At 32.4% G+C, this 144,179-nt stretch overlaps 1 protein-coding gene across 4 annotated transcripts; it reads left to right on the forward strand.

The window, feature by feature from the left end:
* The first annotated feature begins 4,862 nt into the window (after positions 1–4,862).
* LOC118200378 (zinc finger CCHC domain-containing protein 8 homolog) lies at positions 4,863–116,679 on the forward strand. 4 transcript variants are annotated; one of them, XM_085815912.1, is made up of 14 exons: positions 4,863–4,998; positions 35,210–35,319; positions 36,803–36,901; positions 49,589–49,685; positions 60,433–60,521; positions 62,683–62,754; positions 72,463–72,582; positions 72,710–72,760; positions 80,141–80,289; positions 82,993–83,028; positions 83,172–83,242; positions 96,072–96,149; positions 105,388–105,454; positions 105,540–116,679. In XM_085815912.1, the coding sequence occupies exons 2-14, from the start codon at positions 35,234–35,236 to the stop codon at positions 105,857–105,859; spliced, it is 1,335 nt and encodes a 444-aa protein (XP_085672038.1). In that variant the 5' UTR covers positions 4,863–4,998; positions 35,210–35,233; the 3' UTR covers positions 105,860–116,679. The 4 variants fall into 4 exon arrangements, 3 of the variants coding, with proteins under 3 accessions (XP_085672038.1, XP_085672037.1, XP_085672039.1); XR_015040857.1 differs by lacking the exons at positions 4,863–4,998; positions 105,540–116,679 and adding exons at positions 5,078–5,139; positions 100,318–101,050 and having other exon boundaries at positions 105,388–105,457; XM_085815911.1 differs by lacking the exon at positions 4,863–4,998 and adding an exon at positions 5,078–5,139.
* The last annotated feature ends 27,500 nt before the right edge of the window (positions 116,680–144,179 follow it).

Consider the following 144,179-nt stretch of genomic DNA (forward strand, 5'->3'; position numbering starts at 1 on the left):
TTAACACGTTAGTGTTTTGATTGTAGGAGGAATTGTTGAACACGTATACATAAACACATTCGTGTTTGGTGTTCTTTTACAACACATGTCAGAGAGCACGGGGAGAGATAATTAAAATAGTCATGAATGAAATAAGAATGTTAAGAGAAATATAAATATGCATGTTACTTGCCATTTCATTGTGTAACATTTCATTAAACTAGTTTTCCTTCCAGATCTCTGGAAGGAATCTCTGGAAGATCTCTGGAATTCCAGATCTCTGGAAGGAACCAGATTTGAATAAAAGCTCCTGTTTAGATGCAGTACAGATGAAAAATTGCGTGTCCTTGGAGCTGCTATTGTAAAAACAAATTTCTTTTTTTTAAATTTCTAGTTTCTATCAGAAATGTTTGTAAAAGATTGGCCTCGCGTTAGATTCTAGAGCTAAAAGTTTTCTACAAGGTCGTTTTAGACCTCAGTTTCAAACTAATTAACTCTGGCGTGAAGTATGTAAGGATCTTAAGTTTTACTAACTTTTATTTTATTTTAAATATTTACTATCACTTCTTATTTTCTACTTCCGGCCAGAATTATAAGCGTTAACTTATTTGTGCAAAATTTGTCTGGTGAACGCCAAGTACTTAAGTTGTGGCTTTTTGCCAAGCGAAAGAGAGGAAGGAGTTAGTCGAAGCAGGCCGCTTACCTTAGAAGTTTTACTCAGTTGCTGGTTGCCTTCCAGGCCAGAGGTTTAATCCTCTTGATAATTTTAAACGTATTGTAGTGTTAACAGTTCTCTGTACTACATACGGCTTCCTGTTAATATAAGGCCAATCTTCCACGTTTATTATTTCAAAGTTAGCGTTTAGTTATATTTTTATATTCTTACGTTTAGACCACAAGTAGTGGGTCTTTGTATTCCGAAGTACGGAAATTATTGTAAAGAGAGAAAAATAAAGGGTTTTGTATACCCTTCTTGTGTATCCTGTCTACTTCCCACAGTTATTGAACATAGCTTTAGTAAGCTCTCTGTTCCGAGTCAGGTCCTTGCATGTTCCCAAAGAAAGTAAGACGGAACGTTGAACCTGATAACTGATGAGAGATGAGATGTTTGTGTGGCGTTTGTAGACGTGGAAGGCGAAAGTCCGTAGATAAACAAAACTGGCTCGTGTCACAGGCTATTCCGAGGGTATTTCAAAGTCAAATTAGCCTCTTTTCTACAAAACATGTGAAACCACATCTCTTTCATTTCACTCTCCGCTTAAATCTCACCAGCGATGCCAGTGTTTTCTTTATTTTGTTCATTTCCAAAAAGGCTATCTTTTCGTGTTAACAGAAACAAAATGCATGAAATTACATAGTACAGTCAAAAGTCGTTAATTCGAACACCCATAATCCGGAATGATCTATAATCCGAACCTCAAAGCTAAAAACTTTCTGCGCATGCGCCGCGTTGACACATGCGCATAGACGTTTACGCATGCGCGTAAGACCTTTTAAGACTGCGCAAGCGCAGATTACGTTTTCGCGTGCACGTTTTACATATAACGGACGGTTATATGTAAAACGTGCTATAAGCTAAAACTATCTAATTATCTATTTCAGTTAATGGTGATGATTGCGTTGCTTCTTAATCTTCGAATTGGATCCGGCTTATTATTTTTTGCAGACTGTAAGAGCAATTTTATAAAAGTAAACTTGAACTTTCGATTATGTCAAATAGAATTTCCGATTCTGGAGCTCCCAAAGGATCGTACAAAACGAAAGTATGTTTCGATGTCCATCAAACAAAAAGTGGAATTGCTGCAAAAAATGGATAAAGACATGAAGAAGGTGACAGAGAGGTTAGTGAAAACGAAAAAATTTCGATTGACAAATTAGTCGGTATTCTCGGCACAGCAATTATAGGACTTGGAACTTGTAACTGAACAAGAAATTATGTCTGTTTATAGAATTAAAGAGAAAGTATTATCACATAAAACGAAGCAACTTAAACAACTTACATTGAAAGAAATGTTTAATAAAGTAAACAAATAAATATTAAGCTTTTTTTTTTTTGTAAATTTTGATACTCTTTAGATCATAATTGTTCTTTATTTCATAAATTACGGTTTCATATTTTTAATTTTAGAATTTCTGCGTGCCATCTTACGAGATTTAAACTGTTGATCTATAATCCGAAATCGCCAAAGTCCCGACGAGTCCGGATTAACGACTTTTGACTGTATTTTGTCGGGACCGTTGCATTATTTCGTGTTAACCGATATTTCGCGTTAAACGTATTCCACTGTATACAGATGTGTTTGGACTAAGTATATACAAATAATTTTTTAAAAGGAAAATTTATAATCCTTCCAAAAATGTTTGTTCATTATGCTGCTAAAAATTGCTCAGTAAATATATAAAGAAAGAAATTTACAACCAATTTTTCAGAAAGAATAAAAATTGAAATTCAAATTGATAAAATCCTGTTTAGACTAGTAAAATCTTTTTAAATTGGAAGATATTTTTAATGATTTTACTTCCCTCCCCCCATTTTCCTTTGCTACTGCTGTTTGATAAGAGGTTCTAGTAAAGTTTTGCGTTTAAATTATTTTGAACTTTCAAAGATTTTCCACTGCAGGATTTTAATTTTTTTCTACATTTTTAAGGGCCTTTTTTCTTTCTTTCTTTCTTTTTTCTTTTTTTTTTTTTTTTTTTTTTTAGTTTAGAAAAATATTCGGAAGATATTTTCAATGATTTTCCTTCGCTTTGAGGAGGACTAGAATTTTTTGGTGAACTATTAAGATAAAAAATATATTGAAATGGTTCATCAGCTGATTCTGAATACAGAGAAGCAAGAATTTTGTTTTAGAAGGGGAAATGTAATTAAATTCGACATACCTCCTCTTGACGATATTATGTTAAAGTTGATTGGATTCCTCACCTTCCTTGTTCTTTTATACTACTTTTTTGGTTTTTCTTGTGATGGTTTATTTTAACATGTTGACTGTTGTGGGGGTCACCGGTGACCTGCAGTCGACTTGGCTACAGCGCCGTGGGTGCCACTGGCAACGCGACCAATAGTAAAATACATAATTAGAATAAATATTGATACTGATAAATTTTTAAATGGTACCATTGTTACTATAATGGTTAAGAAGAATAAATCGTAAGAATTTAAATTATAAATCACAAAAATAGTTTACAGATGTTTGGAGGTCGCTGGTGACCCCCAGCATGAAGCACGATTATATAACATTATGTTCTGTAGATAATATTTCGACATAATATATATCGCACAATAAAAATTTCAAGTTGGCGTCATGCGCAAATCATGTAAAATGCACGCGGCAGTCAACATGTTAATTTTTACATTTTAAATTATCCTTGTTCCACATTTATAGGGTTTTATGAATCTCATTTGAACTTCAATTTTTCAGTCTTTGTGAAAAGTTGTTCCTAAATTTCTTTATATACTATGTATAAGAACTCCTACACACCTAGAAAAAACTAATTTATATATTTATTTATCCCAAATTTTCATTTTGAAACATTTTAGTACATGCTTTTCCTCAATATTTTAAAAGTTGATTTTTTTGTTGAACTGAAATATGTAATATGAAAAAATTCTATCAAAAAACATAACTCAGAATCAAAACAGGAGATAAATAGAGATAATAATAATGTGGGATATTCGATTCTCTTTCCCTAATAGTCATTTGAAACATTTTAGCGTGTTTTCCCATTCAGCTGAAACAGTAAAAATATAGAAAAATTCCGACAGAAACATAATTCGGCTTAGAAACAAAACAGGCAAAAAAATGGGTTGGTATCAGGAAACTGATTGTTCTAAAACAGGGCTTCTTAAACTTTTTTTCAGTTGTGACCCTTTTTTTATCATAGATTTTTTTCACGACCCCAAAATATGTATGAAAATTTTGTGGGACCCCATAAGCATTGCGAAAATCTGACACACGCGCGAGTGAAACTGATATTTTAAGTGACGGAATACTGTGTGTTAAGTCTCTAACTTGCCAAAAATTTTAGTTGATTGGAAACTAATATGCCGATTTAAAAGGAATGAAAGTAAATTATTACGTTTCTTACATAAAATTGCACAGTTAACATTTAGCTTCTATTTAAAACTTCTAAAATGCTTATGTTACATTTTTCTGTTATGTAAGTATTGAAGGTGGATATCTCACTGAAATAGAAATAATTTTGCTATTGAATTAACATGGAGAACTTTTTTATTGAAATATTTTTTCTCTGTGACATTAGTTGCATCTACTACGAAATAAAGATTAAAGAACTGTTTTTAAAACATTTTGAATTCATTGTCATATTGATCTATGAAGCACTAGATTAGTGAGTTTTTATTACATTATTGACAAATATAGTTTTTAAACAATCAAAAAATTTTCAGCGGAGATAATTATTTGTCAAATATGAATGTGTTTTCAAAGAGGAAATAAATAATAAGTGATAAAAAGAAAATTCAGTTAGAACATTCACATCTCTAAGAAAGTAATTTGCTTTGATTTAATCTTTATAGTACAATATATTTTAAAATGATAAGGCAAAATCCAATGTGAAAGGTTATGCGAAGATTACGATAGTACCTAGAGTATTCAGCATTTCGTATAATCCTATAACCAGATAATAATAATAATAATAAAATAAATTTTATCTGAATGAAGTTTTCTTATTACAGAAACAGTAAAATTATGCAATTACATAAACGAATACACTTTCAGACTGTTTTACTGTTTTACTTTAATACTGTTTACAAGTGCACGCCAAAGTTGTGTTTTACTTCTCGCCCTTCAGCGCATGCTCAAGAATTACCATCCAGGCGAAACTAGTCCATTTATCCATGATGTCAAAAATTCGAAAAGTGGGGTAGGGTTTGGAAATACGCAGCCTGACATAGGAGCCCTGTAACTTTCAAAACGTCAAGTAACAGTTAGTTAAATAAAGTTTTTAATTTAAGTAAATTTACTATTTATGTTTCAGAAAAATAATTAGATCGTGATAAAAGTAAGGTTTAATGCAATCTGTTTTTTGAAAAGTTTATTTTATTTATGTATATATTTTCTTACTTATTTCTGAATCTGGCATTAGTTATGTATGTCGAGAAAATAAAAAATATCATATAGGGAATTTTTGAAATTTTTGAAGGTAAAGTGGCTTTTTTTTTATATAGCATGTAATTTATCACTTGAAATTGGTTTATCTTTCGTTTTACAATAACGGTTTTACAAAAGACGTTATGTTATCAACGTTTTTTGTAGAAGTGAATCCGAGGTATTATTAAACATCATATTGCGGACAAGCGTTGTATTTTAACCTTTGCCTATTTGAATCTAAACTGTTTTATCAATCCTAATGAAGAAAATTTTAACTCTTATGATTTCTGGAACATTACGGTTGGTTGGTGAAAACATTTATGTTGATTTGCTGCATAATATTGAACATGAAATGATGTGGAAAGTTCAGAATCACCCACTGCTTGACGCGTTTTTAAGAATTGCACATACTCGGTATCCATGTACACATCGACCTATTTTCACGTTAAAAAAAAATCCCAGAATTGCACAAAACTGGTATTACGCGCTCCCTTGACTTTATCCATGTACACATCGACCTATTTTCACTTAAAAAGTCAAAGAGAATTGACAAAAATCCAATTCTTCTTACTCTTGTAAAAAGCGCCAAACAAATAAGTGGGCGATTCTACACTTTAGCCAAAGTGATATTGATTAAGATTTTCCATGATACCCTTCGATAACAGATTTTAACTTTAATGGGTAGAGTAGACTTTAAGGTACCTCTTGTATTATGGCAAAGTTGTTTGATTTATCGCGAAGTTGTTGTTTCATTTATGGTAGCCTGTGTTGTTCAATGTTATGTGAACACTATTGTTATGTAATCGGGTGCATAATTCTGCAAAATTTTGAATCATGGAATGTAAGCGTTTTTGTGGTGTGTGTTGGTTTGATTCTTTAGACAGTAGAATGGCCGAGTGTAGTAAGATTAATTTGAAGTTTCTGTACTATTTGGAGCGAAAGGGGAAAAGAGCTTTAATTTACTTATGGTTTACGTAGTAACCATTATAAGTGTCCTGTATGTAGGAAGGATATGCGTCTAGTCGAACGTAAACACTGTTTAGATGAATTTGAATGGGTTTGTAGGAAGAAAGGTTCAGATGGTCACTATGTGAAGTGTTCGATCAGAAAGAGAACCTGGTTTGAAAAAAGTCATTTGATATTTTGATTTTTACGTGGCTCTGGGTGTACGAAGCGAACTCGAAAATCATGGTAAGTGAATATTTGCTTTTGGTAGTGCTTTATTGTATAACATGTTTTTCCTTTTTAATGTTATTTTATTGTTTGGTTTAAAATGTATTTCATTGAGATTATGTATTTATTGTTTGCCTATATTGTAGAATTTGGTGCTCCTTTGACTTTTTAAATGAAAATATATCAATGTGTATAGACAAAATAAAGGGAGTGCGCAATGCAAGTTTGTGCAATTCTGGGATTTTTTTTTAAGTGAAAATAAGTTGACGTCTACATGGATAAAGTTAAAAGAGTGTGCTATGCCATTTTTGTGCAATTCGGGGATTGTTTTTTAAGTGAAAATAGGTAGCAAAAATCGCCACTTCGCAAGCCAAAATAACGAGTCAAAGAATTGCACGAAATCAGTATCCATGAAGCGTCAAGTTTCGCCAAGGGGTACCCTAAACTATACTTTTACCCTTTTAATTATTTAATTTCTAGTTCGTTGATATACAGAGATATTATTTTTCAACCAGTCAGTGAGAAAGGTAATTCGTTTAACTTTGAATTATGACACTGAATAAGCAATTTTATCACTTTGTAAAATAATAGTTGAAGTATTTCCACAAAGAACCCGATAAATGTAAACACCACCAACAATGGCGATAAGAATTCAAACCTTGTAATCCAACGGAGTCATGTGTTCAAAGATAGCAGCCATTCATCTTATGCTGTTTTTAGTAATTTTGCATATTATAGCATCATACTCAATATTCGTGTTTGTATGTGTAATTTGCCTTTCATTTACTGAATATAATTTTGTCTAATTTAAAAATTATCTTTTCTGAAGTTTTTAATAATGAATAGATGGAATTATTTTCATTCAAGAATTATTTTCATGGAAGTTGTTGGAGAAAGATGCAGTTGATCTTTACATTATGGTAACTTGGCGATTTTTTGGCGAAAATTTGGCAACCAACTCTCCTACAGCAACCCTCTATTTTTTTTCCCTGCGGCCATTTTGTCTTCACGAAGTAAAGACATGTTTCTTTTCTTTTTATCTACTGAACACTTCTTCCAACAATCTACTAGCCGAATTACACTTATGCTAGAAATTTTATCAAACAAAACTGCTTAATCATGACAAATATTCACTGCAAAATTGGGAAAAAGTGCACAATACAATACTCCTTACGCGTTTTTCAAAATAACACATACACATAAACCATGTACACGCCAGGTAGTAACCTTTATCGCCTCCAAAATGTCGCCAAACTACCAGTTACCATATTGTAAAGATCAACCAAAGATGCTTGTGTGCAGTAGGAAGAGTTATTTCCTTCATTAAAAGCATGTGAAGAGCAAACAACAGATCTGCAGAGACTCCGATTCCATTGATTAACAAGCACTTGGCAAAGGTAACAACTATAATGACTGATGAATGGCAGATGGTTGTACGGATTCTTGGCGATTTATTTTGGCGCAGTTGTTGGCTCGGTTTTAACAATCGTCAGCCATCTTGAAAAATGCTGTGTTTACATAGTTTGTCATTAGTAAAGTATTTGAAACTTAAAAAATTTATATATATATTGTTAAAAATAATGGATTAATTTTTTTGTTAAAAACATTTTTTTAAGATGGCAGGCAAATGTAAATAAATACATTTACTACGAGTATACAATGCTAATGTAAGGTTAAATTATTACTTTCATATACCAATGAAATAGAATAAAAACATTATGCCAATGTATTAGACTAAAATATTATTTAAACTGAATATCGAATTAAAAAAATATCAAAATTCCTTAAATTCAAATACTTTAAAATAAGTAAATTAGAACGCTTCGTACACTAGAGCTAAAATGACCGCAGTTAGAAGTTTGCCGTTAAAAAGGAGGAATGTCTAATATTTTTTTACCGTTACAACGGTTATTTCTTCGGCCATGAACCACAATACCGTATATGGCCGTCCTCGGAATCAGCTCTTTGAACGATCTTCATCTGAGATCCACATACTCGCACTTCATTGCCTTCAATGAAGTGCAGTTAGCGAGGTTTCCTCCAAAAATTTTAAATGAATTTCCTCTGACCCTTGTAACAATTCGAAGAGATGAATAATAAAATTTTAAAATGGCGTGCTAATGTACAAATATTCTGTAACCAATCAGGGAGCTGATTACAGCTTGTTAATGCACAAATATTCTGTAACCAATCGGGGAGTTGATTACATCACATGTAGAATTAAAATTATTTGGTTGATCTTTGGATTATGGTAACTTGGCAATTTTTTGGCGAAAATTTGGCGACTAACTCTGCTACAGCTACCCTCTATTTTTTTTTTTTTTTTTTTTTTTTTTTTTTTTGCCGCCAGTAAAGACATGTTTCTTTTCTTTTTATTTACTGAACACTTTTTCCAACAATCTACTAGCCGAATTACACTTATGCTAGAAATTTTATGTAACAAAACTGCTTAATCATGACAAATATTAACTGCAAAATTGGGAAAAAGTGCACAATCGCAAACTCCTTGCACGTTTTTCAGAATAGCACATACACATAAACCATTTACACGTCGACTTATTTTTACTTAAAAAAACATCCCAGAATTGCACACACTCTTAACTTGATCCATCTACACCGCTATTTTCTCATAAATTACAAAAATTTGCACGAAAATTCAAAAAAATTCTGTGAATCTTTAAACTCGGTAAAAAGCAGATATATGAAATTACCTGATCACGAAAAAGTATATACCCTTTCCAAGGATGAACATTTCCATGTATAAAATAAATAAAATATCCAAAAACTTTTACCTCTAAATTATCTATTATATTATAAACGTCACCAACGAATTCATACCACAAACATTACAAATGGTTACAAATACTTAGTGTCAAATATTTAAATTATTTCCATACACGTTTACTTCAACTGAAATGTCAATACCAAATTCCTACAAACATAAAATTCACAAAATAACTATCATTTAATTAAAATATCACTAAACCATGTACACGTCGACTTATTTTTACTTAAAAAAACATCCCAGAATTGCACAAAAATGGCATTGCGCGCACTCTTCACTATATCCATGTACACTGCTTTTTTCTCATAAATTAGAAAAATTTCACGAAAATGCATGAAAATACTCAAAGTATTCTACTCAAACGTATTCCAAAATACTACAAACATATAACTCGCAAAATCACGATCATTAAATTAAAAAACACTACTTAAAATATAAATAAGCACATACATTAAATTAATAAAAATTAGATTACAATCCTAATTACTTTAAACTTAATCATTGCTAATAACAATTTTACAATAATATCATATTAATTTATTTACTCCTTACATTTAGAACAATGCATAAAAATAATATCCTCAAATGATTAAAAATACTAACTTACCTAATCTTCAGAATCTTTATTACGTGTCACGCACACTTCCACTATTTCACACAACACACAATGAAGCTTAATACAAAATAATATAGTATTACAGTTTTCCAAATTCCTCCCCCTTTTCCGATTAAAGAACTGTAATTCGTCCATTAATGTGACATGACATATCTCATGATCTCTCATTTACCTCACACAAAATAATGCGTAATCGGAACTGAGTACTTCTCACATTATTACCAAAGTCCTAGGTAGTAACCTTTACCGCCTCCAAAATGTCGCCAAATTCCAAAGATCAGCCAATTATTTAAATAATCATACTAAATAACATCATTTTTCAAAAAAAAAAAAAAAAAAAAAAAAATGCAAAATTAAATTTATTTTAATATTTAACAGCCATAAATAATGTTTAAAACATTAGATTAAATTTATAGATATTAAAACCAATTACAGTCAAAAAGTCATTAAGACCTTTACGGCTGCGAATATGCATGTGCGCGTGCATAAAATATGATTACGAATGCGCTTTTAATGTATAATGGACGGTATAAGCTAAGTTAAAATTATCTAATTCAGTTAATGTTGCAGACTGAGTTGTTCCTTAATCTTCGGATTGGATTCGGCTTATTATTTTTTGCAGACTGTTAGAGCAATTTTATAAAAGTAAGCTTGAACTTTTGATTATGTCAAATAGAATTTCTGATATATATTTACTAATATGTAAAGGATCTACAAAACGAAAGTATGTTTCGAAGTCCATTAAACAAAAAGTGGAATTGCTGCAAAAAATGGATAAAGGCATATCCTTTGTTTATCTAAACTTTGTTTATCTTTAACGCCGCGGCACGCAATGAATTGGAAGTTGATCTGTCAGCACTATCATTATCTTCAGGGCAGATGTTTTTATTTTATTTGGCCTATAATTCCTTACTGAATGTAGTATTTCATCTCGATGTACTCTGTCTTTGATATGATTTAAATCAAATTCCTCGTCATTATAATTCACTTCCGATAGCGAAGAAAGTGACAGAGGTTATTGAAAACAAAAAAATTTCTATTGACAAATTAGTCGATATCCTCGACACAGCAATTATAGGACTTGAACAGTGGAACTTTGTAACTGAACAAGAAATTATCTCTGTTTATAGAATTAAAGAGAATGTATTATCACTTAAAAAATGAAGCAACTTAAACAAGTTACATTGAAAGAAATGTTTAATAAAGTAAACAAATAAATATTAAGCTTTTTTTTTTTGTAAATTTGTATACCCTTTAGATCATAATTGTTCTTTATTTCATAAATTACGTTTTCATATTTTTAATTTTATAATTTCTGCATGCCATCTTACCAGGTTTAAACTAGTGTTCTATAATCCGGAAAAATCGATAATCCGGAATCGCCGAAGACAGACGAGTGCGGATTAACGACTTTTGACTGTACTTTTAAAGTAATGTGACGTCATTCATTACATCATTCACAACATAAAATTCCATAAAATATAAACAGAAAATTTTTATTTCAAATGAAAATGCAAAGTTAAATTGATTTTTAATATTTAGAAGCCATAAATAATATTTAAAATACAGAATTTATGCATAATAAAACACATTATTTTTTTACATAAAATGACAGCAAAGTATCGGTTACCATAAAATAACTTGTTTAGCAATGGGTTTACCATATGTTGTATTGCTCGCCAAAATCCGTGCAACGTCTACCAAAGTAGCACCTGGAAGACATAAGTTATTCTTATGCAGGCATGGATATCACATGCATCAGACTATTAATCATTTCACATATTTCGTTAATCCGAAAGTGGTGCACATGCCCAGTCCAAAAACTCAGACACGTGGTCTCTGAAAGCGAAATTATGAAAAAAGTGGTTTTCACAAGGAAAATCTAGCTGATCGAGAACTGGAATGCCTATGTCAGCGTAAAGTTAATCATAATGGCAAAATCTTATTTGTGGAAATTTTAAACGTAGTTTTAGATTATATCCTTTTAGGCTAATACCTTTCTGGCAGTTTACTTAATGGCATAGATTTTTTAAATAAAAGGACGGCCTTTTTCAGGGCAACGAAAAGCTGAAAAAAGAAAGGAAGTATTCCTAGATATGAGTGTACAATTTTTTAAAAACTCTTTTATAATAATATAATTAATTAGAAGTCTATTTCAATAATAATACTAATATTTGCTTTACTATTTTATAATCTTTACTTGCATATGCTTGTACTTTTCTACCAACCTGAATTTCATTTTATTAAGTAGCATGTTTCTTCAGCTAATTTTTAATTGCATATACGTAATATCATGCTTTTGTGCTAATTATGTTTAGCAAACTAAATTTGACTTACATATGTGTGATATCACACTATGCATAAATTATCTTCCTTAAAACACTAAATTTAACTTATATATGCTTTGCATTTAACCCCTTTGTGATAGCATGTTGCTGAACTAAAAACCCTCTGCAGAGGAGTGTATCATATACATCAGTTCTAAATATTGCTAGCAGCCAGGTGATGCACTGGTGCATCGTCACTTTGATTGGTCTTCGAGACAGGTATTGCAGATATGCATTCTCAAACACACATGTTCTTTTAGAATTTTTTAAATCACTTGATGACCCTCCATGTCCACTACAATTAGCTTATTTAAACATATACATTGTTCATCATGTGCCCGTGAAGTACTCTCCGTTTCTGGTGATTCATTTAGATATACCGGGAGATGTTATTAAGTAAATAAATCTCAGCCGATGCACAGTGGACTTAACATAATATAAACATTAAACAGTTTCCGATGCTTCAAACTTGTTTAATTTGTTAAAATTGGATGTTAAGGGCCAATTTGGCACATTTTTGAAAAATCACCAATTTCCCAAATCGGTTATTTTTGTGCATTTTAGAAAATGACTAACTCATCAGATCACCATATTAGATGGTTGAAAATTTTAATGAATCCTGTAAACATGCAAAAAATTCATATCTAAAACAGAAGCTTGAGAAAAACAAGGAAAAAGTATTTGAAAGTTAATAAATATGTATTTAATGCGATCAACAATATTAAGACCTTTCATAATATCATGTACCATTTTTATGACAGTAGCAGAAGGGAGCAAAACATTTCATCACAAAATTTAAGAAATTGTGATAAACAGTAAATGAGCAATAAATAATAGGAAAGCATTGATTCATATTTAAAGAAAAACTCTAAATGTGAATATATTTTCGTAATATCATATACCATTTTTAAGACAGTAGCAAAAGGGAGTAAAATGTTTCATCACAAAATTGAAGAAATTGTACTAAGCAGTAAAGGAGTAATAAGTAAAAGGAAAGCATTGATTTATATTTAAAGTAAAACTTAAAAAAATTGCAGAAGAAAAACTAAGATAAAATTCAAAATTCTGATTGACTGAAACAGGATTAGTATAGTAAAAAAACAAAAAGTGGTTAAACAGTTTTAACTACATTAACTTATATTTTTACAATAAATTTTTATTTATAATAAACAGTAGAAACCCACATTTGTTTATATCTATGCTAAAATGTAACAATGTAATAAAGATAAAATTAAAAATGCCATGCTCATTTCAACCACATGCTTTATCACATATAATGTAATTGCATCTAATAAGAATTACTTTTATTGCAATTTATATTTAAATCAAAATCCATATTAATCAATTCAGCAAGTTTAACAAATCTATGAAAAAGTAACAAAAATGAATCTTACCTTTTCCATTTATTAATCTGATGATTGTGGCAGATAAACAATCTTAATTGCTCTCTGAAATTCCGAGAAGCAATCACTTGCAGATCAAATGAGAATACTTCTTCCGCCACATGTGCTCGGCCAAATACGAACCAAATTCATCTTTCACTTGACGAGTATCCTTCAATTTTTTTAATGGATTCCACATGTCCTCAGTTGAATTAGTACGAGCACCTGTCTCAGGATCCTTAAAACCGAGACTGTGATTTACATGAAAGTGCATAAATCCCTCATCACTGAGGCAATCATATTATTTCCAACAGACCGAAATAATAATAGATCCCGGCAACATATTTTCTTTAATAATCCTCAACAGATATAATAATAATCCTCAATTTCATTTGCTCTTCAACCGCATGAAAAAAAGCATGTACTCGTTCCCATTTCAATAGCTGAAAACACCCATTTACCTTCCATGCGCTTTCCATGATGATATTTTCTTTTTCCAAATGTACTTTCATCAATTTCAAACACACTTACAGGCCCTCCAATTATGTCATTCTCTCGCAAGCACATCTCCACGCACACCTCTCTACAAAACATCTTTCAGTCTAACACAGCATGGTCATTCACATGCAACTCATCAACAATGAACTGATTTGTCCATTTCTGACCTCACAAATATATTAGTTGAAGGATCAGACTCGTAGGTATTTGTCCCTCGGAAAACCAAAGAGCCCTTTCTTACACTGCGTTTGACTTTGTGCTCTGGACACACGGCACTTCCATTGACACAAATCTGTTGCATCTTTCCTTTCAACTAATTTCGTACTATTTTTACACTTAGGACATTTGTACACATTCGAAATCAAAACATAATTCCTGCACCATTCTATCACACATCTTTCGCCTTTATCTTGCAAACGAATCAAATAAGCAAAATCCACACGTTCAACTCTTTTGACATAAGCTTTTTTGCTCACACTATCCATGAAAAGAACAGTGAAATGGTGAATATTCAAAACGCCCGGTTAGATAAAAGATTTTCATTACGCCCCCCTAAAAAAAGTAGGTTGCCAGATTTCGCGCAATTTCAGTTCAGTTAACGACTGACCCATAATCTCCAGTCTGGCCTTTTTACTTCCTTGTACGAAGTAAAATGCAAGTATTGAAATTGCAAAAAGTTTCAGGCATTATATTTCAACGCAAATATCAATTTTTACTGCTGTTGAATGCAATTTAATAATGTTTTTGCATGACATCTGTATGTAAGGACAGAATAAAGGACTCTTTTCCCCAAAAAATGTTACAAAACTAATTTAAAATGAATTCTGAAGAGAATTTTTCGTAATGTCTGTGAGTACGTGTGTATGTACGTATCTCGCATAACTCAAAAGCGAGTAGCCTCAGAACATTGAAATTTTGTATGTAGGATTGCTATAAAATGTAGATGTGCACCTCGTATTTTGGTTGCAATCGGCCGTACCAAAAGTATATGAATATATATTATCCACTCTGTAACTCGTCTCAGTGATCTCAGTTTCTTTATTTTTATATGTTTGTAAATTTTGCATTTTTTTGCTTTAAAAATGATTGAATTATGTTATCTTACGGTTAAGGCAGGGATGGGCAAACCTTTGTCGGTCGTGGGCCAGAAATTAAAAAAAAAAAAAAGCTTGATGTGCCAAGATAATTTTTTTTTTTAAATTTCAAAAACAATATACAAGTATTACAATTTAAGTATGTTAATAAGATGAATGAAATTGCGATTTCATTTTTAAAAGTTCCTTATATTGAGGTTCAAAGTGAGATATACTGATTCTAAGGATTGAGGCTAAATTCTCAGTCGACTTCTGAAATAATTCTTTCTAAGGTTCATAGTTGAAAACCTTTTAGCACTGATTTTCTGGGCATGAGATATTAAATTTAAGAAACTCACTTTTGATAAAGATTTGTGAAACTCTAACTTTGACATATTTAGAAACAACTACTCAACTACTTGGGATGATAATTAGATTGCATCTCAATTAATTTAAGCTGCAAATCTGAGCCCACTGCTTCACAATTTACGTTGAAAGGCGTGGTAAAAATATCCAATTCTGTTTGAATGGCACTGAAATCTTGAAATCTGCGTTCGAACTCAAAATGCAGTTTTTTTCAAGCCATCTTCATAATGCTTAAGCTTCTCTTCATTTACTGAGAGTATTGAATTTAACCTCGGGAAATGAGACAAGTCATTCTTAGCTAGCAGTCAAGCAAACAGATTAAGTTTTAGTTTAAAAGCTTTGAGATACGCCCAGATATCATTGATAAATTAATTTTTCTCTTGCATCTTGACATTCAAGGTGCTCATATGACAAAGAAGGTCTGTGAAAATGCAAAGTCCGAAAGCTATTCTGTGTCTTCTAATATTTCGCACCGTTTCTCATGGAAGAACGACACAATGTCATCATCTTTCAGTTGCAAACTAGATCAAAAACACATCCTGCACTAAGCCACCTTACTTTCGTGTAATACAATACATCAGAGTATTCAGACTGCATGGACTGCAGAAAATCTCGAAATTGCCCGTGAGTAAGCCCATGGGATCAAACGGCATTTACGAGCTTCACGACTGCATCAAGCAGGGGTTTCATATTCAATGCAGATTTACACAGAGCATCTTGATGTAAAACACAATGTAGAAAACAACATTGTTCCTGGGATAGTTTTGCTTAAAGCTTCCAGAAAATCCAGATTTTTTTTTTTTTCCTGTCAAATTTGCTGCTCCATCAGTCGTAATGAATATATTTGTTATAGGTACTTTCAAAGTTAAAAGCCCTTGCTGAATTTCATGAAAAGTATCACATCCCATTCTAGTTTTTTTTAAAAAATGCATGCATGCCACTTCCACGGTAATTTCAAAGTTCTCATCAACACCTCTTATAAATACAGTACAAAGTATGTAATCCGGACTCGTCGGGACTGCGGCGATTCCAGATTAGGGTTTTCTCCGGAATTTAAATCTGGTAAGATGGTATGCAGAAATTATACAATTAAAAATATGAAACTGTAATTTATGAAATAAAAAGCACTTATGATCTAAAGGGTATCAAATTTTACAAAAAAAAAAAAAAAAAAAAAAAAAAAAAAAGACATAATATTTATTTGTTTACTTTATTAAACATTTCTTTCAACACACGCAATGTATGTGCATTTGTTACGCGCATGCATAATGTATGCGTAAAGCATGCAAAAAAAAAGTGTGTGGCTTTAAGGTCTGGATTAAAGATCATTCCGTATAATGGACGTCCGGATTCCGACCTTTGTACTGTAATACTAATTGAGCAGTATCATTTATATGAATGCTTTCATCCATAGCTAAGGAGCAAAATTTAAACTGGCCAATTTTTGATTCTGATGTCAAATTTTTACCAATGTCTTCGATTCTAGATTAGCTTTTTGAGATAAGCTTGCAGTTTCAAAATTATTTTTCTTGTCTGGACATAAAACATCACAAACTTGGACCATGCATTGTTTAATGATCTTCCCTCACTGACAGCTTTATTATTTTTAGCAATACTGTATGCTACAATATAACTTGCATGTGTAACTGCTTCTTGGATACTGTTTACCTTCTTGAAAAAATTTTGTCGGCCTGGTAATTTTTTACAAAGACTTTCTGCATTTTGTTTTCTTTCATATTCGACATTGCTTCATAAGTGGAATTCTTATGATTAGATGGGAAATGTTACATTCTTTGAAGACTGTTTTTTCTCTGAAGACAGCTTCATTGCAGATGCGACACACTGGTTTATCTTTTACAACTATCAAAAATATTTCCAGGTCCATTTATCATTAAAAGCATGGCTTTCTGAGTCAGATTTACATTTTTTTTTGTAACCCAGTATTTTATAAATTACCAAACAAGCACTAGCTACACTATACTTTAGATTATTTTACCACTATTCACAATGATGCTATATGTCCGCAATCTTTCCATACGCAGTCAATAATATTGGAAAAGAAAAAGCCACTGGCTGAATCTTAAAATGCGCAGTCTGCCATGTGCGAGGTATAATTCACCTATATTGGATTCCTACATGTTTGCTCCCTGAGAAAGAAATAACACTTGTTGGTGACAATCTACAGCTATAACTAACAAAGAACTTCCACTTTTAACACTTTACTGATTGAAAGTCGTCTATGCTTGCTATTTTTCTCGATTTACGATTTGTAGAACAAAAATAGAAAAAGTAAAAAGATCAGCAGCCTTTTGAAAAAAGAAAGAAAAAAAAGTAATATTTGATTAAAGTAGAAAAAAGGATGGATGTATAATATACAAATATATATTTCTTTTAATTTGCCTCGGACTGGCAAATTAAAATTCCATCTGTGGGCCGTAGTTTGCCCAACCTTGGGTTAAGGTTTTCATGCCTTTAGTAAATTTGTTTGCAATATTTGTAGAATTATCAACAATTTAAAAGTTGCTTAAGTGCAGCTAAGCCTAATTATTTTTACCATGGCATCCATATTTTTTTACATTTGAAACTTGGCAGAATAGTGATTTGTTGTCATTAAAGAATAAAAGAAGGCGTAACCTTTCCTGTTGCAAAGCTTACGCTTTCTTTTATTATTGCAAATTAAATCATGCTTAATCCATTCTGGAAGCCTTGTAGAGAAGCGAGGACTGAATTAATTGAATGAGAAATACTGAATCGTCTGTGAAAAACTGCTTCTTTCTTTCTCTTTGGTTTGTTTAATTTCTTTTATACAGCATTTTAAATTTATTGTAATATTTGAATAGAACATGTGGCAAAAATTAGATAATTCTTCCAACGCTATAAATTTTGTGCATTCTGAGTTATAAAATGAATAAAAAGTAACACTGTTAAGGGAACTTAGCATAGTGCCAGATTGTCACTATGGTAAAGAAATATAGTGAATTTTAAAGAGTGCATTAATTCTATTGTGGTGTATGTGCTACCAATGAAGTAGATTTAATTCAATCCTATAAGTTTAAATGAAATGCAAGAAAAAGTTTGTATAATTTAATATTCCGTACAAGGAAGTCATGTGGTATATACAACAGATTTTTTTCTTATGAGAAGATTGGGAATGGAGCTATGGTTTTAGAAACTCAGCTAAGTCTAGGTTTGTACAGTCAAAAGTCGTTAATTCGGACACCCATAATCCGGATCTCAAAGCTACAAACTTTCTGCGCATCCGTCCCCGACGCATGCGCATAGGTGTTTACGTATGTGCTTTTACGCGTGTGTACTTACATATGTGCGTTTACGCATGTGTACATATGTGCCTTTAGGCCTGCGCATGTGCGCATAATACGTTTACGCATGCACGTTTAATGTATAACGGATGGTATAAGCTCTAATTATCTATTTCAGTTAACGTTGCAGATTGCGTTGTTCCTTAATCTTCGAATTGGATCCGGCTTATTATTTTTTGCAGACTGTTAGAGCAATTTTATAAAAGTAAGCTTGAACTTTCGATTATGTCAAATAGAATTTCCGATGCTGGAGCTTCCAAAGGATCTACAAAGCGAAAGTATGTTTCGATGTCCATCAAACAAAAAGTGGAATTTCTGCAAAAAATGGATAAAGGCATATCCTTTATTTCTGTAACCATTCTGAAATCTATTTATCAATTTCACGCTGTTCTGCGGCAGGGAAGGGGGGGGGAACGCCACTGTCAGTACTATCCTTATGTTCAGGGCATATGTTTTTATTTTATTTGGCTAATAATAACTTACTAAATGTAGTATTTCATCTCAATATACTCCGTCTTTGATGTGATTTAAATTAAATTCCTCGTCATTATAATTCGCTTCCGATAGTGAAGAAATTGACAGAGAGGTTATTGAAAACGAAAACATTTCGATTGACAAATTACTTAGTATTCTCGACACAGCAACTATAGGACTTGAACAGCGGAACTTTGTAACTGAAGAAGAATTATGTCTGTTTATAGAATTAAAGAGAAAGTATTATCACATAAAACGAAGCAACTTAAGCAACTTACATTGAAAGAAATGTTTAATAAAGTAAACAAATAAATATTCAGCTTTTTTTTTTTTGTAAATTTTGATACTCTTTAGATCGTAATTGTTCTTTATTTCATAAAATACTGTTTCATATGTTTAATTTTATAATTTCTGCATGCCATCTTACCAGATTTAAACTGATGATCTATAATCTGGAAAGAAATCAATAATCCGGAATCGCCGAAGTCCCGACGAGTCCGAATTAACGACTTTTGACTGTATTCAGTTTGCATCTTCTTTAGATCGCAGACATAAGTTTTTTGCACTGTGTAATTGAGTTAAACTAATAGTGCAACGTCTAAGAGAAAGAAGTTTTAATTAAATTGCAAAGCCCATGAGTATTCATTCGAGCCGATGAGTGACTATTTTAATACTGAAAACTCTAGGTTTAAGGGAGAATAGCAATTTTCATACTGAAATTTTCTTAGAGACCGAATAGGAAATTTGTTTTGCTTTCACCTCACAGTCCAGCAGAACAGTTGCTCATGAACTTGATCTGTTAAATAATTCAATTCTTATGAATTTATGGGAATTGCAGTGTAGAATTCCTCCCTTTTATTCTATTAAACTAAATGTTGAGAAACCTAGTGAACAGCTAAGCGAATAATCACTCAAGTCCAAGAACAGAAACACAAACTCAGAAAGGGTTAATTACCCTTTACTTGCTTTAAATAAAGGTTAACAGATGGCCCCTTTCTCAGGGCACACAATAAAGCCTTCACTTGGGCTTAAATTTAGAATGTAAGAGATAAGAACTAACTAAAGAGATTTAGCTGAAGCTAATGCAATTCTACACTAGTTGGCCCTTAATATTAACTTAGCCAGCGAAGCTATCAAGAGGCACATAATAAGGCTGAGCATAGTAACAGTTAGAGAGACGTAGCCAAAAGTCTAATGTGTACTATTCAGGAATCCTAACCCTCTCTCTTGAAATCTGTGGAACTTTGACTAAAATACTTTCTAGTGCTCATTTGCATTTAATGCGATTCTAAAAACTCATTCTGGTAAGGAATTGTTAGCTGAAACTAGAAGAGACAGGAAAAGTGCTGTAACTTAAAATAACTTATAAAATTAGGATATACTTTACTGCAGAAGTAAACTTAATTCAAAGTTGTGAAAATGAAATTGATTTTTTCACCATTTTTTCAATAATCTAATGAACATAATAGTTGAAGAAACTAATAATTTCTTTGAATAAAAGATGAGTGAGAATCCATCTTCATCCAAAATCAACATACTCCTCTATATGTGCTTTAACCTTTTGAGGCCGGGGCTTTGGTAACAGTAAAAGCTACCAAAGGACAGGGAATCTTGAACCGAATGCTTTCCCCCCTTTAAGAAATCACCTCCTATTTGCAACAAAGATTCTTGTGTGTAGTTTAATGGATTCTCAGAGGGGTGCATCTATGTCGCAAAAGGAAGACCTTTGAAAGAGATAAGTGGTTAAAACCCTAGGGACATCAAATTTGACATTTCACCCCACTTTTCAGTTTGAAAAATGGGGGAAAAAAGACTTAACCACTAAAGTGGACAATCCCGTCTTTTCAAAGAGAGGACTGTATGGCCACTATAATGGCCATTCCATGTTCAAAAAGTTTAAATGAATTCCTAGGATTAATTTTTCTGCTGGAAGGGAATATTTAAAAAGTTCAACCTGAAAATGTGTTTCGTAACTAATGAAATGATAGTGATTAAATTATTACACACTGTCTTCCTTCTGAATCATTTATGCTATAATATTTGATCACGTTTTATTATTTTTTATGTACAACATTTCATCAAGATGAGTCGAATATTTTATTTTGCATTTAAATTTTAATTAAAAATTTTTCATAATCTCCTGATATTCTGTATTTATGATTATAGTATTAGATACCATGACAGAAAAATCAAAACAATTGATAGAAAATATTTTTCATTAATTTTTTATAAAACGTTAGGCTTAGCAAATGAAATATCCAGTCTTGTTACTGCAACACGCCGTCCAGTCACTTACTGCAACACGCCATCTCCAAGGTGAGTTGTGCCAAGTGGCTTGCCATCTCGTAAGAGGATTAACTGCTGATGCATGTATGATATACTCATCCTGAAAGGATTAAGTTATTTAATTTGTTTATGCTTTATAGGGCTTTGAGGAAAAAAGTGTTTATGTACACTTAAAATATTATATTGTTAAAGCGATCATCTTGCTCAGTCTCCAGAACTGAGCAATGGTCCCCGCTAGATGAGACTTTTCTGAGAAGCAAGATTCTGGTAGCATTGATTAAAACAGGAGGATTCCTAGAAAAAACAACTCCGCTGGAAGCGAAGTCCCATTTAGCTATGGAAACGATATCCCAGCTACGTGGGATATTTTGAAACTTCGCTGCAAATGTTCCGTCTGCAACTTTGTCCTATGTAGAGATCAACCAATCAGATGAAAGCTCTGCTTCTGAAGGATCACGTGATCCCAATTTCAGTGATTACCAATTACTGTTTGGTGTTCAAGTCTGTTTATTAATTAAAAATGGTAACCAAGTTATGTAGGTTTCGTGGAAATGTGCGGTTTCTGAGAAATGTCCCTTTCAACGTCCAGTCCTGCATAGCGAAAGCATATGTGATAGGGACTTTAGAAAACCAAAGCCTTTGCTAACCTGCATGCTTAAAATAGTCAAAATTCGTGTCGTCGTCCATTACCTGTCCCAACCGTTTCCTTCCCTCCCCATCCATTAACGCACAAAGAGGTCTGAAGATTTCATATGACAGCCTTTCTGCTTTGTAACAAAGAAGCTTATATGAATTTCTTAGGACAGGTTGTCTGCAATAAACAGATACAATGTATTTATGGAAAGTGCACCTGCTACTGCATACCTTAAGTTCTAATCACATTATGTTTCGGCTACGCGGGACTGGACGTCGAAAGGGACAATTCTCAGGACCCGCACATTTGCAGGAAGCCCATGTAGCTAGGTTACTATTTTCACTTATTACAAAGATTTGAACGCCGAATAGTAATGAATTATCACTCAGATTGGGATCACATGATCCTTCAGAAGCAGAACTTTTGTCTGATTGACTCTATCCGGGACAGAGCTCCAGCCGAGACATTTTCGGTGAGGTTTGAAAAAAATCCTGCAAAGCTGCTAAATGGTTTTATAGCTAGGCATGTCTTTATTTCTAACAGGCTCATTTTCTAGGAATCCTCCCATTTAAACTAGTGCTACCAGAATCTTGTTTCTCAGAAAATTCCCGTTTAGCAGGGACTGTCGATAGAAGTGATAACCCCATTAGGGGAAGGGAAGAAAACAACATCACAGTCTCGGTCATTTTGGGTGCTTGTTTGAATGAAAGGCTATCTCGGGATTTATGGCTTGAAAGGTTTAATTGCTTTGTTTTTAATACATTTACTGCTAAAGTTGATATCACATTCCAAGATTCTATCTGCATTTTTATGCTAATAAAATATTTTTTTATTATTTAAATATAGATATTACAGATTACTTTTGGCAGCAAAAAAATTTGTTTGAATGTTCTCATAATTTGTATAGACAATATTTTTGCTCCCTGTGCAACTACGAGATAACTTAGAACTAGATGAACAATACTCGCACTTTCTGTGCACTCATGCAGAATTATGGCACGTGTGATGCATTATTTTACATTAGTCTTACATAAGTCATTGAATAAGAATTTGAGTAATTCATTTATAATATTTCCCAAGTAAATAAGCAAATTTGAAAAAAAAGTTTTACATTCTAAACATATTTATTATATCTACATTTTGAGAAATAAATTATCTCTTTCAGTATCCTGAGCATATTATTTAGTTCATTCCTGTACACAAACCCCTAAACATTACATGCATTTGCTATGGCAATACTTGAATTCAGTGATTTATGTAAGCGATCAATAACGAGTTATCTCATAGCTGGCAAATTAGCCACTGCAAGTATTTTCATAGATTGCAGTGAATGTGTTAATGTGCAGCATGTTTTATTTTTAGGCAGTTTGATTATGAAGTTGTCCAAGTGATATCAGTTTTTTCCTTCTAAAATGTATTCTCTAACTTATAATCTATCGAAAAAGAAGTAATTTTTTTTTCTGTCATTTTCACACATAGAAGTAATCATTTGCATGCTCACTTTAGACGGCATGATATCATTTTGGAAACACACTGATGAAAAGTTACCAAAACCAATTTTTGGCAAGTAAACCCCATTTTTACAGACTTGTTAAGCTTAATAGTTCGAAATGTGAGCAAAAAACTTAAATAATTAAAGTAATTCAAAAACTGAATTATTTGAAAAAGGGAAAACAGATTAAAAAAGATTGGGATAAAAGTACTTTCTTATAGCAACAACCAAGATTGAATCGCCAATCAACTGAGATATCTCGCCAAAAGCTCGCTGCGTGTTCTTATACCTCGCCACGTGATCATATGTTAGCAACAGCTATGTGTTCTGATACATCATTGCATAATCATATTGTTACAGGTTTTGTATTTATTTAGATATTTTTAGTAGAATTTGTAATTAAAATTGTTTTATATCCCCGTGCAATGCTGAACGCGACGCGTTTTAAGAGAAAGGTACGCAGAAAAAGTAAAAATACAGGAGCACACACATTTAACATTTAATAAATAGATATCTCGTAGTTGTAATCTTTTGCTTTCTAGAAACCCCGAAAAGATAAAAATTACCAGAGTGTTCTCATGCATGATTAAAAAGTTTTAAAATTATTTTTAAAAAATCTGGACAGAAACGGCTCAGTTTAGTTGTTTACTTAGTTCTTGTTGTAGATTGTAGCAAATTCAGCTTGCCTGCAGTCCTTGGGAAAGGGGCAGTGTTATGGATTTTGCATTTAGTTGGCGTGGGATATTTTGAAACTTCGCTGCAAATGTTCCGTCTGCAACTTTGTCCTATGTAGAGATCAACCAATCAGATGAAAGCTCTGCTTCTGAAGGATCACGTGATCCCAATTTCAGTGATTACCAATTACTGTTTGGTGTTCAAGTCTGTTTATTAATTAAAAATGGTAACCAAGTTATGTAGGTTTCGTGGAAATGTGCGGTTTCTGAGAAATGTCCCTTTCAACGTCCAGTCCTGCATAGCGAAAGCATATGTGATAGGGACTTTAGAAAACCAAAGCCTTTGCTAACCTGCATGCTTAAAATAGTCAAAATTCGTGTCGTCGTCCATTACCTGTCCCAACCATTTCCTTCCCTCCCCATCCATTAACGCACAAAGAGGTCTGAAGATTTCATATGACAGCCTTTCTGCTTTGTAACAAAGAAGCTTATATGAATTTCTTAGGACAGGTTGTCTGCAATAAACAGATACAATGTATTTATGGAAAGTGCACCTGCTACTGCATACCTTAAGTTATACTGAATTGGCCACCACCGTTTTTTGACACGAACTCTTATTCTGTAATTGGCTACTGAATTGTCACATAAATCGACTCCACCCATTTTGGCATTGTATTGTTCAATAAGATGAGGCTGAGATATAAAAACCTTTTTCCTTTGCGATTTTGAATAATGGAAAACATTTTTTATGGGCTGAATGTTTTACAAATGTTGAACCAACAGTTACAACCGAATTGTCGTTCCATTGGACAAAAATTCATTTTTCTCTTCGTACTGGAAATCATAACAACCCCTATCTTTCTTACGGACACATTTCACACTTTCTAGTGGGCACATTTGTATGCGGTTTTCCTGAATTGTTTCTGTAGCACTGAAACCTTTTTTTTTTTTTTTTTTTTTTTTTTTTTAGATGACAGAGATGCTGAAATGATGTAAAAAATTTTTAGTAGAATTATAATTAACCCATTAAACGCCAAAACTACAGGGAATGATTCTTTTCTCATGAAAATAATAACAAGTATTAAATTAAGCATTTATAACATAAATTTACATTGAAAATTAAAAAAAAAAAAATGCTTTTACCTGTGGAAAAAGCGAGTGTTGTGTTCGTGCAACGTCATTGGAATAAGACTATGGATGTTTAGTGAGTAGGACTGTACTCGTGCGATGTTTCCTTTGAGTGGAGCATTTGATTACTTTTTAGCTATGTAACATTTTATAAATCATAACAACCCCTATCTTTCTTACGGACACATTTCACACTTTCTAGTGGGCACATTTGTATGCGGTTTTCCTGAATTGTTTCTGTAGCACTGAAACCTTTTTTTTTTTTTTTTTTTTTTTTTTTTTTTTAGATGACAGAGAAGCTGAAATGATGTAAAAAATTTTTAGTAGAATTATAATTAACCCATTAAACGCCAAAACTACAGGGAATGATTCTTTTCTCATGAAAATAATAACAAGTATTAAATTAAGCATTTATAACATAAATTTACATTGAAAATTAAAAAAAAAAAAAAATGCTTTTACCTGTGGAAAAAGCGAGTGTTGTGTTCGTGCAACGTCATTGGAATAAGACTATGGATGTTTAGTGAGTAGGACTGTACTCGTGCGATGTTTCCTTTGAGTGGAGCATTTGATTACTTTTTAGCTATGTAACATTTTATAAATCATAACAACCCCTATCTTTCTTACGGACACATTTCACACTTTCTAGTGGGCACATTTGTATGCGGTTTTCCTAAATTGTTTCTGTAGCACTGAAACCTCTTTTTTTTTTTTTTTTTTAGATGACAGAGAAGCTGAAATGATGTAAAAAAAGTTATCAAAATAAATAGTATGATTGGCAGGAGTTTAAACAAAACTGATCAAATATATCACCACACTTCCTCCAAGCCCAAATTCTTCATATTCTTTTAATTTTAGAGCTGTCACCTTACCTGCATAAATATCAAAATGAAACACATATCTATCAGATGATGCCAGAGTCCATGCTTTGTATCCAAATCTTATAGGTTTCCCTTTTAAAAACATCTTTGTTGAATGTTTGCCTCGATAAGGAACCATTTGCTCGTCAATACTCAGATCATGGGAGAATATACCAAATTGTTGGAATTTCTTATTTAGTAAGTTTACATACGGTCTCACCTTATGTAATTTATCAGTATTGTTAATTTGATTATTGGCAGCTAAATGCAAATTCTGCTTCATATTCCAATTGCAAACATGGCATGGATTCTCGTACAGCAGGAAAGAAATGTCCTTATCAAGAGACCAATACATTTCTCCTTGAGGTAAAGAATGATATCCCATAAACAATAATATTCCAATAAATCTTCTCATATAGGCTTCATATGCAATAAATTCTGAGCGATTATTTTTTGCTGAGCTTATATATTTGTCTGTTCAATGAGAAGAGAGTAAATGTCTGAAGCAAAAAGAAAATCGAAAATCTCTCCACTAGTTTTACCTTATATTTTGTCTTTTATAGTTTCTCTTCTATCTCTTTTTCATTTTCTTCCTGAGATATAACTGACGGTTCCTTTTTTTTTTTATCCATTTTGAGTTTTCAGCTTTCTGCTTTTTAAACTTTATCTTATGACTACCACTGCTTTTAGAAGTCTGAAATTTACTTCTTACATGAATTTCAATTTCCCCAGCAGTATCATTTGGTAAAATATCATTATTTAAAACATTGTCATTCCCTTCTTCATCACTAGCTTCTGCAATTTCTGGGGAAACAACAACAAAATCAGTTTCATTCTGGTCATTATTAACATTATTATCATCTGTTTCTTCATCAAAAATTCTTTGAAGGTCTTCTAATGTAAGATACCTCATTGTAGGCATTTTTAAAGCAGCCAGAACATGAACCAGAACATCAAAAGAAATGAGTAAAAAAGGAGATTACCCCATACATTGCATCAGCGCAACACCTGTTCCCAATACAAATATAAACATCTGATTGATGTAATGTTCTGATAAACAGTGACCTTGATTAAAAATAGATCACCCATAAAGACGGTGATTATTTTTGTTAAATATTTTCAGCAAAAATACCGGTCGGATATTTTGCTTAAAGTATGAGATTAATTATTATAAATAAAATTATTGTTGAAGGCAAATATTTTTTACAGAAATAATCTTCATAATATTCCCTACATAAAATCTGCTGGTATAAAATATCTTAGGTAGTTGTATTTATACTAGAATGCATGACCGCTGTTGTAGATATTATAAATTGTAATTAAAACGATTTGTGCAAAGGTGTCTGCTAATTTAAACTGAATTACCCAGGGCAGGCGGCGAGGACACCCCTTTGCTTACTGTCCCACGGGGTTTCCCCCTTTACTTGCTTAATTGCTTAAAGTAGAGTACAATGAAGGAAACCACTGGCGGTATATTTCTTAAAGAGTCCACCGCTAGCTCAATCAATAAAGGTGATTTAAATAATGAAATGTTAATTCACACGGCAAAGATCTCTTTGTACACAACATTTCTTGTGTAGATCTTTCCATCATTTTTAAGCTCGCCTTGCAGAAGGACCAACCAATATTTTTAATTTTACGTCCGTTCTTTCACGAACTCTTGAACAGGCAACATAAAGTTGACCGTGTCCAAATGCAGGCTCAGGTAAAAAAATGCCAACACGCTTAAGCGTTTGGCCCTGAGACTTATGGATGGTCATAGCAAAGGCAAGTTTTACAGGAAGTTGTCTACGTCTCAATTGAAACGGCAAACCTGTGCCGTGGCAACTTTAGCCCATTGGCTAGTACAGTTATGCAAGCAACCAATAAACTATCGGCGACAAACAGATACTTAAGCCAAATATATATATATATATATGTAAGATAAAAATGTATGAATCAGAATTATAATATAACTATAAGCATTAATTCTTCCTCTCTATTCTAAAATTGTAATAACTTATCTGCATTGCGTCATTCAGATTAATCATGCGATCTTACTTAACCCATAATGCAGATCCCTCTTGACCAATCACCAAATTGCAAACCGAAACTTTTCTCCTCGCGTGCCCCCATCTTGCATAACTACGTACTTCAGCTTTTGCTCGCTACCGTGCTAAGATGTGATTTCGCTGGCTTGCTTTCTATCCCAACAATATCAAAAATGTAAATCTTCTGTGGAAAGGCACGACTAGAGTGCCAAGTGATTGTGCCACAAATATCAATTGGAAATAAAAATGGAATTAAAACTGCCTCGACTGCCAAGTTCTTTAAATACTACGCAATCAAAATTCTTCTTCAATATGGGTCTAATCACGCATCTACAGTGTTCCGTCTTTTCCTTGTGCTTTTATTATTACATATATATATATATGGGGTGAAGTAACATCATCTCCTCCAAAATGGCTGGCTCCCGGGCTTAGCAAAGCACACCGTTGGATTCTGCAGGTCCGTGGCGTGCCATTTTGACCATTCGCGTCTTCTTGGAACTTTAATTAGCCGAGATGTTAACTAAAAACTAATTTTTCCTACATTTTCCACTTCCTTTCTTGGGTTTTCCCTATTAGAGGGGTTTGGCTAAGTGCCAAATTCTTTTTTCTCGAATATCTACGGAACGGTTCCAAGTTCAAATTCGAGACGCGTATCCTCGGATTAAAAAAATTCTCCAAATCTATCAATACCGTTCTCATATTCGTACGTCTTTAATCGGTTGAGATATTAATTAAAAACTACGGAAATGTTAATTTCCGTGCTCATGTTTCCGAGTGGCAACAATAAACTATCGGCGACACACACTTTAGCCGCTTATATATATAAAGATATGCATTTATTTTGACCATTGCGTCAATGCAACACCAGCGGCTAATGGGTTAAAATTGTTTTATATCTGCCTGCAATGCGGCATGAGACATATTTTAAGAGAAAGCTATGCTAGAAAAGTAAAAATACAGGGCACACGTATTTACTAAATAGATATCTCGTAATTTATATTCAAACTGGATAAATGTAATTGACTTCTGTGTCAGCTGTAATCATAGATCTCTTTTTTGCTTTCCAGAAATTGCTAGAACTGTCTCGCATGACCGATTAAAAAAGCTTTGAAAGCTGGAGAGAAACATCTCACTTCAGTTGTTTACCTAGCTGCATTAATTTTGAGATCGGATTAGCTTTCTCTGCTTTGAATTGTGTTCTGTTTAATGTTTTAGTAGTTTGGAATGTAACTACTGTGAGATATTGTGATATTGTATGAATATCTCTAAGGAAATTTCAGCATTCTGTTTTATTTCTTGTGATAAGAATAAATCTGTTAACTTTTTATCAGACTTGTGCATTCAATTTATTACAAACCTGTACGCATGCAACACTTTTTGATGTCAGGAGTGGGGTTTCAATGCCAATCACAAGAGTAATGGCAGAACAAATGAGGCAGTTGATGACTGCATTTGCTGCATACCAAGAAAAGATGGAATTGGCAATCAACTCAGTTAAAGCAAAGATGAAAGCTAGCCAAGAATCTGTTAAAGAAGAAATGGAAGCTGTGAAAGAAAGGTGGAATGGGTCAAGAATCTGTTAAGGAACAGATGACAGCTTAAAGATGAGAGGAAATCAGGTCGAGAAAAGATGGAAGCTAGTCAAGAATCAGTTAATGAAAAGATGAAAGCATTTAAAGAATGAAAGTGGGCCTAGAGGAAATGAAAAGAGAAGTCATCTGCATAATAGAAAACAAATTTGAAGCTATGGAAGACTGAATTTACATGGTTGAAAATGAAGTTTGACAAATTGAAGAAAGTGTTTCTTCTGTGAAAGAACAAATAGAAGGAAGAGTTTCTGCTGTCCAACAACAAATTGATGACAGGGTTTCAGCAGTTGCGAAAGAAGTTGATACTTTGAAAAAATTCGTAGCGATGGCAGGGAGCAAATACAGATGGTTTTAAATTTTTAGTCATGCCTGCTCGTCTCTCCCTGAAGCCATCCACATATGATGGGAAGACTTCTTGGCAAGTATATAAAACGCTATTTTCTATAGTCGCAGATTGGAATGGGTGGGATTCCCAAGCTAAATCCTGTCATCTCACTGCTTCTTTGAGAGCAGATCTGCTCTCAAAACGGATATTCTTCAGACTCTTCCAGAAAGCCAGAGACTAGGCTTTGAAGCTCTATCTGGCGCATAGGAGCTGCGCTTTGGCGAAAAACGTGTAAAAGATTGCAGGAGGCTTCATTTAAAATCTTGTCAACAGAAGCCCACGGAAACAAGCCAGGAACTCCCCACGGATGTTGAAAGGCTGTACCATCTCGCCTTTTCTGAGTGCCCGACAGAAACAAGGGAAATCCTGTCCCTGGAATACTTCATCGACAGCATCCGGAATCCTGAAGTACAAAAAGTTTTACGAATGGCGGATGTCCAATTTAAAAAAGCGCACTAGTTTTGACATGAAATTTGAGAGAGCCCAGCAAGCAACTCGTAGAGGCTGTAACCTAGGGCTACGTACGAAGAAGCTGCAGAACACCCCAGGGTTAAAACAGATGTTAAGACCTCTTCTAGCAAGAAGGAGGGAAACTAATTAGTGGCCATCTCATGAGGCGGAGGTTGCCAGATAATGAGAAGCCGCATTTTAAAGCACTTCAGATTTCTGCAGTGAGTGGCGGCAGTAACGGACTGTTCATCATGGGACATATCAGTGGAGTTTCCTGTAATATAACTATTGATACAGGAACCAATGTTACCATCATCAAGAAAGGTTTGGCTTAACAAATGGAAGGTAAACTTATCTGGATGCCACCCTGCATTATCCTCCAGACTGTGTCCGGCGAGAAGATCGTCATCGACGGAAAATTAAACATTAACATCACGTTTGGAAGTGCCACTTATCACCACACAGCATATGTGGCAGATATTACAGATCCTTGCATACTCAGATTGGGCTTTCTAAGGAAATACAATTTTTTTTGGGGACTTTAAAAATAACGAACCGAATTCTGCCTCTGAGGACATAACCTTATTTGGAATTACTGATGAAGGATCAAAATCTGTCTACAAAATCATAGCTCAAGATGATACCATTAGACTAGCGAGAACAGAGTTTTTACTTCTTGGATCCATAGCTGAAAATAGAAATTTCCGCATGGCATCATAGAATATCCCAAGAACTATAACAGCTTGAAAGGAGTACTAGTAGCCTCAGCATTTGTTGACCTGTTGCGAATTGTTATTCCGGTGAGAGTTGCCAACGTAACTGAAAAAGCAAAAAAGAAAGGTGTTGTTAAGAAAGTTGAAGGGGCTTCAGAATGTTAAAATGACCAGTGTTAAACGAAATAGTGACACTCCAGAATTCATGCCTTCAGAGAGCATTACGTCTTACATTTTGCAGAATGCGAATTTAAATGGTGAAGAGAGGAATGCTGCTGAACATGTCATTCAAGAATTTCAAGATGTTTTCTCCCGCTCGTCTTCTGACGTGTGTTGAACTAGTTTGACACATCATAGAATTGATACCGGAGACCACCCACCAATTAAGCAATGTCTAAGATGTCTACCGATAGCCAAACAGGAATAACCTTCTTTTACTAAATCGTGTACTTCATAGTCTCAGAGTTTTTAAAAAGCTGACTTGCTAATTTTTCATCATGCCTCTGCAGAGTCCCCTAGCCCTTCAGTGATCCATTGACTGTGCCATTTTCAGTGCTCTTTAACTAACACTCGAACCATTTTCATAGTAATTTATTATTCCATTTTTTAGAAAATATGTGTGCATTAAGTGTATGCTATAGAAATTTGAGCAAAAGAAAAGCTTTGTTATGTAATTGCGAAAATCGTATAAACAAGAGGTGTGATGGGAGGTGCAGTAAGACTCTCCTGGCAGACTTTACGTTGCCCTACGGTCTTTTTATGGGCTTCACCATAAACTAGAGGTGTATAGCTAGAAAAGAGGTGAGATTTTTGTAATGATATTCAGGCGTCAGAAGACCCAATGACATTAAAAAAAATCTTTGACCCCCCCCCCCAAATTCCTATTCCTGTATTAATTTTGAAAGAAATTGTAAAAAATTAAAGATTTCATCAGAAAATTCAACAGTGACTGTAGAATGTATTCAATAAGACAATATGGAATTCAGCATGGGAAATTTGTAATTTTGGAATTATTTTAAGTAGTTTGAAGAAGTGTTAGTTTTTGATTTAAGCATTAGTAGTGAGTTAATGAAAACAGTACTGCTCCGTTCAAAACATTTTATGCCATTAGCTTATGTTTAGCATATTTTAGGCATTAGGTTTAGGCATAATATATTTTAGGTAAAAGGCATGGAGTCTTATTCAGAGGTTTTTTCCCTGCCCCTAAAGGTATTATTAAACATTTTCCAGTTGCAAACTATTGTGACTTCATCATAAAGTTATTCATTTGCCCTCATATAGTCTCAATTAATTGAGTCATATAATCTCAGTTGATCTGACTAATTTATGGGTTAATATGATATGAAATGAAAATTTATTTAGTTGGAGAAAATGGATAGAAATTGGTTACTTAAATGTATGAAGTCTGAATCAAATGGTGGGTGGAATAAAGTTCATAATAACTAAATATGAATGTACTATTATATTGTTGCATACATACAGGTTCATAATAAATTGAATGTATGAGTCCGATGAAAAGTGAATAACATCTATTCTTATCACAACAAATAAAACAAAATGCTGAAATTTCCTCAGAGGTATTTGTACAATATCGCAATATCTCAGAGTAGTTATATTTTAAACTACTAAAACGTTGAATAGAACTCAATTCAAAACACTGATAAAGCTAATCCGATCTCACTGCAAATTCACTACAATTAATAACAACACTAAGTAAACAACTGAATTGAGATGTTTTCCTCCAGATTTTATAAGCTTTTTAAATCATGCACGAGAACATTCTGGTTATTTTCTCAATTTTTCTGGATAACAAAAGAGTACAATTACGAGATGTCTATTTATTAAATGTTAAATGTGCGTGCTCCTGTATTTTTACTTTTTCGGCACAGCTTTCTCTTAAAACTTTAATAACAATTCTACTAAAAATAGCAAACTAAGTACAAAAACCATAACAATATGAAAATATATATTATTTGTTACTTAAATTACCCACTATGTATTAATTCATGATTTGTTATATTGGCCATTAAAAATATTTTATCCTTTAATTCGGTAATTTAATGTGTAAAATTAAAACAGCATTTTAGATTGAGCCTTTAATGTAAAAGGAAAATATGATGAACTTTTTTTTTAAATCAGCTAATGTTTTTTTTTAAATCATAGTAAATCCTCTTTAAAAAAGTGGCAGGTTTTCTATTTGTCCCAAATAAAATTCAGCAACCTTGAATATGTTAGTCACTGACTTGTAAATAATACATTTAGATTATGCATCCTTTTTCTTCCATTTTCTTCGTATCTTTAGATAGGACTATGTTTAAAATGTATTATAAACTTTTTTTTTTTAATCCTAACTATCTGAATTCTAAATTTCAAACTAATTGAATTAACTAATTCTAAATTTCCGCAGTACAAAGATTTTCCTTTGGAATTTGCTGTTTGAAAACTACTTTCCTTTTCCACTTTACTTAAAAAACAAGAAAATCCTTTTCTTGGTTTCTCTAAAAGATTTTCCCCAACAAATTCCATCCTTTTGCTACTGCACATTGTTAGACAAGAGCAATTAAAAATACGATTAGGGTAAAGAATTTGTGCCTTATCGGGTAACAACATTTTTCTTTTAACATGTTGTTTTTCAAACATTTTATTTGCATCCTGTCTCTTATCTGGCTGCAGTCAGCCAATCAGCTGCCTACCTTGCATTAAGAATATAGCAAGTGAGACAGACGAGAGTTGTCTGCATAAAGTGTGGTAGGGCGTTTACGCCTGAGTTGTAATTTCAAGTTAAGCCAGCATGGCTGATTTAATTTGTAAGGTATTGAACACCTGTGTTTCATTGGAGTTATTTTCTTAAATCGTATAATATCAATCTCATGTAAATATTTATACATAAAAGTCATGCTTCTAGGTTAAAATTCCAGTGATGTATTCTGTCACGTCTCTGCCATCCCGACAATTATGACACATCCTATATATATATATTATGAAAAGAATAGGAAGTAGTCGGAGCTTAAATGCAAGTTTACAGTTTCTTTCCTATGAAGGTCCTAACCATTTTGTTTCTCAAAGATAGTCGTACCCAAAGATAGTACAAGTAAAAATTACAAATATTGATATAATACTGAAAGCAATACACAATAAAAATGAAATATTGATCTCCTCCTTCAAACAGAACTAATCAAGGGAAAAGTGTTTTGATGCCCTAAGCCAAGTTGATCAATGAGTTCCCAATACATGTTTTAGTCTGAGACATTTGAGATTCAGGACAGTTATTTTCGAAATAAATTTTCAATTTTAATTAACTTTCAGTGGCTCTCAAATGTTCAGACCTTTTCCCTACATGCATTTGCCAAACTTAAGACAGCAAAATTACAATACTCAAGAAGAAACACACACACACAAGAACCTGACAAACTAAAAATGTGTAAAAAGCCTAACGCCAAACTAACTAATTACAGTCATATACAACTAGGAGAAACTCTGATCAAACCAAGCAACAAATTATAATGAACAGTGTTTAAAACTTAAAAAAGGGGTGGATCGAATGCATATTAAATTAGCTTTTATCTGAATTTAAAAAAATGGATAAACTTTGAAACAAAAAGCCACTGAGTATATACATACATTTACTAATGGATTATTGAGTATATTATCTCCTTTGAGAAAGTTAGTAGAATTTAGTTGAATGAAGTATCTTATAAAGCATTTAAAAATGAACCTTGAAAAAAAATTTTTTTAAAGAAACATCAAATATGAATTGTGAAAAAAACTGAAAATGGAAACATTTAAACAATGGAAAAGTAATCAATAAACCAAGTAATTATTGTCAATATTTTAATGTATGCTGAATGTTTTTCATTATCTTTTTAGTTTATTTCACTTCCTGCTGGTAGAATGAGGGACAAAGACAATCATGAAGAGGAGCAAAATTTTAATGCACTGAAGGACAGTGCTTGTAAAGTAAAAGCTCTTGAAGAAGAAAATATCCTTTTAAATATTTTAATTACTTTATGTGTTACAACTATAAACATAAAATTTAGTCAGAATTTTTTTTTGATTTTCAGTTGTGGATTAATATTTATTAATGTGTCTATTTAAACTTTTTTATATCTGTCATTTTGTATATCAAAACCCATCAGTTCCCTTTGGGTCCAATTAACTGTCTTTATATCATTATAAAGTATTATGGACAAGCAGCATTTATTTTAGTCATGGGACGTTAAAAATTTTGCAAATCCTGAAAATTATTTAAGATTAAAAACTTTGAATCTTTCAAATCCCAGCCTTGAAAACTGCTAAGCACTTTAATTCAAAATTTTGGGAAGATTAGTTTTATTGCCACTCACTGGAAGTGCTCATAAAAAAGAACAAAATTGCTGCAATATCAGTGAATTTGGGTCACTAGTTTAACTTCATGGTAAACCCAAGAGCTAACCAGTGTGTAAACAATAAAGTTGCTGCATGTTAGCAGTTTGGATCAAATCCCAGTGAACGGGCTGGCAGCATGGCCATTTTCATGGTTTTCCCATGTGTCTTTCATGAAGGCTACCCCCTTCTGTTCAATGAATAATCCTTGAAATAGACTTCTATATTTGTTTTGGCTTGAAAAGAACCTAAAAAATTTATGAAAAAAATAAAGGAACTATTACTTAAATATTTTTTGCATATTCATTTATTAATTTGCAAAATTATGTTGACAAAATGAGCTGTAACAGTTTCCAGTGGTTAATCATGAGAAGGCACAGCTTTCTAATTTTGTCTTTATTCTTTATCTCCCCCTTGGCATTGTATTTTTTTGATACAGGTGTGTAGCAGCAGTGACAGAGAAAAAGATCAATGTTTTGGTGTAAGCTAATGGATTGTAAATAGTGTAAATAGAATCTGTGATAAATAAAATGACAAAAGAGCTCCAATTATCCTGTGGTTTAATAAAGGAAAGGTCTAGATTAAAAGAATGTAAGCAAAATTTCTTCTCAACTAAAAAAAAAAAAAAAAAAAAAAAAAAAAGGGAATAATAAGAATTTAAGCTTATTTTTAGGTGATGAAGGTATAATTAAGTATATAGGACAAATAAGAGTTTGCAAAATGGCACTGAAGGTCCCACGATTACCAGTAACCTTTAGATTGATGATGTCTACATATTTATTATTGTTCAATCAGTGATTAAATATTGATTATTAAAATGGCTAAGAAAAAAGCACTAAAAAGAAGCTTGGGATGATAAGAGCACCAATTATGAGACTCACTGCTAAACTGGAAAGGAAAGTGAAATTGGATAATATTAAATTTCATTTCCTAGAAGATACTTGCCTATTTTTAAATGAAAATAATATTATTAAAATAAATGCTGAAATTTAATCTGCCATTACAGATGAAAAAGAGTATGAAATAGAAATAGTGATATATTTATTTTCTATATCTTTTACCTTTTTATCATGAAACTGTTAACTTTAATAGAAGTTTAATTCAGAGATTGAGATCACAGATTTCAAGAATGACTGGAGAAGTTTTGAACAGTGCATCTGTAGTGAAAGTTCTCTTTAAGAATGAAATGATTTTGAAGTAAGTTCTTTTTTAAACTTGCATATCTTTGTATACATATAAAGACATAAAGTAAGAAGTTTAGAACTAAAGTTTCACAAAGACTAAAAATTGAAATTCATAATTAATAAATTGTAAATGATTCTATAAATGCAATAAAGAATTAAAAAATGTTAAAACTAAATCTTTTCAAACAAACAATACTCCAATTAAAAAAAATAATGAAATTTAAAGAAAAGCAAACATAATATAAGAGGAGTTCCATCAACTTCAGTGCCACATCATCAGGAGGAGGAACATTTAAATCAATTGAAATCGTTTTTCCACTAAAATCCTTGCTTTTCTGTATCTAGAATTAACAGAGTGAACCATTTCAGTTATTTTAATTATAATAGTTCACCCGAAAATTCTGACCGCTCCCCAAAGCAAGGAAAAAACAAATTCTAATTAGAATCATCATGTACCTTAAATAAAGAGAATTCTATTTAAAGAATTGAAACCGTAAGTGAAATAATAAAAAAAGACTTCAGTGAAGAATTCAAATCAAAATTTTACCTTTAAACAAATAGCATATAATCCAAAGAATTTAAAATGAAAGTGAAATTATAAAATTTTAGTGAGAAGACTTAATTAAAACTCACAAGAAGTAATTAAAAACTTCAAGCGCAAAATTGCTTGGAAATACAGGTGTAGTTGTTTTGGGGATGTTTCAATACATAATTTTTAAGAATAGGAAAAAATAAGAATAATCCCAAGTCCAGATAGAACGTGACAAAATTTAAAGTGACACATTTTTTATGATTTGTTACTTTTAAATACTCGTAAAATGGAGTAATGACTACACTATTTTATTGTACTAATTGTAGTAAACAGTTTCAGTTGATATTCATTCTTTAATTAGAAAAAGCTTGTACTTCCAGATGACCGTGTACTCGCGGTCATCTGGGTTAAGCAGCCGCTTAAGCCGCCTCTGCTGAGACTCCAAGTATGGGGAAGAGTGTCTCTCTAGGACAGGCTTCAGCCATCTTATAACCCATGGGTCACTGCGTGACCCATTTCATAATTTCAAAGTTACCCTTTTGAGTTCTAAAATTAAAGTATAATAAATATAAATAAACAAAGTTTCAGTAACGAACACAGACTTTATTTTTAAAAAATAAAAAATGTAACATAATTTCAAGGAGAAATCAGTAAGTTTGGTAATATTGATATATAATCCATAATTAAAAAAAATGACTGCCATTTTGTCTGCATTATAAATGTGAGCAAATATTTTCACACTGGAAATTTATTTAAAGAACAGAAGCAACTTAACTAACAAAAATTCAGAAATCAGACTTGACTAAATAGACATTGCAAATTCAGCATTATGGTAGCCATTGATACTGAAGTAAAAAATATAGTTAATTTAGTTATATTTGTTTTTATAATAATTAAAATTAGAATTTTAAGTTTTTATGTTTAAATCATATTGGAATTGTTTTCTCGGTGAAATTTATCTTATTATTCATCAAGAAAGAATGTTCTATATGAAAATACCAGTGACTTAAACATCTTAAGGCACATTTTGGATGATTTTAGTGTGCAGGAGAGCATCCATTACTTTGACAAATAATGATCATGTGAATGTGATTATTCGCCAGAATAGGTGCATCACTAGCAAATAACTTTTGTCATTTTTTTCAGTTAGTGTTGGTAGTGTAGGGAAAAAAAAAAAAAAAAACACTTGGAGTGATGTGGCATGACATGTTCCCAGTGGATTCCTTACACATTAACAGATGAGAACAAAATCTTGCGCATGAAAACTACCAGTTTTCTCCTCTGGCAGTTTGAAGATGAAGAGAACACTCTTTGGAATTCCGTAGTGACTGTCAATGAAACGTGAATCCACTACTTCATTTCCAAGTCCAGGCTTAAATCCTAGTTGATGAAAGGCATGCAGTTTACGTATAATGATGCTGTAATGTCACTCGGTCTTCTTCTCGCCTCATCAAGAAATTATCCACACTTCATGTTTTTAAATGTTTATTGCACATGCAAAACTACACTACTGATTACTGAAATATGTACACTGCGCCAAAAAAAAAAAGTTAGTTCTATATCTTTTATTTTACTGGACCGATTGACGAAATTCAAATTGCGTTTTCCATGTCGAAAGCGCGACTTAGGGTATGTATTAGATTTATATGTAGCTTTATTCTAACATAGGTATTTTGACACAAAAATCGAACATTTTCTGAAACGACGTACCTTTTTTTCCATATTTCGATTCTATGACTCAAATTATGCCTAGATATAAAATTTTGTAATTTTTGGTGTGAAATTTAAAAATTTATATTTGCGAATTTTTTCAGTTTGCGCCAAGAATAATTCACTTATCGAACTTCTTAATGTATGGCAACATATTTTCCTTTCCTTTTTCTTCATTGTCCATGAGCAGAAAAAATTCATACTTTCATACACTCATACTCTCAAAGTGCGTAAACCACATTTTTATTACTATCGCTTATAATAAATATACCTAATTTCAAAACGTGCCAAAATATAAATTCACATGTATCTTAGGAAATACAGTCAAAAGTCGTTAATTCGGACACCCATAATTCGGAATGATCTATAATCCGGACCTCAAAACTAAAAACTTTCTGCGCATGCGCCGCGTTGACACATGCGCATAGGCGTTTACGCGTGCGCGTAAGACCTTTTACGACTGCGCATATGAGTGTGCGCAAGTGCAGAATACGTTTTCGCGTGCGCGTTTTATGTATAATGGACGTATAAGCTAAAATGATCTAATTATCTATTTCAGTTAATGTTGATGATTGCGTTGTTCCTTAATTTTTGAATTGGATCCGGCTTATTATTTTTTGCAGACTGTAAGAGCAATTTTATAAAAGTAAGCTTAAACTTTCGATTATATCAAATAGAATTTCCGATATATATTTGTTAATATGTAAAGGATCTAAAGCGAAAGTATGTTTTGAAATCCGAAATCTGTTTATCAATTTCACGCTGCTCGGCGGGGGGAACGCCAAGGCGGGCGCGTAATGAATTGGAAGTTGATCTGTCAGCACTATCCTTATCTTCAGCGCAGATGTTTTTATTTTATTTGGCTTATAATTCCTTACCAAATGTAGTATTTCATCTCGATATGCTCCGTCTTTGATATGATTTAAAACAAGTTCCTCGTCATTATAATTCGCTTCCGATAGCGAAGAAAGTGACAGAGGTTATTGAAAACGAAAAAATTTCGATTGACAAATTAGTCGGTGTTCTCGACACAGCAATTATAGGACTTGAACAGCGGAACTTTGTAACTGAACAAGAAATTATGTCTGTTTAATAAAATTAAAGAGAAAGTATTATCACATGAAACGAAGCAAAACTTAAACAACTTACATTGAAAGAAATGTTTAATAAAGTAAACAAATAAATATTAAGCTTTTTCTTTTTGCAGATTTTGATACCCTTTAGATCGTAATTGTTCTTTATTTCATAAATTACGGTTTCATATTTTTAATTTTAGAATTTCTGCATGCCATCTTACGAGATTTAAACTGATGATCTATAATCCGGAATTGCCGAAGTCCCGACGAGTCCGGATTAACGACTTTTGATTGTAGTAAGTAAAATGCTCTGATTTTTTGCAGATGTGCTTAGAAATACGTCTACTTTAAGATGATTGCAAAACTTTTATAGGTTATAATTCAAAATTTTTTGGAAAATTTATAAAAATCGTTAAAAGTACAAATTAAAAAAATAAATCATAAAAAATTGGCAAATTTTATTTGGAATGAACCTAAATTTTGAAATGTGAAAGAAAGAATCAAATAAGTTTAATCTCATTGAGGAACTAAAATGTTGAGAGCTAATTTTTTAAAAACTACTCATGCGATTTTTTACAAAACTTGGCAGTTTGGCATAATTTGAGTCATAGAATTGAAATATGGAAAAAAAATTGGCTTGTCATTTCAGAAAAAGTCCGATTTTTGTGTCAAAATACCTATATTAGATCAATGCTATATGTAAATCTAATACATATCCTAAGTCGCACTTTCGAGACATGAAAAATGCAAGTTGAATTTCATCTATCGCCCCAGTAGAATGGGAGATATAGAACTGTCCCTTTTTTTTTTCTTTTCTTCATTGTATGTACATTATTTAATACAGGGCAATTTGGTATGCACTAAAGCCTCCCATGAGCCTTCGCCTTTTATGACCTTTCTCTAGGTCTTCCTCTTAGAAAACTAAACTTTAGGCACCTATCAGACTGAAAGCTAGTGCCCTATATGTATTCATTAGTAGGCATCACCAATACATTACACTGTCCATACTTGATTGAAATAGAGTGAAAGCCTATTGAAAATATGACCAAAAAATGCTGACATCAAATAAAGGAGTTACTTACATATTAGTGCCAACAAATGAATCCATAATGAAGGTGAAAGATACATAATAAAATATTTGTACAGAATGCTTCTGGATCTACTATGAGACTTCTAAAGCTATAACATACATGTGATTAATAATTAGGAATCAATTCTAAAATGCCATAGAATAATATTTAAAATGCCTATGGGTGTCATATAATGGCTGCAAAAGAACACACACACACAAAAGTAATCCTTAGAGTTTATAAATGTCTATAAAGAGTTCTTTACTTTCACACAAGTCACTTGATGATCTCCAGTCTGGACAACATATCAGCATTGTTCAACTTAGCACCAGGGCAATTGTAATGCTAGAGCCCATCTTTGTAGCTTATATCATCATGGTGCATTCTTTGTAATGAAAGTTAATGAATTGTGATTAGTAATCAGTCTCGTGGGTGATCCAAAGATCCATGTTTTGAACTTTTTCAGGCTCCAAATCACAACATAGGCTTCCCTTACGATGGTTGGCCACGCCTGTTGTCTAATTGGGTACAACTTTCCATTTTTCCATTGAGATAAACAGGCACAAACACCTATGTATCACATTGATATATCACATTGAATTATGAAAGGTAGTCCTGGAACAGGGGTATAAAGACTGGGTGCCTCCACAAGATACAGTCAAAAGTCTTTAATCCGGACTCGTCGGGACTTTGGCGATTTCGGATTATAGATCAACAGTTTAAATCTCGTAAGATGGCACGCAGAAATTCTAAAATTAAAAATATGAAACCGTAATTTATGAAATAAAGAACAATTATGATCTAAAGAGTATCAAAATTTACAAAAAAAAAAAAAAAAGCTTAATATTTATTTGTTTACTTTATTAAACATTTCTTTCAATGTAAGTTGTTTAAGTTGCTTCGTTTTATGTGATAATACTTTCTCTTTAATTCTATAAACGGACATAATTTCTTGTTCAGTTACAAAGTTCTGCTGTTGAAGTCCTATAATTGTGGTGTCGAGAATACCGACTAATTTGTCATTCGAAATTGTTTCGTTTTCAATAACCTCCGCGTCACTTCGGAAGCGATATTTTCTGGATCTAGAACCATACTACAGATTTCGCTGTCCGTTAATTGATTGATGATTGGGGCATTGTCGTCGCAATGAAAAACTTCTCTTATATCATCTTCATTTATTACCGCTTCTCCACATTTCTTTACAAAATCCAATAACTGAAAAATTTTACCTTTAGTTTGTGATGTCCGAAAACTTTCAAATTCGCGGCTATAATCTTCATCCTCCTCACCATGAAATATGGTAGATGTCCATAAATTATGCCAAGCATTTTTTAACGTACTTGGAGACACATCCTCCCACGATCTTGCGATGCTCCACACGGCAGATTTTATGCACACGGCAGATTCCAAAACTCTTGAATAGTCTTGCCACTGTTCAAGAAATTTAACATAGATTTTAAAAATGCTGCTTTATATTTGCATTTCAGCGCGTGCACTATTCCCATATCCATAGGCTGAATGATAGACGTACAATTTGGAGGGAACAATAATATGGATACATTATCTTTCACTAAAACTTTAAGTGAAGTATGTGCCAAACAGTTGTCAACAATCAGGACTATTTTTGAGTCATCAGGTAAACCAACCGAATTCAAATGTTGCCGAGCCTCCGGTATAAGATGATTTTCAAACCAATCATTCATCAACACTTGTGTCATCCATGCTCTTTTATTTGCGCGATATATAACAGGGAACATTGTTACTCCTTCAAATGCTCGAGGTCGTGCATGTTTTCCGATTACGAAAAGTTTGCACTTGTGTGTTCCTGCAGCATTTGCGCACGCTAAAATTGTTAGTCTCGCTTTGGAATCTTTGACACCAGTTGGAGCCTTTTCTGTAGAGGTTGCCAAGGTATTTCGCGGTACATATTGCCAGAAAAGACCAGTTTCATCAGCATTGTAAATTTGTTCTGCAGATAATTGTTCACTAGTAATGAATTCAATGAATTCATCTGCAAATTGTTCAGCAGCTTCAGTATCAGCTGAAGATTTTTCACAAGAAATTTTTAATTGTCTTATACCATGGCGATTTTAAAATTTTGTTAACCAACCTGTCGAAAATGTGCACTCTCCGTTTAAGTTCATTTCTTCATGAAATATTTTGGTTTGAGCCATTAATTACCATTGGACCCATCAATGGCACGCCCTTGCTGCGACGCTGTCTGACCCATTCAATCATCACTTTGTGATGATCGTCACTTTTAGCATAACTAACCCTTTTTCTGTTATTCATTGCAAGTGGAGTGTCGGAATCTACAAAAAAAAAAAAAAATAAATAAATAAATAAATAAATAAAAAAGTTCCTTTTTCTTTTTGCTTATGTCATATACAGTTGAGTTTCCAATGTTATACTCCTTGCATAATTTTGAGACGGATATCCTTTATCCATTTTTTGCAGCAATTCCACTTTTTGTTTGATGGACATCGAAACATACTTTTGTTTTGTAGATCCTTTGGGAGCTCCAGCATCGGAAATTCTATTTGACATAATCGAAAGTTCAAGTTTACTTTTATAAAATTGCTCTTACAGTCTGCAAAAAATAATAAGCCAAATCCAATTCGAAGATTAAGGAACAACGCAATCATCAACATTAACTGAAATAGATAATTAGATAAATTTATCTTATACCGTCCGTTATACATTAAATGCGAAGGCAAAAACGTATTCTGCGCACACGCATATGCGTAGTCGTAAAGGTCTTACGTGCACGCGTAAAACGCCTGTGCGCATGTGTCAATGCGGCGCTTGCGCAGAAAGTTTTTAGCTTTGAGGTCCGGATTATAGATCATTCCAGATTATGGGTGTCCAAATTAATGACTTTTGACTGTACTTATCTAATTTCTCAAATGCTTTGTTGTGTTCTTCTGTCCAGCACAGCTCTCTGGGACTTCTGGTGAGCTCTGTTAATGGATAAGCTGTTTCTGCATAATGTGAATGTAATCTTTATAATAATTACATGGGCCTAGACTACCTTTCAATGACTTCTTTGTTTGAGGTCCAGCTAGTTTTGGGATAATCTTCACTTTTTCTGGATCAATACTATGACTGCCGTAACCGATAGTATGTCCCAGATACTTAATATGTTTTAGCAATGGAAAATTTTTTGCAATAATGGGAAAACTTTAGTTGTAACAATTTTGAAAAAATGATTTTAAGATGTTTTAAATATTCATTCCAGCTCCCTAAATAAACTGCTATGTCATGGTAGGCTCGAATGAAATCTTGTATTTAGCAAGTGCTTTGTTCATCACTGTCTGAAATGTTGCAGTGGTATTGCCTATCCCAAAAGGCATGATTTTAAATCAGTACTGAGCTAGTTCGATCCGAGGTACGAATCCCGCGAACGGGCTGCCTGCATGGGTGTTTTCGTGGTTTTCCCCATGTGTGGCGTGTATACGAGTCAGTTTCCCTTAGAAAGTGCTCCACGAAGGCATCCCTCCCCTTAGGCAGATAGTCCTAGTGTGCTTCACCGTAATTAAATACACCACACCACTTTACAATTGTAAAGCAAATTGATGGTTGATATCACATTGACTTTCCCAATATGGAATAAGAGTTCTTTGGGATTTTCCATACAGAAATCATCTGGTTTTGTATGGTTTTTCTTATTATTTGGAATTTCTTATTATTTGGTTTTTCTTATTATTATTGTTTGGCAGGGAGTACAAATTCAAAAAAAGTAAAAGTTTTTGTTAAAAAAAAAAAAAAAAAAAAAAAACCAATCATACTTCAGCCATTTTATAGAATCAGGGGGTAATTATCCGGAATATCCATTTGCTTCTTTAATCATATATCTATTAAATGACTTTATCAATGTTTAAAATTCAATTTTAATAAAGTTTTTATACAAATTAATGTGAATTTTTACTGCAAAAATGTGCTTCATTATTTTGTTTCTATCAGTGTAAGAATGTCAGCCACTTTTCTACTGAGGGTCTAGGGGAAGGTAGCTTAATTTGGACCGTAGCCTTGTTTGGACCATGATATACAAAGACTGATGATATCTGTGAGATTTGAGATAGGCATTTTGTTATACGTAGATGTAGAAGAGGTTAATGCAATTGTGTTTGTAAAGAAACACCTCGTGGTTACATTGAGAGAAGTGTTATTCGTTTGGCTCAGGAGAAAATCTGTTATTTCGACATAAGTGTGAAAGCAGTTAATTCTCTAAACGTAAGTAATTACATGTCTTATTATACCATCACAAAACTTGCTTATTTATCTACAACTTGCAATTATAATTTTGCAAGGTTATGTTAGTTTGACGTTTCTGTACAATATCAAGCATTAATGCAGAAATATTTCCTTACGGAAATATTTCTGTAAAGGAAAGTTCTTATCTGTAGTAGCCAAGGTCATATAAAGGTATTGAGTAGCCCATCCATTTCCTGTTTCAAGGAAGGCAGACCAAGGTTATTTGTAATGGGCTTTCGTCCAGGAGACGAATGGGTAGTATTCTAGGGTTAAAAAAATATTTTCAGGGTTACGGTGTCAAAAAAGAGGACGTTATGGATTATGGTCTGAAAATGATTTATTGCTTGCTGTTGCCACGTACAAAAATGGTGATTACGGTTTAAATGAATGCACTCGTGTATATGGTGTTCTTAAGGCAACTATCAAGATACATGCAAATGAAAAAAACTTTATTTACATTAATGTTAAAGCAATCTCCAGTATTTTCTGCAGATATGGAAAGAATTATTTCTGAGCACATCCTTCACTTAGAAGAATGTTTTTTTGGTTTAACAATTAAGGTAGTTAGAAAACTAGCTTTTGATGTTGCGGAAAAATATGACTTACCAAATAGTTTCAATAGAGATAAAAAAATTGCTGGTAAAAAATGGTTCTATGCATTTTTGAAACAAAATCCCCAACTTTTGCTCTGGACACCCGAAGGAACCTCAATGGCGAGAGCTAGAGGCTTTAATAGAGAGAATGTGAATCATTTTTTCAATCTCTTAGAACGAATTGTCGATAAGCATAAATTTACAGCTGGCACTATATTTAACGTGGACGAATCTGGGTTTACCACTGGGCAAAAGAGTCTCTCGAAAATAATTGCTTGTAAAGGAAAGCACCAAGTAGGAAATCTAACAAGTGGTGAATGGGGCGTCATTACAACCATGGTATGCGCAGTTAGTGCTGCAGGTCTATATATTCCACCAATGATAATTTTTAAGAGGAAAAAATTTCACTCTGATCTTAAAATTGAAGCACCTCCCGCCAGTTTTGTTACGATTTCGGAAACGGGATACATAAACTCAGATCTCTTTGTTGAGTGGCTGAAACATTTCCAAAAGCATATCAGCTGCAATGTAGATGACAAAGTTTTGCTATTGCTTGATGGCCACACAACACATAGCTAAAGTTTGCAGGCATGTGAGTTTGCTAGGGAGAATGGAATTGTCTTACTTCAACTGCTTCGCCATACCACCCACCGTTTACTGCCTTTGAATATAGCATTTTTTTTTGTTCTCTGCAGACTTATTTTATTCAAGCTCAGGAAACATTTCTTCGCTTATATAAAGGGGATAGAGTATATCAAACCCAAATGTCAAAATTACTTAATGAGGCATATGGCAGAGCGGCTACTGTGGCAATTGCTGAGAGTGCCTTCCGTGCTTCAGGAATTCGGCCAGTGAATAGGTATGTATTTACAGATGACCAATGTGCACCAGCTGATGTTTTGCAACCTTCTGAAACCCCTGTTTCACCTTCTAGTAGTGATGATGATGAAGATAGAAGTGATAATGAAAATAAACGATTTAGGACAGTTCTTGAAAAAATATCACAGTGAGCAAAGAAAAATCCAAATCCAACTGGCCCTTCATCTTCTTGCAGTGCACCAATAGCCCAGAAAGCAGTGGAAATAACAAGCAGCCCTTACAAATCGCAGTTATACCAAAATTTAAAAAAAAAAAAAAAAAAAAAAAAAAAAATCAGTTCACCAAAGTGTAACAAAATGCAGAAACATAAAAAAGAAACTGATGATTCATGGTTTTGTATATTATGTGAAGAAACCAAGGAAGAAGAAATGATTACAATGTATGAAATGTCATGCTTGGATACATACTCGATGTGCTGGAGTTAGTACTGCAATTAAAAGGTTCTTTTGTTGTAATTGCCCTTAAGAAAGCTCATGGTCCAATTTAGGAAACTGGTTTTTTAAATTGAACCTATGACACATTTTTTTTGAATTCATTTTTCACTGTTATAAATAATTTTTAAAATTTAATAAATAGTTTTGTTTTGAAGGTACACTTAGTGAGTTTATTTTCTACTACTTAATTTTTATTGGCATTTCTTCCGTCCTTCTATATAGTGAAAAATACAAAATTGGTTCAAATTAGGCTACTCTCCCCTATATAAATTCTAGAATGATTTGGAGCTGTTTAATTGTTATTTAATATGCAGAGTATTTTTTTAAATATTCGATCTGACAGCCTTTTTTCCTGGACTGAAAATCTGCATTGTTTCCATTAGAGAAGTAATTAATTACACTTTTCGTAAAATTTACAGGTGTTTTGATTAGCATTCTTCATCCACTAGTTTCCAGAATCACCAATCATTCAGGGTTTGCACTTAGAAAGAGCTGTTTTCAAGAGATTAGAACAGAGATTTTTCAATCCTTTCTGTCTCATGCACCTCTTTTACTGCTGCTAGGTGATCATTATATCCCTCTTTTCTAAAATTTGAAAAATACATATATATTTGTATAAATTTAGATTATTTTTAATGCAAAATTAAGCAAAATAAAGTATCGAAAATGTTGATAAATGCCAAAACGGAAATAAAATTAAAAATAATCGTTAACTAAAGCGAAATCTTTAACAAGTAAATAACAGTCTGACTACCTTATCCCTAGTTGAGAACCCTTGAAGTAGAGGCAGAAAAGTCCATAGGTGAAACATCAGGGGATTGAAAAGGTACAAGCAATATATCTTTATTTTTTCAAGGAATGTCGTAGTACGTTTCAAAGTATGACTTATTGCTTTGTCTTGATGAAGTTTCACTCTTTGAAAGTCATTAGCAATCAAGACGTCATATACATCTGAGATAATCATAAACCCCTTACTGGAACTTTCTTCGCATTCACGGGACTTGGTTTATACATTTTTTTCTTGTGCTTTCTGATAATAAATCATAATTTTAGATTTTATTTTTTCAGTCATTTAGGTAAACCCATGCTTCACCAAGGATCATATTGTATTTCTATTTTTCTTATAAATAGTTTTCATGAGAGGTTCTAAACATGATTCTGATTTGAGCCATATGCTTTAACAAAAGATGGGAAACATTGTGCTTTTTACTCTTTTTTTAAAGTTATAAATATTGGTTTATTATTGTTACTACAGATGTATTTAAAGACTTTGCAATTGATTCCTGCATTGGCAGATTTTCTGTTGTTACCATCGGTTTAATTTTAGGAACATTAGAAATAGTGTATACTTTTTCCGGGTATTCATTTGGAATCTTCTTGCCATGTAAAATTAATGATTGATGGTTTTTGCTGATCCAATTAATAATGTTACTTATTTTGCGCTTAGAAATATTAATATCATGTATTTCACAACTTTTTTGAATTATGGAGTGGGAATATGTCTTTTCGGAAAGCACAAAAGTATATCTTTCAATCCACAGCATGCATGTGACATTTTAAAGAAGAATAAATTTAAAAGTAGCAGATTATATTTCATATTTCAAATAATAAGCAGTTGCCAGAATTTTTATTCTAAAGCATTTGCTTTTTTAAAATTCTATTTGGTTACATATAATTGTATAATATTTGGTTATATGATCACCTTAGTTAACAGTATTTGTTTGTGTAATTTTATCATTAAAAAAAGCTCCCCCCCCCCAACCCAGTGCCTTCATCATAATGTGAGTTTGTTTTTCCCTCGTATAAGATTATTATAATAATATATTTACTCTGAAATTCATGTGTATTATGTCTGTACAGATTAATTATTTTTATGTGGTAAATATTTGTTTAAATATATATGCTTTGATTAAAGGTACTGTGTTATAGTATAATATTGATTTTCTGTATTATGTCATTTTTGTTCAGAAAATCCCTTGGTTAGATTTAAGTATGTGATTCTTATGTTTTCTCAATAACATGCTAGTTTATATAGCCACCAAATGATCTTCCAAAAGTATCGTGGAAGTGTTTTTTTTAATGCTGAGCTACATGGACAGTTTCATCCTATGTTGTTTTCAAAAATACATGTCTCACTTTAATGTTCTTGCAGAAAGTATAAATCAAAAGTGGAACTTTTTTTAAAAGATTTGTTAGTGGAAGGTGAAGAATTTGTGATCCATTGTGAAATGCAGGATAATACTGAACAGGTCAGTTTGATTTAATTATGCTGTTAGAGTACTTCTTCTTTCTATTTTTCACTATTAAAAATTTCACTAAAAAATCAAAAATGTAGTTTTGATGTACCAAGTACTTACAGTAAGAAAAATTAGAATTTAGCTGTAATTTAATTTGTGGTAAATGTTTTAGATATATTTGAGCCTCCTTTTTATCTGTATGAGTATTTACAGACTTCAATAATTTGCACCGTATGACTTTAATTTAGATTTTATCTTTTAGGATATTATTATATCAGGTTCTGTATGCAGTAAATATGTATAGATTTTTAAAAACAGTTTTTGTAATAGTTTTTCAAATAAGAAGTAAAGAATCAAGATTTGTCTTTTAATAAATCCAAAATTTCAATTTGCGCCTTTTTTGTAAACTGCTAGCTATGTTATTAATCCAGTTGCATGTGTATGGAATGTGATGGTAGAATTAGCATATGATTCATTTTGGAAAAAAATATCACTTCTTTTTTTTTTTTTTTTTTTTTTTTTTTTTCATTTTGAGAATATAAAAATTACTTTGTAAATAATTTTCTTGTTGGATATTCAATTTGTTTTTTTATATAAAATACTTTTTTTAACAAAGAGTTCTTTATTTTCTCCTAAACAATCTGTATCCTTTATCCCACCCTTTTCTACTGACATTATAATCTTTATGTGTAACTGTATTTAAATGTAAAATAGTTTTGCTTTTAATAAATCCTAATTTTTAATTCTTAAGCTAAGATTTATTTATGTAAACAGAATGAAAATTAGAAACGAAAAAAAAAAAAAAAATTTTTAATAGAATTAGGATGATGTGAACTGTAATCCACAAAATTCTTTTATTTACCCAGCCTTTGGCCCCCAAGGTATGCAGATATTGGAATTCTTCTATATGTATTTTGTAGTGGATGGTGATGAAGAATATTGATTTATTTACTGTGTTATGAATTGCTGGCCATGATCTGGTTTTTAAATGTACAGAATGTAACAGCAGCTGAAATCTATCAAATTTTTATGCATGGTAAACAGATTATGAGTACCTTTGTAGTACAAAGAATAGTACAATAATTTAATGAAAAGTGGAACCATGTTGCATGACAAGGAATCCAATAGGTAATCATTTCTTTTGACTGAAAATGTCATCCAAGCAGTGGAAACAGAGATTAAAGAGAATACATAATTTACCTCATCAGAGCTTGCAGTTCATTTTCCAAACATTTCCATTCGCAATAGCGTAGTGATATTGTATCCAATAGAGTGTAATTCTACAAGTTGTGTACTTCCTGAGTACCACATGTGCTAACAGAAATTTATCAACTTAAACATCAAGACAGTGTAGTATATTTTTGACACTGTACTTTGAGGAAGACTAGGAATTCTTAAGTCATATTATGACTAACCACAAGATAAAACTGTTGCAAAAAGGCCCCCAGGGGAGAAAAAATCTGCAGTCCAGGGAGGGGATACGCACATCGTCGCAACACAGGGCAAAGCCAAACTGGTGATGAAAAATTGCAAATTCCTAAGTGCAGAGTCTTAAAGTTTAGCTTATAGGCTTCTTAACACACATTAGTATCTACAGCTACTGTCAAGCAATGCATAAATTGCATCATAGTAAGTGTTGCACTGCGGTATTATTTTCGTTTATGGCAGTGCTTATTGCCATATTCCATATGCAGCACGAGAAGTCGTTACAGCTTTTGCCTGGGAACTGTTTCTTAATCATGACAATAACTAAACCTTGTTGATATTTATCTATTTTGCTAGAGATGCAAATTGGGTTGGGGGATAGGCTTTATAACTTGTTTGCTGTTATGGGTGTAATTATTTTACAATATGGGAATGGAAAGTATGATGCTTTTATTACAACCAATTCTGAAACACTGGTGAAAATTGTATACAACTGTAGTGCAACATGTACACATCATGCAGCAATAAAGTTTTCATGCTACTACATATCTTCATTGGCAGGTGGAACTTTCTTTATAAATCCTGCCTGTATAACCAGATTCAAATATTTTGTACTATAAAACAGTACAGAAACATAAGCTAAATTTGTATTTCATGAGGAATAAAATTCAAGTTATTAATTTGAAATTTTTTACGTTCGTGTTAAAATATTTTTTTTTAATTGTAGTTTTTTTTCTTTTGTATAAAAGATGAATGTCCCATCATGAAAGATGGTGTTTTATTTTCTGTGTAATAATTTTATGAATCCAACAAAATTGTTAGCTTATGTAGTGACTTAAATGGATAGTGATAATAAATGAAACTATTGGCATGCAAAATTTCAAATTTAAATGTTCATAGTTTAAGCTTTTGAATTATCTTTTAAAAGTTTTTGTTTGTCAATTTATTATAATACATACTGTTCTGGATTTTTGTAATTTTTGAAAATGTTATTCAGTTTGTTATAGTTTTCAGAAGGTGCTACAGTAGACTTTTTCTTTTCTCTTCCTTATTTAATATGTTACAATCTGCTTCCATATTTGAACCCAAATTAAATTTCATAGTTGCATTACTATGAACACCATGTCTTGTTAATGCCGTCAAATGATAAGTTTGACAATAAGCAATTATGAATGCAAATGTGTTGTTCTGTAACGTGGGTGATCACCATAAATGGGAGGCTTCCTATCTCCCTTAAAAGTTGATTGTCTAGGTACTGCATAAAATTTACCATTGTCTCCTAGAAAAATTAGTAATTATAAGCTATAAACAAATTAATGGAGCATAGGGAAAAGAGAAAATTGAATTTTATTCTTGCATTGGAGCATAGTAGATAACAGACACAACAAAAATGTTATTCTGTTAAAAGAAACATGTTTCAGCATTTATGTATGGTATCAGGTTGATTATCAGGTTTAATAGTTTGAGATGATATAAGCTGTGCTTACAGATCAGAATTGATTATTTTAGGAGGACCTATAATTGCTTAAGGATTTGTTTCAAAGATTTTATGTCCATGTGCTTTATTATTTGTTAATAGCATTTCGCTTGACTCTAATTGGACAGTGTTTAAAGCAAACCAAAGTATCTGTGTGGAGCTTAGGTTTTTGCACTTTGAATATATTACTGGGACCAAACCATTCACCAGAATTTTCACCTTTTGTGCAAATCTGGGACATGGCTGTACAGCAAATACAATTTTTTAAAATTAAATTCATCTCTGAATTTGGTTGAAAAATATTGTTTCTATAATATGCTTTTGGAAGCTCTAGGTGACTTCTTAGTCCATAGATTCTGAATGTAAAATGCATTTTAGAGAGGAAGTTTTTATGGATTTAAAATTTTTGTGAATATTTTAAGTATGTTTAATGCAAATAGTAATAATTTTAGGTAATTTCTTCTGTTTTATAATTTTGGAGGTGTAAATTTTGCACTTGTTTTTGAAAGATGTCACATTTTATACTTCCTTATGTATTTATATATTTTATAGAATACAGGCAAAGGTTTATCACCTCTAAAATGGCATGGCTTCTGAGATTTTTCTAGTGCAAAGAAAGGACTATTCTTTTATTCTTCTGGAAAGTAGTTGGCCAAAATTATAATAAAATTTTCTTATTTGTGGCCTGTATAAGAAATGAATATCTATTTCTGTAGGGGAAAAAACTCACACTTTACTTTATTCATGCATTGAAAAAGGTCACCATACTACAGTTTTGGCCCAGTGATTGATGGGCTTTTATACTTACTGAAAAGTTTCATTAGATTTATGGAAGATCTGCAAGAACTTTTTAATGATTCATTGTTATCAACCTGGTTCTCTGTAGCATTACACTAATGTGAGTTGGCTGTTTTTTGTTAATTGCATCTGGAATTTAAAAGTAAACATTAAATTAAATTAAACTCCTTTTGTTGGATACAAAGTTGGACATTTTGACAGCATTGTCGATGTTTTGTATACATGTAATGTATATACCTCCTTGTTAAAATTACAACACCTAAAAGAATTATATAAATAAACAAACTTAAGAGAAATGCAAAACATTGTGCCGTGTGCAAATAATTCGAATTTCAAAATGATACACTATCTGGGCATCACCCTAAAGAAGTGGATCTGGCAGGTGACATAATTTGATGCATAACTGAAAGCTATAAAAGTTTTGGTAGTGGTTTGTCTGGTAATATTTATACATTTATGAGACAATGAGTAAGTCAAAAGAGTTTACTGACTTTGATCATTACAGCATAGTGGGATGCCACCTTTATGGGAAATCAGTTCCCGAAATTTCGGACCTTCTACTGAAGCCAAAATCCACTGTGAGTGATGTATTTGTGAAAATGGAAATGTTGAGGCAGTGAAACTGCAGAAAAATGAAGTAGCAGGCCGGAAAAAATTAGTGAACACAGCTGTAGAACTCTGAAAAGGGTAGTGAAACAAAATCACAAGTCCTCATTGTTTGAAATCTCTTAAAATTTCCAAAGTTCATCAGGCTATAGTGCCAACAACAGCACTTTTCATCGAGAGTTAAAAAAAAAACCCTAGGATTGCATGATCATGCAGCCGCTCATAAAGGCCAAACATCACTCCCCAGAATGCGAAACGATGATTATATTGGTACAAAACTCAGTCATTGGACTGTGAACATGTGGGAAAAATATTCTTTGGAGTGATGAATGCCATTTTACAATCCGGCCATCCAATGGACGTGTCTAGGTTTGGTGGATGTCTGACAGGCGCTTCTTAAGTGACTAGATTGTGCCAGTTGTAAAGTTTGGTGTTGACAGCATCGTGGTGTGGGGGTGTTTTGCATGGTTTGGCCTACGTCTCTTAGTTCCTGTGGTTGGAAACAATAACTCTGAGATATATGTGGATGTCTTGGACAATGCTGCTCTCCCAACTCTGTGGCAATATTTCAGGGAAGGCTCATTTCTCTTCTAGCAGGATAACTGCATTGACTTTTAAAGACTTGTGCAGTCATGGTTTGATGAAATGGGTGTTCGAATACTGGACTGGCCTTCTCAGAGCCCTGATCTAAATTCCATAGCATATGTTTGAGATGAATTAGAACACAGATTACGTAGCCAGCCAAATCGACTGCCTTCTCTGACATCACTCACTGCAGCTGTGATGGACACCTAAAAGTCATGTCTTAGAACCACCTATGAAAAACTGCTGGAAAGTCTTTTCAGATGTGTGCATGCTGTCATCGATGTAAAAGGGGGACCAACATCATATTATTAAATACCTCTGTACTCTTTTAGTCCATACTATTGATTGTCCTGATACTTTTGGCCAGCTAGTGTAGCACATTAATGATGAGAAATTAATGCAGGAGGTGACCAGCTTTCTTTGAACTGCCATGTTAGCTGCGTAAATAAAGTGTTGTAGTAAAAAAGGGTCATGTTCTCAGATGAGTCATGCTTCTGTTTCTCCAATGATAGTCGTGACGTACGAGTATGGTGTGGATGTGGAGACAGGTCCAATCTTTGGCAGTAATTTTGGAACAGCCCCACTGCACGACAACCTGATATCATGATTTGGGGTGCAATTACGTACGATTCCAGGTCGCCTCTAGTTCATATTCAGGGCACTTTGATGGCCCAACGATATGTGGATGATGTGCTGTGGCCGGTGACACTTCCCTACCTTCAGAGAGTGCTAGTGCCCTTTATCAGCAGGATAACACACGACACACTGCTTGCATCAGCCGACGTGCTCTGCAAAGTGTACAGTTGCTTCCCTGGCCATCATGTTTGCCTGATCACTCACCAATCGAACACATTTTGGATATGATTGGACGCCATTTGTAGACCCGCCGTTGCCGCTTTCAGAAGCCGAACTGTGGCAAATGGTTGACAGGGAATGGAGAGCCATTCCTCAGGACACCATCCATAGCCTCATTGACTCTGTACCTAGACGTGTTGCTTCTTGTATCGCCGTCCAAGGTAGCCCTACAACCTACTGAGCTGACGCTGTTCTCGCTCTGTATTATGCATATCATTTCAAAATAAAGATAATTTATTGTTCATTGCAGTCTCACTCTGTTGAATTTCATCACTTTCTGGCCACTTCTTCTTGGTATTGCATTTTCAGTGTCTGGTAGTGTATATGCAATAATTTAGTTGATAACTTGAGAATTCAAAAAACAGATGTGTTGACACTTAAGATGAGAGACCGAAGAAGAAAAGCTTTCAGATGTGGCCACTGATATGAACACATAATTTTATTTTCGTAGTAGAGCAAGCCATGATATGCACAAGCAAATCCACAGAGCATCATTTATCGCTGTACTATACATGCCAGAATTCTGTAAAACTTTGGCAGTGTGTAAGATGTTCTTCTTAGACAAAGAATGAAGTGAAAAGCAAACTCTCAAAGGCTACCAGGAAGGTGAAGCAGGAATAAAATAGTGTGCAATAATAACAGCGGTATTTAAAGAATTGGTTCTTTTGTTTAAATTTTGGTCTCTGCCAATTGGATGAGAGTCATTCACAATGCAGGAGCAATCATGAATGAATTACATAAGCAATCATGAATGAATTAATTTGAAAAGACACAGTCCAGAAAAATTATTATAAATAATTTAGAACAGGAAAAGGAAATAGCCAAATTAAAAGGAGAAATTAAAAGTACTATTCCCTAGTTAATAATTTTGAGTTTCATTTTTTTATATACATAATCCTCCCCTTTCAAAGAGTAAAAGGCTTAGCAATAGAAAACTCTTTTTAGGAAAAGCATTAAAGAGTTTGCAAAACAAGATAAATATAATTTTGGGAGAAATCATAAAATTCTGATCTAAATTTTTAATATGAGACTTTAACAAAAATCACAAATTTTGCAAACAAAAATACAAAATTTAAAGTTCTGTTGAAATTGTCAGTCCAGTTTGTTTTAAAGTTTGCAAGATTATTTTTTCTCTGAAAATGTTATAAATAAATTGGGAATCATATTTCTTCAAGAAGTAATCATAAAAATCCATTCTTTGAAACTTCCTTGAATATTATTAATGTAATTTTTACACTCCTTCTCTTGAAAGTCTTTTGTAGAAAATGTTGCATTCAATATAAAACTAAAAATTTTCTTTTACACATATATGAAATTCTATTAAAATTAATTATTTACTCATTATAAAACTATCCTTATTTTCTTTTTATAAAGTAATTTAAAATAGATTTTAGACTTTAATAGCATAGAAACTAACAAAAAACAGTACAATAAACAAAACAAACTTTGATAAAAATGGGGAGGTCCTCACAAGCAAATCAGCATAACTGCTTTCTGATAACTGAATTTCTCAGTATCAACATTTAAGCATAATGTTGAGCATTATACAGTGGAACCTCGAGATATACAAGCACCTCTGTACATGAGGAAAGTGTGACCGAAAAATTTGTCTCCTAAATACGAGCATTGACTCAAGTAATGAGCAATGGGCCAGGCTGTTGGTATGCGAGGTGCCATTTCCCGATCCAGCTCGACTCGGATAATCCCCTCTCCAGATCACTCGATAATCTTTGATTTACGTGTTTGTGCACTTGTAAGTCAATTTTTTATTACATTTCACGATGCCTCCCAAGAAAATTCTTGCCTCAGAAACCATGGCCATGAAATTAAGAAAGAAATCATAGATAAACATTAGTAGGGTGTAAGAGTGATGGAATTGGCAAAGACTTTACGGCCATTTGACATCGAGAATCAGCTCTATTCTGAAGAAGAAGGAAGAAATTAAGAAACAATGATGTGGCCAAAGGTGTTACCGTTATTTCCAAGCACCGTCCAAGACTTCTAGAAGCTGTTGTTGGTGTGGATTAAGGAGAAGCAGTTAAAAGGTGATTTGGTGTCGGAAGCTATCATTTGCGCTAAGGCTAAGAATGTGTACTTGGACCTTCTCCGAAAAGCACCAGGTACAGTGACTAAAGATGTGATGGTAATGAGATTTTTGGGGGTGTGCAATGGATTAACTGGATTTCTATTATTTTGAGTTGGGAAGTTTGTTTCTAGGTACGAGAAATTCGCTATACGAGGTCAATGCTGGAACAAATTAAACTTGTATGTCGAGGTTCCACTGTACTAACATGATTTCTAACTATCGAATTTTAGATGTACTAAAAGTATTTATTTTACATGAAATTATATGATTTACATAAATTATTATGCACAAAAAGCATACATTTTAGGTGCAGTATAAATATTCTTAGTATTTATTTATGTTTTCTATCTAAAAACAATTTTATTTGAAAATACCAAGTTTACTTAACAAATACCATAATTAATTTTCTTTAAAACACTTAGTATGATACGCAACTTATACACAGAATCTAATCTAGTTCTTGAACTCTTGTAACATTAACTTGTAAGTGCTATATCATATTTTTTCATTTAAAATTTATTTTAATTGGACCATCTCAGCGTTAAAATATTATCCTAATTTAGCATAATAATATTGTCTTAATATTTCATTATTATACTAATTAAGTATTTTTAGTTTTTTATATTGCTTTATTAATATCAGTATTATACTCATAAAATATTAATGTAGTTTAAAAATGCTAAAATTTTTGTAAATTAACTCTTGCTTGATCATATAAATTAGTTGCCAAAATTATATATGTAATATGCTACAGTACCTATTGAATGGTATTAATTAAATTTTATGTTGCATTGATTTATAATGTTGCATCTGTTACACTTTTTTTCATCAGCATTCCTTAATATTACAATATACAGTACAACATCTGAAATATGGAGGTCCAATATCCAGACTTCGACTGCCAGCTAAAAAAATAAATAATAATAACTCCCCTTACAGAGTATAGGAATAGAGAATATAATAACAAAAGGAAACAAGTGTGTTGTAAATGGGATTTTTCTCTTGACAAATTGAGATTCCTGCATTCTTATTTTCAAACATCCACTGGCTAAGGAATCCCTTTGTGGCCCAAAACAACAGTGCAGTGATTCGCTTCGTATTTATGTTGCCCTGGATCACCTTCTGGCCCTTGAGAGGTTTTGTGGGATGCAGGGTAGAACTCTATTTTGCAGTCTGGTGTAATCTTTGCCGATCCTAAATTCTAAAAATTTTACCATCCCTAAATTCTGCTGCCCAAAACTGGGAAAAAAAAAAAAAAAACTGCCATCCTTAATTTCTGATCTAAATTCTAAAATTTTTGCTGTTCCTGAATTCTGACTCTTGGTGTGTTTGGTCTGCTTACTCTGACCCTTTGTGTGTGTGTGGGGGGGGAGAGGAGCATTTTTCTATCTGACCTAAACAGTAAGTGAAGCCCTAATATAACCATGTCTTCATATTATCTTACTAGATTTAAAATCTGGAATTGCTAAAGTTCCGATGATTTCGGATCTTGGATTTTGTACTGTATGTCTTCCCCCTCCTTTAAAAAAATTTTTTTTAGTTATATTTAGGGTTCAGGATTTTCTTATTATTTGCACTCCTTTGAAAAGTAGTCACAAGGCAGTGCACTGTGTAGCCAAATTAGGTATTTTATGACAGCACCAAACTATAGTTATGTAACATCCTTATTTTGCATATACATGCAGCAGACAAGCATCATTTTCAAACTTCGAATTGACTATTAGTATTGTTACCCCCCCCAAATTGAGGGTTTTTTTTTTTTTTTTTTTGTTTTTTTTTTTGTGTGTGTGTGTGTGTGTGTTTGTCTTCCTAATAATGGGATTGTGGAGTTTCTGACTAATGAAAAGGAAAGTGTTGCATTTCTTCAGAAATATGGCTTTTTGCCCAGCAGTTAGAGAATGCATGAATTTGCATTCCAGTAAGTTGTACTTCATAAATGATGGAATTTTAGGGATAAAAATTTGTATGCTGATGTTTTGTGCAATAATCTGAATGTTTTTTTAAGTGAAAGCAGAGTGCTGTATATATGGGAAGAACAAAAGTGTGCACAATGCCTATTTTTGTGCAATTATATAATTTTTTAAAGTGAAAACAGATATTAATGTACATAGGGAGAACACAGTGTGCGCAGTGCTGGTTTTCTACAAATCTCTTACGTTTTTTGATGCTAAAAAAATCACTATATACAGGGAGAATGCCAATAAAATAATCATTCTATTATAGATGTTTCTTACACATAATTTTATTAATTCAGAGCTATTTTATATGCATGACTATTTTTAAAAGGGCTGTTGTGTTTCGCATCTTAGCTTAGTGAAGCATTAGTCACAAGTTATTGGTGGAAAGGTGCGTGGGTAATCAAAAGTATTTCTTTTAATTTTTTTTAATTTAAGGTTTGTTACATTTTTCTGAATATTTCAAAGTTCTTAAATTCCAGACTTTCCTGGAGGTTATTTCAACAAGACAGTGCTTGTCGACATGTTATTAGAAATCTTTAAAAAAATTTCTCAGCATACCAAACACCACTTCTACATATGGTCTGTCTGTTCACCAGACATGTTGCTTGTTAAAATGTCTGGAATTTTATGGACTGACATTTCACTTATGACATTCATCCTGCAGCCATTGCCATGTCTGTAGAATTGCAGATCAACTTTGGGCTCAGATAGAATGCTTGGAATGCTGTTCCTCATGGTAAATGTTCAAAACATGTTTTATCCATTTCATTCATGATGAATACAGGCTTTTATTGAAGTATGTGACGGCTTCACCAAATGACATTTAAAATTTTTGTCATGCTCTGTAAATTTAATTGTTTCTTTTTACTATGAATGGTTGCATCTGGAATAAATTTCATTAAGTTTTGATGATTTGTGTTGCAGTTTTTACAAATAGGAGTATATATTATTGTAATTTTGTTTTTTCAGGAATTTGAAGAGCTTCACCAGGCATTTCATATTGACAAATTCAAAAGTGAATCTTGTGCCGAGAGCAGTTTATCTGGAAACATACCTTTGTATCCTTTATTCCTACTTAAAAAAAAATCTTGAAGTTTGTAATTGAATTTATCTTTTTATTTTTAGTAACTATCATAAGATTTGCTACAAAATAAAAAGACTGTGGCTTTAATTTCTAGATATGCAGACATAAATCTAGAGGTAATTATTTTTTGAACAAATGAGAAATATTTGTCAATATCCTGAAATCTGTTAGTTTTAAATACACTCACTTCGAAAAGCACGGAGAGGAAAATACTAATTTCCAAAATCCAATCAGAATTGAAGAGGATGCAATTCGCTGCAGAGGTAGATGGAAGTATTCAAATGTGTTAGGTAACAGCTAATTGCGCTTTCAAGAAATATGCAAAAAAGGCAGTCTCATAAGAAGCCAGCTTTATGAAAGGTTACAGAAGCTGATTGTAAGTGCTGGTAGAAGGTGTTTAAAACTTTCGTACAATTCGTTTTCAAGATATACGTGTTTCTATGACTTCCAGAAGACGAATGGAAGATTCCGAGCTCTGGCATGCTGTGGGGCGCATTGAAGCAGGACAGTCGATCACAAATGTTCCTCTTTTCTTCGGTAATTTTACGTTTATGGAAACAATTCCAAACCACACAGACAGTTGTCCAAAGGCCCGTAGCCGGTCACCCAAGGGTTACAACCACCCGCGGAAGATCGATATATTGCTATTGTAGCCAAACAGAATCGCAGAGCGACCTCCACACGTGTGACATCATCTATGGTTACAGCATCCATTGGTAAGGCGATATCTGTAGCTACTGTACTCCGAAGATTAAATATGAGTGGACTGTATGCCCATGTAGAGTTTGTGTTCCTCTATCCGTCCAATCAAGAGGGGCACGATTAGAGTGGTGCTAGGAACATGTCATTTGGAATGCGTCTGACTGGGGTAATGTCATGTTTACTGATGAGTCAAGATTTGCTCTGGAGCCACGTGGCAAGCGTATAAGGATATGGCATGAAAAACGAACACGCAATCAGTCCCGAAACATCACCGAATATCACGCATTCCAAGGCAGAAGCATTATGGTGTGGGCAGGGATTTCATTAGGATACCGCACCAACCTGCACACCTTTAAACGGGGTTCTTTGACGGCTGTCCGGTATATCAAGATGAAGTCTTAGAACCCATTGTGAGATTGTATGCTGCAGCACTTGGCCCAACTTTTGTTTTAATGGACAATAACGCTCGTCCCCGTAGAGCTGATATCGTCAATGACTGCCTGGAGAGTGAAGGGATTGTGCTTATGTCATGGCCAGCATATTCGCCCGACCTTAATCCCATTGGAAATCTTTGGGATGCTGTCGGTCGTGCTGTATCTTCACGTTTCCCACCTCCAGCCACTCTCTTTTTTAGCTGGAAACTGCTCTACAAGAATAATGGCGATTGCTTAATTCTGCAGTGGTTAACCACCTAATTGAAAACATGGTCACAAGGTATAAACTTTGTATACAGATGAGGGGGAATCACATATCCTATTAATGTCCTTTTTTTTTCATTTTATGCTGTTTATTTTCACTTTATACATAATTCTGTTTAAGTCTCCAGTATGTCATTATCTGATAACTTACAAAAATTTAATATTGTTTTCATTTCTGTATATAGTTATTGATTTTGTTCTATGCATAAATATATATGCTACTTTCCTGCCGAGTTTTGTGTCAATCAAAGCACTATTTGTTGATTTTTTTGCATTTTACATCTTCGTGCTTAACTTGTTATGTGTTTTGAAAGTTTGATATTTTTTTTAAGTTTTCAGTGCATTTGTTTTTAATATAGCTTTTATTTCTGCATTGAAATTATGATTTTAATATCATTTAAATATGTTACATTTGTAATTTATTACTGTTTGACCACAAGACAGACATGACTATGAGAAAAATCATGAACGAGCCATTTGGTCCATTTTATTAATGAAATGAGGTAGAAGAGTGTGAGATCCATTAATGAAATAGGGTAGAAAGGTAAGAGGGGGGACGATGAAATGAAATCAAATGAGTTATCACATTGCTTCTCAAAGTCATGGTGTTTTAATCGGAGAGCTATTGCGAGTTTAACTCTTTTTGCAGAGTGCCATGGAAGTTGCATTAATGATGATCAAACAGTATTATTATCAGCAATATTATTGGACTTATTTTATTCCTTAAATAAACAGTTATTCAAAATCATTTGAAGATGTACTTCATGATGATGAGCAACAAGCAACTGAAAAATTTGATAAAGGAAAGTGAGTATAATTAATATTTAAGTATCATTGTTATATGTAAATTGTAAAATGTAAGTGTTTTATTTAGATTTAGTGTTTTTAAATTCAGAATAGTTTTTGTGAATTCACTGCTGGTAATAAATTTATCTTTGGATGTGAAATGTTCTGGATATTGGAAAAATTGTATTGATCATTAGCAAATAAATAATGGACTTATGAATTGCATCTTTTATTTCGTATATCAAAATATTATTATGTATATCTTGAGTGATTTTTGTTTAACTAAAGAAATTCTTTCTGTGAATATACCATTGCTTGATCTAATATTTTTATTTTTATTTTATTTTATTTTATTTTATGTGTGTGAAATGCATTTTATGTTGTATAACAGTGGTTCTCAAGCTGAATGAAAAAAAAAATATATATATTAATTAACGTGAAAAACAAATAATGGCTTTTTTATTATTTATTTATTTATTTATTGCAATTTTAATTTTTGTAAAAATTAAACTACTTTATAATTTTACATTAGATGCTGATAAAAATTAAAATATTTAGAAAGTTCAAGAGAAAAGCTGTGTGAGGATTTTCAGTCTGGCTATTATTGATTAAGTATGTGCAAAAGCGGTGTAATTATTTGTACCTAGTCCTGCTAATATCAGTCATATTGCTCAGTTCTTTATGCATCAGATATTGTCTTTCTGGACTGTATCTTTGCATATTGTATAAAAATGATTTGTGGTTATCATTTTTCAGTATTGAGTGAATCATCTGAATTATGTTGTTTTCTATCTTTACAGTTGTGACATACAAACCAGTTAAAGTATGGAGGTTTGTTTTAATTTATTTTTTGTTCTTTTAGGATTGTTATGTATAAAATGTTGTTCATGTAAAAATGTATAAGTAGTTAAAAATGGATATTCGTGCAGAACTGAAACTATCATGGTTAATAACTTTAATTTGGCAAGTACAAGAAATGCTTCCTAAGAATCAACAGTTCTCCAGATTTAAGGGCCTTGAATTCCAAATAACAGTTCCTCATAGAAGAAAAGAATGTTATCTGAGTATTTAAAATATGGATTTTAATTCATAGGAAGAAGATGACAACCCATTGCATCTTTGCTTAGTATATGGAGAAGTTTTATCAAATGGAAGTATGAAACCATCTTTATTATTACAGCATTTAAAGATCAAACACTGCGCACAGAAGCGAAATGAAATAAGTGAAGAGGAATTAAAATGTTCACTGTCATTGGCAAACAGTGAATGTGTGGAAAGAGCATTCTCCTCTTGTCTATTCATTTCTTGCAGCATTCATATTTTAAAAACAGTTACTATAAAGGGTGTGGGTTGCTCCTAATTTAAAACTTTAACTCTTTAAATCTGATTCATACTTCAGAAGGTTGAGCTCTATGAGGTGAGCTCATGAATCACATAATAATGAGGCTTGATTTACTGTTATAAGCTACCTCTGTAAAGTTCCTAATTAATGTTGTTATTAATTTTGAGGTGTGTGATAATGTTGTTTTATTCATATTGTGTTTTTGTATGTGGATTGTTAGCTTTCTCATACATATCAGTTTTTAATTTCTATGTTTGTTACGAATAAATTTATGTAATCACTTCTGATACTGGAAACTATGTGAACTCATTTTAGTTATAAGAGTAAGTTCCCTTGTGGTGAGTAGCCAGAGGAAAAAAAAAAAAAAAAAAAAAGTTTAGTAAAGGGCAGGTGATGGACCTATTAGTTGGTACAGTCAAAAGTTATTAATTCGGACACCCATAATCCGGACCTCAAAGATACAAACTTTCTGCGCATGCGTCGCTTTGATGCATACGCATAGGCGTTTACGCGTGCGCGTAAGACCTTTGCGGCTGTGAATATGCATGTGCGCAAGCGCAAATACGTTTACGCATGTGCGTTTAATGTATAACAGACAGTATAAGCTAAGCTAAAATTATCCAATTCAGTTAATGTTGCAGATTGCGTTGTTCCTTGATCTTTGAATTGGATCCGGCTTATTATTTTTTGCAGACTGTTAGAGCAATTTTATAAAAGTAAGCTTGAACTTTCGATTATGTCAAATAGAATTTCCGATATATATGTACTAATGTGTGAAGGATCTACAAAGCGAAAGTATGTTTTGAAATCCGAAATCTGTTTATCAATTTCATGCTGCTCTGCGGCAGGGGGGGGGCAGAAACGCCGCAGCGCGCAATGAATTGGAAGTTGATCTGTCAGCACTATCCTTAAAGTCCCAACGAGTCCGGATTAACGACTTTTGACTGTATTAGACCCCTGCTCTGTAAAACTTAAAATTATGTGTTATGTCCATGTGTAACCTAATTCTTGTGGTAAATTATGTGATAAAGAACTGATTTATGATTTTAATAAATAAATTATAAAATTTTGCATCTGAAACTGTTATGTATAATGAATCTGTTCTGCCTTATAAAGTGTAATTAGTTTCAGTTTCTCATAGTTCTCATAGAAACATAGAAAAGAGCAAGAGCAAATTTAATGAAAGGAAAAAGATAGAAGAATGCAAGCACGAGCTTGAAAATTTAAAATTGCAAACAGCTAGTTCAGGTGCTAGTCTTAATTTTGTACCAACTTTGCCAGTTACCAACAGGGGTATGTTTAAGTTAGAAATACAAACTTTAATTCCTCACTTGAATCCAAAAACTGACGGCATGAGCCTTTTCCCTACTTTATTACTATGAAAGGCAATTATAAATTTTGAAGGTACACTGCTAAAAAAAAAAAAAAAAAAAAAAAAAGAAGGACATTTCTATATCTCCCGTTCTACTGGACCGATTCACGAAATTCAAATTGCGTTCTTCATGTCTCGAAATTGCTTCTTAGGATATATATTAGACTTATATATAGCACTATTCTAACATAGGAATTTTGACACAAAATCGGTCTTTTTCTGAAATAACTTACCAATTTTTTTCTATATTTTGATTCTACTACTCAAATTATGCCTAAATATTAAATTTTGTAAAATTTGGTGCGAAATATATGGAGAAATTCAACAATTTATATTGGCGCTTTTTATTCAGTTTGCGCCAAAATTAGTTCACTTGGCGAACTTCTTAATATGTGGCAACCTATTTGCATTTCCATTTTTACATAGTGCGTGAGAGGAAAAAAAAGACCCAATCGTTCCTTCTTTCAAATAATGTTCTTTATCTTATATTTTTAATTATAATTGCAATAAACTCTAAGCATTTTTTTTTTTTTTTTTTTTCGAATTTATTTTAATAGTTTACGTTGCATAGTTTCTTTCGAAAAACTGTTTTAAAAATTTCTATTTACTCATTCGAACTGCGTGGTTTAATTCAAAGGTGCAACGTTTATTTATTTATTTATTTTTTTTTTTTCAAATAGTTTTCTTTATACTATATTTTTAGTCATAGTTATTATTTTAGGTAATTTTTAAATTTTTAGACTTTTGTTTTAATTGTTAGTGTTGCATTGTCTCTTCAGATAGTTATTTTTAAATTTTCTATTTATTCATTCGAACTGAGCATTTTAAATATATTTATTAATATAAATTTTCCAGAATTTGATTTTATTTATTTGAATTGTGTTTTTTTCGGAAGAATACTTTGTAATCCCGACTACGATGCATTTGAAAACTGCATATATTAAAAGAGAAATGACAAAGCACAGTTAACATACCTTTCAATGTAGCACAGTTAACATGCCTTTCAATGTTCTCTTCAGAAAAGAAATATACAGTCAAAAGTCGTTAATTCGGACACCCATAATCCGGATCTCAAAGCTAAAAACTTTCTGCGCATGCGCCGCGTTGACACATGCGCATAGGCGTTTACGCGTGCGCATAAGACCTTTACGCGCACGCGCATATGCGTTTTCGTGTGCGCGTTTAACGTATAACGGATGGTATAAGCTAAAATTATACAATTATCTATTTCAGTTAATGTTGATGCTTGCGTTATTCCTTAATCTTCGAATTGGATGCAGCTTATTATTTTTTGCAGACTGTAAGAGCAATTTTATAAAAGTAAACTTGAACTTTCGATTATGTCAATTTCCGATTCTGGAGCTCCCAAAGGATCTACAAAACGAAAGTATGTCTCGATGTCCGTCAAACAAAAAGTGGAATTGCTGCAAAAAATGGATAAAGACATGAAGAAGGTGACAGAGAGGTTAGTGAAAACGAAAAAATTTCGATTGACAAGTTAGTCGGTATTCTCAGCACAGCAATTACTGGACTTGAACAGCGGAGCTTTTTAACTGAACAAGAAATTATGTCTGTTTATAGAATTAAAGAGAAAGTATTATCACGTAAAACGAAACAACTTACATTGAAAGAAATGTTTAATAAAGTAAACAAATAAATATTAAGCTTCTTTTTTTGTAAATTTTGATACCCTTTAGATCATAATTGTTCTTTATTTCCTAAAATACGGTTTCTTATTTTTAATTTTAGAATTTGTGCATGCCATCTTACGAGATTTAAACTGTTGATCTATAATCCGGAATCGCCGAAGTCCCGCCGAGTCCGGATTAACGACTTTTGACTGTATAAATAAGAGAGTTGTATAACCGACATTTTAACTTAGAATGACTTGCATACACTGCACAGTTTTATCATTGTGCCCATTGCTTTAGACAATTTTATCCTACATTTGGTTTCTAAAAATATTATTCATATTTTAGTCAAATATTTTATTTTTGAGATCATATTTATTTTTGAAAGATTAAAAAGTTTTAAATTTAAAAAAAGTACAAATACTAAATTTTACTCAAAAATTAATTTTTTCATCTCTTTTTCTTTAGGCATTCTGCAATTATATTAAAAAGCATCCAACTTTCCGAAACATCTTGGTATTTCTGACGATCATTTTAAATAAAATTAGCGCCTTCCATTTCATAAAGGCCCACAAACAGACGAGCGGTAAAGTCGCTGAACACTGGTAGTTCACTCCGGGGTTCGAATCCCGGTAAACGGACTTGTTGCATGGGCGTTTTCGGGGATTTTCTCATGTGTAACGTGTATGCCAGCTGGTTTCCCTTAGAAATTTCTTCACGAGAAGGCATCCTTCCTTTTAGGCAGATAGCCCTGCTTTGCCGTAACTTAATAATCCAATTCAATCCATTTCATCAGAGCCTTTATCAGTCTTTAGAAGCTAAGCATTTTGAAGGTATGAGATAAAAGGAAAGACTGGTTTCATCAAGAGGTTTTGGCTTATTTAATTATGACAAAGCACACTAGGGCTATCTGCCTAAGGGGAGGGATGTTTTCTTGGAGGACTTTCTAAGGGAAACTGGCTCGTATACACGTTACACAATGGGAAAACCACGAAAACGCCCATGCAGCCAGCTCGTTTGCGGGATTCGAACCTCGGACCAAACTACCAGTGTTCAGCGACTTTACCGCTCGGCCGCTGTTTCATCAGGATGTAAAAAAAACGTGACATCCATATAACTCCTGAATCTTCAAATAATTCAATTGAGAAATCATGTCATTCTCCGTTTATGATACGATATGATGTTTTATAACGTAACTTAAATTTGTACAACCATATAGTCTTAAACCAGTCGTTCTTAACTTTAATCTGCAATGATATCGTTTTTGTCTTTTCTGTTAACACAAGCTCAATTGATGGTATTGGCTGGTGTACACGTCCAAGTGTTTTCTCTCTGAACACCTAAATTCTTTGAAGTATCCTGAAAGTATCTTCAAAAGCGTCCAACTTTTTGAAACATCTAGGATGTCTGACAGCCAAATTTACCTACAAATTTTTGCTTACTTTTCTCCCTAATTTTCTTCTTTCCTCCTACAGTTATTTTCAGTGCTCACACAAGAAAATTAAGATTCGTCGATTGCTAGGCTTCCATAAATTTTGCATTCTTGTCATTTTTTTAAAAATATCAGTTACATGAATTGTGTTTAAAAGTTTAATTTACATGGTGGTTATAATTAAAGTTCAACTTTGAAATGGTCATAAAAGGAAAACTACCGAACCAAATGTTATCACACTTGGGAATCGTGTAAAAGAGGTTATATGAATTTATTTTCCGCGGGAAAAAAAAAGAGTTAAAAAACTCACCAAATGATATAAGACATGAAAACATCAGTTTAAAATGTGTTTAATCATTTCCGAAACGTGTTACAAAGCATGTTCAATGTAACGTCCAGTATTTTCTGAAAGCAAATTAAATCCTGTTACTGCATTCTCAACAGCAGCTCTTAGCATATCAGGAGGAATATTACGGACATGTCGGTGTATCACATTTTTCATTTCTGCCAAATTGTTTAGATTATCACCATAAACAGTGCTTTTGAGATAACCTCATAGCTAATAGTCACAGAGGTTTGAGGTCTGGTGGGAAGAGGGGAAGTGTTGGCCTATAAGACGTTCATTCGGGAAATGTTTCCTAAGTAACTGTGCGGTGGGGCCTAGACCTGCATAAAAACCGTAGTATCTAAAATGCCACGTTACTGCAGTTCTTGTATCACAAAGCATTTTAACATTGACTCTAAGCGAGCTGCAATCACAGTGGTGCAGCTGTCGACTGCTATTCAGAGGAAAATCTTTCAGTTATGAAACTAGCTGTCATTCCACACCAAACATTGTGGAATGACTGCTATGCAATCGAATGCAGTAGGAGAATGCAATGGAACTAGGTAGATAAGAGGGATTTCTTTGGTCCAAATCGATTAAAAGCGTTTTGAATCAGTATCTTCATGTTTTAGGGCCGAATTCAGGCTTAAAAAATTACAAATTAGTGAACTGTAAGAAAACGATTTCCAGATTGTATGCACTTGTGCGAGTGATTTGCGATCTCACATTTATATTCGCTAATTCGTGGTTTTCACGGACGAATTTCTCCCTTACACGGATTTCGCACTCGACTTTTATCGAATTTAACGCCTTTAAATGGTAATTTGCTTACTTCAAAATTTCTTAAGGGTATACAACATATTATTAAACCCATATAACAAAAGATTAAGTTTGATTCCAACCCATATTTCGTTTAACAGTATTGCATACAGCGCCATTCCCCCCTGGTGGTGAGGTTCCGAACTTTCTTTCTTTTTCTTTCTTTCTTTTTCTTTTTTTTTTTTTTTTTTTTTTTTTGTGTGTGGAACATAAATTCCCATGACCTCCTTTACAAGGTTACCAAGTTTGATAACATTTGATCCAGTAGTTTTCCTTTTATCAGCATTTCAAAGTGGAACTTTAATTATAATCACCCTGTATATTATTAAATTTTAATTTGAAGCTATGGGTTATATGTGTACCATGCATACAATTTTCGCTTTTATGGAAAAAATAAAGAATCGAAGCAAATATACTTAGGATAATGGACTAAAACTGAAAGAATTTCCCCTCCCTCCGAAAATAAAATATTGAAACTTCGACCTTGAATTTTTGTATTACCCGAAATATTCAATTTGACTTATCTTCTAAGTCCTAGTTCTGACAACAATTCCGTCAAAAATTCTGAATTACTGAAGCTAAAGTAAAAGGATTAGTATATATTCACTGTATGTTAATAAAGTAATCAGAGTGTAATAAAAATAGGTTATAGAATTTACGCATTTTGCATCGATTCATGATAAGCCTTGTTTTGCTTATGTGGAAGACCTAATTGGAATTTGAAATTTGTTTTATTATCAGTTTTATATTTTATAATACTTCAACAAAAATTAAATTTTTGATTAACAAGCTAAACGATTTCAGAGAGAGCAATGGAAACACTGTACAGGGGGGACATTTTTTATTTCCAGCACGTGAGACTCTGTATTGGAAATTCTAAAGATATGCTCATTTTAAAATTATTCTGTGATATTGCAGTTGAATTGAATTTTATGGTTAAGTGCGAAGAACATGATATTTAATAAATAAAGGTAACATGCAAAATGTTAAAAAAATGCCCCTTTAGAAATAATTTTAAATCTGACACCTTTCGGATTTTTAAAAATTATAATAATAAAAATGGTAAAGGAAAATTGAGAAAGATCGCTTGCACAGTTAAAGTAGTAATTACTGTGGTATATTATTTTTTCCTTGTGATATTTGATTCTTTTGATTTTAAAATAAAATATTTCATTAAAACATTAATAGTATACCAGAAATTAAAAGTAATATGATAAAACTGTGTAAAGCACTTGCGCAATGATAAACCCGTCTAAAGCCATGCATGTAATTCATCCTGGTGAAGCAGCAGCCAAGTGGTAAAGTTGCTGAACATTGTTAGTTTGAATCCTGGTGAATGGCTGGTTGCATAGGTGTTTTGTGGTTTTTCCCATGTGTCACATATATACAAGCCAGTTAGTTTGAAAACCCTCCACAAAGGCATCCCTCACTTTACGCAGATAGCCCTCATGTGCTTTGCCATTATCATATAAACCAAGGCATCCTAAATTAAAAGGTGCATAATGCAACTTTCTCATTTATCTATTTTTCCTGAACGGCTCATTGAAAGACGTGTTGACTATACTCTATACTATTTTCTCTTTCAGTATATGCAAATTTCAAATGCATCATAGTCTGGACTGCAAAGTATTCTTTCAAAAGAAATGCAATTGAAATAAACAAAGTGAAATTACCAAAAATTCATATTAAAAAATATACATAAAATACACAGTTTGAATCATAAATAGCTCTGTATTTATGATTCAAACTGTGATTTAATTATTTGAAGCAATATAATTCAACTGTGTAACTCAAACAATTAAAATGAAATTCTGAAAAGGAAAAAAAAATATTTGATAACAACAACTACGATTAAAAAATATAATATAAAGAAAAAAATTTCGAAAGAATAAATGATACACCTCCCCCCCCCATTTATGCAAATGAAAGTGAAATAGGTGATTATAATTACAATTCTAACATAAATTAAGGATTTTGCTAAGTGAATTATTCTTGGTGCAAACTCAAAAAAAAGTATGGCAAGTTAAATTTTTGAATTTCTGTGTAAATTTCTCACCAAAATTTTCAAAATTTGGTATTTAGGCATACTTTGAATGGTAGAATCAAAATATGGGGGGAGGAAGAATTGGCATCCCATTTCAGAAAAAGTCAAAATACATATGTTAGAACAATGCTTTATATAAATCTGATATCTATCCTAATTCTCGTTTTCGAGACATGAGAAATTCAAATCGAATTTCATCAAACAGCCTATTAGAAATGGAGATGTATAACTATCCCCCCTCTTTCTTTTAGTGTATGTATGCATATGTATAATATAACAGAGAAACTCTCTCCAAGGTGATTATCCATAGTTCTAGATGATGAAGTCATCTGTGGAATTTAAGATGATGAAAAATTATGTTCAGTAGCAATCTTTATGCATATCCTTAGAAGTACTAGTCACTTTTAAGAAGTCATCTTAGATTGAGGGTTGTCATAAGGGAATTCTCTTCTGATAATAAAATTAGACATTCCGGACTCTCAGCCAACCACTAGCGGTTTCAAATGACTTTGGTCATCTCTGGTAGTATTGTCTTAGAGAGATGATTTTTAATACTGATATTTGTGTATGTTTTCAGAAATATTGATCGTTGTCAAAGGTGGTATCCATAAGAGTATTGACTCTATAAAAATTTATTTATTTAATTATACTTTTGTTAGTAAAATGCTTGGAAATTTTGGAAATACCATATTGTTTATAAAATTTTGGAATACTTAAAGCATATATATATATATATTTTTTTTCCCTTCCCTTTGCATATTCAGACCTCAGACAGTGACCTGTTTTAATTGTCTCGGAGATCATCATATGAAAAAATGCCCTGAGAAGTTAAATAGAATGAGAATTGCTGCAAACAAAAAAGATTTGACAGTTACTTTAACCAAGTATGTTTTTTTTTTTCCCTCTTGCATGTAGTATGAGTAGTATTTGTTATTTTATTTCAATGATAGATTGCTTTATAGATTTATTATGCACTATTTTGAGATTGTACTTTATATTTTAAATACATAGTCGATATCATGAAGAAGAGAGGAAAAATTTGATTCAACCTGGTTGTTTAAGGTAAGCATAGAAAGTGTAATTTTCATTTTCTCGTATTCTCTTATTATTGTTATTATTATTATTATTATTGTAAAAGCCTGTTCTGATAGAATGTGTGAGAATATTTTATAAGCTGTGTTCAACAGCATGGTTTCTCTTTAGTTCTTACACTCCAACTTATCTCCTTTTTTATGTATGGGACATATGGACTTCCCTTCTGCTCTCCGGCCATTTTTTTCCCAAAGTCCAAACATTGGGGATAATAGCATGTATTTCTTCAGTTTAGGCTCATACATAAAAAATTCCCAAAGAAAATTTCCCGTATGACCCATAGTGTTCAAGATAAATGCAAAAGAAAAGTATTGCATTATATCTGTCACACGGCTTACGATTCTAACGTGATTTTGGAGCTTCGGCACATTTCAATATGCTGGCATGTGATTGGCTGAATATGGAATACCGAAGCTACTGGATTGGAAATAGGGGTCCAGTTTTATGACCTCTTCAATTCCCATATCAGACATTTTGGGATTTTTTTTTATATCGGGACATCTGAAGGAATTGGTTTATTGAGACATAGTTACTACACAAAGTAACTTAGTTGCTTGTTTTTGTGCTGTGTGTACTTTGGTGGACATGACGCTGGTACAACATGTCCAGTCAGCTGTTCCATGGCATCTCTCGATATTGATGGTGAACATTTTGGACATCCTCCTATGGAAACATGTACAAATACCGATGTTCATGCTTCCAATAAAAAAAAATTTCCAGTTGCAGTGGATATGACGTCATACTTTTCTTTCATGTTTATCTCAAAAACTGTGGGTCATACCTTTAAGTTCTTTTGGCATTTTTTATACACTCCACACGAGGACTTTGTGTGCAGAGTTTTGAAGGCTTTCATGGGACAACCTCTGTGTTTGTATGTATATATATATTATCTGTAAGGAAGATAAAAAATACGTAAATTGTAAATTCGATTAAAAAATTTGTAATCCTATTCTGTACTATATCATTTTGAGATTAATCCATGTCATATGACTCTTACATAATGCTGGTGATGTAAATGGAACTAAAACTCAAACAGCCAATATTAATTTTACAGCTTTTTTGAATATCTGATCAGATGCATTAAAAACCAAAATTAACTCATTCTAAATTAAGATTTCATCCTGAACACAAGTCAGTTGCGTTCTGTAGCTCAGCCTAGCCGGACTCCTGCTTTCTTCTTACCACAGAGCTATAAAAAATGTAAGCATTTTGAAAAGGCACGAGTGGTGTGCTAATTTGTGACCATAAAATGTTTACCGAAATAAAAAGGATTATTTAATTTGCTCTGGCTGCCAGGTTTGCTGTTCATTATGGATCTCAGTATCTGTGCAGTCAAAATTTTTATATTGTTACATCTCAGTTTGCAAAATTACAATGAGTTGACAGTGAATTATAATAAAGAAATGTATTTTGATGCAAGTCTGTGCCATATCTATTTTAAATTTCTATATTCATGATCAAAGATCTACATTTCCATGTTTATAATTCTGGTGCAAGTTTGTGCTATACCTGTTTTTAATTTCTGCATTCATAATCGCATGCTCATGTTTTGCACAGTGTCAATTATCATGTATGAGATACTTTCATGCAAAAATTAACAGAGGTCATTAATCAAGTGTTATTCACTTCACACATTTTGAAATGCTTTTCATCCATTTCTGATTTTTAACATATGGTCTACCAAAGCTTTTATCCATAATTATTTTTGTTCTGTCAAAACACATTAAATTACTGTTTTTTATGTGAAACAAAACTGCTAATTGTGCAGCAGATTTCAAATTCTGCATGAAGCATTTGGTTGAAATTTTTTCAATTTAATTTTATTGTTTTAAGAATGCAGCACACAGTGTTCAAAGAATGAAAGTACAAGTATTCTGATATTTCCATTTAATAGCTTCGGGTTTATTAATTTGATTGATACATTTTATTACTAATAGAGTATGTTTAAAGTTTTTCATAACTTTGAACTAAATAACTTGATTAATTAAAGTTATTTTGAAATTTAAATGCATAATACTGAATTGAAAGTATAGGATTGTTTTATGAAAATTAAAGATTAAAAATTTTATGGTATTAGAAATATAAAGAACTGTTTTTTAATTAAGTAAATAAAGAATTTTAATAGTTTTTTCAGGTAAGATTAAATTGTAATGTGAGTTAATAATTATATTTTTGAATTATTGTTAAAGTGTTTGAATATATGTTTAGAATTTTATAATTATTCTGAGAATGAAGTGAATATAAAAAATAAATGAAATAATTTTGAATAACACTACAGGAAATGGATGTAAAATAGTGTTCTTGAGTATAATATATACAGGGTGTACCATACTTTCCCTCAAACTTCTAGGGGAGGTAAGGCACATCATAAGGATTAGGAATTGCATAGGTACCCATGCCTGGAAATGGGTAAGTGGTAGCAGAGTTAGAAGAGGAGAAAAGTAACAAGTGTTATTAATTTGAAACATTTATTGGAAATGAATATAAATGGTGTACTCCAGATTGAATGTTACAAGAGATGCTCGAAGTTTGCACCATCAGATGCCAAACATGCCTGACACCAACTGACCATTTATTGCCGGACATGTTCAAACATACCGGAAGTTTCTTTGATTGTAGTAGCTGCACAGGCGAGTCTTGCCACGAGATCCATTTCAGACAGAACAGGATCGGGATACACTACACTTTTGATAGCTTCCCACAAAAAGAAATCAAGGCTCGATAAATCTGGTGAGCATGGGGGCCAGGGAACAATCCATCGATGTGGGAAGGATCTGTTCAAATGGCTGTGAACATCCATTCCAAATGAGCAGGGGCCCCCGTCATTATCTAATCATATGTTGCACCTCACATTTGGTAGAGCATCGTCAAGCAAATCGGGAAGAACGTACTCCAGAATGATAAAATAATTTGCGGCATTCAAATGGTCCATCAGTATCAGGCATGTTTGGCATCTGATGGTGCAAACTTTGAGCATCTATTGTAACATTCAAGCTGTTGTATACCGTTTGTATTCATGTGCAATAAATGTTTCAAATAATCCTCTTGCTTCTTTTCCTATCTTCTACTTCTGCTACTACTTACCCCTGACATTTCCCGTTATAGGTTCCTATGCAATTCTTAAACCTTATGATGTGCCCTACCTCTCTTATGCCATTATCACATTAGCTGTTTGTTGCCGGGACAAAACGTTTGTAGCAACAGTTCTGAGAAATAGGGTTACCATCTTCACTTGGCAAACAGGCTGAAAGCCAAACAAGAATCAGTTATCGCTCAGATTGGCGAAAGTGACGTTTCCTTTCAAGTGACATTCGCTTCTTCGTGTTGTTTCGTATCGCTCACACGCTTTTCGTTTTAAACTTTATTGTTAGTAATGGAAGATAATAGAAATGTGATTGCTATCAAGTTAATCACTTTGATCTCCACTCTGGCACTTCATGTAACAGATAAACACACTTCTGGTTATAGCAATCAATTACATCAGTAATAACCAAATTCTGTATACACTAAGAATAGTTTAAAAACATGTGCTGGGTAAGTCTATTTATCACACATCGCTTGTGTGTATTTTCTGTTGTCTGCATTTCAATGAAAATTTGATGGCTGGAAAATTTGCGACCTGGTGAAAGCATTTTCTGACTAACTTTATGGCTCATAATTACTGTTCTGTCCATTCAAATGACAAAAATCTATATGGCTGATATTTACCTCCTCACAGCCAGCAGATACTATTCAGCAAAATGAAGATCAAATAAAGCATATGAATACATGAGCAATCAAAACATGTGCTAGTTGTTTACTGTCCCATAGAACACTCGGTAATATACCTAAAACACATTAATTATACCAACTCTAGAAATTAGGTGTTCACATCATGAGTTTGTTTTATGGTTTGGTTTATTGAGATTACAGCAAAGCACACTAGGGCTATCTGCCTAAGGGAAGGGATGCCTTCGGGGAGGACTTTCTAAGGGAAACTGGCTCGTATACACGTTACACATGGGGAAAACCACGAAAGCGTCCATGCAGCCAGCCCGTTCGCGGGATTCGAATCTCGGACCAAACCACCAGTGTTCAGCGACTTTACCGCTCGGCCGCTGGTGGGCTCAGTTGGTTTTATGTGATTACCGCAAAGCCTCGAGGGATAACAACAGGAGGGATCCCTTTGTAGAAGATTTTTTAAAACTGGCTCGTATACCAGTTACAAATGGGGCAGACCAAGGAAACATCATGTAGCCAGCCCGTTCGCGGTATTCTAACCTGAGACAGAACTACCAGTGTTCAACGACGCTTCGGCCACTAGTAGGCCCGTGCACTTAATTGGAAAGTGCAATTCATTATGTAAACAGACATGAAGATGATAATCAGTTGTGCGCTGTTTTAAGTAATCAAATGTTATAAATGCATAGCTGTTACATTTCTTATTATTTATTAGTCATGTTTTTATTACGTAGATCATACGTATGATATAATTATGAATTAACCCAATAACAAAATGTGTACATCTTTAGTACTCAAATACTCATCAATTATTTTTCAACTGATTATTACATACCCATAATAATTTGCAAAGAACTGATAACTATAGTTGCTGCCAATTACATAATCATTATCTGAATTAAAAGTAACTTCAAATAAACTTCTTGGCAATGTTCATTTTTGTATTCATACATACATATATATATATACACATCTAATAAGTCATATATTTATATACAGATAGAGAGATGCGATGTTTTAGAAGTTGTTAATATATATTTATTAGTATTAATGTAATGAATAAGATTTATATTAATGAATGTATATACAAATGTTTTTCATCATGCATAATAATAAATCCATAAATTTTCAATGTTTCACTATGTAGCATTTACAATAAAAGTATAGTTTCTAATGTATTTATAATTCAAAAAGTATTTCATTAATTACATGAAAATAATAGACAAATTTAATGAGTATTCTCATTATTACATAAGCTATGCTTTTCTTTTTTTGCATCTTTTATGCTGTTTAAAATGTGTCACTGATTATGCAGTTAACAATTTAAAAGATAAGTAATTAGGAGAAAAGCCGCACATATACAAACGGATTTTAAAAAATTATTCAACTTAAATTTAAGAAATAAAATTCTATTATATAACAGTGCTATAATACACGATCAGCACGAAATACGACAAATTTGGCGAACTTTTGGCTACGAACAATTTGTAAACAAATCCAAAATGCAAGAATGTCGTAAAATACTGTCAACTCTGAAATTTCCACGATTATATATTTAATGAATATATACACATTTAAAAAATGACTCGAACAGTTGTATTACAACAAAACAGCAATAATTAAATCAGCCTCTATTTCCACCGTCCATCACTTCACAGTGAGAGCCATCGCCATATTGAAAGTTACCCGTGATCTTTTAGAAGCTGACCTTTCGTCTGATTGGTTGAACGTTCGAGGAACACGTCTCCAACCGGAACATTTTGGGAAAAGTTTTAAAATGTTGCTCGTAGCCGGGACACGTTCCTCCTAGCTAGACGAAACATTTCTCGGAAGTCTGCCGCTTAAAGCCGTGCTACTAGAATCTCGTTTCTCGGAATAGTCCCAGGTAAGCGCGTGCGTCTATAGTTGTGATAACAGCCTTAGAAGTTTGTGGCAACATTTACGGTACACCCTGTATAATGTAAAATGAATATAAAAATATCAATAATTTTAGAAATTGAATAATTGTTATAAAATTGATTATGAGTAATGTATTTAAAAAATAAAATTTATATAGATAAGTAGATGAAATTATGGTAATGTTAAAATTTATGGATAATTGTATATTAAGTAGGAGTATGTTGAGGGAGTGCTATTTCAGAAACAGAGGCTGTTATACTTTTGTACAATTTTCTTAGTGCAGTTCACAAAGGCCAGTTTCCTTATGCAAGGAACACTTTTCAAATTACTGCTATATTTATGACGCTAAAATATATATTATCAATATGAAAATTAGTGTCATAAATTGTTACATGTAAAAGTTTTTGTTTGTGATACTCAGAGAAAACAAAAACCTTCACTGAAGAATTTTAATTACGTAGAGTCAAAAACAGAAAGACTTTTGAAGTACTGAAAAATTTCATAGGATTCTAAAAATTTTATTAATTTTACAAAATCATGTATTCAAAAATTATATTTTACAATTATGCAATTAATTATTGATTATATTGTTCAGAGTTTTATTTACATTTCTCTTCATTTACTACTGAAAAGAAAAAAAAAATGTTAAATCATTTCTTCTTTTCTCTGTCACTAAGCCATTTATGTGTTTATTTCCCCTCTGTATTCTTCGTCTTCTTGACAGCTCTGGGTGGGCCCTTGCCTTCTCCAGGTATCTCTACTTTTTGCAACTTTTTTCCAGTTTTTAACCTTTAAAATATTAAGATCTTTTTTGACACAATCAATCCATCTTAGTGGGGGTCTGCCCCAAATTTTATTTCCCATGGCCCTAGCTAGATGGCCAGCCAATTTAAGTCTCTGTAATTTGACGAATTTTACAATATCAGGCTCTTTGTAAATTTTATAGAGTTCTAAATTAGATTCTTTTCCATGAAGTCAATTTCAAACTGCTTTTTAATCTGTAATTAAGACAAATTAATCAGCAGTTTTTTTTTCTTCTAAATTTCTTCATATTCTTTATATATATATATATATATATATAGTCTAAATGGGCAATTTGCTCTGAAGGACTATTATTTTTATTTTGGCATTTTGCGTTGGTTCACTATAAATGTCCGTTTCACTTTTCAAATTGTTGCCACCAAATCCTATCACCCTGTATTATATTTAAAGAAATTAAATAATGAAGAATCTGCATAAATGTAAGTATGTTTCTCGTATTGTGATAAAACAATGGTACCTAGAGCCATCCAATTGTGAATAACGTATGTTTCCACCCGAATATGAGCATCTGGAAGCCCAAATTTGGAATTTGTTTATTATCTCTTTCATATTTTGTAAGACTTTAACGAATTGATTAACAAACTCAAAGATTTAAAAGCGAGCAATGGCAACACTCTAGGGGGGGGCCTTTTCATCTCCGGTGCACGAAACTGTGTATCGAAAATTCTAAAGATATGTTCATTTTAAAATTATTTTGCAATATTGCTGTTGAACTGAATTTTATGTTTTAAGTGCAAAGAACATGATATTTAATAAATAAAGGTAACACACAACATGTTAAAAGAATGCCTCTTTGGACATAATTTAAAATCTGAAAACTCTCAGGTTTTTTTTATTTTTATTTATTTATTTATTTTTTAAGGTTTATTATGTAGCTTAGTTTATGTCTTTATTTTTATAATTTTACAGTTCTGAGTTAAGAGAAGCAATGGGTTTAAAGAATAATCAGTTGCCACGATATATATACCATATGAGAATCATTGGCTATCCTCCTGGGTGGATGAAAGAGGCAGTACTTGAAACATCAGGATTATCTTTATATGATTCTGATGGTAAAAGTAAGGTTCAGTACATTATTACCTTTTCATGTGTCATATTTTGCAATCATAGTACACTGATATACATTTAAAGTAATTTTTTTGAATTTTTGTTTGTGATTAAAATAGCTTTTATATGTTTAATTGCTAAAAGCCAAATTAAAAATAAATTCATATTAATTTTGTAATGATAGGATTCTTATGTTCAAAATAAGAAATGTGTAATACTTTTAAAATTTATTATTATGATAATGAGTCAGGTGAACATTAAAGATCGAGAATATTTTGACTATTCTGATGTACATATATATAAAATTCAGAGAAAATCAGATGTTACCTTTTAGTGGTTTATATATATATATATATATAATGTTGGAAATGCATCAATTCATTTTTCAGTAGATTTGGATAAATTGTGCCAAAACCCCAGCTGCATTTGTCTGCAAGTTGTTAAAAATGGACAAATTGGATAGCATTGCAACAGATACATTGGGTATCTATATCATCCTTGTCTACAACGAAGAAACAAATACTAAAATTCAGTATTTCGGTTTAACATCTAAAAAATTATCAGTAAGAATTGCCAAGTGTAAGAAATATACTTGTAAACTCTCAATTGATCAATATGCACTCATGTACAAAATCAACAGAATCTGCACATTATTCTGAATAACTAATTTACAGATTTTAATGAAGTTTGGTATGAATATATATTTATAACAGAGAAAGAAGTGTACCATTCAAAAATCATTTTATTTGTGCATGATTTGATGTAAAGCTCATGGTACAAAGATGTTAAAAATCCATGTTGTGACATTGAACTGAAAATCAGTTTAATAAATTAGTTAATAGTTCTGTCTCACAGCCAGAGAGGTTGAGCGACGTGACAGCATACTGGACAAGAAGCAGAAGAAGAGTGTCTGGGGCAGTTAATCCCATTTTTACAGCAAGATATTTTTCCACTTCGGGATGGTCCTCATAGGCAGATGGCAAAATGAAAATACCCTTCCAAGAGCAGCCCAGACATGCTCTATAGGGTTAAGGCCAGGTAATCTGGCTGATCAACCTATGTGGTGAATATCCCCACTTTCCAGGTAATTGTCAAACAGTTTATGCGGACGAACATTGTTCATTAACAAGAACTCATGACCAGTTGAGTGTAGATCCAGCATAATGCCTGCCCAAACCATTGCACCTCGAACGTTGTATGATCTTTTTCTGTGATGAGAGAAGATGGTATCATGTTCCAGATTCTCTCCAGAAATAGATACACTTAGAATGATCGTCCAGGCTGAATCTCAGTTCATCTAAAATAAAGCATGGTGCTCCTCTGAAGTCAGTTCAAAGGCTTATGTTGTCTGCACCATGCTAAATGTTGTGTGCTGCAGTGAGTAGTGAGACACAAACAGTGGCTCTTCTAGCATACATCCTTATCTTATAAAACTTTTGAGCAACTGTAGACCATGATACTCAGGTTTCAGTGGCAGCATGGAGCTCAGTGAGAGCTGCGAAATTATAGCAGTTCTGTATTACCGAGCTGAAAGTGCCAAATAAGGATTCTCGTTGGTCATTGTGAATCTTGTTCAACCTAGTTCAAGTTTGCTTGGATCCATTGTCCTGAAAATATTTCCATAAATTGCAGACATCACTGGGCACTACTTTGAGCTCTGTACCCACCTGACTTGTGATTGGCCTGTCTGTCTACCGACAATTCTCCATCTCATTTAGTCATCCATACTCATTTTACCTGATATGTTGTAAGATTTACATGAAGAAGTACAAGCACACAAATCACCAAAAAACCCTCATATGCTGAATATCCCCTTTATAATGGACACTTAACTATTTGACTAAATATTTGTATAATTTTTTGGTGGCATATGTAGTATCTTTGGTTCAACACATTTTGTAAAAATAAATGTTATATGCAAATTATCCTAATTTTGCACATGAGTGTATTAATATATAGAGAGAGTGCCTTTGTTACAATTTCTTAGAATATCCACATTCTGTAATTAAATGAGGGAAAATAAAAACAGCACATAAACTGGCCATGAAATTAGAGAAGGTATCAAAATCACCACAAGATCTTGTTGCTGCCTCTTAATCTTCTCTATATCTGAACATTCATCTTCATTTGTGTAGCAACTATATATGAAGCAGCAATAGTCGATGACTGATGAAGTAAATGGGCCACCTGTAAAATCCTTGACTTTGGCTGTTTAATGTGGTTTATTACTATTATACTTCCCCCCCCCCCAATTTGACCAAACCAAACCAAAAATTCAATAACAAAAGAAACTATGTATTGAATTTTTGTCTAAATTTCGAGAAAATGATTTTTTTTTTTAATGCTTACTATGGATGAGTTTCCCTCCTTCATTTTATTTTTCAACATAAATAAATAAAGCTGTTGTGTAAATGTCAGTTTGTCATTATTTCCTGTGAGGATATCTTAAACATAAAGTTTTGCAAGGCCTCCACAAGTAATTGCAGAACTGAAAAATTAAATCTGTTTAGAAATCATGAACATTCTGACTTAAAAATTAGAGTGCACTATGAGAACTTTTGTCGCAATTTGTGAGAGTGCAAACCTCACTCAGTGTATAAAAAATTAAAAGTAGGCTATTTCATGTATTTTTTTCTGTATATTTCTTTTTTGATTTTTCTTCAAACATGTGATATAAAATGGAAATTAAGAATAATTATTTATTTATTTTAAAGCTTCATTTGAAGAGGAAACCAGTTTAGTAAGTGGAAGTAAGTAGATAAATATTTCTTTCTTTGTATTTTAGTCTGTAGAATTCTATTTTGTTGAACATTTTAAGGCAGTGCATTTGTTACTATCATATTCTTACCCATTATATAGTGTATATATAATGCATTACAACATATCTTTTCAGTTCAGTATGATGCATCAAAGTTTGTTAATTATCCAGGATTTAATAGCCCTGTACCAGATAACTATACAGATGTGAGTATTTTAAATTTATTCTATTGTTTATAGTTTTCAAGATTACATTTTTTAAGTGAAATATTTCCAATTTATTTCTTGTTCGAAAGTGATTAACTTGTAAACTTTTAAAAAGTTAAAAAAAAAAAAAAGTTGGAAGAAAATTAAGTTATAAAGGGTGAGGCAACTTCCTTATATTATAAATGTATAATAAATAAAGTTCTGCTATTTGCTTTTAAATAGCATAGTAACATTTCTAAATATTTAAAAGATTGTGGATAATTTATGAACACTTCTAATTGTTAGAAGAGATCTGTTAGTTATTCTGCCATTAAAAGCCAGAAATCAAACACATTGTTTAATTGAAAAGTATTGATTGTTCACATCTTCTACAGTCATTAAAAGGGTGCTGAATGAATTTAAATGTAATCATAACTATATTTGCTACTATATATATTTACTACATAACTGTATTAGCTTCCAATAATACTGTGCTGATATAAAAATTTTTAATGTCAGATTTGACATTTCTTTTTATCTGCTGATGATTTTTTAAAATAATTCACTAACGCACCCATCAATAATAGCTGCAAGATTAATACATGACTCACATTAAAATTATTCACATTTGATGTCCTGAAGTGTGTCAAAATTTGGTAATGATTTGCATTTGTTATTATTTTATAGTTAGAATATGTAATAAATAATATCTAAGTAAAAAAATAACTTACTGTTATCATAGTTTTAAAGCCATATCAATATGCATCCTAAAAGAGAGACATTAGCCTTAAGATTGAGAATATAAATAGGAAATATGCTGGTTCTGGGCAAAATTAGAATAACTATCTGATCAGAAAACAGATAATAAAAATATTTGAATTGGAGTTACCTCCTCTCCTCAGAATCAGATTTAGGTTTGAGTGGAAAATACTGTTGTAATGTGATATAGTATGTACAATTTTATGAGTTGTCTGTTTATATGCTAGTTGTAGCAGCATTCTGGGTTTATATTCTTAGATTTTTTGAAAAATTTGGATAGTAAGCTTTTTTTAGCACATTAGGGATGTTAATTCAAGTATTGTTGTTGTTGTTGTTGCCATGTCCACATTACGTGGAACAATGGTTGCCAGAGCGTACTCTGAAGAGAGGTTGGACTTCGATTTTCCACCCCCAATTTTGAGGGAGAACCCCCTGGGAGGATTTGGGGGTCTCCCACCCCTCAACTATTGGCCAATGAAAGTAAATTAGATTTTTTAAATGTTAGAAATTGTTAAATTAAAGCAGGAATTAAGGAGAGATTTTGATGGATTCGTTACATACTTTTCATTAATGGACAATTCCTGAATCCTCAGACCTTCAATGTAGGGGACTAGTTCAGTACCATTTTAGCATTTATTTCAGGATAATTGATAAAAACCGTGGTTCCATGAGTGTCTGCTGACTATATGTTGTATTGTGAAGCTTAAGTGTTAAAATATATATTAGCACAAAAGAAGGGAGGATAAGTGTTTCCTGCCATTTTTTTTTTAAGATTTGTTTTCCGCCATGTAAGTTTTAAGATTATAGAAATATTACCCTAAGGGGAGGGGGATGAAATCTTGTTTGCAGAAAGGGAATTTTTTTAATTCTTTTAGTTTATTTATTTAGTTATGTAATAAGATTTGTTTTATACTAAAATCATTTGATCTGTTCTTTCCATGAAATAAAAATTGATACACCTGAATCATTAAATTCTGAGATGGCAGCAAGATTGAGGTGATGATATAATTGTTGCATCTAAAATAACAGAACTGTGCCAAAACATTAATTTTTCAGTGGTTAATAATGTGAAAGGTAAATTGTCATCTCTCTTGAAGTCTCAATAAAAGGCTGATCGTCTATTCATAAATTCTACATTGCTCCATGCAAAACATTACACCATGAAAGATGGGTTCATTTGACTTGAAATTTGCACCATTCCACCAAGCATAGACTCAAGAAAGATATGCTAATAATTAGTGTTGCCATGTACATTTCTCATGTGTAGTAGTAATGACTTGTAGAAGCACTATGAAACGATGTTAGGTTATTTAAATACGGCAGAACACATGAGATCTTTCTGGTTAGTAGGAGGGGGATGCCTTCACAAAAAGAGAAACTTCCTGTTTTAAGTGCAGAATAGTGTGCTTTTCCATTATTCCTTTATGTTTGAAACTTGAGTCTTAAACCCACTCCCAAAGGAAAAAAAAAAGTTAGGTGCTGAAGAGGAAGATTTGGCACTTGCAGGGGGAGGAAAAATTGGGGCTGGAATATGAATATCCTTCTAAACAGTCAGTGTTTATGTTGGATGAAATCAAACCACAGTTGTTTAAGTATGGAGTCCATGGGTACAGTAGGGACCGACCGGCCAGTAAAGAACAAATACAACATCCACATGCTGCCGAGCAACAGGAGAGTCATGTTTTGTGTTTAGCAGTGACAGATCGCACAATGTCATCAATAGTCTTAGACAAATCTCTTTCTTGCCTACAATACTGTAATAGTCATACTGGAGTTTGTTGGTACTGTGGTGACAGATATCACGACACTAAATATCATAGCCATACCATTCCATCCCTGGATTATGATTTGAGGTCCAGTTAATTTTACTCCCACGCCTGCCTAAAATGCATTGCTGGTATACTCGATAACCATTGCTATATCTCTGAAGTTTTGAAGTTTGTTGTCTTTCCCCCCCCCCTTCGAGAAGAAGTCTTTGATACTGAGCTGTTGAGCTAGACATAATTTGTGTTATTTTGTTTGAATTTATGGCGACTCAGAAAGTATAATATTCGTAACCAGTCTGTGTATTGTAAGATTATATTAAAGTGTGATAGGTGTATAATGCATAGAGGTAGTCTTAATCAGGTTGTTACAGTCATGTCTTTTAGAAGAGGTGGAAAGTAATCTGAATAGACTTAGCAGTCTTGCTCTGAGCTTCTGGATTTTTGGCGGTATTGATTGTCCAAGCTTTCATGTTACTGTGGCTGTCCTCTTCCCTTTACATATGTTTGTTAATTAGTTCAGAATCAGATAGGTTGTTCAGATCCCCGAAAGCACCAAATGGAAGTAGGTCATTTTCTTCGAAAACAGATAATTATCAAAGACCCTGAGCCTTATAAAATATTCTGTAAGAGCAGTGTGTTTTCTTATGAGTGTTAGTCTGACTTCAGCAAAGAAAGTGTTCTGCTTGTAGAGTCGAACTCCCAGTGTTTTTATTCCTTCTGTTGTAAGTACTGAGCTATAATTCAGGCCAAGAGGAGGATTTTCATTCTTGGAGCATTAGGATGAAAGGCAGCAAGTTTAGCTAACTTGTCCATCTTCTGGTTAATTTCATTAAACTTGTATGGGATAAAAAATCGAAACTGGTGTTGAGGAGACCCACATATTAAGTCTAACTGACTGGCGTTAAGGAGAGAAACTGTGGGCTTGTACTCTAAACGGAAATAATTTTGATTTGCTGTACACTCTCAAAAGCGAAAACAAATCCTATCATTCAGAACTAAAAATGTCTACCAGACATAAATAAATTCTAAATAAAAGCATATTTTCCAAATAAAAATTTCTTTCACTCATTCAAGACATAGAACAATCCAGGAGGAGAGTGAGACAAACTGTGAAAAAAAAAATTACTGCTGTGTCTGATACAGTTTATTAAATAAATTAAAATCTTTAGAAGTTGTCATTCTCAAAATTATAAAAATGTGTTTAAAAATCTTTCACTGGGCACTTTTATTAAACAGTTAAAAACTAAAGATGGTTTCTTGTAAGTTCAGTTTATCCAGTGTTGACCTCTCTGAATGAGTTTATGAAATATTGATCAGTTTCACTACAATTGGATTTTCTTAGTATCGATGCACTGTAACCGGTTCTATGTTACTTTTACAGCCATCTAGAAAAAATTTTGTCCTTGCTGTCAGGCAGCGCTGACTTATCCACAGTTTCATAAAGTTGATTAAAGACAGGACTATTGCTTTGCACTCATAGTTAGCTGGGATAGAGGTCTTGGCTTAGAGTGTCATGATGCATTCCAATCTTGTTATTGACTTCCTGTGGATGAACAGATGTAGTGGTGCAATACCAGCTAGAACGTGAAGAGCTCCAGTAACCTCTGCAGATCCAGAGTATAAATGGAAATTGGGTAAAGAGAAAGAGGTTTCTCACTTGGATCACTGTAGTATGTGCAAGTGTGAGCATCACTGATTGCTATTCTCTCATTGAGGGCCCTGTATCGTACTTGTGGAGGTGTTTTGTGTTTATGAGAAGGCTCTGAGCACAGAATTCTGGAAAATGGTGAGCACCTCTTTCATATGAGGTGTCCAGGATAAAAGCTACTTAATTTGGTTTATCGTAACAAAAGAATTGAAAAGCTGTAAGCAGAGTGGCTGTTAGACCATGACAGATGAGCACACTCAGTGGTGAGCTGTAGGGGGCTAGTAGGAATTTGCTTGAGGGACTTTTTAAATTTGTCTCAAATTTTCACTTTCCTTGTTCTTTTTGTTTGTTAGTTTATTTAGTCTGGAGAAACCTGTGTCACAATCATACTTCTTTGTGATATATGTTAGACTCTTCTTCAAAATTAGGGTCTCATCCACTTTTGCTTAAGTTTGGTCAGATGTGTTGTACACAAGCTAAAACTTAAACAGATGCTGGAAAATGTAGTTTGTTTTTAACAAATTTATCGTTGGGTATCAAATTACTTAACATCAAGATAATAGGATGAAATTCTGTTGTTTGATACTTCGTTGAAAGATGAAATATGAAAGATTTTCCACTGAGCAATCTTTTTCTTATTTAATGGTAATCACCTTAAATGGGAAAACATTAAGAGGATTTAATTCTAAATTTTATTTTAAATTATTTTTTAAAAATCATCACTTTGTTTTGAAACCTTTTTAGACATGGAAGAAGGAAGTAAAGACAGCAGGCTTTTGACACAAATTGACCATGTAATTGTTATTTTATGTAACTTGTAAATTCCAAGCTTCTTTTAATTATAAAAATTTATTTAATTAAAAACTTTTTTGTTCATGTGCAGTTATTTATCTTAGTTTACATATCCTATTTTGGTAAAAATTGAAACATTTTGAATATAATCTGATTTAAGATAAGTAATGAGCCCTTTGTTAACGTTTTCATATCCCACCACCAAGTATGATTTCAGACTTGGCCAAGATTGAGAATTATTGGTTGATAATCCTGTGGCTAAACTTTATAATATGCTTGGCACAATCTTTTATTCTTTTACGTGAGCAGCCTTTGATAACTAACATCATCCATACAAGAAAGGAATTCGATATTTTTGCAGTTGGTAAATAGTCCAAAGTCTATACTCAGAGTGAGGTTCTAAAATTTTAGATTTAAATAGAAACCTCGCGGACAGTCTCTTGTAATAACCTGAGTGATGATTTTACTGTTCACCAAGACCTAGATATTGGGTTTTTTTAACTACCTGGCTAGTAAACCTCAGATACGTAGTGGGTAATTGATTTTTGGTATAAATAAGTCCAAGCTTATATAAATGAGGTCCTAAGACCTCATTTATATAAACTGTTTCTAATTAAATTTTGAGTAATGTCACTTATTAAAGAGTGAAAACACTAATCATGTAATAAAATGTTAAAAATATATGTATTTATAGTATTTGATTAGTCTTTATAAAAAACCTTGTTCTGTAGCTAACATTTTAAAACAAAGAAAGATATTTCCCCTATTACATTACTTACAGAAATAAATTCTTAACAATATTCGGCATTAGGAGAGCTAAGTTGTTACTTTTCATGAATTGGAACATATCATTTGGATTTCATGAATTTATTTTATCACCATTAAAATAAATTGTATTAATTCATCGTTTGGTTATTCAGCATCAATATCATTCAAGTAAAGTTTTTTTGTTTTAAATTCTGTAATTCTTTTTTAATCTTATCTTTTTTCCCCTTTTTTGACTGTTTTATTATATAGTGACTAACCAACTGATGAATTAAAACATTTTATTTTAACGGTGATAAAATAATCATTTTATATACATTATTTAAGCAGTGCTTCTTGTTTTAATTTTTATTCCTCATTTTTGCGGTTTCTTTTTCTTTTTTGAAATCACGATTATGTTGATAGCTCATACAGTAGGTGTCACTTAATGTGATCGTGCTTGTTCACCAGCTATTTTGATAACATTAAATGGTGAGAAGAATTATCTTTCAAAAAGCAATGATATTAAACTAATGAAATATAAATATAGCTAAAAATATATGAATAGGCACTTTCACAGCATTTTAGTTAAAAAAATGCAAAAGTTTGTGCATGAACTGCCCATAACCAGGGTTTGTACGGTCCTCAAGAGTCCTTAAAAGTCTTTAGATTTTTTGGAATTGATTTTTGGTCCTTAAAAGTCCTTAATTTTAATCATCTGAAATTTCTGTCTGTTTTTATGACTGTCATTTTGAGTGTGAATTAGCATTTTGAAGGAATATTTTTGGCGATTCACTGACATATATATGGTTATCTTTTGAATGGGTTCATGAGTTATAATTTGTTTCTATTTCTAATATAAATGATGGAATACTCGAGTTTCTAAGCAAGAAGTGAAACATAAGCATTTTGAAACTCATTTTTTTCTAATAAAGAGCTCTTAAATAACTTTTTGCTTTTGGGGGTGTGAATTCTTTTATTAAACGGTTCTAAATTTGGCAACTTTTCAACATTTTGGCGATTTTAAGATCAGTTTCTGTAGAAACTTTTTAATTCCAAGATCTGAGAATTTTTTTACTTTTTTTTAAAAAAAACATCGTAACATAAATTGTAACATAACATTTGATTAATTTCATTAAAATAAAGGTAATATATTGAAATTATATTTAAAATATAACGTTAAAATAAAACATTTTTATTTTTCACTGTCATATTATAAAGTTTCATTTTGGCAACTTATTAATATACAATATTTTGAATCTGAAAAATAAACAAGGTATAATGCTATAAAGCACAATTTACAAAACAGCTCTTAGCAAAAGCAAAATTAGCTATGTAATTAATTAAAAATTTCTTCTTTTTAATTTTTTCATAGTAAGAGTTTTTCCCATTTAATTGTGTCAGAATATTCAAAATTCTCAGAATATGCATGTTTTCTCTATAAAATTAATTTTACACTTTTTCCCTCCTTTTTTTTTTCTAAAATATTTGTGGCTTTTTGCTGTTACAAAATTGGTAGAGATAATTTTTTTTTAGGATTTTAAACATTGCAGCTTGGAAAGTTTAGAAGGATTTGAAGGCAAGATTTATAGACCCATTATTCTAGAAGATTTGAGAAATATGTGACAAAATGAAAAATGTCTTCATGGTATCAACATGTAATGGATGTATTTTACAGAAAGTTTGTAATGAATTTCTTACTTTTTGGAGAACATCTGGAAGAGCAAAGAAAACATAATATTTGAATGTTTTTACTTCTGATACTAGAATCTTAACATGTTTATCTTCCCTTTATTTTTCACTAGACACAAGCATGGTTTTTTCTACTTTTCACTAGACACAAGCATGGAAATTATCAAAAATGCTTCTAATCTTATCACATGGGCAGGCATTATAACAAGGAATTTTTTTATTAATAAGGAAATTGAAAACTTACAATTTAAAAGATTTATCTAATATGCCTTAATGCATCATACACATAGCTGGAAATAAGCATTTTCCCACCTGATGCAATCTCTGTGGATCTTAAATTCCGCTGCCTAGTGCCTTTCTAAATTCTGCTTCCAATGCCTGCTCTAAATTCTAAAAGTTTTGCCATTTCTAGATTTTGTTGTTTGGTGTGTCACTAAATACTAAAAATTCTGCCACATCAGCTCTGTAACCGGCCTTTACCATATATATTCCATATTTCTTCTGAATGTTCATATTACTAAAATAAAATTATCCACTTTTTCTGAACATTCTAAATGCATTTAGTGTTTTTTCAAATAACAGAAATCCTTAATTAAATCTAAAAATTCTAAAATGAAAAGGAAACATGTTGAAGAAAGAAACTGAGTACATAAAGAAAATTATTCTTCAAAGATACGTGCAGTTATTATTATGTAAATTACCCAATTGTTTATGATTTCAGCCTTTACTATAATTTCTCATTTCTATTTCCTCATATGATAGAGTTGAGCCAGATTAAATTAAAATGAACTTGTATAATCTTTGACCACTAGTCCACATTATTAGTTTGAATTTGATTGTTCTTGTTTAATTACGTCACCATGAGCTGTAATTGAGTTTGTTAGCATCAGAACATGCCCTTATGTTCTAAGTTCTTTTTAAATAAGAGGCTTATTTAAACCTTTGTCTGATAATGTAGTTACTTTCAGACATAACAATAATATGCTTCATGTCTGTCGGGGGTTTTGGACTGTATAACTTTTACCAGATCAAGTAAACTCCCATACATAGGTACATTTTGGAGAGGTTGACAAGTTAGGAGATAAAGCACACAGAAACTAGCGAGAGCAATTTTTTTTTTTTTTTTTTTTTATATATTGAGACAAATCTCTAATTGTTAAAAAAGATGCTTAAAGAGAAGGAAATCGATATAAACTAGCCAAAATGTCTGGGAAGGCTTCCAATTAAAATGACGGATAAATATTCTGTTGAGTGTTGTTTTTACAAAACATAAATGTTTTGTAGCTTTTAGTGTGTAATTATCCTAATAGAATTTAAGAATCAATGTCATAAATTACATGTATTTTAAGCTGTGAAATTTGATTAGATTTTGATTTTAATAGGGCTTTTTAACAAATATTGTTAAAAAAGTAAAATTTAATAGTGGCCATGTAAATACATAATGACTAAGATTATCAAACTACATAATTTAATTATTTATAACTAACTGCTTACCCTTAAAAATTATCTCTATATGCTATTGCCATTCATTAATACTCACTGTAGTCACAAGATAAAATACAAAAATGTAAAAATTCAAGTAAAACTTATTCTTTGCATCACCTGAGACTTAAAATAATACAAAACAACTTATCACCTCTAGTGCTTTAATGCCTTATTGGAACCTTAAAGTATATTAACTGGGTTACAACCCCTCAAACTCTTCACAAAGCTACGACACTAACTGCATCAAGCAGAGCCTGACTAACTTTCAACACTTCTCAACCATGCCTGCATCAGGCCATTCGGGTTTGTTCTAATCAGAAGGTCTCTCTAGACAAGCAGCAGCAGTGACAACATTCAGTCTTTTGTTATGAATTATGCTGATTATGAACTTACTTCTCATTTTACGTGACAAAATGAGACAAAAAAAAAATCAACATAAAGCTAACTGTTAGTAAAACGTAAATGTTGGTCATATTCTTTCAAATATGACCAACTATTATAAGTGTAAAATATTTAATGCTACTTGATAAATTGCATAAGGTTTATTTTATTCTCAAACTTATTAATAATTATGTTCATTAATTCATGTTTTATAATAATGCATACTACTTAGGGATCTATTTTATTTTTAGGATGGTGTTACAAAAGTGAAATTCAGGCATAGATAATATTTTTTAATTGAATTTATTCAGTTCCCATTTGCTCATAGGTCCTTAATTTTTTTCATTAATGGTCCTTAAAAGTACTTAATTTCTGTGTGCAGAAATGTGTATGAACCCTGATAACATTTCTGGAAATTATTTGAACAATGCTGTACTACTGATCTTAATACAGTCAAAAGTCATTAATTCGGACTCTTCGGGACTTCGAGGATTCCGGATTATCGATTTTTCCGGATTATAGATCATCAGTTTAAATCTGGTACAATGGCATGCAGAAATTATAAAATTAAAAATAGAACAATTATGATCTAAAGGGTATCAAAATTAAAAAAAAAAAAAAAAAAGCTTAATATTTCTTGTTTACTTTATTAAACATTTCTTTCAATGTTAGTTGTTTAAGTTGCTTCGTTTTTTATGTAATAATACTTTCTCTTTAATTCTATAAACAGACATAATTTCTTGTTCAGTTACGAAGTTCCGCTGTTCAAGTCCTATAATTGCTGTGTTGAGAATACCGACTAATTTGTCAATCGAAATTTTTTCGTTTTCAATAACATCTGTGTCACTTTCTTCGCTATCGGAAGCGAATTATAATGACGTGGAATTTGATTTAAATCATATCAAAGACGGAGTACATCGAGATGAAATACTACATTTAGTAAGGAATTATAAGCCAAATAAAATAAAAACATCTGCCCTGAAGATAAGGATAGTGCTGACAGATCAACTTCCAATTCATCGCACGCTGAGGCGTTCCCCCCCCTGGCCTCAGAGCAGCGTGAAATTTATAAACAGATTTTGAAATGATTAGATAAACAAAGGATATGCCTTTATCCATTTTTTGCAGCAATTCCACTTTTTGTTTAATGGACTTCGAAACATACTTTCGCTTTGTAGATCCTTTATATATTAGTAAATATATATCAGAAATTCTATTTGACATAATCAAAAGTTCAAGCTTACTTTTATAAAATTGCTCTAACAGTCTGCAAAAAATAATAAGCCAGATCCAATTTGAAGATTAAGGAACAACGCAATCTGCAACATTAACTGAATTAGATAATTTTAGCTTAGCTTATACCGTCCGTTATACATTTAACGCGCATTCGTAAACATATTTTGCGCATGAGCACACGCATATTCGCAGCTGTAAAGGTCTTATGCGCATGCGTGAACGCGACGCATGAGCAGAAAGTTTGTAGCTTTGAGGTCCGGATTATAGATCATTCCGAATTATGGGTGTCCGAATTAACGACGTTTGACTGTACTCAGAAGCCATCCTTCATCAAAAGAGAACTTGCCAATTTAAAATTTAAATTGAGGGGGGGAGCAACCTCAGTTTAGCATGGATAATTTTAGAAGAAAATTCTGTGTATTATTTTTACCTCTAAAGAAGAAGAACCTGTGTCTGATCCCTTGAAAATCTGTGTCGAACTAATTTTTCTTTTTCCTAATTTTAAGTGGTTTATTAAAATCAAAACTAAGATCTTTGGTAACTTGATCTGTTACCCAACGACATTTTCCATAACTTGGCAATTTATATAATGCATTTTAAACTTATTTGGCAACTTAATTCTGTTTAAAAATTTATTTCATACTATTTTGATCACATAACTGAATTATCACAGAAAGTAGTGTATTTTCCCTGTTTTTACATACAAAAGGGTGGGACAACTTCAGCAACTTGAGAAGAATATCCAAATGATAACATTAACCATGGTCACATGCAGTGTCTGTTGTATTTGGTATTTTATGAAATCTGCATAAAATGATAAATAAACAAATGAAACTAGTTTAAATTACTTGATACAACAGCACTGATAAGCAATGAATAGTGAATGTGCATATGCATTATGCTTGTTTGGAGTTATCACATATATTTATAGCTTTTCCATGTTATAAACTTCTTCTTCGTCTTCTTTTTTTTTTTTTTTTTTTTTTTTTTTTTTTTTTTTTTTTTTTTATGTAGCACTGAATCTAATTTGTGTTACCAATTATTATGATGATATCTATGTTATTTAAAAATTACAACATAAGTAGTCTATATTATTGCAAATTTATTAAAAATATTGTAAATTTTTGTATAATATTACTATTCCACCATATATACTGAAATTGGCCCCCTTCTGAATTATGGGCCCTGGCAATTTATCTACTTGTCTAATGGTTAATCAGTTACTGCTAATAATCAATGTAAGGAATTTAGCCTCCAGAGGGAGTCAAGGGCTCTCTGGTTATCGACAGAGTTGCAAAAGGGGTGTGAAGCTTAGCCTCCACATTGGAGTTGATTTACGTGAGCATGTTATTGAGAGCATGCTTCGTAGATTTCCCTGGAGAGAAACTGTTCTATCTGGCAACCATGATATTGTGAGATGTTAGGTGGTGCTTCAGAAAATAATGATCCTTTCCTCCCTTTTGCAATGGCTGGCAGAAGATATATTGGGTTCTGTATGATGAAGATGCTGAAAGATCTTTGTCTTGTTTAAGGAAAAGGACAATCCCCACTCACATGGTCCCTCCCAAGAATAACCAAATTTTCTAATAAGTGTGAATGAAGGTATTTTTAACATTTGCATAGACCATGTAAATGAGCCAGATGATACTATTACTAGTACTATTAGAATAAATCACCATTTGATAACAAAGGCTCCTACAGTTTTTGAAATTTCAAAGCTCATGAAGATCTTCTGTAGCAAGTGTTCTATTACTGCTTTTCTCTTGTTCCTCCATTAGCTTCAAGCTTGCCTGCAACTAGATTTTGACAAGGCAGTGTGAGACTGCATGCAGCATTCAGCAATACTTTATTGCCTAGTAGTTGCATTGCTGTCTTGGCCTGCCTTTGTAATTAGCTAACAAGTGATCAAACACACTACCTATGGCTTCACCAAATGTACTTTGAAATAGCATGGGTTGACATATCCGTTGTATTTGTGTTATACTAGTTATTGCGAAGCCATTACAGCCACACAAAATACTGATTTCTTCATGTTCTACAAGTCACACAGGTTGTAATTTTTAATCTATTCACCCTTGTATGTTATCTATTCAGTAAGCATGGTTTTCAAATACTATAAACTTTGCTTCTAATGATACATCGTCCAGTGACTATGGTGTTTTTTTTGGGGGGGGGGGAGACTGTTTAAAAAAACTCATTATAAAAAGCTATTGTATGCAAATTTTATTTAATTATAAGCAGAATTTCAAGCTAATTTTTAATGTTGAACACATTTCAAATGTCAGATTTTTGGTTATTCAATATAGATTTTAAATATAATATACGATATGTACTATTTTCTTGTCAGGAATGGAAAGCGCTAGACATGCCTCCTCTTCAGCAGCATCAACAATTAAGTCAAGCTGTAAAATCTCCAAACATAGTTGTGAGTATTATGTATTCCATTTTCACCCATTTTTTTAAGCATTGTTTTATTTAAATCTTAATACAATAGAATTCTGATAATCTGTACACCTGAGACTGAGGGTTGTACAGATTAGAAAATTTTATGGATTACAGGCCTCCCACTTTTTTTAAAAAAATTTGTTTTACATTTTTCCTGCGCAGATCTATATATTTATATATATAATATGTGAAGTATTAGCACTTACAGTGGATGGACAAAAATATGGAAACACCTTGTGAAATGCATGTTTGAAAAGAAAGATTGATTTTAATGAAATGTGTAGGTGGTGCTGGCGTTTTTGACTACTGACGCCACCTATACAACTTCGTAAATGTGCTAAACAGTTCAGTTGTTGTCGGAGTACTGTTATGTGAAATTGTCATTGCATTATGTCAGAGTTAACAGACTTCGAACGTGGGCAAATTGTTGGAGCACGTATGGTAGGTGCTAAGCAAGGTAAGCCGTAAGCAAGGTAGCCGAGGCAAGCAAGGTAAGCAAGGTAGCCGCAGCAAATTGTTGGAGCACGTATGGTAGGTGCTAAGCAAGGTAAGCCGTAAGCAAGGTAGCCGAGGTGTTTAGTGTTTCAAGAGGTACTGTATCGAAGATTTATTCCGCATATTTGAAAAGCGGAAAAACATCATCTGCTAAATCACAGCGCGGACGAAAGTGTGTCCTGAGTGATCGTGACAGACGATCATTAAGGGCAATTGTGACGAAAAATAAGAAGACCACAGCTGCAAAAGTTACTGCTGAAATGAATGTTGTGTTACCGAACCCTGTGAGTACCAAAACAATTAGAAGGGAGCTTCATAAACAGGGAATTGCTGGCCGTGCTGCAATTGAGAAGCCACTCATCAGTGATGCTAATGCCCGTAACAGGAAAAGGTGGTGTTTAGGTCATAAAGCCTGGACTATAGAGCAGTGGAAGCGAGTAATATGGTCTGACGAGTCTTCTTTCACATTGTTTCCCACTTCTGGCCGAGTTTACGTCTGGAGAACGCCATCTCAAGCCTATAATACAGACTGCTTGTTGCCAAGAGTGAAACATGGCGGGGGTTCTGTTATGGTTTGGGCAGCCATATCGTGGTTCTCTGCTAGCCCCATGATAACTGTGTCAAGGCACATGACTGCCAAGACTTATGCGAACATTTTGGCCGATCAAGTTCATCCCATGGTACAAACTTTGTTCCCCGATGGTGATGGTGTCTTCCAAGACGACAAAGCCCCTGTTCACGCAGCTCACATTGTCCAGGACTGGTTTTCTGAGCACGAGGATGAGTTGTCCCATCTCCCCTGGCCACCACAGTCACCAGACCTGAATATTATTGGACCTTTGTGGTCTACATTGGAACGGAAAGTGCATTCTCGTTATCCACCGCCAATATCGTAATCTGAACTTGCCACCGTTTTGCAGGAAGAATGGTATAATAGTCCCTTGGCAAACATACAGGAACTGTATTTATCCATTCCGAGAAGACTGCAAGCTGTTTTGGATGCCAACGGGTTTCCTACACCATATTAAGCAAAGAAACATGTTTTTTTAAAAGTGTTTCCATATTTTTGTCCAACCCCTGTAAGTAACTTTCAAAGACACCCATGCTTTAATAGAATTACTTAATAAAGATTTATGAAATATAAAACTATTATTTTTTTTAATATAATTATATACAAAAAAAAGGGGGGGAGGCAGTGCAAAAAAAAAAAAAGGGGATAATTGAGAGATACTATTACAGTAATGTATGAAAATGTTTTATGTAGAAAATGTTGGTATAGCAACCTGCAAAACTACTTCCAATCCCCCCCCCGTTAAGTGAATAAGTGAGTAAATGCATGATTTACAAAAATTCCAGCTGTAAGGTTTTCGCTAAATTTAATCCCCATACTAGTTTTGATTGTTTTGTACATGTGCATTTGGAATAAAAATTAATAAAAGGTTCTAAAATTGTAATTTTGAATTTAATGATGTTTATTAGTCAGCCCCCCCCATATTTGAGACTAGAATTCTCTACATTGTAAAAGTACTAATTTTAATTATCTATCCCTTTCTCCTACTGATGCGTGCTCCTTGCAAAGCACGTAAAGAAACCATCTGTGAGGCGCATTTATGTTGAAACTCAGTGTGTCAAAATTATGAACAAATAAATTCTTTAATCATATTACCCACCAATTAACCTCAGAATTAATTTTAAAAGAATGTGGAGTATATATTTAAAAGGAAACATCTTATCTAAAATAAGAATTTGCAGAGATTCATCATCTGTATTTACAGTAAAATGAAAGTTTTGATGCATGCACAAAAAATATTGAAAAACTTTGACAATTAAATGAATTCATTTTATTCAATGAAAGCATGTTATAAATATTCTGTACTTTTGTTAAAAAAGGAATTTGAATTACATTGAGTTAAAAAAATCTAGGACAGGTCTTGACTAATATTAAATTTATATAGCATTATTCTAGCATATTACGTATTTTGTTTATATGTAAATAATTTTAGCGCAATTCTTTGTAAATTGTAGTATCTATTATATAATATAACATGAAAGGCATCAGATTGCAAATCATACCTAGAAAATTAGAGGTACAGGGGTAAGCCCATTTAACATTGATGTAAATGGCTACCTCCTCAAATTGGTGAGTAATAGTTTAGCAATAGTTTTCATGACATTTTGACCCGATCCCACTGAAACTGGTTTGATTCCAGTGTAACTGTATCCATTGCTATGTATGCCTTCCAGCAATTTTGAGAAATCTTAGCTACTGGAAATTTATCTAACAAACAGGGGAAAACTAAATACCAGATAGAATGCCAGTTTTCTCTTTAGTTCAGAGTACTGAATTAAATGCTGCAAAGGACACATAACTGTAGATTTTTGCCTCACCTGAAGTTTCTCTTAAGAAACATGTAAGGTGGTAAGGGAAAAATAAGACACCACAGGCATTCAGAAAAAGTTCATGTCTTAGAATTGTGAGTTGAACAATTTTTCAGTGTAGTTCAGAGTATTGATAGATCACTGTGTGAACTTTTGCTTTCCATTGCTTTGTGCTCTTAGTAGTCTGAAGTGGTAACTACTGATTGTGCTGTGTCTTTCTGAGAAAAACTACATGAGTTCTTTTGTGCAAAAATTTCCAGAGCTATAAAGTTATTTTTTGGGTGGGGATGAAGTAAATTTCATCTAGCTATCATGGGTTCTGTGTGCATTCAGTCCATGCTGGTGATGAGCAATGAAGGAGCAATTAAGACTATTGATGAGGTTACTGAAACTATCCTTTACTGTATTTAAAGGAGAGAAAGGGTGGAAGGGGCTGTCAAGTCTGTTAAAGAAGAGATGAATGTGTGCCAAAAAAAGATGGAAGGGGCTGTCAAGTAAATTTAAGAAAAGTTTAAAGCAGATCAAGAAGAAATGGAAAGAGGAATTACTGTCATAATAATAATAATGATTTTCGAGGCTCTGGAAGGTAAAATAAACATGGTTGAACGTACAGTTGAAGAAATTAAAAAAGAGTTTTTACTGTCAAACAACAAATCAATGACAGAGCTTTTGCTGTCACCAAGGAAGTTGACAGCTTGATTAAATCCGTAGTGAAAATTGGAAACAATTTTGACGGCTTTAAATTCTTACTTGTGTTTTCTAAACCTCTCCAAAGCCAACCACGTATGATGGAAAGACTTCCTGGCAAATTTACAAGATTTAGTTCTGTATAGCAGTGGATGCAAATGGATGGGATTCCAAAACTAAGGCCTGCCAGCTCACCACATCTCTGGGATATGGATATGGATATGGATATGGAGAAATGTGGTGGACACCCATTGTTTAACCATTGGCAATGTGGGTATTGTCTGGCCACACTAGATATTTAGATAAATTACACCCCACAGGACTTACAGGGGATCCTGCCAGGCGTTGCTTGCAATGCTTTGTATTTTACCAGACCACTCGCAGTGCCTTTCTTTTTCACCTAAATATACATTGGTGTCTTTACAGTTGGTGCCTTTCACACTTACATGCTATGGAGAGCAGCTCCAGGTCTGCTTGCATACTATGTTTTAAGTAATATCTTTGTTATATTATTCTAGGTTGTGCTGCATAGCTCAGTGTCTCTTGTGGATAGGAAGTTCATTATAATTATGATTTTTTTTTTTCAGAGATGGATGTTCTGGATAGCGTATCTAATAAAGGGAGTCACTTCACTCTCTGAATTCGGGACTTTTAGATGATGTTCAGCTGTAAGGGGGCATTTGAAAATATAATGGTCAGGACTGCCTCTTTCTCCACATGCACGTTGATCTGAAGTTGCTAGTTTCCTTGTGTAGAAGTACGTGGGAAAAGGGCCATGCCCTGATAAGAACCACGTTATTTCTCTAGTTATTAAACTGGGAGCTGTGCCTACTTTTGGAAACAACTGATAAATCCTTCTTCCTTGTTCGGCATTGTCCCACCAGTTCTGCCAGCTGCATATATCCTTCAGATTCTATACAAAAACTAGTGGCTAGACGAAGCACTATTTGGCACATCAAAGCTGTGCTTTGGTGCAAAGTATTTAAAAGACTAGCAGGCTTCAGTTAAATGTCATCAACTGAAGCCCACAGAAACACACTGGGAGTACACCACCTATGTTGAAAAGTTCATTTATCTCACCTTTTCGAACTGCCATACAGAATCAAGGGATCTCCTGGTACCACAGTACTTCATCGATGGCATCAGCTACCCTGAGATGCTAAAAGCCTTGCGAATGCCAGGTGGCAAGGATCTTAATGTTAAAAGCGTCTTTATGTTTGTCCTGAAATTTGAGGTAACCCCAGCAAGTAGCCTGTAGAGACCACCACAGAAGAAATTAGGTTGTTCTTTCGCAGTTATAGGATTAAATTTACGATTGAAGTAGGTGGCAGAAAATTATTTTCATTTCAGCTTTTGCATAATTGAATCTACATTGGGAACTGATATTTTTTTCTTAATAAATTGGATATTAAAAAATGTAACACTGTGATATGCAAAAATATAATTTAATGATATTAGAAATTTGAATTCTAATAATTTAGAAAAGTAAATAAGTAATTCTTAGACTTTTAGGGAAGGCTATTAAGATAATGAAATTTTGTTGAAAATTTTGAATACAAATTTTATAATTATTCTAAAAATGAAGTGTATATAAAATATAAGTGAAATTATTACAGATATGTAATATGAAATTATGATAAATGCATGTTAAAAATTACTGCTGTACAGTTGTTCCTTTTACCATCTTCAGGTAAGATAATGTTGGAGGATCTTATTTTAAAAGTGTGTGTATTTTTTTTATATTATTATATTTATTTTTTATTGTGGAATGTATTAGTGCAGTTCTCAAAGGCCAGTTACCTTATGCAAGGAACGGAGGCCTTTTCAAGTAACTGCCTAGGCACCCTGGGCCACCAGTGCAGAAAACACACTGGTTAGCTCAAGAGGACAGCCCTATTGATGGATATGTTTGTTTAGAAGTATTGCGAGGCCTTACAGTTTGGTAAAATCGGGAATTGTAAATGAAAGCCAATAACGGTGGAACCCTGATTTCTGAAACTGTTACTCCTATTATATTTATGGTGTTAAAATATAATTTATCAATATGGAAATTAGCATCATAAATATTTATGTGCATTACATTTAATTATAAGTAGTTATTATGTAAAAGCTTTATTTTGTGATATTCTGTGATAATAAGAACTTTCTATAGAAATAATATTCTAAGAACATGGTGCTATATATATATGTTGTATGATCTTAAATTCATTTAGTGCGAAAATAAGTTACTACTACTACTTGCCCAATTGCTGCAAAGTTAGTTAATAATAATTTATTTCTTAAACAATATTGATTAATTGATTATATTATCTCCTAAGTTTAATTAAAGTAGAATTATTTTAAAAGAGTGAATCCATACTGGTAAGTTATATTTTGAAAGATGTTTTGAAGTAACCTCAATATATATATATATATATATATATATACTATAAATGCATATATATGTAAGAAAAATAAAGAATATGTTAAAGATTAAATTAGCAATGTAAATTTCCCTTCTGAAATCTAAAGCACTGCATCATTTTGAGACTATTCTATGTCATATGATTTTTATGTAATTATGATGATGTAAATTGAACTAAAATTAGAGCAGCCAATAATAATTTTACAGCAATATTAACTATCCAATCAAAATGCTTTGAAAACCAAAACTAACTCAGTCTGACTTGAGATTTCATTCTAAACATTGCACACTTTCTTTCCACATTTTGGCCTAGCTAGATTGCTGTCTGTCTGCTGCTGCTTTCTTGCTACAAAGTTAAAATGTAACCCTTTTGGAACAGACACATTTAATGTGCCAACTTGTGTGTAGCCACAAAATGTTGCTGAAAATAAAACTGAAGATTTAATCTGCCTTCGCCTCCAATTTCGATGTTATGCCTTCGATTTCCTAATTATGGATCAACACTTCTACGACATCAAAATTCCTGCTCCTGAATATATTACATATATATTTGTAAATTCATGCATGTATTTATTCATTTGTTATTTTGTTAGTCGTATTTTATTTATTGTATTGAATTTAATATTCAGTTGTTGATTTTTCTTAGTTGCGAATGTGGCTTTCTTTGTCCAAGGATTGTACTGCTGGGGTCATGCAGTCCTTGAGAATAGAGCAATGTTACAAATTTTGTATATATGTAAATAATTTTGGTGAAATATTATTTAATTTGTAGTATTTGTTATATAATATACTATGAAAGGCCTCAGAAAGGGAAACGTCCCAGAAATATAGGGGTACAGCGGTAAGCCAGTTTAACATTGAGGTGAATAGTTATTTGCTGAGATAGCGCCTAGCTGGCGCGGTGTCACCAATTTTGATGAAAAATCGCCAAAATTTGCCGACATTTGTCACATTTGGGTCCGATCTCTGTGTGACTGTATATGCTTTCCTGCAATTTTGAGAATTAAAGCTGCTGGAAACTTCTCTGGCAAATGGGGTAAAGCTATATAAGATTGGAGACATTATGAGATTTGGGGGTTTAGTTCTCAGAGTATTGAGAGATCACCATGCAGTCTTTTGTCTTGCATTGCCTTGTGTTTTAATGTTCATAATAGTTTTAAATGGTAACTACTGATTGTATTCTGTCATACTGAGAACAGTTGTATGAATACTAGTGTATTAGTTCTAGTGTGAAAATCTCCAGAACTGTAATGTGTTTTTTGTGGGGGGTAGGGGGATATATTACATCAAGCTATCATCAGTTCTGTACAAACCCATGCGTAGTAATGGTATTTGACACAAACCAGACATTTTCTCTACATGCTGATTTTTCCTCATATTTCGATTCTGTGATTCAACTTTTCCGTGGAGTGATTCGAGAATTATAATTTGGCGACTTGGGATTCATGCTTTCATATTGTGCTGAGTACTAGCCTACTTTGCTTTCTGGGGGGAAAACAAAGAATTAATCCAAATATAGCCGAGTTTCTGCATATCATCAACAAATTTTTTGCTCCAACAAACATTGTGTTGAAATTTCTACTTGCTGAAGGTCAAGTAATCAAAGTTTTAGTGCATATTCACAGTATGGCAATTAAGTAATCAGAGTTAATGTGTTAGAGCTTATACTGATTCAGCTTTCGTCTTAATACAAATAAGACAGGTAAGTAAAGAGAAGGTTTGTAGAGGTATGTTATTTTGGTATTGCTATAAGAGTAGATGTCACATTCCTTTTATATCTCCCATGTCAGAAAGAAAGAAAAAAAAAATTCTTTCAAAATGCACCTTTAGTTTTTAGGAAAATTACAGGGAGACAAATTTGGAGAACATGTAAGATGACTGAGTACTTACTCTTCTTTTCGGGACAGAGTGGTTATTGACCACTGGGAAGCTGCATTATCATACAATGCATTTGGAATAATGGTTTCCTACTAAATAATGTAAGAGTAGAAATTCTACGCTGGATTCTCAGCCATTTAAAAGTCAAAACTTAGCCAAACTTTTAAAACTCCAGAATTGTTTTTACACCTCAACTTGTAAGTTATGCATAATACCCCTTAATTTAAACACTTATTTAATTTTCCTAGGATTAATAACACAGAGAAATAATCATCTTGTCTTTAGCTTAGATTCAAAGTCTGCCAATTGAATTCAGTTATAGCAAATGTAACTGAACATTCATTTGCACTATGGCATGGCAGTTACAAACTAGTGTGTTAACAAAACTTAAACTTTTCTCCCTCTGAGAATATGATAATATTTTAAATATTTGTGAATCAAATAGTAAATTAAATATTAATAGCTGGACTCCTACTTTAAGTGATCCTATCAATAGCCATACAGTTAAAGATTGTTGAATACTGGTAGTTCGTCCCAGAGTGTAAGCCAGGCAGATGGGCTGGCTGCATGATTGGTTTTCATTGTTTTCCACATGTGCAAGTTGAATATAAGCCACTTTCCCTTTAAAAGGCCCTCCCTTTAGGCAGATAGCTCCCATGCTTTTTGCCATATCTAAATAATGGACTACCCTAATTTAAGTGCAATTTGTGAATGCAGATTTCTAGACAAATGAAACTTAGAAAGTGTCTCAGAAACTAGTGTAGTTATCCAATCAAGAGGAATGTAAAAGATAAAGCAACAGTGGTTGAATTGCCAATACTCTTCTTTCTAAACTTAGATTGCTATTCGTTAGTTAAACTTCTCTTGTTTGTACTTTTTGTGGGAATTTATGGAAAGAGTAAAAAATGTAGGTATTAAAATCTTGAGTAATATAAAATTAGCAAAATATGCACAAAAAAGGGCAACTTTTAAATCTGAAATCATTTTACAAGAACTTTAATAAATTATAATTTAACAGTAAATGTAACAGATATAATAATAACATAAAAATAAATGTAATGATAAAAATCTTTTGTTATATTAAGTAAGGTAAGAATTCAATTCTTGACAGTTATATTTTGAATTAAAATTCTAAGTGCATGGTTAAAAGAGGAGTTAAAGCAGCAAGAATCAGTGTAATATTAATAAATTTGCAGGACTAGTTTCACAGGTTACTTCTTCCAACTGCCGAAGTGCAAATTTTTGCACCCATAGTTTGATTACTCCTGATGTTTATAGTTTATGCCAAGTCAGTTCTATGTGAATGTTTTCATTGCTTCATGTTATTAATTTTATGGAGGGATGAATAATCTTTTTATATATTTATTTATTTCAGATAAATCATAGTGTATGCAAAAGAAAATCTGTGCTAGCTGATAATGAAGCTAAAAAAGTCAAAAATGGTAATAAATAAAAAATATTTTGTATTTCTAGTATTGCATTTGCTAGTTTTTATATGTGATAAATTTTCTGTCTCCCTTTTTTCAGATATGAATGATTGCAGTGACTCATGTTCAAGTGATATCCCAGAAAATAAATTTTCTTCTTCTGAAAATGAAGAAACGATTTCCTCTCCTAGAACTCCCCAAACTGCAAGTTCAAAAAGTTTGTCTTTATCCAAATCTGAAGGTACACCAATTTTAGAACAAGGTAATCCTTATAACAAACTTCCAGATGCTGACAAATTTGCCCAAGGAATTACTGAGCATTTGCCATTTGAAAATCTTCCTGATGCAGTTGGAAAATATGAAAAAATGCGTGGAGTGCTGTGTAGTTTGCAAAAGAAACTTCATGAAATCAGAAGTTGATGTTTAAAAAAGTTATCCATCAATTTATTTTTAAAAACAGTTTGGTCATTTTTTAAACAAACAGCAAAATAATAAGTTTTTAATCACACTTTTTTTTCAACGTTATTTTCTTCCCCATTCAGGGTTTTATGAATTTTTAACATTATTCACTTTGGATACGTACATGAATGTTGTAAATAATTTTTAAAATTCACACAAAATATGTATATATTAAGTAATTTTAAAAAGATTTTAGATTGTTTGAAGACTCATCTTTCAGTGTGCATCAAACTCATTTATTGTTTTATTGTTGGTTTTTTATCTGCATTTATTTTGTTGTCATAATAATTTTAAACAAACTTAAAAAGTATTTTCATTGAATTCAAAAGAAATTCGTGAATTAATTTATTTTTCATTCCTATATTAATAAAATTAGGGAAATATTGTCCAGGTAGAATTTTATTTATTTATAATGAAATAGTATTTATTTTCATGTATGATTGTATTTAATGCAGAATTTCATTTTAACTTATGAAGGAAGTAATTTTTCTTTCTTTTTTTTAATTCTCAGTAATCTTAATCCTTAAAAAAAAAAAAAGAATCTGATTACCTACATCATTTTGTTGTAGTTTTTTCAGACATGTAATATTTTTCATTATATAAGCATTTCTCAAGTTTAGTATCCTTTTAAAACCTAGAACTAGCATCCATGTTTCTGAGCCCTTATGTAAATATGACACATTTATATTACATGCAACCTTACATTTGCATACATCGAATAAAATTGAAATTGATGTACCAAAAAGATAGTGCAATTTTCTGGAAATTTGCAGACATCGTATCATTAGAAGGATGTGATAAAATTTTTAGATTACATTTTTTACCTCAAAAATACATGCTAGTGTGAAATGGCTTCACCTTTCTAAGCAGGGAATTTTACTACCATTTGTGGCATCAAAGTCTGCACCTGTCATATAGTGCCTTGGGATTCATGCTTATTCAGTCCTTTGAAAAAAAAATTTGCTGTTGCTTGAAGAAGCTCTTTTTGAGCCTGTAAATTATGTCTAATGATATAAAAGACATTTTCAAAAGCACTAAAATCTGGAAATATAGCAAGCTACCATAAAGGTGACACTTCATAGATATTCTTGAAAAAATTTGGGAATGTGCATTGCTTTGCTGAAACATAATGCTGCATTGGCTAGGATAGCTGATATCTTCCTCATCCATCTTGCATTGTTTTTGAGCTGTTTAGTTAAATTGTCTCATTTGCTGCTTTGTGGCATTGCATGTATATCTTTGGTGTTTAAGCAATGGTGAAATTTATTATTTAAAATGAGACTCTTTGACATTCCATGTAGCTCAGGTAAAGCATCAATGCAAACATAAGCAACACTGCATTTTGTTTTAGTTAGGGAAAAGTGGACCATGCAACATGCAAACCTTATTTCCTCCAAGCAATTGAGAATCATTTGTTAAGTGATGGATTGAATGATAGCAGGAATCATTTATCATCTAATAATGGGCGCTAGAATAACATTTGAAGTAGATAGGACTAAATACTGAAAGAAATAATCATCACACTAAATAGTCACCATCTGTGCTCCTGACTCAGTGTAATGGGTGTATCTTTTCTTAACCTGTGAATGTATCATTAAGCTATCTATAAACTGTATGTGACCTCATACACCTAACTGACCAGTCAACTGTGTAGGCTGATTATCTATTCTTCGAAGTTCCTTTGATGTGTATATTGCTTCGGAAGAGGGTTTCTAGCAATTTTGTTGACAAAATTGACTGTCACAAAGTTTAACTAAAATTGCTTTTTAAAAGTGATTAAACTGATATAAGTGCATGAAATGTCTAATGACCTATTCAGCAGGTTTGCCTTATATCAGTTACAGCAAATGTAGAACTGATTTGCTGCTGTGATCATTTGCATACATTGTGACATTTATGCAAATTTTCTAGCATTTTCGACAAGTAATTTTGTGTGCTATAGTTACAGTTTTACTGACAGTGTGTGACTGGCCATATTTATCACTATTCCTTGAAGGACTTTTAACATTTTCCTTGAAAACTCTTAAGGAAACCTGGTTGAGAGTATACTGCATTATACAGAAACGCCTGTGTAAGCTACAGATGCATAATTCTGCAGTTCTTCAAGCTTAAAATTGAATGAAAGTCTGCAATGAATTGAAGGTGTACAAATTATTATAAATGCTTTCAATCTTTCTAATGTAGGGGAAAGTTCTATAATAACCAAAAAGAATCACTAATTATTGCTGTATTGCATCTAGTTGTCCTTCCATTCAAGCATCTCAAAATATGTTTGAATCTTTAATTTAATGTGTTTTCAAGTGAAGCTACATCATTGGAACACATTTAAGGCAAAGTGTAGTTTACTTCTCTCATAATCATAGTAATGTTTTCGTACTGAAAAATTTTTAGTCCTCTGAATTTGCATTTTCCATTTCACTCTCGAAGTGTAAGTGGTAGTACATGTGAATGAAAAGTGGCTGAAACTGTATATTCTCAGATAAAGTAGGAAAAATTATTTCTGTTTGGGGGATGATGAGACATGGTATGAGCAAAAACTGGGAGGGAAATTATGACCTTGAGATACATACATTATGCTTATGTGTTTAATGGTTTATAAACAACTTGTAGTTTCTCTTAATAATTCTGGGGAAGAGTTTTCCCATTATAATTCCATAAACCAGAGCTACATCACAGAAACTGAAAGTGACTTTTCTTGAGTATCCAGAATTAGTGTTGTTCATAATGGTGTTTATCTTGTGATAATTTACTATCAATGCTTTTATTTTTAGTCCAAAGGGGCTTTGTCCCTGAAGGACTATTGTTGCGATTTTGTGTCGGAACCCTATAAACGATGTATCACTTTTCAAATTGTTGCCGCCAAATACTATCGCCCTGTATTATATTTGAAGAAATTAAATAATGAAGAAATCTGCATAAATGTGTGTATGTTTCTCGCAATGTGATAAAACAACGGTACCTAGAGCCATCCAATTTTGAATGATGTAATCCTACTGCGAATATGGCATCTGAAGGCCCAAATTTGCAACTTGGAATTTGTTTTATTATCGATTTCATATTTTGTAAAACTTTAACGAATTTTTGATTAGCTAATTCAACGATTTAAAAGTGAGCAATGGCAATACTCTATGGGGATGGGGGGACTTTTTATCCAGCGCGTGGAATTGTGTATCGGAAATTCTAAAAATATGCTCATTTTAAAATTATTTGGTGGCATTGCTGTTGAACTGAATTTTATGGTTTAAGTGCAAAGAACATGATATTTATTAATAAAAAAATAAAGGTAAACACAGAAGACATTAAAAAAAACACCCCTTTGGCCGTAATTTAAAATCTGAAACCTTTCTCTCTCTTCTTCTTTTTTTTTCCCCCCCAATTTTGTTAAGCTTTTTATACAGTTTTACCTTGATGTGCAAAATCAAGGATTGGATTAATTAAAAATCATTTTTAGTGGGAATCTTTCATGTGGTAAAAATGGATACTGTTCCATCATATTCCATCAAATAAACCTGGTGGAACTGGTAGAAAAATATAATTAATAATTAATTTTCAAGCTGTTCTGGAAAGTAATAGGTCTTTAATTAGATGTTTTTTGGGGGGAAGGAGGAGAATTGACTGAGCTGAAATTTGAAAATTGTCACTTCTTTATTGTATTTACTTATTTCATTCCATAATATGTACTATTATGATAAAACCAATTGGAATTTTTATATTTAAAGCAATTTTCTTTTCTTTTAAAAGAATATCTTTATTGAACATTGTATTTTCCATACACATAAGAAAGAAACATACTTAACAATGAATTGGAACATCCTGTATTTTGCTTACAATGATATATTCAAAAAGTGGTAAATCTTTGCTCTCCTCTCTCTTCTCTCTTTTTTTAAGGGCTGTCTTAGACTGTATAATCGCTGATGGAGACTCATTCCTGTGCTGTGGGTTTGAGTTCAAATCATAGATAAGGCATGGGCATTTGTGACTACTATGGTTTTGTGGCATGGGGCTCTTAAAATCTGTTAGTGTAGGATATTGGTGGCATATGAAGGAAGAAAGATAATACTTTTATACTTCAGGGTTTGCTGTTGGTCAGTATTAAGATGGAGGCATATAGCCCTCATGTGCTTTAATGAAAATTAATTAATCCAATCCTTTCTTTTAATAATCGAATTTAGTAAGATGTGATTTGGAACAAGGTGAGAGGCTTAAGGATCTTGCTGCATTTCTAATTCCCCCTCCCCTTAACAGCATTCATAATATTCCCTTTGGTTTCTTTTATTGAATCGTTTTCAAGAAATGTCACTCTAAATAGATTTGGAAAAAATTCAGGATGCCATTTACTTGCATTTGTGGAAACCCACCTTTCGTTTAAATAACTCAGAAGTTAATAATAATCTTATTTCTTATTGCTTACTTTAACCTAATTTATTAATGTCACTGGTCAGAAGGCTACTGTTTATCCTGGAGGTCCTTTAATGCTGACAAGTCTGTTTTATGGTTTCCATGTGTCTATTTGTGATTTCACTGATGTTACTAAATGTTTTATAACTCACGATAGGGATTTCAATAAAGTTGTCATCATAGGCATGTGTCTTGAATATCTATAAGTATTCATAGTATTTATCATTATCTCGGATGTATTTATTTTTCACATCTTTTATTCAGCTCGGCTGAACCAGCCATTTTTATAAGAAATCTGATGATCTTGTATTACACATATGAAGCTCTTGCTCATTACACATATGAAGTAATTAAGCATAGTGAGCTGACCAGTTTCTACTCATTTTTACAAATCTGCCATTATTTGTTTATCTGTATATGAGGATAACAAATAATATTTAATTCTTATTGCTTACTTTAACGAGTTCAAATAATGCTCATTAATCAACTAAATGCAGTGTAGGTATAATGATTTAATGCGGTAACTTTGTGTAGATTTTTTCTAATATTTTTCCACCATATAAAAGTTGAATAAATTCTAAAAGCCACATGAAAGGTTTTGAGATTTTCATAATAATAATGAACAGACTACATGTTGAGAAATTAATATAATCATATATAAAATAACAAAACAGATTTTATATAACATTTTTAGATATTTGTAGATTCCATATATTACTCCATAATTATAAAGCAATATCTTTTAAAGAAAGATTCTAAACTGAACATTCTACTTTTAATTTTAAAAGCTTAAAACTTTTTACTTCATATCCTTATCACGTTTTCAGTTTTTTTTACTATTGTATCATTTGGTCTAAAATCATTGCTTCTATCTTGAATAGCTTGAAGGACAAAATACTTAAGACGTTTCTTCAGTGGTATTTGTGCAGCTCATAAAGAATAGTAAATTTAAATATTAAATCTTCAAATATATTAATGCATTCAGTACTTTCTATGGCTGTTTTTATATGCCTAATTTAGTTTTCAATTCCTCCCCCCTCCATAAAGCATTTGTTGTGTTTTGATATATATCCTATATTCAGGGGGGAGTCAAAAAACAAAATATAAGAAAGGTTTTCTGTTTATGTCTGGTTTTCACAGTGATGTACATATAGCTAATATATTTTTGAATTATTTTTTTTCCATTTGCAATACTATGGGTGCACAAAGTGTAAAATTAATGTGAATTTATCACTGAAAGTTCAAAGTAATTTTTAGAAATAAGTGTATCAAAACTGATTTGCTGTTTTACACTTAAAATGAAAAAATTTTGCTGAAATTTCTCTTTATTTTCCAGTTCAAATTAGGTTCTTCACATGACTTGTGTTTAGTAAAATTACTTTTTATTTTGTGGCACCTTATCTTTATGTCTACACATTTTACTTAATTTTTACTTCTGATATGCATACAAATGACAACCAATATTTCAGTGCATTCAGATAGCTACAATTTACTGAAGGGGAAATAGTTTTAATTTCCTTAATTCATAGTACCAAATACTTTTGTGAAAATAAGATGATTTGAGAAATGAATTCTGAGATATATTTTGGCTGATGTGAAACAATTTTTCTCATAATAAAATCTATAATTAGCATAATTAAGTGATTAAATTCACTATTTTTAGAGTAGGACATTAATGTGGGAGGTGGAAAATTCAAATTTCGTAGTTCATTAAAATTTTTAAAAATTCTGTAAGCTTTTTGGCAATAACTTCAAAGTTTTTAGACCAAATAAAATTTACCTCAGAAAATAACTTATTAACCCTCTGGGCGGCCAGGGTTTTCTCTAAGAAAGCACAAATTTCCCAAAACTGCTATGAGAACAAATTATTTTTTTGATTTTAATGCAAAAACTCTCCCGGTATTTCATACCTGATTTGTTTTCTTTTGATATATTGCCTTAATTTTGTTGACATATTTTAATATGGATGTATATATATGTTGTTACAGATATCACAATAAATATTCCAAGCTGTATAGAGGGTTAAAGAGGTAAATTTTACTTATGAGATCTTGTGTAATGAAATTTAGATATGGCAAACAATATATGAGCAGAATTTTTTAAGATCGGTTTAAATGTGTATCATAAGCTACATCAGCCTGACAGTTTTAGAGGTCATTCACTTAGTTTCTGTGTGACCTAAAGCATTCTTTCATCTATGCTCAATTCATTCTCAATTGTCATCTGTTTAAATCAGTACAAAGAATTATTACATCAGTGCTCAATAATTCATATTCATTTCCCAAGAATAGTACAAAATAATAGTAAGTCTGTAAATGGATCTACTATTGTTAATTTTTTTAATGTTTTTGTATGTCAACACTAACCACAAAAAAGGGAGGGATTGGATTTTCCCCGTTTATTGTCCACATATATCAGTGTATAAAAATAAAAGATTATTGATATCTAAATTTTTTATTTAAATAACTTTTATGAAAAGTAAAATTTAAATAATTATATTCTTCATATATCTTTCTGCAGAATATAAACTTACAGAAATATTTTAAAGTCAGAGTTTTTTTAAATAAATTTGAAAAACATTTTCTTACTGGAAATGATCAGATAAATTTGTTTCTTTGTGTGTTGTTCTCAAGAAAAAGAAAAAAATGATAAATTTATACAATCAACCCTTGTTAAATTGTCACCCCAGCATACTAGAAGCAATGTTATGAGCAGAGTGATGGTAAATGTTGGTTAATGAAATTTTTCATTTTAACCAAACCGACTTTCTAGAAATGAAATAGGGCATATTTATACTTATTATAAAAAATATAATCATGCAAATTCCATTTCTAAATGCATGCAACAGTGTTACTTAAAATTAATTTCATTATACAGATCAAGAAATAAACTTACAAAAATTACATACTGTTTTATCTTTAAAAAAACTCTGTAATGGATGCTTTTTTTAATACTGGTTTGTTGTTTTCTACAGTTTTTTGAAATTTTCCCACCATTGAAAATTTTTGTTGTCTATTTTGTTATAAGAAATTCAGAATCTTCTAACAACAGCTATTGCAATTTTAGCATCTTTATATATTAGCACTTGACCGAGTTCATCATCACTTTCATCAGTGGACTTGGAAAAATTTAAATTTTTTATTTCAGAAACAGTATTTGGCACTGAAATTTCTTCGAAGTGCATGATTACTTTGCTGTCCACAAATTATATTCATCCAAATTAAATTCTAAATTGCATTTTTTTTAGTCTGTAACCTAAAACTAATAAAGGACATCAATGGCTTTTAAATTGCTTACTGTGTTGTGAGCTGTATAGTTATCAATAACTAAAGCTATTTCTCTACCTTTCTGCAAAACTTTGCGAGTTGACATCATGGCTCAAAGGCAAAAATTTTACAGCCTTGAATTTTCCTATGACAATAGGTTTCAACTCTTCACTGCTATGTATGTTGGATTCCAGCAAAACAGCTAGTCTTTCCTTACTGTATTTTCCCCCAATGCATTTTTTTCTTCTTTAAAGGAAGAGTTTTGTCAAGCAAGATTCTGTAAAACAGATATGCATTCATGTGCATTAAAAATTCACTTGGGCAATATTGTTCGCATGCTTTTTGTTATTATTTAACAATAAGTCATGCCTTACCTTCAGCCGTCCATTACTAGCTGCAAATTTTTCTTTGTTTAAGTTCCGCAGCAATCTTCGAGCTGTTTTCTTCAAAATTAGAATGAAATCATCACATTTTGTAGCCTAAGATATTTTATCCAGGTGATTGGAGCTTTCTTGATTTCTTCGTAGCGAGACACTCACTGTCATTTTTTAATAATTATTATTATCGCAATCTGTTTTATTTAAAATGTCATTTAACAATGTTTGAGGGATTCCATGAGCTTTCGCAAAGGCAACTTTTGGCTGATTTGATTTTTCAATTATTATTATTTTTTAAAAATGTTAAAATTTTACACTTTTCTGACATTCTATTAAAGAATACGAGTGTTCAAGTTTGTGCTTTCAAACTAAAGAAAACTGGGAATAACTCGGGAAAACTTTAAGTTGAACACAAGTTCCAAGGACTGTCCATCTGTCTATTTTTCTGTAAATGCCGAAAGCACATACTGGTGTCCAGTTATTGTGTGAAAGAGTGGCAGAAGAGAGGGGAACTGACAATGCACTGTACGTTCCCTTTTTCTAAGGATGAAATGACCTTGACCTTTAAACTGAAAAACAAAATAACTTAACCTCCCATCACTTCTAAAACTGATAGTTTAAGTTTAGTATGATACTTTTATCGTGATGGTTTGTCAGAATTTTTTATTGTTATTTTATTCAATTGGTTATAGGACTTTACAAAACTGACAGTTTAATGAGAGTTGATTGTATATCCGTCTTATGTATTTATTAAAAGATTGTATGTAAAATAGAAATTTGTTCTTTGATTTCAAAAAAGTATATTGTAATTTTCCCCTAAAATTACTTATGTGATAGTAATCATCATGCATGTATTAGTAATATATATATGTGGAATATATATTAGTAACATAGATATAATTGTGAAACTGAAATAAAATTATTATTTAATCGTATTGCGCTTTTGAATTTAATAGAATATAAAAATGTTATTTACGTTAATTTATTTTTATTTTAGAGCAAAAATAAACACATTGTTTTCCAAAATAAATTGTCTGTTGTATTTAAAATTACATGTAAGAGTGTTTCATATAATAGCAATACACTGTTACATAAGTTATCATGAGTTACATTGGTAATCCTTATCAAATGAATTATTGCATATTTTTTATGAAAGCATTCAAAATTATAAATGAATACTATTAGTGTAGATCTTTATAAAGATAACCTTTATTATTTTTGTAAAGGTGTTTTCATGAAAAATAACAACTTGTTATACTTTTTGAAATAATGTGCACCTTGAAAGAAGTTCCAGTTTTTCATTATGGGATGTGTGTAATATATTATCCCAATTAAAATTATGGATAAAATTTTTTTAAAAAAATCTTTTTAGTGCATATTTGAGAGAAAAACTAATGGTTGGGATAGTTGTCATGTCCTTTCTATAACTTTAAAGATGTGTAGAATGCTTAGGAATGCTGAATTTTTTTAATCAGTTTTGAGTACAATTAAACTTCAAATCACCAAACTAAGTGGGACTATAGTCTACCTTGATTATTTGCGAGAAGATAATAACAGTATAAGATAATTTTATTTTTTGTTCATTGTACAATATTTGAATGGATTATCCAATTAAAGAAGCAAGCTCTGGTGTGTGAAATTAAACTGACTATTGAACTTTATGTCTAACCTAATGATAACATTAATTAACCGGAAAATTATCCTCTTTAACAACAATTTAAGTATACAGATACACATATATAGCCTCTTTAAGGCAATTTAAAATCAAATAAATATTTATTTGTTTATTCCTGATGGTTCGCAGTCTAAAATAATCCATAGTAAAACTACAGTTGACTTATCATTACACAAAATAATCAGATAAGACTAGAACTTAGATTCAAATTATTTACAGGTAGCTGCTTAATTTAAAATTATAGCACTTGGTTGGCTGAATTAAAAAAATCCTTGCCATGGCATAGCAAATTACCCTTGTACACAGCTCAAAATAATAATCTGTCTTTTAGACACAATTATAACATGGTGTGAACTTCAATAGAGTTATGGTTAAGATCAATTTCCCACTTTTAATCTCTCCAGAGGACCTTTTAACCTCTCCAGAGGACTTTTGGATAGCCACATCACTCTAAATATGTGGCTATCCAAAAGTCCTCTGGAGAGTTTAATGCTAGGGAAAGAGGGGTGGGAGACCTTCTGACCTGTTCCCCCAGGGTGCTCTCCATCAAATTTGGTGGCGAAACTCAGTAAAGTCGAACTCTCACCTGTATGGTACTCAGTGCTCTTGTCAACAACAGGCGTAATCATGCACTCCTTGCCACAATGAATTTTGTTCTGATGTTACTGTCAGAGACGTGAAGTAAGTGACAACACAAGCATTTTCTCCTATTTACCTTTTTTTTCATTTTCACACTGCTAATTTCAAGTATGGCATTTATTTTTTTAATATCAGTTACCCATTTAAAGGGAATCAAGGAGTTATACAAAATGAAAGCATTATTTAAAAGCTAATGTTTAAAGCCATCTAAGTTGGCATTTGAAAGAATTATTTCTTTCATTTTATGAGAAAGATTCTCTTTTTTCATGGAACAACAAAAAATTTAACAAAATACAGTATGAAATGTATGCATGAATGTTTAACCTGTTACAACTTTTTTAATGAAATCATTTTATTATGTTTTAATTGTTGTTCCTTGATCTTCTATTCCGTGTGTATTAAAAATAAAAGTATTTGATAAAGCTTTACCTGCAGTCCTTTCATTACTAAATATAACTATTCATTAAAGGAATGCTATATTTCTTTAAAAAGGAGACTAGTTATTCAGAAAATTATTTTTTGAATGCAAAGATAAGCAAGAACAATAATCCATAATATGCATTGGCATTGGTAAAGTTGTAAAAAATCATGGGAAGGCATTGAAGTTTTGCTCAATGTTTGTGGATGTTGAAATTAATATAAATATCAACAAGACTAACAAACAGTATCTCTCTTAGTTGGTATACAATTTATCATTTTGAAATTTAATTATATTACCTTTTCAAAAGACATATAATGTCTCATTTGTGTAAAGAAATTCACAGCTAGAGCAGAATCCCGCAAAAAACTTCGTTAAATAAAGTAATTAGTAAAATAGAGTGTTCGTTAAATAGAAGTGCGACTGTACTACTATTTTTTAACGGAAATACGAACTTCATCAGAAATTCAAATATTAGATTCCATAAAGACAGTTTAATTTATGCAGTCTCTTATTCCCTCTGCATTCAAATACTTACAATGAAATGCCTCATCCATATTAGCAAAAACTTGTGAAGAATTGGAAAGTACATAAGGTAAACAATTCAAAATATATTTTTTATCAGTAAGCAGTTTTAATTACATCCTAGAATTTTAAGGGATCGCTATGGAGGTCATATAATGTAAACAATTTCCTTCATTACCTTCTTTATAAAATACTTAGAAATACATACTATAATTCTAATCAAGTATTATGTAACTGAAATCTTGTTCTTGTTTTAATTTAAGAAATTAATTATAATAACAGTTGTGTTCATAGATTTTCCTTATGTTACATATTTATGCACATTATTCTCAAAACTAAATTAGCTGAGTCCTTTTCAAATTCCATTTCATTAAAATAATTAATTAATTAATTAAAGAAAATAAGTATTAAATCAATTAAAATTTGGCAAAAAACATCATTTAAAATTTTAACAAAATCAAAGCATTCTTATGATAGATCAAGGATATTTTATTACTTATATTTGTTATTAACGTGCTTTCTTCAGCATCATCAAAAGCTAAATTACACTTGGCTAATAATCGTAAAAATTATTCTCCTCTAAGCAAAACTAATTTATTAAACATACACTTTATTTTTGAGGAAAAGTGATGTAAGTTTTCGGATAGATCTTTACATTTAATATATGCTTCCAATCCTTAGATAATGCTTACTACCTATTGCTCGAATAAGGTGCATAACATGGTTTTAAATTAGATCTTGATCTAGCATATGACAAGATAAAGAATAAACCATAGTTCTTCCAGTAAAGTATTCTAATTCTATATATATTTCAGTAATTTAAAATTATACAACATGTTTCATACATCATGGGACAAACTTGGAGGGGTGGTGGAGTGTACTAAAACATGCATTTTTTGTATAGGAATGTAGGGTCTTAAAGTGACGGGTTAAGGCAGGAATGCAAAAAAACAACATGAGAGGAAAATGTGTTTGTGTACAAAATCAACGTAAAGTGTTTCTTTGCAACAATACAGTATTCACAATAAATGTTCAAAAAAGGGAACAGTAATAGAAACTACAGCTATGATTGGCTGGTAATGCAGCGGTAGTGAACCAGACAAACCACGATCCGATGCATCAGAGGATCAGTCGCACCTCTGATGTCGAGCGTGATGGGTGAGTTTACACACCAAGAAAAAGATGACATGCATCTCATATATAGTGCTGCTAATGGGAACGGCAGAACTGCACTGCGGTTGTACCAGGAACGGTTTCTGAACAAGCATATGCCGAAGCACACAATGTTCGAGAGGTAGCATCGGTCTCTGTGTGAAAATGGGTCATTGAAGCCACCTCTGACACTAGGAGTGGAAGAAGAAGTGCACGACAAACTCACATTGAAGAATCCATCTTGAACATTATGCATGAATCACCTCAGACAAGTACAAGAGCTATTGCACGTCGTCTGCAACTGAGTCATTCCACCGTTTGGAGAGTATTGCATGAAAATGGTTTGCACCCATACCATTTGCAGAGAGTCCAAGCCTTGCAAGAGACATATTACCCTCTTTGAGTTCATTTCTGTCATTGGTTCTTGCAGCAGTGTGCGGCGCAGGCGGATTTCCCATCGGATGTGCTATTCATGCATGAGGCAAATTTCTCACAGGACAGCATCCTCAATAGCCACAACATGCATGTGTGGGCAACTCATAATCCACATGGCACACGTCCGTATGTATTCCAAACCCACTTCTCCGTGAATGTATGGGCGGGTACCGTTAACGACTACCTCATAGGCCCATACCTCTTACCTGCACATACAAATGGCTTATGTTATCATATTTTTCTGCCAGTGGTGCTACCGGAATTGCTGCAGGATGTTCCGGCTGTCATTCGTGATTGCATGATGGTGCACCAGCTCGTAACCACGTACGGGTCCGCAATTAATTGGATGAGACATTTCCGGGCCGTGGTGGACCCGTTTGATGGCCACCCCGTTTGCCAGATTTATACAGCTTGGATTTTTTTATGGGGGCGATCTGAAGCATCTGAAACTAGTGTGGCCGGCCACACTAGTTTAGAAGCGAAGTGTGAGCTATTGTGGTATTTTTGCTGAGTGGTAGCAGTAGTGACGGTATCCGTATTAATGCCTGCGTTAAGAGGCAAGTATATGTGCTGGATACCTGTGTTTTTCAACAGGAATTGGAGTGTATCGAAGGCTTAAAATTTCTGGGTTATGATGGAATTGCACTGATTGAAAGAAGTTGGTGGAAAGCAGGCGTATATATTCTGCTATGGTATTGATTTTGAGATCAGTGGGAATGGTGTTATTTGGAATGAACCATGGTGCGTTTACTATCTCACGAAGCATTTTATTTTGGAGAATTTGTAGTTTTTTAATGTGCATTTTTGCCACTTGTCCCCAGATAGGACAAGCATAGAGAAGAGCTGGTCTGAGTATCATTTGGTATAGTATAATTTTCTTGGGTATTGAGAGTACACTGTGTCTGCCTAAGAGTGGTCGCATAGTGGCCGCTGTCATTTTAAATTTTTCCGTGACGGTTGCCTAAAGGTAAGTTTACTATCCAGAGTGATCCCAAGGTATTTCACCTTGGGGACCCATTCAATACCATCATCAAAAATTTGGGGTGAAATTGGAGGTACCTTTGCGAAAGATTATTGCTTTTGATTTATTAGTATTTATGGCAATTCTCCAAAGCGTGAACCAGTGCTCGAGTGCTAATAGATAATGCTGTAATTGATGTCGAATGTGATTTGTATGTATTGCCCTCGTGAGAATGGCCGTATAGTCAGCAAAGAGTGCCAGTGTAATAATATCATCTTTGGGTATGTCATATGTAAAAATATTATAAAGTAGGGGCGCAATCAGCTGGATTCTCCTTCCCTTTTATGTGATTCCACTGTTATGATGGTAAGACTGATTGAATTTCTGAAACACGGTTGGCTACGAAGGTTTGCCAGCGAGTGGGTTTTGATTGTATCTATGACAAAACTATCATTGAATCACTCCATGCGTAAATATCGTCAACATGAATTTACAATGAATTCTGCACAGCTTGAATCAAATGCACTAATAGAACGGCAGAGCAGAGTTCTAAACGAGTTATAGAAATTACTTTTAGGGGAACTACACGAGTCTTTGATGTCAGTAGCTGCACCGAAACTGAAGAATTATTTGAAGCACACGACCTTGTTCCAAATTTTAATTTTAAAACGGTAGTTTAAAAATTAAAAACAGGAGCTATATGCGCATTTTGTTTAAAAAAAAAAACTAAAAATATATCTCTATCTTAGAGAAGTAAAGTGGTCAGAAAGAACGTTTTGTATGTGGAGATATTTGGTTGATGTACTGCAAACATTGTATTACACATATTATCAGACAAATCAAGAAAATAATTAATTAATTATATTACAAAAATTATTAATTTTAAATACATTTTCCAGAAATCGATCAAAATAAAAACTGAAATTTTTGTTTGGAGACCATTTGGCGCTCCTCTGAGAGGGGCGCCCGAGGCATGATACACCCCCTTGCCCCCCTTCGCTACGCCCTGGTCACCATAACTAGCAACCACAACTAGTACAATACTAAAGTTCAGCCAACAATGTATTTCATGCTCAATCATTAAATATATTTTGCTGTGTTGCCAGCTGTTTGTATGCATCTATTTCGAATCATTTGTATGTATAAGCCGCACCCTCTGAATTTCATATGCTTTTTCTGGAAAAAAAGGGGGTTTACACTTGAGAGAATACAGTACAAATAAACAATAACTTTCAGGAATTTTTGTGGATAAGTCTGCAAACTGGTATGTTTATATCACATGAGTAATTCAAATTAAACTCTGCTCTGCTTTGAGATGTCATAGATGTAAGTTTTATTCACGTCTGTTGTCAGAAGTAAATACTTTTAATGATTTTTCATTTGCTGACAGATTATGACAATTCTTCACTCACTGATAGACATGCATATTAAAGCACCACAAAGAGTTTAATTTCAACATATGCTGTCATTTCTGTTTACGACCAATATCTCAAAAGTAATTTCACATTGACAAATTTTAAGTACCCAAGTCTTCAAATACAACAAAATTATAAACATTCATACCTAATCCAGGAATTTCTACTAGAGAAATAGCATGAATTTAATGATCAAAATTCCATTCAAATGATATTAATAAAGAGTGATAATAATAACATATCTATTCATTAAATTATAATCCGTGTTATGAATTATGTGTGCTATTCAGTTTCATTAAAAGTAAATTCTTTTCATGGAGAACATAATTAAAAAACAGAACGGAACATCATCAGGAGACAAAACTGTCTAGACCAGAAATGGGCAAACATTTTCGGTTGCCGGCCAAAAATCGAATAAAAAAAAAAGCTTGGCGGGCCAACATAAATTTTTCTAAAATTTTAAAAACAATATACAAGTATTACAATTTAAATATGTTAATGAGATGAATGAAACTTCTATTTCCTTTTTAAAAGTTCCTTATATTGAGGTTTGAAGTGATATGTACTGATTCTGAGGAACGAGACTAAATGCTCATCTGTCAGTCTACTTCTGAAATAATTCTTCCTAAGGTTTATAGTTGAAAACACTTGTTTCCATATACCTATAAGATGAAGCAAACATAGCACTGATTTTCTGGGCGTCAGATATTAAATTTGGGAAACTTACTTTCGATAATGAATTGTAAAACTAACTTCGGCATATTTAGAAACAACTGCTTGAGATGATTGTTAGATTGCAACTCAATTAATTCAAGCTGCAAATCTGACCTCACTGCTTCACAAATTACGTTGAAAGGTATGGTAAAAATATCCAATTCTGTTTGAATGGCACTGTCTTGAAATCTTCATTCGAACTCAAAATGCAGTTTTTTTCAAGTTATCTTCATAATTCTTAACCTTCATTTACTGAGGGTATTGAATTTAACCTCCGGAAATGAGACAAGTCATTTTTAGCTAACAGATTAAGTTTTAGTGTAAAAGCTTTGAGATGGGACTATTTTGTTTCTTTCATATTCATAACTGGAATTCTTATGCTTATATGTGAAATGACGGAAAATGATATATCTTTTGAAGACTGCTACAGCTTCATTGCAGATGAGGCACACTGGTTTATCTTTTACAAATGTAAAAAAAAGAAGATATTTCCAGGTCCTTTCATCATTAAAAGCACGACACTGAATCAACTCTAAGTTTTTTAGCAGCCACATTTTAGGATTGAAATGTTTTACGAATAACCCAGACGATCACTAGTTATGCTATATACTTTTAATAATTTCACCATTATTCACAATGATGCTATATATCTGCAATATTTCCATGCGCAATCAATAATATTACAACTCGCACCAAAAGAAAAAGCCACTGGCTGGATCTTAAAAAAGTGCGCAGTCTGCCACATGTGAGGTCTAATTCACCTATATTGGATTCCCATATATCTGCTCTTCGAGAAAGAGATAACGTTTGTTGGCGCCAATCTACAGCTTTAACTAATAAGGAACTTCGCTTATAAAACTTTACCGATTGAAAGCTGTCTGTACTTGCTATTTCCGTCAATTTATGTTTTGTAGAACAAAAATACAGAAAGTAAAAAGATCATCAGTCCTTTGAAAAAAGGGAATGAAAAAAAAAAAATATTTAAACAAAGTTGAAAAGGAGATGGATATATAATATATAAATATATATTTCTTTTAATTTGCCTCGGACCGGCAAATTAAAATTCTATTCGAGAGTCGGATAATAAAATAATAGACAGAAAGAAAGTAATAATAATAATTTACACGGAAAACAAAATTTTTGCAAGCATGAATTTTTTAAAGAATTTTCATAATAAAATGAAAAATAATGGATGGGATCAATCATCTACAGGATCATACACAGCGTGCATGTTTCTGAGCTTAACTTTCGCTTTACGAGTTTCATCCATATTTTTCAATTTATAAGGCAAACTCATCAAAAAATGCATGTCATCATAGTAGATTTCTTGCGAGATCAACTCATTATTTCTTTCGGATACGATGTGCTCCATATTAAAAAAAAAAAGTCGCCTTCGATGTAACAGCGAAATCGTCTGTAGAAAGCCGCTTCGTTTTAGCTTCGCTCTGATTGGTCAAAGCTTATCCAAACTCGGCGTAAATTTGAAAACTTGGAACCTTACCCTCAGAACTTAGAAGAGAAGGGCTAGCTCATAGAGCTTTTGCCCCTGAAGCAGAAAGTGAGAAGTGATGACGTAGCCATGATGACACTGAGCGCGCCAATATAATTCACAGCTTGGAAATTAGCGTTTTTGAACCAGCGTTTAAAATGAGCTGTGTGTGAAAGATAGTTATAATTTGGAAGAGGCAATGTTACTGCTTTATGCATTTCAGACTGAACCATTAAGAAATTTAATAATGCTTACTCAATTTTAAAATAATAGATAAAATGTGCTACTCTTTTAACATAAAGTTCCGTGGTTTTTTTTATTTAATGCAAGTTTATTTCTAATCATTTTTTTATTTGCATGCTAACTGAGAGAATTTTTATACTGCTTCTAAGATAACTAACTATAATAGCAGCTATTTAAATTTACTCAAAAAACAACTTTACATTGACATAGGTTTAAACAAATATGACATATATGGCAACATTTCTGCTAACCTACGTTTGATTTTTTGCCTAATTGTAAATTTTACATTGTTATAATTCTCTTCCGATTCAATATAATAGATATTTTAAAAATAATTTTGTAATTTATACTTATATCTATATTACAATTAAATAAATGTATATAAGATTGTTACCTTAATTTTGACAAAATAGCTTTATTCAGAGTACCTAAAACAGTTATTTAATTTTTCAAAAGTGTGAGTAAAGGAAGCAGGTCTTTTTATGCCAATTACTTTGATGTTTTATACTATTATATTTTATCTAGAATGCTAATCTAGCACAAAATCTAATCAATAATTAGTTACAAAGGATACAATAAGAATAACTTTAACAAGTACTTAACAAAATTAGTTTGTTAAATACTTGTTATTCTTGTTGGTACTATTTTAGTACTATTCATAATACCGAAGATATTATCGATTAACTAATAGAAGTCAGATGCTTTCTGATTTCCTGTGGGGTAGAGTATACCTTTTGCGGTACTTTTTGAAAATAATGTTTTCTCTGGAGCGACTTTTTGTCTCTCGTTTCCCTTGACCATTAAATAATTTGGTTTTAGTTTGTGACACAATTTGATTTCTTCTCAATCTCTATTTAAAACCTCTTTAATAATATCAAAATTTAAAACAGTTATATCTTCTAAAACAAATCCTCTATCTAAAACGCGATTTCTCAGTAATTTGAGGCAGAGCGCGAAATGAGACCTCTGATTAAAACAAACTGCACATTTTGAAAAGAACCAACTTAGTCCAGTTTAGAGTCATAGCAGAGTTTTCAATCTATATGCATTTCGTCGAAACTGAAAACGCATATTTTTTCTACACAATACAAATATTCGCCTCTTTCCTTCTTTAGAGTAAGAACATTACTTTAAATTCTTGGTCTACACTAAAATTTAGAAAACACTAAAAAATAAAATAAACACTATTTCTTTAATTTGATAATACTAGGTAAAGATATTCCAATTTTTTTTCTTAATTTTTTTTCTTTCCAAAAATCATAGCTTTAAGATGACAGAGCTCTTATGACAACGGTAAATATTTTCACTAGTCCACCTGATTTTTTTCCTTCTTTTTCAGTAATGCATTAATCTGCGTCTTTATAAAAATAGGCTTTAGACATTTTTCCAAATTCTCCGATTTGTGCTCCCCCCCCCAAATTTCGCTATTTGAAATTTTAATTTCTGATACCAATTTCTGTCTAGATGTCGTCCACCCTCTTTGTCGCTGAACAAACATTCTAAAATTTTTCTTTTCTCTATTTTTCAATACTTTAATACAATTTAATACAATTTTCTAAGGATATTATTTTGTTCTTCAAATTATCAATGCATTCTTGTTTATCCTTAAACATTCAGGATGATCTACATTTTCATTTGTGAGTTTTATTTCAAAATCGTTAAAATTTGATTTATTATTGTCATCATCAATTTCAATTTATTATTGTCATCATAATTTACTTTCGGCACAGCATTCCATTTCAACAGTTTCTTTTTGTGGCTATCCAAACAAGCGATTTTTCATTTAATCTTCATAAACACTGCATAGAAAATGTTCGCTGCAGATTTTTCCGCTCTTCACATTAATAGAATCTTCTCTTTGACATTTGTGTATCCTTCTTTCGTCAAAAGCAAAACCTCATTTGGATCCTTTGGTCCCATGAAATAAAATATTTCATCCTTTCGTACTTCTGTAAGTGCTACGACAAGTTACTACAGCGCAAAAAGCCATATTACGTAAACGATACTTTACAATATAGAATTTAAAATAAAAACTGACTAAAATTACATATATATAAATTATTTAAATATATACATTATTAGAAAACAGATATATATATTATTAAAATTAATTTGGGATATGTAACCTCTAGAAAATCGTCTGGCAGCTCAATGAAACTACTGTTTAAACGCGGGAAATCAGGACAGGTGGCATCACAGTGACGTCAGATTATTGCCTGGTTCGTCCCCCCATTAGGCTCGCGTCGGCGAGGAGTCGAACAAAGAAATGAACTAGCCCTTCTATTTATCCCTGCCTTACCCTAAACCAGATTTTGTGACGTAGCACATACTGGTTGCCTTGGCAACGGAGTTCGGCTTTAACCACTTATGTCCTTTATGCCCCCCGTCTGAACGCATGGAGGTAGGCAGTAAGATGGAGTAGCCCTAACAAGTTTCTCCCGTACCCTGCTCTGAAGCACCGGCGATCCCTACGTGGTGACCAAAACATTGGGTCATTTACCATTGAATTCAATGGGATTTGACGCGTTCGGATGCAAATATTTTGTAATTACGTCGTAAATATACATATAAATAAATGTATATATTTTCTTTTTCTACAACACTTCAGAGCCCTAAGTACTATATGAAAACAACATATTTTTAAACAACATTTCATTCTGGACAGAATTAAATGCTATAATTTTCACAGGACAGTTTTCTCAGAATGGTTTAATTTGAATGAAATATTTTCACAAGTTTTCGTTAATTACATAAGAAAAAAAATTAAGGTAATTCGATTTTATTCGGTTAAGGTACAAAAATTAAGATCAAAGTTTATTGTATTATTAATATAAAATTATGCATTATTTCTTTTCTATTTATAGAGCTTCTTCCTAAAATACTTTCTTAAATATGACATGATTTTTTGGCTTCTGAGGCATCTTTTAAATCGAAAAATGTAAGTCAGTTTATAATTAATGCTCTATTCGGTTCATTTTAAATTAGAGAATTATTAGGAATTAGCGAAATACTTTAAATACTCGTAGTACTTGACTTTCTCTGAACATTTCTGAAAGGGAATAAAATAGGTTTTTTTTTAAGTATTATTTAAAACTTGTAACTGAGTTATTATAAAATGTAAGGGGAATAATTCTTTTACTTATCAGATTTTTTTTTTACCCTTCATTTCAACAATACATATTCCAAAACTCTTTATTACGTTCTTAAGTGCGCATCTCATAGCATTTGCTTTACAATACCTTTTAACAGATTGTTTTCTAATATGAACAATTCTTGCTTAAATAGTTTTATAACGTATTTGTCAACAGGATTTCAATTTATGTTTACAATTCAATATTAAGGTTATTATATATTTAGATAACATTTATAATCATTATAAATTAGATACATTTAGTAATTAGATTTCTTCACAGTACTTTCACAGTTGTTTATAAGTGAATAAATTCTTCATTTCAAATACATTTATAAATAATTTAATGAATATTTATGTAATTTGTCACAGGCAGATACATGCTTTTTGCAATAATATGCAACAATATTATATGGATATGAAAAAATTTGTTTTATTTAAAACATTTCCGCGGTTGGAAAATAAAATAAAAGTAGCGAATACTCTATCAAGGGTATCGAAAGACGTATACAATTTTAAATGTACCGTAAGGTATTTTTCATTCTTTAAGCATAACATTTTTCTTAATATCTATATTTTTGTAGTTCAACAGATTAGAATTTTATAAAACAAATTCATAATCAAAATCTCTGTTGTTAGTTATCGAAAAATAACCAAGATGTGATTTTTGCGTAAATGTCACTAAACTATACAAATTGCTATTATCCATCACACTATGAATGTTTCTTTTATGCGAAAGTGTCCCTTTTTCGATTTGTATGGAACTGTCGTGTGTCGAAATACTAGCAGAACCCTGTCAAGCGAGCTTCTGAATGTAAACAAAGAACACCCCATCTGGTGACCCAAGCTTCAAAGCAGTGCTTCACTTCTAGTGCCGGCTGGCCCCTCCTTCCTTTCCTGCCTCCATGTCTGAACGCAGCCTTACTTCCTACATTAGCGCCGAAAAATCCTATCATCTTCTCATTAAAAAAATTAACCGCTTTGGATATTTTTCATGATTTACTTTTAAAAAAGTGCTGAAGAATGGTCCGAAAAATATTTATGACATAGAAAAGTGTTGACGTCTTTGCGGATGCAATCAACGTTGAGCAGATTTCGAATATGTTGTTGTTCGCAGAGCTCGTTTCATTGCGACCAAAGAATTTGTAACCCTTATAAATTCTTTGATTGCGACATGGACAATTCCAATGGGAAATAGGCCTAACAGAGAAAACAGCTTCAGAGGGTATGTCAAAAAAGTTGAGTTCCAATGCTTAAAACGGAGATTAACTCGTTGCATGGAATTATTAAAGCACTTGCAGAATTTCGAAAGGAATTATGGAATGACAAATTTTGCAATCTCAATCTCGACAGCGTCTCTTTTTGAAGATTTCTTCTCCGACTCTAAGCCTTTAAAGATAATTTTCATCCTATTGTCACTCAAAGTGGTAAACCCTGTTTGAACAAATAGAAAGCTGAAAGCTGAAAATTTCGAGCAGTTGATGCTCGTAAATCAAAACATGTCAGATTCTAATTTCGAAAGGAATGTTGACAATTTTCAAGTTGATTTTCGGCCCCCTCTGCATACTTCAACCAAAATGTTCAGCACTCCTACGGAGTTAAAATATGTGATAGGTTAAAAAATCAGAATTTTGATCAGATTTACAACTAGTTTAAATTTCGCTTAAAAAGATTACTTAGTAATTTTAATGTTTGTCTCTTACCGAAATCCCTTCCAAGTGACATCGGAAAAGGCTGTTGCTAGTCAGACTAGGGAGAAAAAGAAAAGTCAACTTCGCAATGTTTTTACAACATTCTGGCACAAAGAGCTACTTTACGAATTCATCAGATTAAATTTTGCAACTTATTCTGCTTATCAACTCCTTCTTAAATATCGAACATTCATGATGAAGCAAGCCGACACTTACTGGGTCTTCAAGAAATTCACAGAGTTTGGGCTTCTACTTTTATTTATTGTATCCATTTTTGTATTTTACCGATATTAATATATATGCATACAATCCTGTAAACGAATGATGAAGTTTAACATAAAAATCAACAAGAATAAGCAGAAAATTTAAAATGTATATATATATCGTTGTCTATAGTTCGTAACTTTTTAACGAACGTTTCGTAAACTTTTTCGTGTGACCATTAATTAAATCCAATAGTTTCAGGAATTATCATATTTTTTGAGAGATGAAATATTGGAATGTAGAAAATATATCATATTAGAATGCAGGAAAACTGCCGAAATTGGGATGAGCTCCACCTACCACACACACACAAAGAAGTGACGAAATGAAATGATTTTTTTCTCAAAATTATCAAAATCATCAATTATTTTTTCTCAAAACTTATCAAAAAATATTTCAAAGATTAAAAATATGTCAACTGCTTCAACGTTAAATACACAAATAAAAAATGCTTCCTTATTTTGTGATATTCATTACGATTCCATAAATTGCAAAATGTCTGATGTAAAACAAAAATAAATAAGCTAATCACTGAAAGTAGGTGTTGGTGCTGTTTTTAAAAATATCACTTGTCCCGCGAATATAAGCCAAAAATTGCGTGTAAAACGTGTTTTAGCAAATTGATCATGAGTCAGTTTGTAAAAAAAAAAAAAAAAAAAAAAAAAAAAAAAAAACCTCTTAATTCTAAGATTAGAGATTTCGGAAGGCAAACGAAAAACGAAACTGTTTCGGATAATTCACATTCTACATTTTAAGAGATCTAATATGTTTGGCTAGAATAAAATGGCAACTAGATCTATTTGAGTGTTAGCCTTATCTTCGAGCATAGGCGTGGAGATGAGCACAACAAGGAAAGGGTGTAAATTAATCCCTTCTAATTATCACAAACTGTTTAAGAGAAGGCAGGGAATTACGTGCTTACACAAAACACTTGTGGTGAGAACTTAAAATTTAATTTAACAATAAATCTCAGAGGTAAAGATGTAGTGCTAGACTACATAATTCAATTTAATATAACAGGCCGACTCAGAAACCTACAACAACAATGTACTAATTAGACGGTCAGAATGCGTAGCCGCTATTAAGATTAATAGCTGAAGAAGAAAATAGTAAATATGAACTTTCACTAGCGAAATCACGCTCTATCTAACCTTTCGTTCTAACAGTTTAAATAATGCCGTTCACCTACTTTATTTACATCCAGGCGAGGAAATGCGAGGCGAAATTAGAGAATTCAGGAAAGATAACAAATTAAAATAACTATTAATAAACTAAATAGGATTCTACAATTTAACAAAAAATTTTACAAATTAAAATAACTATTAGTAAACTAAATAGGACTCTACAATTTAACAAAAATATTTCTGTGTCTCAAAATAACATTTGTTCTAAAAATAAGGCTTTCTTACAAACATTTATAAATTTTAGCCTCTTCAGACGAAAATTCGATTAGAGCTAATCTTGTTTTAGATAATAGTAGGCATAAAAGCTTCATCGTCTCAATTGATACAAGAATTAATGCTAATACGTTACCACCAAATATCTATTTTTACTTCATTAAAGTTGCATTTAATTTGTCCTTGAAAATTCTAAATGTGTCGATTTGCAATGCATTGATACAAAAGGGTTTAGATCTGGCCGACTCATATTCGGGATACTATCAGATTGAAATTCTAATAGGAAGTGATTCGCTTAGGCACGTTGTTTATGACGAGAGAGTAATTAACACGATTAATTCTCGTTTTTATTGGTTAATGGCACAAATGGACGGATGCAGTAAATTGAATGAAAATTGCGAAAATGTATGTTTAATCATGAGTACTTCTCTATTTTGTGGAATTTAAAAACATTTTGAGAGACGGAGGAATTTCAATCAGAAAAACAAAACTGTTCTTAAAAGTACAGTCAGTTGATTGAAAATTTTGAAAATTCTCTGTAATTTAATAAGAGAAAAAGTACTTTTGCTGATTGGGAAGAAAATATGGGATCTCCATTTGGGTTAAACGAGGTTGCGAAAAGCTGTTTTGATTTGCTAAAACTAAATAAAAATGGCACAAATAAATAAAAATCAAGAAGTTTAATGACCAAGCACAGGGTGATTGAACCTAAACTTTTGATTTAAATCGTCTTCCATTTGTTTTAAAGATTTCGCCATTTTCCCTGGCTTGTGTTTTAGATTTATCAAGAAACACAGGCACATTAAGAATTTAAAGAGTGTCAGCCAAAAGGTTAAATTATTTTCTTTATCTATGTTATAGAGCCAATACCGCTCAGAATGCTTATTGGTTGATCTCTAAAGCAATTGAGATATTAAAAGCAATAGGACTTCATTTGATGAAATTAAAAACTAATTGCCATAAATTTTGGAGTAAAAATGAATATGAGGAAAATAATAATATCGGGCAAGGGACAGGTTTCTTGGGATTGAAATGAAATCCAATTGAGGATAAAATTTAAATTAGATTCGAGTGATGTCAGGAACTCCGTTGATGATAATCACCAAGCGATACGTGCTGAAAGTTATTTCAAAAAATTTTTATCCATGTGGAATGATTAGTTCCTTTGTAATCACAGTGAAAATTCTCTTACAAAGGATCTAGAAACGTGGTCTAAAATAACACGAAAATCTGCCAAATGATTTCGAAAATAAATGAAGAATTTGGTGGTCTGAACTAAATGAACTTGGATCAGCATCTATAGAAAGAAAACTCTTTGAAAGGCAAAAATAAATGCTCTTCATATGTTTTATGATGCTATTCCCAAGGCAAATGGGGCTGTTGGGTTTCTAAGGTATATGAACTGTAATGGCCAAATTTAAGTGAGCTTTCTCATATCAAAAATACAAGTTGCTGCGTTAAAAACTTTGACTCTTGCTAGATTGGAGTTGATGGCAGCTCTAATCCTTGCACTTTTGGGAAATTATTCACAAAGTCTCATTCCTGATTTCTCGAAACAAATTTTCTTATGAAGTGACTCTCAAATCGTCCTTCACTGGTTGAAAGTATCATCAAAACAATGAAAATTATTTGTAGCTGACAGAGTGGTTTAGTGTAGTCACTGATGCTACCACAATGTTGAAATTACTGCAGTGGTTCCGATAATCCTACGGATGTCACTACAGGTGGAGATTCGGCAAAGATGATTTTGATAAGTTCTCTGTGGTAGTCAGAACCTGCCTGTTTTCCTCCACGGCCGGCCACGGGGGTATAAAATCGCGAGCCTGGCGATTTCTGAACTCTGAGGAAAGATCGTCTTATACAGTTGGACCGAGGAGGGATTGGCGTAAAACCCAAACTAGGGTCTCAATAGCGGAATATCGCCTGTGTCATTTACCTTTCAAATCCGCTGTCTTCCATAGTCTGTGTAAAGCCTAGAGGACGGGGCAACTCGCGTAGTTCTGGCGGATAGCATTTTTTACGCCCAGTCAGATCTTTAAGCTCATACAGCCGCACCCCATCACGGAGTCCGAGAACCGAGAATGTTGACCCCACGGCTCAGTCAGAATGGTGGGTTTAGAAAACTACAAAAAGTCTGTCGCCCGATAAGTGTGGGACTGGGCTTCAGCAAATGAGACTAACTATCCATCTCCAACGTGGACTTTTTGCCTGGATCCTGCTTCCCGTCTAATAACGAGGTTTTTCAGAGGGGTCTAGGTCGCGTAATGAAAAATGTAGCGCGTACGCGAGTGTTAGTATTATTATTACTCGTAGCTTGGTTAGGAATCGCTACATACTGCTGTAAATATTTATAAATAATTTTCGTTTGCTGTATATTTGATTTTCTGTATGCTCGTAATATTTTCTATTACCTTTACTTATTTATTGTTCTTAGAATGGTAATTTTATGTTTCATTTTGTATTTAATCTAATTAATGGCCACACATCTTACATTCAATTTTATTTGTGGCATAGAATAATAGGTACTTTAATTCTGAGCGTTACTGCACTGGAATTGTAAAAATAGTTCAATTTGAACGCGAGATATAGTTAATTTCCTTCCAGAAGAACATTGTGACAATTTGTGGCGCCAAGTTGATGGCATTTGGCGACTACTCGTCAACTTGGCGACTTTTTGGAAGATTCGCGAAAACATGCTTTAGACAGCTAGTAGTTCCCAGTTCTGCAGGGTATAAAAATGGTCAGAGATCTAAGGAGCTCATTTGAGACTTTTGTATGCTTGTATGCTATTTATTTTGTATGCTAAGGAGAAATTACTAATTACCCGCGTTATGCTTGAGTTATTTCCAGCCGTTATTGTGCTGTATATGCTATTCATCGACCTTATTTTCTTAATGAATTATTCATTTTTTCCTGCTTATCTGATCCCATTACTTAGAGAAACATCAAAGGTCCCGTAGCTTACCGCAGTATTCTTGACGAAATTAGTGACGAAGACATTATTATTTAAGAGCGACGAACTGCACCGGGTAATTCTTTGGTAACCAGTTCAGGTGGTGTAAGATTAGGGGCCGTATCCTCTTACCGTGCGACGAGATCTCGATATGAGAGTGACGTAGCAAGCGATTCCTTCTCGTTCGACTGATACTAACGATTGAGCGAAAACTGGTATCCTCAAGCGCCTCTACCGTGCGAAACGTTAAGGCTTTCGCCGATCGAAAGAGGTATTAGCTCCTCCTTCGCAACGCCCACATTTTGACGTCAAACGATAGTACCACAACCAATGAGAAGACTTGTTAAAAAATAATCGTAACTTTAATTTTTTTTTTTTTTTTTTTTGTAAACAGATTTGTAAACAACGTATCTTTTTCTATTTCTTTTTAGAATAAGCCGTCATCCCGAATAACTTCGCGTCAGTTAGAGACATTTGTGTCTTTCATGGTAAAGCACCATGTAAGATACTATTTTATGCACGTCACACACATGCATATTTATGTATTATTATTTAGATTGCTGTTATTCACTTCCACCATGACTTTCAAGAAATTTAGGATCATTAAATAACTAAATTTTGTGTAATCTTGTTTATTTGAAGTTCTTTAGGCAGTTTTGAGTTTTTTAATCTAAGATGTACAAAATTTGTTTATTTATTTATTTTTATTTAATTTATTATTATTATTATTATTATTATTATTATTACAGTTTATCATTCAAGGGAAAAATTTGCTTGATTCATACACAAATTTTTAGTTTAGGTTAGTGAATTTAGGTCAGGTTTATACACTTTTTGGTTACTTAAAAATATCTACATATTTTTAAACAGATTTCAGAATAGAAATTTGATTATTTATAGTTTTCATTAACAGCTAATATCTTGCAGCGCAATCAAGATATATTCCAATAATTTATGTATAATTTGAAACACTAAAAAATTGAGGCTAAAAATATATCATTTAATTACGAATTCCTAAATTGAAATGCAAATTTTACATGTAAGGCAACCTTAATAATTCTGTTGTGGGTTGTTTGCTTAATTGCTAGAGACTAAATCTATTTGTGTTCAACAGAATGATTCATATGTTTGGACAAAACAGAAGCAGATGTTTATGTAATATGTTATTGGAATTTGCAAATGTGAAAAAGATGATGTTAAATGAAAATGTACTGAAAATATTAAATACTAAAATACCAAGAAAATATTAAATACTAAAATACCAAGAAAATATTAAATACTAAAGAAATAAAAAAAAATTGAGTAAGTGTTAGAAGATAAAGTATGTTTTTTAAATACTTAAAAAAATAACTCAATAAAATAAAAAGTTTTCAAGCTATATCATCTTAGTTTAGCTCTTTTTCTAGTAAAGGAGCTAACATAAGAGACTTATTTCATTTACATATATCTCATTAATATGTTAAAAATATAGATTAAGTAAGTTTTATATGCATATGGGAAGGAGGAGGAAAAAAGCCTCAAATTAAAGCTTGTTTTAAAGCAAAAAGTAAATAAATAAAATACACTGGTTCCATTAACACCTAAAAAAAAACACTATTATGTATCCAAAAACAAATCCCAAATATCACATCATGATACATAAAACTCTTAGGGAAAAAAAAAAAAAAAAAAGAAAAGAAAATGAAAAAGAGAAGAAATATGTAAAGCAATTCATCTTTAAAAGAAGAAATATGTGATTAGGAATATACTCTTTTTATTTATTTGATAACAAAAAAGAGTAAAACATATGCAACATCACATTATGAAAAATCCTGCAAGTCATTACAATACTATAAGCCATTGATTAGCAAGGTAAACATTAATTGATTATTCTTTTACAGGAGCAATAAATTTTTTATTCAAAATTCTTAATACGCCAAAACATATTTACGATCGGTGCCTCAGATCTAAGGTCACACAAAAGTAAATTTGATTTAGCAGACCATGAGAAATTTATGAACTATGTCATTTATGAGCAAATTGACTCTCCTCAAAATGTACCTGCAAATTTAACAAAAGCATGCATGAAATTTAACATTAACATTTAAAGCACTAGTATTTAATTACAGTTACAGGTATTGAATGAATTTAATCATGCTTTTAAGAATGCAATTTTCTGGTAAATTTTAATTTTTATATGAAAATAGAACAAAATTAAGAAAAAGTAAGTTTGTAAAGATACTTTAAACATATTTCCTGTTCACACATTGAAAATAAATTTGAAGTAACTATATTTAAAAATACGACATGAAGATTTACTATTAGATCAAGCATGAAAATGGGATTAAAATGATTTGTCAAATATTTAAATTAATACTTAACTTCTTCAACCTAAAAAATGCAGAATATATTTATCTTATTATAAAGGAAAAGCAAAATCATTTATAATTTAGATCATACTATCCAGTTTTTAACATTGGCGCCAACTAACAGATTTGGCGACAATACATCAGAATCAAGACATAGAATGTTACTTTAAATCACCAATCGTACAGTAGAATTAAATAAAAAAGGAACACCATACGTGTTTACATGAACACAAAGTTTATATGAAAATGTAAACTTTGTACTAGGTTAGGAAAGTTTAGGAAGTTGGGTTAGGAAAGTTTACATGAAAATGTAAACTTTGTGCTGTTTACAAAAATAACAATTTTACAAACAGCATAAATTATTAATGATAATAAAAGGAACAATAACATCACAAACAGTGATAGCAATATTTTACTGCACAAACACACACATTCCATAATTGATTTTGTATTTATAAAAATCAGATGATCGTCAATAAGTGGCAGTTCAATGAAAATATACATTTTGAAGAAATACGAAGAGTAATTTTTCTAACATTCTATGGAGAAATATGAAGCTGAACTTACCTCACAAATACACGCTCCTGGCCCGGGAATCCATTGATCTCGACAGGAATTAATTATCCATTTTCTTCGTCTTTCTTCATTTCTCGGAAAACGAAATATCCTTACGTTATTTTTAGAATGACTGGAACAATTTGGTGCAGTACATCTACCCATGTTTCTCAAAATTAGGTCGGAATCAATCAACAAAACATGTCAACATAACAATGCTAATCCAGTGGCGGATAGCAACAAGTGTGTTTTGTTGGCTACAAAATAGACTCTGAGTCAGCTCCCCTTTATAGAAACCTCAGTGCTGGGCTGTACATCAACACTTTGTGATGTAGGCAACGAAACCTTGATTTATGTACACCACTGTATCTTTCCACACAGTTCCTTGCTACTGCATGCTTTTGGTTATAATTTTCTTCTATATATGAAGAGGGATTTATATGTATGGTGTCAAAAGCCAAAGTTCCAATGGATAACCTTCATCACTTGAAATACTAAAAAATAAATATATGGAAATAAAAATTCCTTGTACAGGTGGAGAAATCTAATTTCAGATTTCAAGAAGAATAAAAATTGTCACCCATTACATTGCAAAATAATTTTAAACTCATAAATCCGAAAGAAAAAATGCATAATTTTTAAGTACAACAATTTGATACATGGAAGATAGAAGAAGTCTATAAAAGAATTGTCTTTTATCTGCATTTATTGATAACACACAATTTCTTAACTTGCATGTGTATCTAAATGCATATAAATTAGGTACGTTTCACATTTAATAAAATCTAGTAATCTATTTCTTTCATATTCCACCAATATTTTAATTATTACTTACTGAAAAAAAAGGGTATGGGTAAATACTATTATAGAACTAAAAATGAAATCATACTTTTATTAACACATATCCACTCACATGTTGATACTGATAATCTAAGACTTAGTATAATATACTGTATAAAAATGCTAGCATATAAAAATTTATATTTATTTATTATTTCTATAATAAATAATCCATCTATAATCTGAATCTAAAATCTGAATATAACAATAATATCAAATACATTCTAAATGCGGACAAAATTAATCAAAACTTGCTATAGACTGAAAAATTGGTACTTTGTTACCGGGACTGGATTAAGGAATGTATATATGTATGCATCTGTGTATGTGCATATATGTGTACACATATACATACGTATGTACATATAATATACATATACACTGATTTCTGAATCCAATTACGATAACAGAAGAGTACCGAAAAATCTTATTTCAGGTTTACAAGAATTGAGGAAGTATTGATAACTTGTAAGGATCTTAAGTTTTACTAACGTTTATTTTATTTTAAATCTTTACTATCACTTCTTATTTTCTACTTCCGGCCAGAATTAAAAGCGTTAACTTATTTATGCAAAATTTGTCTGGCGAACGCCAAGTACTTAAGTTGTGGCTTTTTGCCAAGCGAGAGAGAGGAAGGAGTTAGTCGAAGCAGGCCGCTTGCCTTAGAAGTTTTACTCGGTTGCTGGTTGCCTTCCAGACCAGAGGTTTAATCCTCGTGATAATTTTAAACGTATTGTAGTGTTAACAGTTCTCTGTACTACATACGGCTTCCTGTTAATATAAGGCCAATCTTCCACGTTTATTATTCCAAAGTTAAGTTAGAGTTTAGTTAAATATTTTTATATTCTTACGTTCAGACCACAAGTAGTTGGTCTCTGTATTCCGAAGTACGGAAATTATTGTAAAGAGTGAAAAATAAAGGGTTTTGTATACCCTTCCTGTGTATCTTGTCTACTTCCCACAGTTATTGAACATAGCTTTAGTAAGCTCCCTGTTCCGAGTCAGGTCTGTGCATGTTCCCAAAGAAAGTAAGAAGGAACATTGAACCTGATAAACATTCAGTTTCTTCCCCTGTTCCTGAAAAATGCTCATTTAATTTCTCAGAATACAATTATGTTTGACAAAATGTGCTTATTTCTTTCCTTAAATAATTTTATTATAAAATTTTGGACACATATCTTTGGTGGTCGTGTGTGCTTAATGTATGATATAATTAAAGAAAATAAGAGTAGACAATCTCCTATAACAAAAGAATATATTAAGTACTAAATTACAATTTAAATTACATTGCAGAGATCAACGCAGAGCTCGGAACAGTTCATGCTACCGTCGCGTACAGTTGTCTCACGAGAAGTCTGAGTGAGTAATGACGTCGCTTTGCTGCTCCGATTAAGAACTGGATTTTACACGTGGCGCCATCTCATGAATAGAAGTTGAAGTATCTGTCGGAACGCCACAGTACTCCCCCCCCAAGTACCATCGGTACGTTATAAGTACTTTGATTTAAATTTAACCTTTCTTACAGATCTGGTAATTTTAGGTTGTTCTTTAACGGGATGTAAGCTTTCTTCCGGGAGTGATGTTGATGAGGAAGTTGTTGGATCTTGCATTAGAAATGCTGGTTTGAGACGATCGATTCCAATCACTGATTGTTTGCCATTACAGATGATGGTGAAATGTTTCGGTGTTCGTTTGACAACTTTGAACGGACCATCATATGAAGGTGTTAGAGTTGGCTTAATTGCATCGTTGCGCACGAATACGTGCGAAGATGTCTTAAGCGCAGGATGTACAAAATAGCTTGGCTAATTATGCGAAGATGCTGGGGTTGGCGAGATATTGCTCATGGTCTCACGTAAACGTTGAAGGAATGTTGGAGGGTCGATAACTGGAGTAGATTCTGAGTGAAAGAATTCACCTGGCACCATATAACATTTCAGCACAAGTGCTACCAATGTCTTCTTTGAATGCTGTGCGAAGACCAAGCAAGACTAGGGGTAAGGCTTCTGTCCAGTGTGTGCTACTGTGGCACTTCAGACCTTGTTTGAGGGATCGGTGAAAGCGTTCCACCATCCCATTTCCAGATGGATGGTATGGTGTTGTGCGAATATGGCGAATGCCAAGAAGAGAGGTAAGGGATGCGAACAAGTGACATTGAAATTGTCGGCCTTGGTCAGTAGTGATGGTGGTATGCATGCCAAATCTTGAAAGCCACTGGGAGATGAATGCTCGAGCTACAGTTTCAGCGGATATATTTTCAATAGGAATGGCTTCAGACCATCTTGTGTACCGATCAATAAAAGTGAGGAGGTAAGTGTAACCATTTGAAGGAGGCAATGGGCCAACCAAGTCTAAGTGCACATGATCAAAGCGTCTTGCTGGAAGATTAAATTGTTGAATGGGGCTGTGAGTGTGACGGGATACTTTACACCGTTGACATCTAATACATGAACGAGTCCATTCTGTGATGTCTTGATTCATTGCTGGCCAGACAAATCTGTCTGCGATCAGCTTTTTGGTGGCACGGATTCCAGGATGTGCCAAATTGTGTAAGGCATTAAACACTTCACGTCTAAAATTGACAGGAATATAGGGACGTATTCTATTGTTCTCTATGTCACAGTAAATTTTAAGCGTTGGATCAATGTGCAGCGGTTGTAACTGAAGGGAGGTTTGTGGATTGGAGATTAGGTTCTTGAGTTCCTCATCATGCAATTGAGCTTTTGCAATTTCAGGGAAATCTGGGGTAGTGAGGTTGATATTGTTTACCCGAGACAAGGCATCAGCGACACAATTATCAGTACCAGAGACATATCTGATATCTGTACTAAACTGGGCGATGAAATCCAGATGTCGAAGCTGACGAGGAGAACATGAGTCAGAGTTTTTTCTAAAAGCGAAGGTTAATGGTCGATGATCGGTGAAAATGATGAAGTCGTGTCCTTCCAAGTTGTGCCGGAAGTATTTAACAGCACAGTACACAGCAAGTAGCTCCCTGTCATATGTACTGTATTTCCTTTCTGCAGTAGTAAGTTTTCTGGAGAAGAATGCCATTGGGGAAAGTCCTTTAGTGGTATGGGCTTGAAGCACTGCTCCTATGGCCATGTCAGATGCATCTACCATTATAGAGAGCTGATCACTAGGTGAGTGATAAGAAAGTGTGGCTGCATTTGCCAGATCGTGTTTGCATTGCACGAATGCTGCAGATACAGATTCAGTCCAAGGCACAGCTCGTTGATCGTTTTTTTTTTCTTTTTCTTTTTTTTTTTCTTTTTTTTTTTTTTTTTCAGAAACTCATGTAGGCAGGCTTGTGTTTTTGCGGCATTTGGCAGAAAGCGTCGGTAGAAATTTAGCATTGCTAGAAAACGCTTCAGTTCAGAGATGGTTTTGGGCTGAGGTAGGTCGTTAATTGCTTTGACTCTTTTCGGTAAAGGTTTGACTCCATTCTGGGTGATAAGACATCCAAGAAAGGAAACTGAGGGTTGACCAAGTACACATTTGGATGGATTTAGTTTTAATCCATGATCTTGGTTTATATTGGCTTAGTTTAATCCATGATCCATTTGGACTGATAGTTTATAGTTGTAGGAAGACCAACGAATAGTCGCTAGACACTTCCATAAAAGTTCTAGTAACTAAGGATACGTTAATTAACAAGAACTTTAAAAAGTAAATGATACTGTTTTGATTATTTGATGAGGGTTAGCACAGAAATATGCGTACGATGGGGAAGATTTTAAAACTGTACCTCAAAAGAGACGGAAAAATTCCTTCTCTTCTTATTAAAACTCCTAAAGGAAACATAAAACATTCAGTATAGCTTGTTTATAACTTGGAAATTCATAATGGAAATGATTAATTACGTAAGTTTAATTTGAAGCGCAAAACTGTAATTTTCTTTCTACGTATTAATGACCGTTTAACTGTGCTAATATTATCTTTTTAAATATTGATATTTGACCCCCGCTGCCGCTAAGAATTTTCGGAAACACTACAGTTCTCAGTCAGACGCGAAGAGAACACTTTGCCCACTCCCCACTGGAAAGAACGTAAGTTAATTAATACTTTTTCTGGCCTTTATATCTTCATGTACATTCACTTTTCTTATTATATTTTTATTTTTATATTATTTTTGATTTGTTTTTAAAAAGTTTGCATTATTTATCTCATTTTTTGTAATTTTCTAATGTTTATTTCAATTATTTTTTGTAATTTTCTAATGTTTATTTCAACTACTTTGAATTCTATTTCATAATGACAATTTCCAATGTTTAATTTTTACAAATAATATTAAATTCAAATGCATAAACAGGAGGGTGTCGGGGGATGGTTACTCTATTATCGAAATTAACTGCAGAAATAGCTTTTCACTCAAAATTGAATTGGCTAAAATGCTTAATAGGAATAAGTTCTTTGAATATCAGCATTGGTTCATAATCCCTTCTATTCACGGAAATATTTGGCCTGACTTGAATTGCCGGTTTGGCTTAGCCTTATTGCTCGAGTAAAGACGAAACACCTTCGTATTTATTTATTGATTATTGTTCATTGAACGGGAGTTGGTTTGTTCCCCTTGAAAAGTCAACTAATTTCCGAGACAATGATTACATGCATTTAATTTAATTCTTGCCTTTAATTTATTCCTTTTACAATTGAAATTTCGTTATTCATGATTTAATTCCAGTCCCCGTTAAAACATTTTTAACATTTTACTTTCAAGTTACTTCAAAACCTCTTTCAAAATGTAACTTACTAGTATGGATTCATTCTTTTAAGATAATCCTACTATAATTAAACTTAGGAGATAATATACTCAATTAATCAATATTATTTAGTAAATAAATCATATCTAGTATATATATATATATATAAATTCAAAATAAAGTAATTAAAAGTAAATTGAAAAGCCCATAACTTGCGCTAAAGCTGCAAAGTAATAAACTAATAATTTTAATAAGAAAACTTTATATATATATATATATAGAGAGAGAGAGAGAGAAAGAGAGATAATAATTTATTTACTAAAGAAATATTGATTATATTATCTCCTAAGATTCATTTTAGTAGAATTATCTTAAAAGAGTGAATCCATAGTTAGTAAGTTCAATTCCGAAAAATGTTTTAAAATAACTTGAATGTAAATTGTTAAAAATGTTTAACGGTGACTTGAATTAAATCATGAATAACAAAATTTCTAATGTTTACTTCAATTACTTTGAGTTCTATTTCATAATGCCAATTTCCAATGTTTAATTTTTACAGATAGTTTTGAATTAAAATGCATAAACACGAGGGTGTCGGAGGGAAATTACTCGAGTAATTTATCAATTTTACTGCAGAAATTGCTTTTCACTCAAAATTGAATTAGCGAACATGCTTAATCGGAATGAGTTCTTTGTTGCTCTGCATTGGTTCTTAATCCCTTCTGTTCACGGAAATGTTTGGCCTAGCTTGAATTGCCTGTTTGGCATCACCTTATTACTTGAGTAAAGGACGAAACACCTTCGTATTTATTTCTTAATTATTGTTCATTGAACGGGAGTTGGTTTGTTCCCCTCGAAAAGTCAACTAATTTCCGATCAATGGTAATAATTACTTGCTTTTAATTTAAATACTTGCTTTTGATTTATTTCTTTTTACAATTGAAATTTTGTTATTCATGATTTAATTCAAGTCCCCGTTAAACATTTTTAACAATTAACATTCAAGTTACTTTAAAACAATTTTCGGAATTGAACTTACTAACTATGGATTCACTCTTTTAAGATAATTCTACTAAAATTAATCTTAGGAGAAATAATATAATCAATATTTCTTTAGTAAATAATTAATTATTAACTTACTTTGCAACATTTGCACAAGTAATAGAATAACTCGATTTCGCACTAAATGAATCATAGTGCACTAATCATACAATATATATATATATATATATATATATATATTTAAACAAATTTAAATTCTTAACAAATACGTATAAAAGTAAAAAAGTAAAAAAGCAAATTTAAATTCTAATATATATATATATATATAATAGTAGGTAGAAACATTGCAGCGATCTTGCTAAAAAGTTACCAGGAGCTGTAGCTCCACGAAATAGTTCAACGCTGTATTACTAAAATATGAACTAAGAAGAAATTTTTTACAAAATATTAATCTGGAAAAACTGGAAAAAACTGCAAACACGCGAAAAAAACTGTTAAAATTAATGTTGGAAGACATGCGAATGCACGAAAAAATTAATCTGACCGTTGTGATATGTGAGAAGTTAATACACATAAAAAATAGATTGACGGAAAAAAATATCAAAACATAAAATGCAAAAATATAATGAAAACATAAATTGCAAAAATACAAAAATACAATAATTACAAAGCGGAAAATGGTAAATTAACCCACTCGTACCCTCAACCAGGCTTTTCAAGGGGAAAATGACTGAGTGTCGAACTAGGCTAAATACCATTACGCGTTTCGCCGAAACAGACCATTGAAGTTCTTGTTTGATGCGAAATATTTCTATAAAAAACATGAATAGTCCCGAATAAATCTTTTTTGGAGCTTCAATGCTCTGTTCCTTTTTCCCGACGCGTCCGCTGAAAAAACATTAGGGTGTTAAAAATGTAAATGCAACTCCGAGCAATGTAAAATTAAAATCAAAATAAAATAAATAGCGGTCTGCTATTAGTCAAAAAGTTATTAGTCAATGTTTCTACCTACTATTATTTCATATTTGTTCATTCTGCTATTAGTCAATGTTTCTACCTACTATTATTTCATATCTTTTTGCAGCATTATGCGCAAAAAATTTTTAAGACCAAATAGGTCTTACGTCTCATTACTTGTTAGCTTTACAATTTCTGTTTCAATTATATATATATATATATAGGTAGATAGATAGATATAGATATAGATATATATAGTCATATGTGTATAAATATACATAGAGAGAGAGAGAGATGAGTTCGTATAATTTATTTTCCGCTTTCTGCTCATGTGGAATTATGCACACGGCTTCGTCCTTGACTATTTATTTGATCACAAACGACTTTTATAACTAAGTCATTTTGCAGCAATCTATTTCGAAATTGTAACTTTTTTTTTTTTTTCGAAGAGATTTAGCGCCGAGTGGCCCAGGCATTTCTAACACCGTTATGCAGTCAAATGAGGTAAGGAGTGTTACATACACTGGTTTGCAAAAATTAAGGACGAGACGGTTTTTTCAATATAACTTTGTACAAAAGCTTTCCAAATCAACACATTTAATACCGTAAGATCCCCAATACATAAGGACATGAGTAATGTAAGCAACACTTACTAAAAGAGAAATCAGAGGGATAAAAAGGAGCTTTATCGAAAAAGTAGCATGGAGCGCAATGCGACTGAAGGCCGAAACATC

The sequence above is a fragment of the Stegodyphus dumicola genome, chromosome 4, assembly GCF_044657685.1.
Source record: "Stegodyphus dumicola isolate Sdum_Otavi_A_Nest chromosome 4, ASM4465768v1".
In the NCBI taxonomy this organism is placed as follows: domain Eukaryota; kingdom Metazoa; phylum Arthropoda; class Arachnida; order Araneae; family Eresidae; genus Stegodyphus; species Stegodyphus dumicola.

Coding starts and splice junctions, on each gene's coding strand:
- LOC118200378 (XM_085815912.1), top strand. CDS start 35,234: ATGAGGGACAAAGACAATCATGAAGAGGAGCAAAATTTTAATGCACTG. Junction 36,902..49,588: donor AAGAATGAAATGATTTTGAA/GTAAGTTCTTTT, acceptor ATGTTCTTGCAG/AAAGTATAAATCAAAAGTGG. Junction 60,522..62,682: donor TTATCTGGAAACATACCTTT/GTATCCTTTATT, acceptor TTAAATAAACAG/TTATTCAAAATCATTTGAAG.